General features: G+C 36.7%; 4 protein-coding genes and 1 pseudogene across 6 annotated transcripts; 3 read left to right on the top strand and 2 right to left on the bottom strand.

The window, feature by feature from the left end:
* The first annotated feature begins 15256 nt into the window (after positions 1-15256).
* On the top strand, positions 15257-28485 carry ak3 (adenylate kinase 3). Its single transcript, XM_048174479.1, has 5 exons — positions 15257-15629; positions 18619-18738; positions 18843-19015; positions 24726-24844; positions 27388-28485. The coding sequence occupies exons 1-5, from the start codon at positions 15482-15484 to the stop codon at positions 27503-27505; spliced, it is 678 nt and encodes a 225-aa protein (XP_048030436.1). The 5' UTR covers positions 15257-15481; the 3' UTR covers positions 27506-28485.
* A 388-nt stretch (positions 28486-28873) lies between these two features.
* Positions 28874-45503, bottom strand: cdc37l1 (cell division cycle 37-like 1). Of its 3 annotated transcripts, none has more exons than XM_048174450.1 (8): positions 45238-45503; positions 39281-39550; positions 35904-36000; positions 35694-35809; positions 35441-35563; positions 34256-34429; positions 32157-32228; positions 28874-30455 (listed from the first exon to the last, which is right to left on the bottom strand). In XM_048174450.1, exons 1-8 carry the CDS (start codon positions 45313-45315, stop codon positions 30342-30344), a joined length of 1044 nt encoding a protein of 347 aa, XP_048030407.1. In that variant the 5' UTR covers positions 45316-45503; the 3' UTR covers positions 28874-30341. The 3 variants fall into 3 exon arrangements, with proteins under 3 accessions (XP_048030407.1, XP_048030424.1, XP_048030417.1); XM_048174467.1 differs by lacking the exon at positions 45238-45503 and adding an exon at positions 43023-45194; XM_048174460.1 differs by lacking the exon at positions 32157-32228.
* LOC125263848 lies at positions 33771-33887 on the bottom strand (annotated as a pseudogene).
* Positions 45504-48620: 3117 nt separating the features above from the next.
* exd3 (exonuclease 3'-5' domain containing 3) lies at positions 48621-108994 on the top strand. Its single transcript, XM_048174433.1, has 20 exons — positions 48621-48769; positions 53368-53434; positions 58370-58434; positions 59974-60321; positions 61197-61250; positions 61342-61481; positions 62552-62658; positions 62777-62850; positions 64136-64174; positions 64328-64494; positions 64868-65018; positions 65135-65333; positions 66035-66144; positions 66280-66457; positions 66530-66693; positions 71637-71837; positions 72838-72891; positions 73100-73231; positions 107327-107393; positions 107661-108994. Exons 2-20 carry the CDS (start codon positions 53410-53412, stop codon positions 107996-107998), a joined length of 2613 nt encoding a protein of 870 aa, XP_048030390.1. The 5' UTR covers positions 48621-48769; positions 53368-53409; the 3' UTR covers positions 107999-108994.
* A 6374-nt stretch (positions 108995-115368) lies between these two features.
* Positions 115369-119020, top strand: nrarpa (NOTCH regulated ankyrin repeat protein a). Its single transcript, XM_048174419.1, has 2 exons — positions 115369-115542; positions 115628-119020. Exon 2 carries the CDS (start codon positions 116062-116064, stop codon positions 116398-116400), a length of 339 nt encoding a protein of 112 aa, XP_048030376.1. The 5' UTR covers positions 115369-115542; positions 115628-116061; the 3' UTR covers positions 116401-119020.
* Positions 119021-120217: the final 1197 nt, after the last annotated feature.

Raw genomic sequence — 120217 nt, 5'->3', positions numbered from 1 at the left:
CAACAAGAATATTTTCAGACTTGAAGCTCATGTGAATCAGTCCAATGGCATGGCGGGACGTCAACCCATAGCATGTGACGTCATGACCAGGAAGCTATTTAGTGAAGAAAGTCGATCACAGGGCAACGCAGCATCTCATTCCTTTCTCAAGGAACCATGGTTACAGTTGTAACCTGAGATGTTCCATTTCGAGGGAACTTGCACTGTGTCGGAAGTAGGAATGCCATGGCAATGATAATACCCATGCCACTGTACTGACAAGTGCCTGTCTAGCGTGAATCATGGTGAGCACAACTAAGACATGAGCACCTGGAACCCTGGTGTGGAGTCCAGGTCTAGGTTGTAAAACCTAACAAATGCGGAGAGGACCAGCCCACTGTATCACATACTTCATGTAGGGATACTCCTGGCAATAAGGCTTTTGTAGCTGCCATACTTCTCGTAGAGTGTGCTCTGGTAGAGTGTGCTCTGACAGCCATAAGTTCAAAACTCAGCAACAAGAGTTCTCACCTCCACCAGGCGTTCTGCTCACATTACTCCTCTACTGCATGATCTTCACTGGCTACCTGTGGCATCACGTATTCACTTTAAGATATTACTTCTAACATTTAAGTGATTAAATGGTCTTGCGCCTCCATTTCTGTCTGACCTACTCTACTCCTACTCTTCCTTAGATCATCTGAGCTTGGTCTTTTGTCCATTCCTCGTTTTCGACTGTCCACTGTAGGTGGTAGGTCATTTAATGTTAATGTTCCTAAATTATGGAATTCGCTACCCCTTACACTTCGTAATATATCATCTTTGTCTACCTTCAAGACTCGGCTAAAAACCTTTTTAATATGTATTTTGGATAATGTGGCCATATGTGGCCTTATGTGTTTGTATTGTGTATGTGGGTGTGCAAATGTATTGTATAGCACTATGTAATGTGGCCTTGAGCAATGGAAAGGCGCTGTATAAATAAAACTTCTTCTTTTATAAGTGAAGGCTGACTGCACACCCCATAAGCAAGAGAAATTGCCTTGACTATCCACTTGCTCATTATCTGCTTGGTGGCTGGATAACCTTTCCTAGGTGACACAAAACAGACTAACAACTGATCAGAATTCCTCCACAGAGACATTAGGTCCGAGAACCACACTCGGGCTGGCTAGAACTACTAAGTGTAGACTGACGCTGTCCTGGTGAACTCTCTCTAGAACTCCCAGGAGCAGAGCGATTGGGGGGAAAGCATACATGTCTGCACCATGGCATCCAACCCTAGTGGGGCTGGATGTGTGAGGGAGAACCAGAGCGGACAGTGGGTTGTTTCTTAAAATGCAAATAGGTCCACTTCTGCCTGGCTAAACTCCCTCCAGATTAATTCCACCACCTCAGGGTGGAGACTCCATTCCCTGGCCCTCAGCCCCTGCCTTGACAGGATGTCTGCTCCATGATTTAGATTACCAGGGATGTACACTGCTCTCAGTGAGAGTAGCTTGCCCTGAGGCCACAGGAGGATCAGGTGTGCCAGTTTGTAAAGTGGGCACAAACACAGACCTCCTGATGGTTTATGTAGGAGACCACCAATGTGTTGCCTGTCCGGACAAGCCCATGATGGCCCCTGATAACTGGGAGAAAGTGTTTCAGAGCTAGAAAGACAGCCATCATCTCTAGGCAATTTATGTGCCAAGATAGATAATGACCTCTCCACCAACCTTGCGGTGAGCGACCCTCTAGGACCCCGGGAGGGAAGCATCTGTCGGAAGCATTCTGTGATGACAAGATGCTCCCCACACAAGACCTTGGGACAAGAACCAAGGCTTCCTCCACATCACCAAGGTATGAAGACAATTGCACGTAACCTTGATCATGCAGAACGGGTTGCCCCTTGGGTGAAAACCCCTTGGTCTTGAGCCACAACTGGCCACAAGGTCTTATGTACAGCAGGCCAAAAGGTATCACATTGGATACAGCTGCAATCAGACTTAGTCTCTGAAACTGTTTCACAGTGAGTGACTGGCCTAGATTTATCTTTCTTACGGCTGCCAGGATCGATTCAATATGAGCAGGAGACAAGCATGCCTGCATCGTCATCGAGCCCCATACCACACCTAGAAAAGTGGTCCTCTGATATGGAGAAACCACACTCTTTTTGCAGTTCAGCCATAACCCCAGTCGGGGGCCTTCAAGGACTATGCCATGTCAGGGGAGAGATAGCTTGCAAGCGTTCAAAGCGTTCAGCGTGCTTCTGACACCTTAGAGAAGGCACTGGATCTAGCGGGTGAGGGCAGAGAAAATGCAGCATCCATCTCTAACCGCTCCACCAAATCCATTTGCTATCCCCACAATCTGAGTCGCCGCTCTGCCTCGGCTGCAGCAGGACCCGAACCACAAGGAACGTGTGCCCTCCTCAAAGAGCGCCAGGTGGGAACAGTCACCAGCTAGCCTGCCCATGATTACCACCAGAGGGCACTCCACCCTGGACTATTGCCACACCATCTCGGACTCCATTACCCATAACCCGCTGCCCAGACTAATCAGCCATGGTTGTCTACAGCTGTGTCATTGTGTTTTCCCTTCTTTGTTCAGTTTGCCTGTGTTCTGGACAGTGTTGTCAATTTAGCAGTTTTGTCACTAGATTTAGCGACTTCCCTGCCCCTTGTGACAAATCTAGCAACTTCTTGGACAAACCTTATCTAGATTCCATGACTCGCCCACTGATCTATATTTATATTAATATAGGTCAGCGGACTCGCTGGTATGACATCATCTAGTGACATTTAGCAACCAGTTTTACCTACTTTCAACTGAAAGCAATTGGCAACTGGTTCTGGATATCATTGTTTGGACTTCCCACTCTGTGTTTGACCATTTGCCTGTTTTTGGACTTCATTGTGGATTACCCCTTAATAAAACACTGCATTTGGATCCTCAATCTTCATGTCTCTGAGCAGTATGTAACAGTCATAAATACTAGTGTAAATCTCAGATTTTTCTTTGAGCACCGATCTTTAAGAGTTGGGGGCGTGTCAGTGAGAAACATAGGTATTCAGCAGTGACATTGTCAGACTTTCTTTTTACAATACAATTGTGCCAATTGCCTGCACAAAATATGCATTGTAATATAATAATATGATATGTACCGATAAAGTTCACAGTGGTCTCCTAAATTAAAAAGCAAAATATACCTGAATCACATTTTTTGTTCTTCATTTTCTAGAAGTACTTAAAAAACTTGCTGTATTTTGTGTAGTTAATTAAGAGAAGGAACATTATCTTGCTCAGACGAATGTGACTTGAATGCACCTGACACTATACACAACTTCCCAACTCATAAATACAAAGTTCTCAGTAGGACTTGAGCACACCATTTGCGATTGTTGGCAAAACTTTTGAATTCTTTACAAGCAAATGCAAAACCTTTGCGAGTGAACGCAAAAGCGAAAATGAAATTGAAATTTTTTCTTCTCATCCCATATTTTTTCCACCAGAATATCCCTTTAGGGGCTGTGTAGTAGCAACAAAATGAAACTAGACTTCTGAACCTAGCTTTATCCAATGTTCAGATTTCTGTTGAAATGTATGCAAATTAGTGCATATTTATTTTGTTAATGCGTCATTTGCATATTTAAACATAACATTTCAGAAAACTTGTAATACAAAAAAATGTTTTTGCATTTGAATTGCATTTGCAATTTTTAATGTAATTAATTAATTGATGATATCTATTAGTCATTTATATATATATATATATATATATATATATATATATATATATATATATATATATATTATACACCTTATTCACCTGGGGCGTCTTGCTTAAATTTAACACGTCAAAGTTGTTTTACTTTTTTTTTTTTTGTGACCAATAACAAAAAAACTACAGTTCTTATTTAAAAAAGACAAATTTAAATGATCTATTATAGACAGCACTGAGGCACTTCCGTGCACTTTAGTGGAAATTAAAGGTGCTGGTGGTGATTTTATTTCTTTTAATAATAACGCATGAAATCGCCCTAGACTCTGTCAGCAAAAACGAGACAGAGGAGCTACTCATGCTTTGTGTCTCAATCATTGTTCAGATTGGCTCTTAAAAATCCCTGTGATCTCTTGTGTATGGACTTTAGAGAGCTTATATCAGCATTTATGCATGAGGATGGATTATGGATTGGGCCAATGGGGCCAGTGCCCCGGCCCGGGGCCTCTAACGGTCATGGGTCTCTAGCTGAGAGGCCTGCGGTGGAAACCAGCCACTGTCAATGTGTTTTCAACATCTTTGTGCAGCTTTGATGTTGTATACAAGTCATGCTACATGCTACTTCTTTTTAGGAAAGGTTATTCATTTCTGCAACTGCAACTTTATGATTTTATTTCTCATACTTGTGTTATCGGAATACATTTATACAACTTTTCACAATAAGTAACATTTGGTTTGAAACTTACTTTGCGAACATTAAAAAATATATGTTCTATATAGTATGGATGTTTGTAGTATGAATGAAATTCATATGTACACAAGCCTTCTTCCACAAGCCAAGTTATCACTTGACCTACAGCATCAGAGTCACTTCACTGCCATTCACAAATCCTCTCCCGTGGGGTTGTGAATGGTCCATCGTATGCACACTTCAGAATCTCTCCAGAAGTAGTAGGTAATCAAGTACTTTTCGCCTACTCAGATAAACTCTATTCAATTTTGGACACAGTGCTAACAGAGCTACCGTCCTGCAGACTTCAGTTCCAACCCTGTTCCAACACAACTGTCTAATTATCAAGCAACCCTCAACACCTTGATTAGCTGGTGTATTTGATTGAGGTTGGAGCTGAAGTCTGCAGGACGGTAGCTCTCCAGGAGCAGGGTTGGACACTCCTGGTGTAGGCAGTAGGCACTGTGATGGTCATGACCAATGAAATCTTTAAAATTAGTTGCAGGGCGGGTTTCAGCAGCACTGGTTTGGAGGGGGGAAAAAAATAACATGTTTAGGGAAATTTTAAGGGACTTGGATACTTTAAGTTTCTCATCCATAATAGTGAATGCTTGACTTATAATCAGGAATGTGATGGAAAATATATCTACATGTCCCATCAAACAAATGTCACACAGGGGTTGCAAACAAAACAGAAAATAAAAGAGCTGGATCAATTTGCAAGCAGTGTATTCTTTAATAAATAAATAAAAAACCATTAAAAAAATGGGTAGCAGAACAGCACCTAATACAATGACAAAATCAGACAATGACTAATTGAAAATAAGGACTCTATACACAGAGAATACACTAGGGACAAAAAAAACATATAAATTAATTAGACACAGGTGAAACACATGAGGACAAATCAAACACTATGGCAACAGTTAACAGAGGCAAAGGAAACTGAACTGTGAACAGTGCAAAACTAACAGGCTAACAACTCAAACAAAAAAAAACAGAAACAGATATTAAAAACGCTGTATAATGCGTTCCAGGCAAGCAGTTGGCGATGTCATGCACGACGTCACTGTTTGTAGTTTAGATGGAGACGATAACAGTATCGTTTTCAGAAACTTGCACTTTGAATCCCGTTTTCATTTTCAAGTATGCATTTTCCGGCCCCCAAAACTCTGTTGTTGTGTAATTGAACGGCCTGAAGGATGGTGCCTGAAGGAGCTCAACACGTTGCAACTGATGTATGTAAACAGTTGAGAAAGAAAACGCATGTGTAACAGTATATTGTATCCGTGCAGCTCTTAAAGTGACAGCAGCCTAATATACCTGCTGCAGTCATTATTGTTAATCAAACAACAAAAGACAAAGGTAAAATCACACACTTCTCTTGAATGAATAACTTTTGTAGTTATAATAAGGATTAGTCAATATTTAATGTATACAGTGTTATTTTACATCTGATTACTTTATTCAGTTTCTGTTGAAGGCTATTTCTTATCTGAATACCACTGTTAGTACATCTGAAAAATCTAAAGCACTGTTTACTTCATTTGTATTTTTGTTCCTTTGTCAGTTTTGTTGGCATTGATGGTTCCATGAACTTTTAACATCCATGGAAACTTTTCAATGCACAAAAGGTTCTTTATAGTGGAAAAAGGTCCTTTTCTTTAGGATTATTAAAATGTTCTTCAGACTTCTAAGTTCAGTTCTTAAAAGGAATCGCTGTGAAAACACTTTATTTTTTACAGTGTATTTAGCCTATTAACTATTTATTGTTTCTTAATTTTAAAGAAAATTGCTACTGCTTCCAATTTGGAAATGTACAATAAACCTTTTTGTTTCACTGTATAGCCATACAAGATAAAGAATGCTGAAATAGTATCAGTTATAAATAGAGACTAATTTATGTTATAATTTAGGGACTGAATTATTTAATAGCCTTATAAGCTGAATAAAAATAAAAAAAATGCTATGAAACTATTGTGGTAAACATGTCTGATAATAATGATATCTGTAATAGGAATATATGGAATAGTCAAATCATTATCGTCTAAGAATTCGTGCACTGCAGAGGAATTGTAGAAAGTTGACTGATGTAACATGCCAAGCTCTCACGATCCTCTGTGATTGCTCTATTCAGTAAACAGATTCATACAGCCTTGAGTATGAATGATTCTCTGTATCTGTTGGTGAAGCATCATGGTACATGTATCTGACGCATGAGAATGAGCAGCTGGATGTGCTGGCGGAGGACATGTGAGCTGTTCTGGGCCTTTCTTGTAGAATGAGATGAGACATTGTAGGGCCACTTCTACTCAATTTCTGAGCAGATGTTTACAAAGATTTGAAGGCAGTTTCTGTTCTTGGTTGTGAGAGACAAGCAGGCAACACAGAATACTAGGAGGATAAAGGAAGCTGTAGGAAGTACGTAGGATGCTTGTTTTGGGATCCAAACAAGTTCCGTTTTCTCAGGAAGCATTGCTATAACTATGTTTTTTCAATTATGGATTAAAGGCTTCATAAGATTTTAAACATCTTTATACACATATGCAGTAATAAAAAAAAAAAAAAACAGGTTTGATGAGAAACCTTATATCAGGCCTATCAACCCATTTGAATATTTCAATGGGGTTGCCAGTTTCTGCTAGCTTAGAAGAAAAATAAATAACTATCTAAAATGGACTGACAGTTTGCAAGTTGCAACTACATGCTACCAAATGTGTTATGCAACAAGACTGTAGTGAATGAGTACAGTATGTACAAATATATAAAGACAAATATATATCACAGTTCTTGGATCAGTCTAGCTCTCTCTGGAAATGTTTTTATAACAAATAATAAAAAAATTAAAGATATAACTGATGGTTTATTTAATTATTACACTTCACATGTTTGGACATTTCTGTTCATACACATTTAGTAGGTAGGTAGCTACAGTAGGTAGCGACAATTAGTGAGTCACTGAATTATTCACTCAACTAATTTGTTTTAAAGCACTGATTCATCCAAACTTTTACAAACCAATCACATATGTTTTCTTAAAAAGTGTAATAAATGCATTCCATCTAATACCATTAAAGTCACCATGAAATCTAAATGGACAATTCTTGTTTTCTTATGGAATATTGCAGTGTTCCTATAAAAGATTTATCAGTGCACATCTTTATTTTAATTTTAAATTCATGTGCCTCATCATTTTTACTCAAATTGATGACCCTTCCCTCTTACGGCGACATCACTTCTCTTCTCTGATGATGTGTTTACTGGTGTGATGGCGGGACAACCTGTCACTCACATGAGATCCACCAATAGCAAACCGCAACCATCCAATCAATTCCCACTGGACAAAATCAAATCCCGCCCTACATTTGTTGTATGAGAAGCCATTTCACTCTGATATACGTCACATGAAAAGACTATCCCAACTTCTGTTTCATTCCAACTTTAAGCATGAAGTGTCTGTATAGTATATGTCATTTTATTAGTTTGTTGGAGGGCTTGGCTAATCAAATAAATGTTAAAAATGTCTACATTATAGCTGAGCTAATTGAGATCACCTCTAGCAGCAAACCATTTTCAAAATTTGCTTCAAATTCAAATTTTTGTACAGCGTTTTAGAACAGTTATGATGTAATAAAGCCTCATTTACTGGAATCATATAAGTTTGGCCAAACTACTGATTTCCAACAAAGGATCTGCAAAAGTTGCAAAAGCTTAATGATACAGTCACATTTATCATTGCTCCAGTCATTTCAACAGGAATCCTTGCGATCAGTAGTTTCACCTGAAGATGAAAAAGAAATCTACTCATGTAGATTTCGCTCATGTTCAAGTTGGTTACACGAATCCGCCATGTTGACCAACAGAAAGCTGCTTGGTTTGAGAGGGACTTCTACGTGAGTAGTGAATTATGCATTACTACACTATTTACAACTTTTTTATGTGCCTGCGAAATTTTGTTGTTACTGAACCTTAACAAAGCAGTGTTTCGAAAGTGCCCATCACTAATGAACTGTCATTTAATCCTGATAGTTGGAACAACATCATTATTGCTCGTTGGGCTGTGCGATTAATCTTAATTGATTTTTCAGTTTTAAATTTTGGCTTCCAACGATAATGAAAACAAGATAATCGACATAAAATGATTATTGTGCCGCGTTCCATCCAGTGCACCATCGTTTCATTCATATTGGTGCGCTTTCGTTCGTTCCTAAGCCAAATTTAACATCTAAATCCGCCGAATAATAGAGCGTAAAATGCAGTCTATTGTTACTAAACTGCGGGATGTGCTTGATATTAAACAGTGTTATTATAAGTGCATTAAAGCAGAACTAAGTAACTTTTTTTATCTTCATAAATAGTTCTTACGATGGTTAATTGACTTGTAGTGGTGTGTTTGAGACGAGCACTAACCCCCTCTGGCACGTCTACGCCAGAAAACAGCACTTGCAAGTTGAGCTTCACCGACCCGACACAATCTCGCCTCATGTTCACGTTCACGCGAGAGTGACAAAATGCTTTACGGTAATTCAAAAACAATGTATGTATTATGACTTTATAAGACAATTTCGAAAACTAACCACCTCCATCGAGATTTCTTGTACTGTATTTGCGAAACTACTGCGCTGGTGAGCGTTGTAGTCGTTGTAGTCCAGAGCTGCGCTTGGAGTATTTACGACAGTGTGATTCACCGAAGGAACCTGTAGGGGGAGCTTCGCAAATCTTACTGAGTTCCGCTTTAAGCCGCAAAACAGATACTGTTCTCTAGGCAGCTTTTTCTGTGCCTGCACTCCGAGACGGTGCAGAACGAGCATACTGTGGGCTATGGATACGTGCATAAACGGCCAAATAGCCTAAACACAAAAAAAATTCGAAATGACATTTTAGCAGGTATCCTTGGTTAGGTGAATGTAAACAGTTGAGGAAGAAAACACATGTGTAACAGTATATTGAATCCGTGCAGCTCTTAAAGTGACAGCAGCCTAATAAATCTGCTGCAGTCATTATAGTTAATCAAACAACAAAAGATAAAGATAATATAACTTCTGTTGTTATTATAAGGATTCGTTAATATTTAATGAATACAGTGTTATTTTACATCTCATTACTTTATTCAGTTTCTGTTGAAGGCTATTTTATCTTAATACCACTGTTAGTACATCTTCTTGAAAAACCTAAAGCACTGTTTACTTCATTTGTATTTTTGTTCCTTTGTCGGTTCATTTCTTTGTTCTTATTGTATTGCTCACGATGTTTACTTGTCTTCTGTAACTGTTTTGAGGACCTTTTTACTTGCATTATTTAACGAAGCATCTTTACACAGAAAAAGCAGCACAGAAACCAATTCAGAAGTGGCATGGAACCACGAAAATATGCATTTACATAGACTGTTTAATCCTTGAAAATAACCACAAATATAAATTAGTTTTAACAAAAATGAATTATATAAAATTAAGGTTTAAAATAAAATGACACCGACGCTGCTTAGCGCGGCACTATTGTGCATTTCATTTACACTGAACAAAAACAGCATTGTGTCACCTTTCTAGGGGCTGAGGTGGGTCAGACCCAGTATATTATAGGTATTCTCTTATGTGGCATTGCATATTTACACAGAAATTTGAACAGGCACAGAGCCGGCATAACAATGTAAAGATGCCTCTAAGTAGTCTAGCCTATAGGCCAGATAATTGTGAAATTTCTAAAAAATTCTAAAATTACACGTATCATGAAATAAGACCATATCACCCACCAATATTCATAATAAATAATCGTGATTTCAATATTGTCCAAAGTAATCGTGATTATGATTTTTGCCATAATCGAGCAGCCCTAATTGCTTGTGTTATTGTTTAATGTTAATATTTCACCTGTGAACTCCAGTCAGCTTTAACCTGTAAATTACTTTATTGATGGACACTAAAGAACTAAGAAGGCTAAACAACACTTTGATAAATAGCTACAGTTCATGAAGTGCAAAGCAACACACAAGTCAAACAAGAGATGGTGACACCATTGCAACACAAAATGGTTAGTGCTGAGTAAATCCATGATAATTTTTAAAAAAAAAAATTTTTTATAGTAGTAAAGTAATAGATGTTCGTGCATCTCTGCTGAGTGTTCTGTAAGGAAATCCTTTGGAATCTGCTTGAATATTTCTGCCTAAACATGATTGAATGTCTCTCTTTGAATTTCACAGAACAAGAAGGAAGTTTCTTTTCTGAGAAACAGCTAGCCTATATCAGATTCAGAGGAACATTTTCATTTTTATTTGCCATGTATGCTACTTCCACATTCATTCCTTTTGTTTTCTTCTTCATCTTCTTCTTCTTCTTTCTCATCTTCTCACAAGATCAGGTGTGGATTTCATAATAAGGGCTGAGTATGAATTAGTTTCATCAGGCTGAGTCATTGGAAACATGCCGTCACGGACACTTGTAAAAGGATAAGGGTTGTGATGACATCATTATCAGGACATAGGAGCTTGGCGAGTTTTAAAAACAAAGCACGAGATATAGCAACACTGTCAACGGAAAATTGTGAAATAGCAAAAGACAGGTTTTAGGCTTTAGATGATGTCATCTCTAAATAAAACTGAATAAGAAATAAAAGTAGTAATAAAAACGTTATGACTAAACAGAAGATCGCTTTACAACCATTTAAAAGTCAGGAATTATTTTACGTCTTCTAAATGAAATAACCATTCGAGGTAGGCCTGAGTGTGATTCTGGATCATGTGATTAGTCGTATTAGCGCTATGTCAGACGTGCCTTATGAGGGACGATGAACATCCGCCTTCTGTTTCTGTCTGAGTTACGTTAACCACATTGGCCTTATGAATTATGTCAGAGACTGTAAATAAAAATGCTTATCTTTTCCAAGTTCAGTGCTCAGCTCAAATTATAGTTCGCTACCTTGAGAATAAACTGGTGCAGATAATGAAATAGGCTATAGGCTAAATATGTGTGAAAATGTTATAATGAATATAGCTACATAACATAAGCTAGCCTATATATAGCGCGTGCGTGCACTAGTCCATCTTTTTAAAACAATATATATTCTATAGGCTACATAATAGGCCCTTGTGTATTATTTTAAGTTAGCGTAGGCTATATACTATGTAAGTTAAATACATTTGAAAAATTGCATATTATATTATAAAATATGAATGTAAAATAAGTTATTGTATTTTATACCAGGCCTACCATATCATTTGGTCGTCAGCTCAGGAATCATTTTAATTCTCCCAATTCAAATAGACATTTGAGGTAAGCCTTGATATGCAAGTTCTGAGTGTGTTGATTCTAGATCATGTGATTAGTCTTATTAAGTCAGATGTTCATAAGCCTTAGCCTATAAAAGACACACCTTATGAGGGATGATGAACATCCGCCTTCTGTTCCTCAGGCTTATGAGTTTCGTTAACCAATAAGCTTTATGAATTATAACCTATTATCCTGTGACGGTAAATAGTCTAATAACGTAGATCTTTTCCGAGTTGAGTGCTCAATTTATATTAGATTAGAGGACGCCACCTTGTGGATAAACTGTGGAGGTGCAGTGTATAAAAATGTAGACCGCGCTCACACCAACATAATATTTTTTTCTTTTTTTCCTTTTTATTTGTTTATATATATATATATATATATATATATATATATATATATATATATATATATATATATATATATATATATATATCAAAAGAATGACTTGAAGTGATTTAAAAGGCAGTAATTAATTTGAGTCTTCTAATTCAAATAACCATTTGAGGTTGGCCTTAACATGTAAGTAATAAGTAATTACGATTTTAGAGAGAGCTCAAATCTACACTGGTTACTAAAGGCAGAAAAGGGGCAGTTGTTAAAATAAACAGACATGATGATGGCACACACTTAATTTTAACAAGTAGCCTAGCCTATTTATGGTGGACAAAATGTTGGCTTGTCACCATTGTCCCTATATCTACACTATAGCCTCCTTTACTTTGGCACTGTAATGTTGGTAGGTTTTAATGTTTTATAATGTGCTATTACTGTGACCATATTATTACTGTCACAAAGGGGCGCCGTTTCTACAGCATAACAAACTTGGATATTTCATATTATAAATAAAAACTTGTAATTCCAAATGACAGTGTGAAATCACACCTCTCTCTCTCTCTCTCTCTATACATATATATACACACACACAAACCCGATTCCAAAAAAGTTGGGACACTGTACAAATTGTGAATAAAAACAGAATGCAATGATGTGGAAGTTTCAAATTTCAATATTTTATTCAGAATACAACATAGATGACATATCAAATGTTTAAACTGAGAAAATGTTTAATAAGTTGATAAAATAAGTTAAAATAAAAAAATGTTAAAATAGGTTGATTTTAAATTTCATGGCATCAACACATCTCAGAAAAGTTGGGACAAGGCCATGTTTACCACTGTGTGGCATCCCCTCTTCTTTTTATAACAGTCTGCAAACGTCTGGGGACTGAGGAGACAAGTTGCTCAAGTTTAGGAATAGGAATGTTCTCCCATTCTTGTCTAATACAGGCTTCTAGTTGCTCAACTGTCTTAGGTCTTCTTTGTCGCATCTTCCTCTTTATGATCCGCCAAATGTTTTCTATGGGTGAAAGATCTGGACTGCAGGCTGGCCATTTCAGTACCCGGATCCTTCTTGTACGCAGCCATGATGTTGTAATTGATGCAGTATGTGGTCTGGCATTGTCATGTTGGAAAATGCAAGGTCTTCCCTGAAAGAAACGACGTCTGGATGGGAGCAAATGTTGTTCTAGAACTTGGATATACCTTTCAGCATTGATGGTGCCTTTCCAGATGTGTAAGCTGCCACAGTCCATTTTAAATGAGCCTTGGCCCAGAGAAAACGACTGCGCTTCTGGATCATGTTTAGATATGGCTTCTTTTTTGACCTATAGAGTTTTAGCTGGCAACGGCGAATGGCACGGTGGATTGTGTTCACCGACAATGTTTTCTGGAAGTATTCCTGAGCCCATGTTGTGATTTCCATTACAGTAGCATTCCTGTATGTGATGCAGTGTCGTCTAAGGGCCCGAAGATCACAGGCATCCAGTATGGTTTTCCGGCCATGACCCTTACGCACAGAGATTGTTTCAGATTCTCTGAATCTTTGGATGATATTATGCACTGTAGATGATGATAACTTCAAACTTTTTCTCTGAGAAACTCCTTTCTGATATTGCTCCACTATTTTTCACCGCAGCATTGGGGGAATTGGTAATCCTCTGCCCATCTTGACTTCTGAGAGACACTGCCACTCTGAGAGGCTCTTTTTATACCCAATCATGTTGCCAATTGACCTAATAAGTTGCAAATTGGTCCTCCAGCTATTCCTTATATGTACATTTAACTTTTCCGGCCTCTTATTGCTACCTGTCCCAACCTTTTTGGAATGTGTAGCTCTCATGAAATCCAAAATGAGCCAATATTTGGCATGACATTTCAAAATGTCTCACTTTCAACATTTGATATGTTATCTATATTCTATTGTGAATAAAATATAAGTTTATGAGATTTGAAAATTATTGCATTCCTTTTTTATTCACAATTACATTGTCCCAACTTTTTTGGAATCTGGTTTGTATATAATTTTATCTATTTATTTAATACACAAAATCTGCACGTAATTGTCCATCTTCTTTTAACACTATAGTGATTATTAGCATCTTGGGTTTCCAAATCCTGTCTTTGTCTCATTGTGTTGAAGGAACTATTGTTCTAGAGGTCTTTAGGAGAGAACAAATGTCCATTCTTATCTTCTTTATCTTCCTAAAGAACCCCTCCTGTCAATCATTTGTCAGCTGATAAATGATGATTCAGAATGGGCTCTCTTGTGATTGGGTCAAACCAGCATGAAAAAAGTCAATCAAATTCCTCAGATGAAACTCTGGTGATTATTTAATCAAGCAGACTAGAGATAACATTGCCAACTCCAAAGCCTATTAGAGCAGACCTAGTCTGACCAACATGTTACATAATCACATTGCATAATAATTCAGCAGCATTGTTTTTTTTTTCTTTTTTTTTTTGCATATTAGGTTCACTTTACACAATTACTAACAATAAAGTAATACTACTAAGAAAGAGTTAATCCACTAAATAATTACACATTAAATATTGCTCAACATTTAGCTACTCATGTACTGTAATATGCTCTGATATTTTAGCATTATTTATATAGCTTTTTTCAATTACATTTTATTTTCATATTTTCATTTTTATTTGTTTTTGTACTTTTTAAATAATACTACATATGTTCAATTTATTTTTATACCAGTTTTTAGTTCCATTTTTGTTTTTATTTATTTATTGTTTTAACCAAGGCAACAAGTCAATTTTGTTTAGCATATTGAATTTTATTTCAGCTTTTTTTCAATTAATAAAAAAGGGTTTTAATGATTTTAGTTAATACTAACCCTGGTAATATGAACTCTGTAAATATTTGATTTAATTAGCTATTATTTATTTACTAAAATGTTCAGGGTTTTCAACCAGGGGTCCATGGACCTATAAGGGTCCTAAAATGGTAGGCTATATTAAATACAACTTAAATTTTAACTATTAACTACTGACATACTGTATTAGGCATTGCATAATGTAGTAGTGTTAATGTGTTCAAATAAAGTTATTATAAGCTGCACAGAATGTCTAGCCTTTTTTATAGGCTATTATGTGTCCCCGATAACTTTAAAGGTGGTAAACCTCTTAAAGAGATGTAGTAATATCAATCATGTTGTAGTGTGCACTACTGTAAGCGTCTTCACACGCCCACTTGAGCCAGCACTTCCTGTAATGTGAGCGCGTCCACGAGAGATGCGCGTGCATTAGAAAAGGACGGGCTTAATCTGGGAATAAAACTGGAGTTGCGTATTTATCATTTTGACCGCACAGAGGACTGCACATCCTTGGAATAACTTTCAATCATATTGATTTCATAGGATTGCAGATGTCGGAGAGATGTTGTGAATAGGAAATATTTCTTTAATTTCATATTATCAAATAGTTACTAAAGGTTGCATTCTCAAATCCAAGAATGGGTCTGCAGACTGTGTTCCGTGCTGTGATCATGGGGGCTCCGGGCTCAGGGAAGGGGACCGTGTCTAGTCGGATAGTGCAGAGTTTCGGACTGAAGCATCTCTCCAGCGGGGACATGCTACGGGCCAATATCGAGGCGAAGACAGGTACGACAGCTTCAGCACTATTTCAGTATTTCTTTATAGGACTAAATAACCGAATATAAACGGTTGAATCTTTTTCCGTTTTCTACGAACGTAGTTCAACTTCGTAAAGGGTTAAACGCAGCGGTGATAAAAAATGGCTGCAAAACAAACTTCAGAAACTCGGTTTTATGTTGAGCAGGATAATTACAGGTTTCTTATCACCAGAACCGAGCCTAAACTTTGGTTGTGTCTCAAAACGTAGTGGGCTGCCTATCTATGCAGCAGCTTTTTCGAGTGATGTCCAATAATGACAGCGTTTAGGTACTGCGACACGTAACTAGGTTTGCAGACAGCTTTTCTCGCATTTTTGAAACAGTTCGCTGATACATTTTCTACGCCCGCCTAGAGTGACATCGAGCACTTTCTTCCAGTGTTGGTGTTGATATAAATAAACCCTGTCTGGAAAAACCATTATGCTGTTTAACTCCGGCTTTATGTTTGTGGCATCACTCTTTTTATGTGTATTGGCCATCTTAGTCTTTTTCAAATATTTGTGCTTTAAAAGGGCTTTTGTTTAACCTTTGAGGGTGATTTCTCCAAAGAATGTGCCTTGTATACTAAACATGCCTAAGACAGGGACTTTTAGGGTAGTTTCACTGAAGCCCAAGCCTGCTTTGCATGTTAGAAATGCAGAAAATTGCACCAAAACTAAGAAATGTGCAAGACTGTATACAGTATTGCAGGTTTACTCTTAGTGTCCTTTATAACAGAACCCCTTCAGCTTGAAAGATTAGGAGACTAGCTGAAAAACAGTTAAACAAATTACACGTTCTGAGAAACAAAGTAGAAGGAGAAGAAAAACAGTTTTCTATAAATAATTTTTTTTTTTTTTTGTAAAATGTAACATATCCCAAATGGATGCCAGATGCTCTGTGTGAGTCTCTGGGGAGCAGAATACCTTTCCATGTTGTGTGACAGTGATTTATGCTGCAGAACTCATCAGTTATCTGGTGTACAGATCTACCACAGTGAGACTAAACCAGATTCAACATGAAACAAATTAACCATTTACATAACACAAAACTGAGCCAGATATTGAGTTGCAGTGAAGAAATATTTCAATGAATATTTTAGTTTTGTATATTTACAACTAGAATAGTTCATCCAATGAAAATTCTAAAATCATAAATAATCCTCATGTCTTTCCAAGGAATGTTGGTATCCAAATATACCATTGCCTTCCTTTCTATGGACAAAAAACAACTTTCTTAAAATATCTTCTTACAGAAACAATTCATATTCTTTAAGAAACAATAAGAGGGCGAGTAAATGACAGAATGTTCATTTTTGATGGAACAATCCATTTAAAGTACATTTTGATTATAGATTTCAAGAATTGACAGCATGTGTTTCATGTAAAAGTATGCTTTTTTCTTAATAATATGTATACATACATTTGGATACATTAATGATCTGTACTGAAAAATGATTTTGTACATTGCAAGACTATTTAAGTGAACAGTGAAAAAGAAAAATTATGGAAAAACCTTAACTAAATGTTAAACTGGTACAGAACCGACCATTGTCACCCGGGGTCTGAAGAAGATGAAGACGAACGACAGGATTATAAAATATGAACGAGGTTTATTAAACAAAAGGCTAGAGATTGTAACAGCTTGCACAAACACAAATAACAACCAACTGAAGAGTGAACAAAGAGGAACTTAAGTACACAGTGGTGATGAACTAAATGATGATCAGCTGTAATGATGAGCTAGTGTCCATGGAAACAGATGAGTGGTGGGAAACAAGGACAAAGAAACACAGTGACTGAAGAAAACAAACAAAGTCCATGAAAAAAAAAAAAAAAAGATTTGTCAACCCATTGTTATAAAATTTTTTGAAAATACGGAAAGCAGTAATATTTTGAAACACATTACAATTTCAAATAACTTTTTCCGTTATATTTTAAAATGTAATTTGTTCCTGTGATCAAAGCTGAATTTTCAGCATCATTTTCAGTGTCACATGATCCTTCAGAAATCATTCTGATATGCTGATGCTCAAGAAAAAATTTATTATTTTTATCAATGTTGAAAACAGTTACTTAATGTGTTTGTGGAAACAGTGATTTTTCTCAAATAGAAATTCTATTTCAAACAAAAAAAAATTTGAAATAGAAATCTTTTGCAATATTAAAAATGCCTTTAATGTCACTTTTGATCAGTGTGTCCTTGATGATTAAAAGTATTAATTTCTTTGAGAAAATCGCTCTGACTACAAACTTTTGAACAATAATTTAGTTATATACAGTATTATAAGCCTAAAATAGTTAGCACTAAACAGAAATATCACAAAGGGTCACAGGACGATTATTATAAAGTTATTAAAATGTGCAGTGACCAATAGCCCCCTGGTTTCACAGACAAAGCTTAAGCTAGCCCTAGACTAAAATGCATGTTTGAGCTGCTTTAACTGAAAGTAACTTGCACTGACATATCTTAAAATATGTCAGAGCCATTGTTTTGTCTCAAGATCCACACCAGTAATGTTTTTATCTAGGGTACATTTATAAAAGCTGCTTAAATACCCTAATTGAACTAAGGCCTAATCCTGGCTTAGTCTAAGTCCTGTCTGTAAAACCGGGCCTTGAAGTTCATGTATTGAATTGCTAAAAGCTCATTGTATTGGTCACACATCATTTCCATTTGAATAGGTAATAGGCAAGTGGTAAAAGTCATATGAGACTAAGGTAATGATCAGCCCCACAGCCATCACACTAGAAACCATGAATTTTAATCAAATGTTTGCCTTACATCAGTATTTCAATAAAATTATTACCAAAATGTTTTTATGAGTAATGGCAGATGCATCATATTACTGCAAATTATTTTATTAGTATTATTAGAATCAACATAGATACAACATGAACTTCTGATTATACTCATTTCTGAATTTCCTCTGCATTTAACTAATATAGTAACTAATCATCTCTTATGCACCTGGGCAGATTTGGGTCTTCTGATGAAGTCATGTATCGATCAGGGTCAGCTGGTTCCTGATGATGTCATCTCTCGTCTCATCCTGTCCAGTCTGAGGGGTATAGAGCAGACCAGCTGGCTGCTGGACGGTACAAATCTCATCCCGCTCAAACTTGCTTTTCTTAAGCATATTGTTGATGAATTATACGGTTTATTCAAGGTCGCCCCTCAATATACCTCTGTGTCCTGGCAGGGTTTCCTCGTACCGTGGCTCAGGCCGAGGCTCTGGACGCCGTGTGTGATGTGGACTCTGTTATAAACCTAGACGTGCCTTTCCAGACCATCAGAGAGCGTCTGACATCTCGCTGGGTGCACCTTCCCAGCGGCAGAGTCTATAATATAGACTTCAACCCACCGAAGAAGCCAGTGAGTCCTCTTACGTTTTCCCCCATCATTCCCTCATGCTGCTGTTGAGATATTTACAATCCTGTTTAACATTACTTCAGGCAACTGTTGATAATTAAACAGAATGCAATAATGTGGAAGTTTCAAATTTCAATATTTTATTCAGAATACAACATAGATGACATATCAAATGTTTAAACTGAGAAAATGTATCATTTTAAGGGAAAAATAAGTTGATTTTAAATTTCATGGCATCAACACATCTCAGAAAAGTTGGGACAAGGCCATGTTTACCACTGTGTGGCATCCCCTCTTCTTTTTATAACAGTCTGCAAACGTCTGGGGACTGAGGAGACAAGTTGCTCAAGTTTAGGAATAGGAATGTTGTCCCATTCTTGTCTAATACAGGCTTCTAGTTGCTCAACTGTCTTAGGTCTTCTTTGTCGCATCTTCCTCTTTATGATGCGCCAAATGTTTTTTATGGGTGAAAGATCTGGACTGCAGGCTGGCCATTTCAGTACCCGGATCCTTCTTGTACGCAGCCATGATTTTGTAATTGATGCATTATGTGGTCTGGCATTGTCATGTTGGAAAATGCAAGGTCTTACCTGAAAGAGACAACGTCTGGATGGGAGCATATCGTCGCTGTCCGATGAAAAACACGTATGTCCATTTTGCCGATTTTGAGATTTTTTCGACGGATTGAATATCCAGGTTCATTTCCGTATACAGTATGCTTCACATATCTAAATGGCCAATGAAAAGTTGTGAAATCATGTCATCTGATTTTCACGTATATCCATTTGGTGTCAAAGCTGTCAATCACGCCGCGTATCTCCCGCCCTGTGGAAGCATCTCGCCGGTCTCGTGAAGTTTCATCGAAGCTCAGCACTGGATAGCCGAATAACACTGTGAGGTTACATTGCCAAATAAACAAAGCCTGGTGAGACAATGACTTTCCTTTATCGAGGTAAACGTTTCCCCCCTGACGCCAGACGTACGTCTAGGAGTGACAAAATTATGGTAGGACTGTGCAAACAAAGTATCTGTCTAGCATTACCATGTCAGTGTATTGATTCATTGTCCCTTCATAGTTTGCAAGAGACATTTAATAAATGTATAATTAATATTAAATAAACTAAGCGTATTTAATAAACTAAGACGTAGGCTATTTAATAAACTGAGCGTATTCATCTGTCAATATGAAACGCGACTTGGCCATTCTAATTAATGATCGGAAGAACGCATATCGACCACCGTTACTGTAAAATATGCACGTATGTCCATTTAAACTCAATTTTGGTCAAATGTGGATTATATCATTACACTGACAAGAATATGGTTACATGTAAAGATGCCGTACCAAGTATGACAACGCTACATTCAACTGCTTTTGAAATACGGTGTTTTTTTCACTTCCTGAAAAGTAACCGTTTTGGACATACGTGAGTTTCATCGGGCAGCGACGATATGTTGTTCTAGAACTTGGATATACCTTTCAGCATTGATGGTGCCTTTCCAGATGTGTAAGCTGCCCATGCCACACGCACTCATGCAACCCCATGCCATCAGAGAAGCAGGCTTCTGAACTGAGCGCTGATAACAACTTGGGTTGTCCTTGTCCTCTTTAGTCCGGATGACATGGCGTCCCAGTTTTCCAAAAAGAACTTTTTGATTTGTCTGACCACAGAACAGTTTTCCACTTTGCCACAGTCCATTTTAAATTAGCCTTGGCCCAGAGAAAACACCTGCGCTTCTGGATCATGTTTAGATATGGCTAATTTTTTGACCTATAGAGTTTTAGCTGGCAACGGCGAATGGCACGGTGGATTGTGTTCACCGACAATGTTTTCTGGAAGTATTCCTGAGCCCATGTTGTGATTTCCATTACAGTAGCATTCCTGTATGTGATGCAGTGTCGTCTAAGGGCCCGAAGATCACGGGCATCCAGTATGGTTTTCCGGCCTTGACCCTTACGCACAGAGATTGTTCCAGATTCTCTGAATCTTTGGATGATATTATGCACTGTAGATGACGATAACTTCAAACTCTTTGCAATTTTTCTCTGAGAAACTCCTTTCTGATATTGCTCCACTATTTTTCGCCACAGCATTAGGGGAATTGGTAATCCTCTGCCCATCTTGACTTCTGAGAGACACTGCCACTCTGAGAGGCTCTTTTTATACCCAATCATGTTGCCAGTTGACCTAATAAGTTGCAAATTGGTCCTCCAGCTGTTCCTTATATGTACATTTAACTTTTCCGGCCTCTTATTGCTACCTGTCCCAACTTTTTTGGAATGTGTAGCTCTCATGAAATCCAAAATGAGCCAATATTTGGCATGACATTTCAAAATGTCTCACTTTCAACATTTGATATGTTATCTATATTCTATTGTGAATAAAATATAAGTTTATGAGATTTGTAAATTATTGCATTCCTTTTTTATTCACAATTTGTACAGTGTCCCAACTTTTTTGGAATCGGGTTTGTAATATATAATTTGATAATTTATATAATATATAATTTGATCAATATTGCTGCCATGATAAATTGAAATGTAAGAAAACATACTTAAAATTCTGTTTAATGCCTGTTTTCTGCAGGTAATAATAGTGCAATTACGTCAGGTAAATGGTACTGAGTTTTGTGAATGAATAAGCCTAATTTGCATAAAGGAGGTGTGTTTGCACTAAAAAGACTGACATTGACCTTGGCCTGGTTAAACTGGATTGCAGGTAGTTATTGAACTTTTGTTTTGTGCTGAAATGCTGTTCACAAGAGTGGTGCGAGTGATTTTGTCAAGAATGCTTAACACAAGTGAAAAAGAAATACACTTTAGCATACTTTTAAAAAGAGTATTATTACTTTGAAAGCATATACTTAAGTGCGAACTGAATGGACACTTAATTGCTTGATAATTGCAATTGTTATAGTTTAAATTTATATTAAATTAAATTGGCTGCATGAACTTAGATTGCTTTTTAAGTGTACTTAATTAGGACTTAAGTACACTTTACATGTAATTTCATAATTACTTCTGTTGTCTTTGAAATATAGTTAAAGTCCACTGACAATCATTTATAGTAAATTAAAATATACTTTCATGTCAATTCTATTGAAACTTGCTTGTCATGTATTTAAATATATTCATAATTACACATTAGTAATTAGGTGGCAATTTAGTTTTAAAATATATCAACTTTAAATGCAGTGTTGGGGAACGTTACTTTTAAAACAAATGCATTACAATACTGTGTTACTCCCTAAAAAAGTTAAGTTTTGCATTACTTTTTCTCACCTGGGCTGGGCTTGCTTGTTGTGTTTTAATAACAACCAAAAAAAAAAAACACTCTTCAGCAATAAAAAGATGAAACAAATATGATGTTTATCTAAAAGTCATTTTTGCTTATTCGTATGGTTGATTTGGATCACTGAAGGTCAACAGCAAAGATATGGGTTAAAAAGGTAAGATTAAATGCATAATGTATATTTGTGTTATTTAACATTTTAATTATAGCAGGTTTGTGTAATATTCTGAGTTTGCATTTCACTGTTTTTATTCACAGTGCACACAACGCCTCTGCACTTTCTCCAGATTTCTATGAACATGGGAACAGGAGAGGTGTCAGTCAATAAATGGTGGGGGAAAGTAACTTGCGTTACTTATTTTAAAAAGTAACTCAAGGTATTTTGTTGTAAATTTAAAAGTAATGCATTACTTTACTAGTTACTAAAAGTAATCGGTAACATAACTCGCATTACTTGTAATGCATTACCCCCATCACTGTTTAAATGTAATATTGAATAATCAAGTACTACATGTGTTTAAGTATGTTAGTCAACACATCAAAATAAGTGTACTTCTTTATTGCACAACAAATGATTTTTTAAACACAATGATTTAAAATATACTTTAAAGTAAAACTTTTAATGTGACATGATTACGAAGTGCACTTTTTAAAAGTGAAACAGTCATGAATGTGTGCCCTCTTTCAATACACTTAAGTGGACTTGTATCACATAAATATTATCTGTAAGTACAGTTTAAAAAAAAAAACTTAAAAATGTAGATTTGAACTACACTACAAGTGCATATTCAGTAAAATTAAGCACTTTCTTTTCACATGTAGAAAAATATTTTCTTTTGTCTACTGCCACAAAGGGAATATACATGTATATATAATACATAATAGATACATTTTCTATATAATATACAATATAAATTAATTTTACAATTTATTTTATGTCATTTGTGTTTTTTAAAGAATGTTAACATATTTTTACAGGGAAATGATTTTTTCCTGTGCAAGTGTTCACCACAAAGAAAATAGAATAATTTTAAACACACTCTAACATACAGTTTTTTTTTTTTTTTTTTTTTTTTTTTAATTTTTTTAATAAAAAATGAAAATGGAATAATGTTAAATACAGTTAAAAATAAAAATTGGAGCACTGGATATAAATGTGTGTGTGTTAAACTTCTTGTGGTAAAAGTAGGTCATGGTATTTCACAACCTTGTGCTCAAGACAGATAAGAAAGCTTCTGTTTACTAAGGAACTTTGCTCTCTCATCCCTGCAATAAAACTTAAGCACGCTGAGGAAGTCATGGAGTTCCTGTAAATTAATTAAACACTGTCAGAGAAAAGAGGAATTGCAAGGACAGGAAATGTGTTTAAATGTTGCTTGAACAGTTACTGCTATACTTTAAAAGAAAAGAAAAATTTCTAAGGGCAGGGAGTTTTAGAAAAGTAAAACTAAACAAAAAATGAGTTATAAGCCGTTTATATTCAAGATGTTCTAAAAGATTTTAAAAGTTATTTTGTCTACTGCCACAAAGGCTTTGAGGTTGCAAAGAAGATAGGGTATGACTCAAAACTGTTTCAGAATGGTTATATTTACATTTACTTTTATGCATTTGGCAGACGCTTTGGTCCCACTTTATATTAAGTGGCCTTAACTACTATGTACTTACATCAAAAAATAAGTACAATGTACTTATTGGGTTCATAATGAATTGCAAAACACATTTGCAGCTATTGAGGTGGGATACGGGTAAGGTTAGGGACAGCTTTGGTGGTATGGGTAGGTTTAAGGGTAGGGGTAAGTGTTAAGGGATGGGTCAACAGTGTAATTATAAATGTAATTACAGAAATTAATTACAGATGTAATTACAAGCAGGTGTTTTTCAAATATAAGTACAATGTAAAAACATGTATGTACATAATAAGTGCATTGTATCAAATGATTAATTTAAATGTAAGTACATAGTAGTTAATGCCACTTAATATAAAGTGGGTCCGACGCTTTTATTAAAAGTGACTTACATTGCATTCAAGGTACACATTTACATTTTATCAGTTCATCTTGGTCATCTGCAATCATTTTAAATAACAAACCTCAAAACAGCAATTCAGTGTGTTTTAAACTAATACAGAACAAGCCAAGTGTGAAACAGTGTTTGCCAGTGTTGCTCAAATACAGTTCAAACCTTATGTCAACACAAAACCGTGTGTCTGAAGGTCACCCCGATTTAGCTTTGGAATCCGACAACGCCTGCCAAGAATTGTGACTGTTTCAGTACATGAATTCTTGAGGAATGGTAGCTTTAATTTGGTGTTTATAGCATGTTTTAAAGTTTTAGCACTTAAGTAAAGTCGGGTCTTTGTGGTTGTGGTCTGCAGTGATGTCTGCCTACAGGGCATAATCATTTGTCTGTGTTGTGCACAGGGTCTTGATGATGTCACGGGAGAACCGCTGGTCCAGAGAGACGACGACAGTCCCGAAACTGTTTCCAGGAGACTAAAGGACTATGAGAGACAGACACAACCAGTTCTAGAGTATTACAGGTACTGTACAGAAACCACAGCACTTTGAAGCTGATTTGTGTTGAATGAAACAATGCAGTAACATATAGCAGAAAATATTTAGGAAATATATAGTTCATCCAAATTCTGTCAGTCTTTACTCACACTCATGTGTTTCTAGGATCTGTATGAATTTATTACATGGAACCAAAAAGAACATATTTAGAAGAATGTTCACGCTGCTCTTTTCCATACGATGAAAGTGAAGATGATGAGCTCTAAAAAGCACAGTACAGTAAAAGTAGCCCATACATCTTGTATATAAACTCTAACCTCTTTTTAAAGGGATAGTTCACCCAAAAATGAGAATTTGATGTTTATCTGCTTACCTCCAGTGCATCCAAGATGTAGGTGACTTTGTTTCTTCAGTAGAACACAAATGATGATTTTTAACTCCAACCGTTGCCGTCTGTCAGTCAAATAATGCGAGTGAATGGTAACACAATCTATAAGAGTCAAATAAACATGCACAGACTTAAATTAACTCAAATTAAACCCTGCGGCTCGTGACGACACATTGATGTCCTAAGACACGAAACGATCGGTTTGTGCGAGAAACTGAACTCTATTTATATCATTTTTTACTTCTAAAACACCACTATGTCCAACTGCGTTCAGCACTCGCTTAGTGAGGTCTGATCGCGCTCTGACAACGGCAGTGATGTCTAGCACTCATTGAAGTATATGCGCGAGACATCACTGTCGTTGTCAGAGCGCGATCAGACCTCACTTAGCGAGTGCTGAACGCAGTTGGACATAGTGGTGTTTTAGCAAAAATTATATAAATACTGTTCGGTTTCTCGCACAAACCGATCGTTTCGTGTCTTAGGACATCAATGTGTCGTCACGAGCCGCAGGGTTTAATTTGGATTTGTCTGTGCATGTTTATTTGACTCTTATAGACGAAGTTCCCACTGACACGCATTATACGACTGACAGACGGCAGCGGTTGGAGTTAAAAATCATCATTTCTGTTCTACTGAAGAAACAAAGTCACCTACATCTTGGATGCGCTGGGGGTAAGCAGATAAACATCAAATTTTCATTTTTGGGCAAACTATCCCTTTAAGTTGTGAAAGTGTCTCAGTCCATATTACATTATTTACACTGGTTAGGAAGCTAATCAAATTGTATAGTATTAATAATTAAACACCAAAAATATTGATAAAAATCAAAGTAATTGTTTATACTGCCTTAAAGGGGACCTATTATGCTCCTTTTTACTGTGAATAATATCTCAGGTGTCCCCAAAATGTGTCTGTTTCAGCTCAAAATACCGCACAGATAATTTATTATACCATGTTATAAATTCCCATTTTTTAATGGAAGGAAAAACACAGTGTTTTTGTGCATGTATCTTTAAATGCAAATGAGCTGCTGCTCCCCACCCTGCTTTCCAGAAGAGGGTGTGCCTACAGCTTGTGCCTCGGATACTGTGCCAAAAACTAGCAAAACATCTGTTTGGTTTTGATTATCATCTCTATTGCGGTCGCGCTCATGTGACATTGCAGTTTTTCATCATCATGAAAGTTTATTATCTGCATGCATTTTAAAGCCATATCAGTCTGAACTTCTGATATATGGTTTTCTGAGCGCACACACCTGAAGAACACGCACAGAAAGCTGGCTGTCAGACGGCGCGTCCTGCGAGTATTAAACTAAGTTCACTTTCACGTCTCATTAAGCCTAAACTGTCAAATACACAGAAGGTTATGTCAAAAAGTCTGCAAACCGCTTATACTGAGACACATGTTCTGCTTATGATTTATGAGGATTTAAAAAAAAGTGTGTGGATATTTACCATTATAGGATGGTTGTGTACACAAACGTCCGACACACATTTATCTTCAAACACTATGTAAAAGTGAGTTTTGCATAATAGGTCCCATTTAAAACTTTAAGTTTAGTCAACTTGGATAGTTGTGAAAATTGTGATTTTTTTGTAATTGCAACAATAATTTTTTTTAATTATTATTATGTTTAACTCTGAAGACAGACATATATTACGGTTGACAATTATAATTCTACTGTAAAATAAAGAATATTTGATAATTATAATTTTATTTTACACTACAAGTTACAATACTAATATTTATGCCCCAAATGTATCACTTTGAAACTTATAAACCCTCAAGCTTTAAATATTTCAAATCTTCTAGCTTACTGCTGAAATACTGTAAACTTCTGTCCACAAAAATGTTGGAAATTATGAGAATGTGTAAATAAAGTAAACCTGAGATGCTGAATAGAGTTGAATCATATAACAGTTATTGTGCAGCCCCTTTTATTTTCTTGTACATTTGATATAATTAATTATTAGCTTTTCATCAACTCAAGAAACCCTTTGCAATTTTCTCCAGTTTGGGAAACCCTGCATCAATGGTCATTGGTTCTTCAGTGTGTGGTCAAAATAAGAAATTCAAGTTTTGGGATGATAATGAGGATAAACTATTCCTTTAAGCTGGACCGATGGTGTAACATGATATGAGTAATGATTTGCTAAAGCCATTACATATGATTTACAGGAGTAAAGGAGTGTTGGAGACATTCTCAGGAACTGAAACCAACAAGATATGGCCTCACGTTCATGCCTTCCTGACCAGGAAAGTCCCAGGAACCCAGCAGGCTATGGGAAAAGCATGATTCTACAACAACCTTTAGGACTTTTACAACAACTAAAGTACACTGTCTGAAGCAAGCACAATGCACCTCTGTGGCCTTAAGCAGTCTACTGTATTTGGAGTTACATGCTGAAGCCTTTGGTGCTGCCATCTGGTTTTATGCCTTTGTGAGAAATTTAGTGACAATCTGAAGGTTTATGGTCTTTATGGTCCAAATTAGCCTTCAGAGCTTTGGTGCCACATCATAAGCAAACAAACTAGCTTAGTGTGTTATAGCGGTAGGCATGCTAAGATAAATAGTTGACTCTTCACACTTGGTAGAAGTGCCCAAACCGTAAGAATGTTTTCTTTTAACTGAAGTGGCTGCAAAATGTTGACACGGCAGCTCCAAAATATTCCTGTTTATTATCCATAATAGCATTTTAAATGTTGTTGAAATCTCATACTAGAGAAGTATTTAAAAATTTCTCAGATGAATGCAGTGCAAAAATATGATTCAAACCTGATTTAGAGCACCCATTTTGTGTGAACCACTGTGACCTTAATTAGCAAATACAGTCTAATTGAGTCTGATGATTGCAAAGCAATGTTTAATTGTAGACTAATTGAATTAATAGTGTTAGAAGAGGTAATATTTTTTAGCACATACAAAATAGTGTTATATTTTGAATATTTTTTTTAGTTTAGAAAGGTTTGTACAATGCAATAATTAATAAAGGGAAAGAAATTTTATGTCAGAAAATGTTGATGTTTTATAAGTCCTTTTTGTATTGATTAACCACTATTGTGTGGTTATATGGAGAACCACAAATTAAGTGTAAAGTATTAATTCACTTGTTTATGCATTTAATGGCACAGTTTGCGAATCACTGTCTAAATTGTAGTGACTGAAAACCCTGCTACTGAATAATGGATCAATTATTTAATGTAAAGTAATGGATGTCATTTCAGAAAGCAGGTAGAGAATTCTTTGAAACAGCTGCAATAAACAATGAAGCTTGACTTTTGCATTTTCGCTTGATGTTTGTTTTGGTAGTGAATCATTTAAACAGCTCTAGATTTTATGTATATAATCACACTGTGTACATTATATATTTTGTACCAAAAGATTCACTGATTAGGCTCAAGAGAAATAATAACAATAAAATGGAAATTATGACAAATTTCTTATCAAATGTTACCAAGAACAATCCAGTATTTTCTCAATCAATATCTCCCACATTTGTGTTCTTACATATTAACTTAAGATTGTTAAATTTTATGACCGACGCCTTGTGTTCCTTTTGTTGAGCGGACGTGCCGAAAGAAGCACGTATTGTACATTTTATCCTACTTTCATTGTACAACCCACAAACCTCACTTTGTCAGTCAAAAAAGCCCCTCCCCCAAAAACGTTTGAAGCCAGTTTATTGCACGCATGTTATCAGAGGTGAATCCCTCACACAGACAGCTAGCAAAAACATTTATAAAATGTTATTTTAATAATAGTGAACACTCACGGTGAAATAAAACATTTCAAGCAGTCAGCAATACTGTGGCTCTGAAGATTTAATTCAGTTAGTTTGATCTGATTGTAAAGACTTGCACAATATCATCACATCATTTATTATAACACAAATCCTAAGTTTACTGTAAATGTTGTGTGCAGTACAGGCAATGCAAACTGGCTGGATGTGATACGCAAACAGCATCTACAGGCTTTCAATGTGATTATTGCAATGAATAGAAGTCAGTTTGATACTTTCCTAAAGTGATGGTAAGGGAAAGCTCTCAAAATCTCATTGTGAAAGATAATTCACCCAATTTTATCATTTTACTCACCCTCATGTTGTTTCAAACACGCACGACTTACTTTCTTCTGAGAAATGCATATTTAGAAGAACGTTTCTCATTTTTGACCATATAATGAAAGCCAATGGGGTCCAAAACAACATTTTTTGGACCCTATTGACCTTCACTGTATGAATAAAACATTTTGCAAAATATTTTCATTTATGTTTCACAGAAAAAAGTAAGTCATACAGGTTTGGAATGACATAAGGGTAAGAAAATAACAGAATTTAGGACTTGGAAACAAATATCGCTTTGACATTTGCCATTTTTTGCTTTTGATGCAAAGTCAAACTCAACAGCCAAGTGCCTTGAGCATCCTGTTTACATTTTGACAACAGTAAATGTGAATCTTTCATTATAATTGTAGGTACCAACATTACATTGCTGGTTTTCATGTTGCACCTGCAAATTATTTTTTTGCAAACGTCTCACTTCTACCATGAAGAAAACAAAGTGGGTGGTCCTGCTCCGCCTAAACGTCGTTTCTCTATCTGCAGGAAGCTGACTTATCTGCTGCGTTCATGCACACATGAAACAGTTCCCAGATAGCAGCTAGAGTTCAAAGTGCAGTGGACTTTGTAGATTACAATTCAAAGGTGGGGATATGAAACAAAATGTTCAAACAAATATAAAACAGCAAAAGGCTCCTCAAATATCACTGGTCTTGTTGATTTAAAACCAATTTACAACAAAAAAAGGTTCAAATTATGCAGAAATATTTGAGTTTTTCCTTTGCACTCCTGCTTGCGCCACTTTCCTAAACTTTTCAAACTGCTAAAACAGATCGACGAAAAGTTAGCAACAGAAATGTAACAAAATATGCACAAAAATATAAGTGCCTCAAAATACAGTTTCCTGTTTTTTTTTTAAAATACTTTCTCTATTAAACAAATATAAAGTGCAGCACACATTCAGGCACGGATACATAACAAAAGTCTTTGAGCACAGCCCTTGTTCTTTCTGTCCTCCTTCCCAAAGCCATTTTCCTACTGAAGTTTCATCAGGGATAGAGCGTGTCTTCACTGCTAGGTCTCCATCATTCTCCACTCGTCTGTTTCTGAACTCTCCTCTTTGGAGGATCGTGGTATATTCGTCCAAAGTCCTGCCTCCAGGCATCGTTTCACGTGGTATTCTGCTACCTGTGATGGTTCAGAAAGAGGATATTAATAAACAGCAAAAAACTTGCAGCACAGAGATCAGTATGAGGAACAGGAAGTGTGCTGTACACTTAACCCTTGTAATGCAAAAAAAAAAAAAACGGATGCATTCCCGGGTCCGTTTGGACCTGATGCCTGATGAAACATAAGCCTATAAAACAGTCATAACCTAGTATTTTTCAACTAAAACCATACTGTATCTGTTCAGTAACTTCTCTTTAATAAGTGAATGTGCAACATTTTTTGAATGTTACCATGTTTTTACCATGCTATTGCTACATTTAACCCCATTTAAAAAATGAGACATTATAAAAAATATCAATATTACTCTAAAATGATTTCAAACAAAATATATTAATTTAAACAGAATAAACTTTTACTTTCAGATTTAAAAAAAGATGATAAACAGTCTTCAGTGTCACATGATCCTGAATAATATGGTGATTTGATGCTCAAGAAACATTACTTATTATTATCAATGTTGAAAACAGTTGTGCTGCTTCATATTTTTGTGGAAACCGTGATACATTTTTTTGATAAATAGAAAGTTTAAAAGAACAGCATTTCATTTGAAATAGAAATCTTAGACATTAAAAAAGTCTTTACTGTCACTTTAGATCAATTTCTTGCCAAATAAAAGTATAAAATCTATAAGAATAAAATCTTATCAACCTCAAATGATTATGGTTGTCATAAGGTCTACTTTTATGGTGCTTTTTTGTCATTTTGAAGCAGTCCCCATCCAATTTCATTATACGGAAAGAAGCAACTTGTTTTGTGCTCAATAGAAGAAAGTGAGACGTGGTTTTTGGATGGTCATCAGGGTGAATAAATTACACAATTTTAATATTTGGGTGAACTATCCCTTCAACTGCAGCGTTATAATCTGCAAATCCATGTTGATGCAGGTCTGCAGGGCAGGAAGAGCGATTATAGGTCAGCCTGCATTCTGATGAACGAAACAATCCTGCAGATTAAAGCGATTATGCAACTCTTCCTGTGTCCTTTGGCTCTCATTGACTTAGTAGCATGACTGTGTGAGGTTCAGAGCATGTGTGCTCTGTGGTGACAAGTGAAAGTGGTGGAGGACGTGTTCAAAACCTGAAAAATATTCATAACCTCTAACTGACCCTGAATCATGCCGTAATGTTTGGGTTAAGCTCTGGACAATGCGACATACTTTCAAAGCTGTTACATAACATTTGTAGAGTTAGGAATCAGCAGCATCACACCACCACTAGTAAAGCCACTAATCTCTTCTCCAAAAGTACTAAAATAATAAATCAAGGAACTGGGATCATTAAGACGAATCAGAAAAGTGCAGGTTGACACATTCTGATTTTGTTCACACCAAGAATGATATCTATATCTATACTAGCTTCCTCACCAACACGTGATATCGTTCTGATTTAAGCACACGTTCCATTTATCGTCTGCCACTTTAATAGCTCGAGCTCTGTGAAAGTGGATGGATTCTGATTGGCTGTCAGTTTTTATTGTTCATCAGCTGGAACAAATTGTTCTGAGAGTGATTCCAATGATATTGTTTCTCTGTGCGGTTATCACTATAGTTGTGGTGTGGACTCTGCTATTCTTTTACATTTTGAATGATTTTTAGAACTATCTCTTTAGTGTTATAGTTATCGTCCTTGGTGTGAACGGGCCTTACTGCTGCTGCGTTACCTGTGGGTTCATGTTGCTCAGCACATTCTGAAGAATCTGCATATCTTGCATCTGGATGCATGTTTTCAGCTCCTGCAAATTCCACATTTGACTTATTTTGTGTGTGCTATTAGTGACACTACCATTTAAAAGTTGGAAAAGAAATTGATAATTTTATTCAGCAAGAGCCATTAAATGATCAAAATTGACAGTAAAGACTTTTACATTGTTACCAAAAAAAAAAAAAACTTTTTTAACCTTCTATAAATCATATAATCCTGAAAGTAAGGTATCATGATTTCCACAAAAATATGAAGTGGCACAACTATTTTCAATGTTGATAATTATAATAAATGTCTCGAGTATCAAATCATCATATTAGAATGATTTCTGAAGGATCATGTGACACCGAAGACTGGAGTAATGATGCTTTGATCCCAGGAGTAAATTACATTTCAAAATATAATAGAAAACAGCTATTTTAATTTGTAATAATTTCACAATATTACTGTCTTTACTGTGTTTTTGATCAACATTGAAAACATTACAGTATGCATGCTTTAAACGCCCACTAAAGTGCCTTTAAAATTCAACGTGTTGACGTAATTTTCACTGCAACAGGAAGACAGGGCGGATATAGAGTAGCTTCTACCTAGGGCTGGGCGATATATCGCATGCAATTGTCACGCGCATTTCGTCAGTAAAGCCGGTTCCCTGATTACCGCTAAATCACCATCACCTGCTTTCAAATGGAGCGGCATTTAATAGACAGAGCCGTAGTTCAATGACAAGCTACGCAATATCGCGTTCATTATCGCAGATTCGATAATGAACGCGATATTGCGTAGGGGGATTCGACTATGTAAATCCGTAGTCGAGGACACCCCTAAAACAAAACATCCTCTTTAGCACCTTTAATACTAAAAGCCAAAAAAACCTTAAAGGGTTAGTTCACCCAAATATGAAAATTCTGTCAATCAATTCTGTCAAATGAAAATTACTCACCCTCATGTCATTTATTCAACAGTATCTTCTTACAGCAGACGCTATTCACATGAGCAGCACGACGCATGCATGTGATGCTGACACATGAGCTGCCCAATAATTAGTCGATTAGTCGAGGAGTCACAGAGCTCTCGGATTTCATCAAAAATATCTTTGTGTTCCAAAGATAATAATAATATAATAATAATCCTTACATTTATATAGCGCTTTTCTGGGCACTCAAAGCGCTTTACATATTGAAGGGGGAATTTCCTCCACCACCACTAATGTGCAGCATCCACCTGGATGATGTGACGGCAGCCATATTGCGCCAGTACGCCCACCACACACCAGCTTATTGGTAGAGAGGAGACAGAGTGATGAAGCCAATCAGTGTATAGGGATGATTAGGAGGCCATGATGGACAGAGGCCAATGGGCAAGTTTGGCCAGGATGTCGGGGTTACACCCCTACTCTTTTCGAAGGACATCCTGGGATTTTTAATGACCACAGAGAGTCAGGACCTCCGTTTAACGTCTCATCCGAAGGACGGTGCTTTTTGTCAGTATAGTGTCCCCATCACTATACTGGGGTGTTAGGACCCACACAGACCACAGGGTGAGCACCCCCTGCTGGCCTCACTAACACCTCTTCCAGCAGCAACCTAGTTTTCCCAGGAGGTCTCCCATCCAGGTACTAACCAGGCTCAGCCCTGCTTAGCTTCAGTGGGCAACCAGTCTTGGGCTACAGGGTGATATGGCTGCTGAATGAAGGTCTTATGGGTGTAGAACGACATGAGGGTGAGTAATTAATGACAGAAATTTTCATTTGTGGGTGAACTAACCTTTAAATTTTGATTTCATGGGGACTTTAACTGTCAAGATGTGTCCTAACCAGCTGCAAGAGGATTAAATGCGATTTTGTCATCACTCAATGTCTATTTTCAATGCATCACAAAGTCCCGTCCACATTGAAATCTCATTGGTCCAAAATGTTTCTCTACATAACTGTATATCAAAATGAAATATGTTCATGTTGCTTTGGTTACTTCATGCTGACAGTGAGGACAAAAAAAAAAATAATTACAAAACACAATTAGATTACTGCACATAAAGAGATTTGATTATCATTCCTACCGGTGGCAAAGACTCCAAAACCTCCTTGGGGTCAAGACGATAGCCTGGTGATGTATTTTGATGTACTGGATCCTTTTGGGTTTCTCCTTTTGATTTCATGGTATACTCTTTAACTCTGTGCTTGAAGGCTTCGAGCTCTGTGTGGAAGACGTCCAAGTATCCCTCCTGCCCTGCCTTAAAAAAAAAAAGAAAAAAAGCGCAAACCATGATTAGAAATGATTAAGTGAATTGAATGATTAATTGAGTGAAAAAATGAATATGAACTTCATCTCTGTCCCTATTGGTGTTTCCTGGCCTTGGGCTGTCAGTTATGTCATGCCTCTCTCTAGTGGTCACTGACATTATTGCATAACACTCACTTGACTCAGATTGACAAAAGTTAGGTATAATTAATTTATTCATTTTTAATTTCATTAATTTTTTAATGTTGTTGGTAGACATCTCTTCTGCTCAACAAGGCTGCATTTATTTGTAACATTGTGAAATATTATTATAATTTAAAATAACTGTAAAATGTAATTTATTCTTGTGATCAAAGCTGCATTTTTCATCATTACTCTAGTCTTCAGTGTCACATGATCAACATTTCTGATTATTATCATCAATGTTGAAAACAGTTGTGCTGGTTCATATTTTTGTGGAAACTGTGATACACTACCATAAAAACGTTTGGGGTCTTTTGGGGATAAAAAAAATAATAATAATAATTTGAATTAAATTGGTTAAAAGTTGACAAAGACATTTATGTTACAAAAGATTTCTATTTCAAATAAATGCTGTTATTTGAACTTTCTATTCATCAAAGAATCCTGAGAAAATGTATCATGGTTTCCACAAAAATATTAAGCATCAAAAACCAATAATATAACCATTATTATAATTAAGTAACAATAATAACTTATAATAACAGAGCAGCAAATCAGCACATTAGAATGATTTCTGAAGGATCATGTGACACTGAAGCCTGGAGTGATGATGCTGAAAAATCAGCTTAAATAAATTGCATTTTAAAATATATTCAAAGTGAACACCTTTAAATTGTAATTATATTTAACAATATTACTGTTTTACTGTATTTTTGATCAAACAAATGCAGCATTGGTGAGCATCTAAACTGGGAAAAGCCCAGCAGAGGTTGAAGGTGATGTCTGCAGCACTGCAGTACACTGCAGATGCGAGTCTCACTTTGGCTTTCTGAAAGAACTGACGGAAGCAGCCTCGTGGGTCCTGCTGAGTGTTGCGGGCCATTTCCAGAATAAACTGCATGACGACTGCCTGATGAGCCACCTGCTCCATTAAGGCCTCTTTCTGTAGAAGAGCCAGACAATCAGTATCAGAGATAGGCTATGCGAGTACACAGAGCACAGTATACATACTACAAACTTTAGAAATATTACAGGTTGTATATTTTTTGAACATGGCCAGAAAAGGGACTCACTTGCTCTGCCTGTAGACGGAAGCACCACAGGATCAGGTAATTGGCCGTTTCTTCACAGATGAGATGGTGGTACTCTGCTAGAAAGCGCTGACTATCATCCCACCTCCTCAACATCCCTGTCCAATCAGAAAAAGGATGACAACCTCCATTAAGATCAACAGTCTCCATTAATAAACAACATCCAAATCAAACACAAACCCCATAACTTACCAAAATGTTTCAAGAGTTCTTCATTACGCTGGTTGAAGCCTAAGTTCTTATCGTGATCAGATTCATTAGGCCAAGACTGTGAAATGTTTATGATACTCTATGAAAAAAAGCGAGAAAAGGGGCATCAGCAAACTACACACTAATACTTAAAGGGTTAGTTCACCCAAAAATGAAAATTCTGTCATTTATTACTCACCCTCATGTCGTTCCACATCCGTAAAACCTTCGTTCATCTTCGGAACACAAATTAAGATATTTTTGATGAAATCTGAGAGGTTTCTGTCTCTCCATAGAGATCCAACACAACTACCACTCCAAGGTCCAGAAAGGTAGGAAAAGACATCATTAAAGTTCTCCATGTGACTTAAACTCAATTTTATGAAGCAACGTGAGTGCTTTGTTTGTGCAAAAAACAATTTACCACTTTATTTACAAAATAATATTATCCAAACATGTTCACGCAACAATGGCAGCTCTCGCGTGAACACAAAACGTATGTGTCGTGAAGCTCTTGTGAACACTCGCACATGTGCGTTGTGTTGACGCGCAAGTCTGAACACAACACGCATGTGTCGTGAAGCTCTCGTGAGCGTGAGTTGCAGATCAATATTTTTCAAGTAAAGTGGTGAATTATGCTTTTTTTGCGCAAACAAAGCACTCACTTCGCTTCATAAAATTTAAAACCACTGGAGTCACATGGAGTACTTTAATGATGTCTTTCCTACTTTTCTGGACCTTGGAGTGGTAGTTGCATTAGATGTCTATGTCTATGGAGAGACAGAAACCTCTCAGATTTTATCAAAAAGTTCTTCATTTGTATTCTGAAGATGAACGAAGGTCTTGCGGATGTGGAACGACATGAGGGTGACTAATAAATGACAGAATTTTCATTTTTGGGTGAACTATCACTTTAATGTGTTAAATTCAGTTTTTGTCCAAGCACACAAAATGAATGGGCAATCCAACATCCATTTTTGTGTCACACAGATCATTAATTATATTCCTCCTATTGCATTTAGGTCCGTTTTTGATGTACAAAAATCTTGGTAACACTTTACAGTAAGGTCTTATTTGTTAGTAAGTAGTTAATGCATTAAGCAACATGAGATAATCAACAGACTTTCCCATATTGCAAGCACTTTTAGGACTGAATTTTGTTCATATACATCAATATGCACAAACAAAAAAAACTACAAACAGACAACAGAATTTACATAGACTATACCAAATGAACTACAGCAAAAGTTAAAAACCAAATAGTCAGGGCTCAACCATAAGGACTGCCAGTTTAAATATTCACCAGCTTTAAGACGTGAAATACAACTGAATTCGGTACTCGCAAAGAACATCCAAAGCGCGCACAAAGAAAGCCGCTTCTCATACTACACGTGAATACTGATTTGAGTTCTCTTTCATGTCTTGCGCTTGAACAGACAAATTCACAAAAAATTATGTCAAAATGCCCATCTTGGAGAATATCCTCATAAACACAGTCGGTTATGTCTTGGATGAACGCAAACAGTTGAGAAATAAAACGCACGTGTAACACTATATATTCGATCTGGGCATTAGGTCTTAAAATGACAGTAGCCTAATATAACTGTCAAACAACAAAGGACAAAGAAAAAGATCACTCACTGCTCTTGACTGAATAACTACTGTAACATGAATAAGGATTGATCTATATGTAATTATATGTCAAGACTATGCTTCAGTGAAGTCTATGATATACGTTAAATATATTTAAATTATGACATATGCCCTCAATGACAAATGCAGAACAGTTCGTTCATGCATTCATGACCTCAAGGCTTGATTATTGTAATGCTCTACTGGGTGGTTGCGCTGCACGCTTAATAAAGAAACTCCAACTGGTCCAAAATGCAGCAGATAGAGTTCTTACTAGAACTAGGAAGTGTGTCCATATTAGGCAGGTTCTGTCAACACTGCATTGGCACCTTTTTAAACATCACATACATTTTAAAATCTTGGTCGTTACTTACAAAGCACTAAATGGTTTAGCTCTTCAGTACTTGAGCGAGCTCTTTACACATTATAGTCTATCTCCACTGTGATCCCAAAATTCTGGTCAATCTGGTCAATCCTTTTCCTATTTATCACCCAAACTGTGGAACAATCCTAGCCTTGTTCGGGAAGCAGACACACTGTCAGTTTAAATCTAGACTAAAAACACATCTCTTTAACCTGGCATAAACATAACACATTATCATATTTCTATAATTCACATCTGTTAAAGGATGGTTAGGCTGCATAAATTAGGTCAACCAGAACCCGGGAACGTCCTATAATACCCGATGTACTTGTTACATCATAAGAATGGCATCTAAGCTAATATTAGTCTCTCTGTTTATCCAGAGGTTATTGTAGTCAGCCGGATCTGGTCCACATCCAGATCTGATGGTGGACCTGCACCAACACATGACCACAACGCAGCCCTGAATGTCAGCAGAGACCGTGTCTACTAGACAATAGCAAGTGCTCATTTAATTTCAGCAATTTTACACAGTATTTAGCTTACTAGCTTACTATTTGAACGGACACAAAGAGGAACTACCTTTTGTTTCCATGGAAAATGAAAGATACATTTTTGTGTACAAATATCCTAACTTGTTAATTTTTAAGCAGATATGTCTGATTCACTGACAAATCATTTTGAGTTGAATCTTTATATTGAATTGATTAAAAGTGATCTAGATCACAAAGTCAATCTGAATGATTTGTTCACGAATTGGCCTGATCTGAAGTTCAACTTACTGATTTAATAATCAGTGGACAATGCCAGAATCTCACTAAACAAGTCATCTAGTGAAACACAACCTTAGCAACTCACTGGAGTGGAAGATTATTAGTGAATAATAATTATTAGATGCCTGTTGTCACACAATGATTATAGTATGCAGTCAAAAGACTTGGAATATAGTGCACAAGTCATACTGTATGGACTACTTTAACAGTGTTATTTATTTATTTAGCTAGCCATTTTGAAGCTTGACACCTTTGAAGCTTTTCATTACAGTATCTGTCGCCTTTGGCTTGCTTAGTTGGGGACACTTGACATTTGATATTCAGCAGTATTCTTGACATTTATTCAACAGTGCTTTGATCTGCCTGCATTGACACTATTCTTTAAGAGCTGCTGTGCAGCAAAAATTATGTACCAGTTATCAATGTAAAGCTGCTTTGACACAATCTGCATTGTAAAAAGCGCTATATAAATAAAGGTGACTTGACTTGACTAGAGTTAGAGTTAAGTGCTGAGATAACAGCAGCCCTGTGGCTACAGTGAACTATATCTTACAAAGCAGAAGTTTGGCATGAACACTGAATAACTTTTCTAGAGTGTTGATTTAAGATACCTTGTCAAATACATCACGGCTGACCTCCGGACACAGAGTGGGACTCCTTCCCAGCATCCTCTCTTTATGTCTCCACTCCTGTTCGATCTGTGAAAGCTCAGCAGAGGAGGCCAGGGCTCTGGCATGCTCCTGCTCGACAGATTCTGAGCTGTGAAGCTCCAAACCGCAGAGCTGGTCCTGCGCTTCTGCCAGCTGCCACTGGGACGCGATAGAGGCCTTCACACAGCGCTGCTGACTCAGGCACAGAGACGCCATGCTCTCTGCACTGGGCTGTGATGGGACACAGAGATAATGGTCACAAATCATTATGGAAAATTATGTGCATGGAAAATTCATACATTCATTTCTATTAATCAAAATCTTAAAAAAAAAAAAAGCTTGTTTTCCATAAAAGTATTATGCAGCACAGCTGTTTTCAACATTGATAATAATAAATGTTTTGTGAGGATCATGTGACACTGAAGACTGGAGTAATGATGCTGAAAATTCAGCTTTGATCACATGTAATTAATAAAGAATATATATATCTCTCTATTAGGCATGTGACGGTATCAAATTTTCATGTTGCGATTAATTGCTGAAGCTTTTATCACGGTATACGGTATTCTCATGCTATTGAAATAAGTTGCAAAAAAAAGTGTTGTCATAGTATAACAGGTTTAAGAACTCTTTTGTTATAACAAAAAGAACCAGGGTTGGAGAGTAACGGAATACATGTAACAGCGTTACGTAATCAGGATACAAAAATCCAGTAACTGTAATTCGTTACAGTTACGTCAAAAAAAAGAAGTAGTCAGATTACAGTTACATTTTGAAAAAAGGGGGGATACGATCAGGATTACATTCATTTAATTTAAAACTAAATAAATCATTATTTTGCTCTAGCGGTTAATAAACAGAACTGCACGCGTCTTGCGGAGGAACATACTAGCTGGAGCTACTTTTCTCCATGTATGTCTATGGCGAGTCACGCAGTTACTGTGATACTCTGCGGCGAGTCCTACCAGTCCGGTCTGAAAAAGTCTGAATATAAACACTTATTATAAGTGTACCATAATGATTCAGGATAAGACAAAAACACAGTTTGGAAAATGGATTCATGTTGTATATTCTCATTATATACTTTTTGTACATTTTTAAACAAAAAAAGTTGCGAACAGCAGCTTTAATTATACAATATTTCCTGGTTCTGTTGCCAGCGATGACTCACGTGAGCCACCCGCTGGTGTACGCGCAAATAACACCCGTCTATAATCTCAGACGCAGATTGAATCACTGCTGCTAGTTGAAACAATGCTGCCCACGGGGAAAAACGCTTTCAATTCATGGACGTTTCGCTGCTATTTTGTTTTCAAAGAAGAAAATGCAAACAACATGGTTGTACAGTGCAAACTCTGCCTTTCAGCTATGAAAACACTTTCTATATCAAAGAACTAAAAAATAATCTGTAATACCATACTGTAGCCACTAGATGTCTGAATAGCCCTTTACACACACACACACACACACACACACACACACACACACACACACACACACACACACACATATATATATATATATATATATATATATATATATATATATATATATATATATATATATATATATATATATATCAGGGCTGTGTATTCCCAAGTTGTGGAAATGAGACATGATTGGTTAGTTTTAATGGGTTTTTAAAGTAACCAAATTGCTAAACATTAAAATTAAAGTAGAACAAACAAACAGAAATGTTTGATCCGAGCTTCAATTTGTTTATGATCTGATGTGACTTTTATATTTTTAAGCTCTAAACAACAACAACGATAATTATATTGCAATAGATAATTTATCAGATTTGTAAAATATTTTTATTGTTGAGACCCATTCAAAAGTTTGGAACGTGTAACATTTAAAAACTTGCAGAAATTGAGAAGAAATAATTAAAATTAAATTTAAAAATGCAATTTATTTATAGTAAAGTCGACCCCCCCCCAAATTTCTCTCTCTCTTTGACCTTGAAGTAATCCAAAAGTAATCAGATTACATGATTACATTACTTTCATATTGTGGATTACATTACTGGATACTTTTTTTCTTTTTTTATGAAGTAATTCGTAACTGTAACAGAATACATTTTTAAAGTAACCCTCCCAGGCCTAAAAAAAGAACTCTGAATGTTTTAATATAATAATACAATACACAAACAATATATAAAGTAAAATTTTCAAACAGATTAAAGTGCAAAAGAATTAGGCTATAAAGAAAAGCAGGTAACACTTTACAATAAGGTCTCATTATTTAAAGCATTAACTAAGATTGAGCTATAGCTACATTTGTTACAGAAAGTATTATTTTTTGTTAATGTTAGTTAAGAAATACAAATGCAGACTTAATTTTGTGTTATGTCAATATAATTTCAATTTAGTATTCATTAATATAGTTTTGTTTTGTCCAATGAACCCAATATTTTTTGTTTAAATTGTACTCTTTTTTTGTGTGCTATTTGCAGTTACTCATTTTAAATGGTTCACTTTTAAGGAGCTCATTTGATTAATTTTAACTCAATTCTTATTTGTTAAACTTTAAATATTAATATTGCTTGTAATCTGTTGCCACAATTTTGAGTAGATACAGGATATTATTTTTTACAGTGTGTACAGAAGTGTACAGGTTTTTTTTTCCATGGTGGATGCATAAGAGGCACTTATTTCATATTAAATACATGGATATTTTTTATTTTGCATACCTCCTGACAAAAATAAATTATAGTCACAGATTTTTTTTTATCATAATAATATAAAATTGTATAATAAATCCTTAGACCTTTCAAATTGTTTATAGTCAGAGGTTGCTTATGCTAACGTTCATGCTTGAAACCAGAAATGATGGACATGCTGGTTTTCTTATCAAAAAACCTTTAAACATTTAAAGCAGCTAGTTTCTGCCATTGTTCTAATTTTAGTTATTTGAGAGACTTTAGTCTGGGTTTTTTTTTTTTATTGTTTTGATGGTTTGATTACCCACATTAATATTTGTTTTGCCATATGTCTGTTCTAGAGATGTTTTGTTACACCTTTACTTATTGATTATTGACTTTTTGATAAAGCTCTAATTGGTTTCCTTTGGAAAAATATTTCAAATTCAAACTGAATGCATTTATGAACGTAAAGTGTGTCTCAAAATCGTGATTGCAATATTGTAATAGCATTTTTTTGTCCATATCACACAGTCCTAGTTTCAACCAGTATAACAAAACGCATTTATAAAATAAATTGCCTACCCTACCTTTAAGTACTTGGACTTACCACAGAGTTATAATTGAAAAATGATAACTTATGGAGATTTGTGTAAACGAATTATGATTGAATGTGCCACTGTTTGTCATTCTTATAGGCTATTCATAGTTCATCCTATTCTATAAAGTGAAAAACGTATTCATTGTTATTTGCAGTATCGTGTTTTAATAAAATGAAATGTATAATGTCTTACTGATGACAAAACAGATGATGTCGCTCACTGAAGCTTTTATTCAGGATTACAGAGCATGGCTTAGATAAAAACAATAACAAAAGCAGCGTTCTCTAAGTGCTTCCTACCGTATCCGGTGATACAACGCATTAACCCCATAAATGGAAAGAACAGCAAGTCACAACTATTCAGCTTGACTGCAGTGCTACAGTATAAATACTCAGTACATATCAAATGATCTGTAACAGACAAAGCAATACTGACACATGGTAAAAACACTGTTACTCACACTTGTGTTGCAACATTATTACTGTTGGATCCAATATAGTCGTCACTGCATCATCTGTTATTTTCAGTCTGTCTGAAAAGCCTGCATTGAACTGTGTCTTGTTTAAAAATGTATCCGCAGTAAAATGAAGTGAACAAATAAACAGTGTCTTACTGATGCAATCTGACTGGAACTTTGTTTAAAATAAAGTTCATCCACTCTTTCTTAATGTTAGGATCACAAGGATGGCAATGCAAAGACTGTGTTTTTTCACAACTTGCCACTTCAAAATGCCTTGTAATCCTCAGAGGCATCTCTACTGTTTTGTTGCTGGAGTAATCCTGTGCTATTTACTACTACATGACATGCGTGAATCGGTGGGCGGGGCTAAAGAGGAGGCAATGATGAAGTAGGCACTGATCTTCTGCGAAGGCGGTCTTTTGTAGCACTATGACGTGACAAATTTCTGAAACAAGACGTTTTCTGAGTTTGGTTTGAATAACATTTTCAAGTTTTGGACTAACAAGGACGTTTTGAGTTGTGAAACTTACATGATATTTTTATAGTGACCTCTTATGTGCCAAAAGATCAAATAAAATGTGATTTCTCAATCCATGACCCCTTTAAATTCAGATGTTTCATGAGGGTGGTGGTACAGTTTTCCTATTTTTTCCCCCAATGCATTTGTCAGGGTGTAAAAAGAACAGCATAACTTGGATGTCCTTCTAAAATCCTCTAAGTGAAGTGGATAAGCATTTTTTGTAATTTCCAAAAATTATTTGCATTAGTATTACTGAGTTTTAACATAGGTCCAAGCTGTTTATGCGATATTGCAATATCAAGATTATGCAGTTGCAATGAAGTTACTACAGAGCTAAATAACTCATCTGTGATGCATCAAACTAGCAGTGGAATTTTCATGGATCTAATAATAAAGTGCTCATTATCCTCAGCTGTCAGAACAAGCTTGTCAACATGAGAGCGAAAACACGGGCTCATGATCTCATGTCAAAGATCCAGACAATACCCCTCAATGACAGTCAAATGTACAAATGGAAAACGGAGATGCCAGTCTACCTTAACAGGATTTTTGTCACCATAGACCGGTTTGATGTGACAAAGCCCAAAAATGCTGTCTAGGTAGCCAGCTCACTTTTGAGATGCAGCCTATATCTTACACTCCTGGGCAAATGAATAAATAAATTGGAACAAGCCAAAAATGGCAAAATATTAAGTGGTCTTGACCATTTTAATCACAAATCGCTGGTCAGGAAATGAACAAGAATTACAAAAATACTGTAGATAAAGTCACTTAGCACGGAATAGCCTTCCCCAACTTGCAGACATCTTTTTACAGGAAGTAGAGTCAGTGTTGTTCCACTCAATGTTAATGGCTTCAAACAGTTCATGAGTATCTGAAAAATGTCTCCCACTTTGTTTGAGTTTATTGTGAGACCAAATATTTACTATAGGGTTCAAATCTGGACTCTGTAAAGGCCAAAACAGGAGCCTGGCCTTGTTCTCAAGCTACTCATTGGTTGTTTTTGTAATTTGGGCAGGAGCATTGTCTTGTTGGAAAATAACATCTGATAATTCCTCTTTAGATAACAGCTTTTCATTTATGGGAAGCAAGCCATTCTGCATTATACTCCAGTGCTCTGAAACATTAAATGACTTTTCACAGTGAAGTAGCTCACAAACACCCGCAGTTAAAAAGCTTCCCTACACAATTACATCTCTTCCTCCATGCTTCAGTGTGCTAGAGATGCATTTATTATTATATTTCTCAGCAGATTTTTAAAGACACCGCTCTGGAACATCAACATGCAACTCGTGTTTCACTGTGATTCATAACTCCACACACAACTTCCCGTATTCTGACAAAAACCTCATTCTATCTTTGCTGTTTTTCTGAGACAGCGATGGCTTTTTAAGTAGTGCATTTGCTTGAATTTAGCCATTTTCCTGACCAATAATTTGTGGTTAAGACAACAGCGCAAAAAGCTTAGCGTTTAGGCATTTTGGTCTTGGGCCATTATATGTTTGCCCAGAAGTGTAATCATCCTGCGGTAAACTTTTACTGCAGCATCTAGTAATCCAGCTAACGCAAACTAACGACGACTTTAGAGCACGGTTTCCAGTTTAAACACCTAGAGATAGCAACCTCGTGATGTCTTAAAGCACAATCAAAGGGCATCAGGTAATACATGAAGCGCTGGTGAACTTTCTCAGGTACCTCGTGTGGGTGTGTGCGGGGCATGTTTTCCTTTCGGTCCTGTTCAGTTTGTAACACGCCGCCTCCAAACCACTCCATATCGCTGCTTAAACTCTGTCCTGAAGCCGCGGGACGAGTTCTGCTGTTTATATAGCTTATGATGCGAAAAGCACACGCAATTCGGTGGGATGTAAGCGAGCAGGGAGAGTTATTTTCAGGCTATAACATCAACAGTACTCTCTGCAGCTCTTTTTAGCTCCTTATGACAACTTCCGTGCTCTGACGCGCTCCCTCGTCACGTGACACTAAACTCTAATCACATGATGCAGCCCAGAAAATAATATTCTCAATAACAAGATTATTATTGACAAATTTATTTATTTATGAGTCTGTTTAACTATATATATATATATATATATATATATATATATATATATATATATATATATATATATATATACACACACACACAAACACAACTGTTAGATATACTACTGGAGATTTAATTATTTTAATTTAATTATGTATATTTGTGATGTACATATAATGTTTTCATATGCATTCCCTACTTGAGTTCATGAATAAAAAAAAAAACAAATAAAAAAAAACATTTATTTATTACAATACACAACCATATGTTTTCATATTACATGTAATATATTTGATTATTATTTATTTTTCTATTATTAGCCTATATTTACCATTATCATAGAGAAGTGGGATTTTGATTCATTTCAGTGACTGGAATCCGTGCTTTAAAAAGATTCTCATTTGTTCAGTGAATTTGTACAGGTATGAGTGAGTCACTGAATCATTCGCTCAATAGATTCATTCAAGGTGGCATGGTGGTGTTTTCCTCTCATCAACACCTTGGCCCGGTTTCACAGACAGGGCTTAGGCTAAACCAGGATTAGGCCTTAGTTCAATTAGGATATTTAAGTAGCTTTTATAAAAGTACACTAGAAAAAAACATTATTGGTGTGCATCTTGAGATAAAACAATGGCACAGATATATATTTTAAGATATGTCAGTACAAGTTGCTTTCAGTTAAAGCAGCTCAAACATGCATTTTAGTCCAGGACTAGTTTAAGCCTTGTCTGTGAAACCGGGGGATGGTTTCCTAACAAACAAATTATAAAGGGGTTTTTGTAACTTGTTGTGTTTCTTGCCTTTTTATTATTTATTTATTTATTTTTAGCTTATTTCATTGTCCTACAGAAATGTACATGAATTCTATTCCTAGATGAGGGATCATACTTCTACAAGACTTAAAGTGACATGACGTGTGGCCAAGTGTTGTGTCCCCATACTCAGAATTTGTGCTCTGCATTTCACCCATCCAAATGCACACACACAGAAGTGAGTATTAAACACACACACACTGGGGAGTTAGGTGCCTTGCTCAAGGGCACTTCAGTTGTGGGTAATGAGAGTGGAAGAGAGCACTGTTTATTCACTCCACCACCTGTATTTCCTGCTGGTACTGAGACTTGAGGCCATGACCTTTGGGTTACAAGTCCGACTCCCTAACCATTAGGCCACAACTGCCCTTAGAGGCCGCTAAATTAATAATAATAATAATAATAATAATAATAATAATAAATATAGCTGCAAGCAGCAATTATGGGGCCAAGCACAAAAACGGCACAAGAAGCCAGCCAACACCGCTGGGAGCATCAGACTAACTGCAACAGTGAGCAATTAAAGACCTATTAAGATCATTTTAGGCAAAAGAGCTGAAAAATGATCAAAAATGAGGATTTACTGCTTCATCACTTTCGACCAATAGGTGGCGCTGTGTCCAAATTGTTGTGGTATGGTCAGAGTGAGGTGACAATGGAACTTGCAAAGTTTGGTGTCAATATGTCAAAGCACTGAAGAGATACAGCTTCAAGAGTCGTTTTTGCATCATGCCTCAAATTCTTTGCTCTGGTATACGAAAACGGTTTGACATATCGACTTGAAATCCATAACTTTTTGTCGGCATGGTCTGAAGATGACACGGTTCAATTTTGGTGAAAATCGGAGCAACGGTCTAGGAGGAGTTCGAAAAAGTAGGTTTTTAAAGAAAAACAATATGGCGGACAGGAAGTTTAGCTGACTATGGCAAATTTGATATCTATGTTCTCAGCATGACAATTCATTACAATTGGTGAATACAGTCAAAAGTTATTAACATTTTTGTACATTTTGTTATAACTTTTGACCACAAGGTGGCGCTGGTCCGAAACTTCTCAGGCTCCTTCAGAGCATTGTGCTGATGACCCATACCGAGTTTCGTAACGATACGCTAATGCGTTCGTAAAATACAGCATTTTAGCACAAAATTCAAAATGGCCGACGGCCAAAATGGCCGAAGTGGAAAATTGGACATCCTTCGACTCGGCATGATTTCCCGAATCCAACGAGACCAAATTTATGATTTTTGGCCAAACCCATCAGAAGTTATAAGCAAAAATAGCCATTTTTCATATCTCCGCACCAGTAGGTGGCGCTGCGCCGAAACACTGCATGGTGCCTCAGGTCATGCTTGTGATGACAGTTACCAAGTTTGGTCTGAATATGATAAAGTGTTACAGAGCCTTACTTCTATTTTCGCAAGCGCTACGTACAATTCGTTCGTGTGTTTTTCGAAAACGGTTTGAGCAATCGACTTGAATTCCATAACTTTTTGTCAGCATGGTCTGAAGATGATCTGGTTCAATTTTCGTGAAAATCGGAGTAACGGCCTAGGAGGAGTTCGAAAAAGTAGGTTTTTCAGAAAATTCAAAATGGCGGAAAAATTTTCATGACGGAAAATGACGTCATAGGGTGCAATCGATTCGGCTTGAGCCAAGGAATCAGAGGAAAAAAAGAATTTTGTTTCTAGCCCTTATGGTTAAAAAGTTATTAACATAAACATAAGTGCAACTTTGGACAGCTGGTGGCGCTAGAGGGATTGAGTTAGAGACTCCAAATTTGCTATGGACATAGCTCAGACTGTCCTCTAACTGTGTGCCAAATTTCACAACTTTCCCGCAAGCGGTTCTATGGGCTCTCATAGACTTCAAGAGCGGAAGAAGAAGAAGAAGAAGAAGAATAAAAAAAAAAAAAAAAAAGAACGCCAACCTTCGGTGCTTGGCCCCTAATAATAATAATAATAATAATAATAATAATAATAACCCAGTGTTTAAGATTATAATCTTTAACTGTTACTTGACCATTTTTTTTCTTTTTTGGTACTTATTCAAACGGTTTACTGGTCAACAGATGGCGCCCCAACTCTGCTTTGCTCATAATTTATAATTTAATTACGATAGACACTTTCTGTCCTTTAAAAACAACTATTCCGGTGACAGATATTATTTTAGGTCGCATAATTATGGCACTCAGACAGCTGTTTTGCATCTGAATATACTAAATATATTTCCAGCGAACTCGCGAGAATATTCGCGTGTCACATCATCAAACGTCTATAATAAACCTTCCCCGCATTTAATGGTTCCGCCCGGATATATGGAAATATTTATCCAGCACACAGTTTCCTCGGTGGTTGACAGCAACATTATTTAAGTAAGTTGAATATTCACAGTTAACACACAAAACATGTACACATATTCGTCTTGTTTTTAACACCAGGGGTTGTCAAGTTGTTTATGCCTGGTGGAAAAGTACAGTCATGTTTTCATGCTAGCACGTTGACATTAGCCACTTCAGTACTGAATTGTGATGCTGCTGAGTTACAACGTAAGCGTAAAACGTGAACAAATATATTTTTGAGTCCATCAGGTGTTCTCATTTCAAAATATAAATTAACGCGTCTTTTTAAAGACGTATTTGGCAACTTTTTAAAGTTTATTTGAAAGTGAAAGAGGACTTAAGATTTAATTGGTAGTTTTCTTACTCAAAGTCATTAAGTTTTTTTAAAAACTTACTCCTCACAGGCTGGTCTTTGTCCTAATAGATTCTTGATAAAAACGTCCTACAACATTTGTATTTATCGAGAATGTGTGTTGACACTGTCCTGTTTAATGGGAGGAAAAAACATTTCTGGCATTACAGAGCACGTATTAAGGCGTTTGTAATAATTCTACTCGATTCTATTTTTCTGTTTAAGAGACAGTTGGTTTGAAGAATCAAACAGTGCAACGAGCAACAATACGACAATAAATGTCATTCAAGTTGTAAGAAGTAACAAAAAGCATCTTTATGATCAATAATGGGTGCTGTGGAGCGTGAAATCACGGCGGTGTGACTCGTTGTGATGATCAGTTTAGCTGAGCGCGTCCTGATGCGGCTGGTCGCGTGCCTCTATTGTTCGCGTAATTCGCGCGTTCTTTGAACAACAGAACAAAAACTCCCATAACGCCAATCAGCTGACGCGTCACCATAGAGACCAACATTTGAGTTATTATAAATAAGGATTCGCCTACTGTAATGCATCATAATTTATAACACACACACACACACACACACACATATACAGTTACTTTTTTTTGATTACATGTTATTCTCACAATGGCAGTAAATTGAAATGATTCTCCATACAGCTACTTTTTATCTTTTAATTTTTCCATCCTAAAAAGCCTAACTTACTGCTTATATATTTTCACAAGGTTTGTGGAAGTCATGTGAAGTGATGTACACAAATCATTTCACTTTTAAGAAGTGTTTTCTCAACATTGCATATTTAATCAACTCCTGATGAACACATTATTTTTTGGATTATCATGCAGTGAATCATTTAACCAGTCTTTCAAACACATTAAAATGTACAAATTCAGATTTAATATTTACATGTAATGCATGGAGCCCTCAACTTATTTTTTTATTTTTTTTTGCTGAACCTCTTTGACGCAATATATTTATTAGAAGTAAGCCCTGAATTTTTAAGTTAATAAGTTAGGTCAATAATAAAATTAAGTCAATAATAATAATAATAAAATTAAGTTTGCTGCTCTCTGATGTCAGTTAACGGTCACATGACATGCAGGTAAACAAATAAAAATATATATATTTTAATTTGTTTACTGTTTTTTGATTTTTTTTTTTTTAAATTGTAAAATTTATTTAAATTTCTAATTTTTATAAATTAATTACTTAGTTTTCATTAAACTCACAAACCCCCTGCAGTTTCATCACAAAACCCTGACATAATGTAAAATTGAATGCACTTCATGTTGTTGATAAAGAATGGAATATATTTTCTTTCTCTTTGTGTTTTTTTTGTAATATGGTATAAGATTATCCTATTCAAATCAATTTGATATTTTTAAGTCAAAAGTAATCTAAAAGTAGTCTGATTGTTACCTTAAATGTGTAATGTAATGGTTTACGTTACAAACTACAATTTTTGTCATCTAATTTGGAATCAGTAACTGACTATAATTTGTAAGTAATTCAGATTACATGTAATCAGTTACTACCAGCACTGGGTTCAAATGTATCTAACCAAATAGTATGTATTTTAATAATGAAAAATTAAGGTGAAGCTGGTAAAAAAATTTTTTTTTTTTTTTTTTTTTTTTGTTCTCAACAATCCAAATGTCATAAACTTGAGAAAAAGTAACTTTCTAAGCAGTCTTTGAATAGTGACAGGTTCGTATTACATCTATAGTTTGCTTCCGTATAGTATTATTAAGTCTGCTTTAGTTAAAGGATTAGTCCACTTTCAAATTAAAATTTCCTGATAATTTACTCACCCCCATGTCATCCAAGATGTCCATGTCCTTCTCTCTTAAGTCGAAAAGAACTTAAGAGAGAATTCCGGCAGTGTAGACACTTCTAAGTGTATTACTGCCCTCCACAGGTCAAAGTTTGAACTAAATTGTCATATACAATATGCTAGTGCAAGTATATAACAATTAGTTCAAACTTTGACCTGTGGAGGGCAGTAATACACTTAGCAGTGTCTACACTGCCGGAATTCTAATAGAGAAGAAGAAGAGAGCTAGTTCAAGATGAGCATTTATGGTTAAAATGTATAAAATTTTTATTTATTTTTTTTTAGAAAATGAGCGATGGTTTCTCTAGATAAGACCCTTATTCCTCATCTGGTATCATTTAAAGCCCTTTGAAGCAGCACTGAAACTGTAATTTTAACCTTCAACCATTTGGAGGCCATTGAAGTCCATTATATGGAGAAAAATCCTGGAATGTTTTCATCAAAAACCTTAATTTCTTTTCAACTAAAGAAAGAAAGACATGAACATCTTGGATGACATGGGGGGTGAGTAAATTATCAGGAAATTTTAATTTGAAAGTGAACTAATACTTTAAAGAGTATAAGCAACCCCTGCTGCAACACAGTTAAAGGTGCCATTGAACATTTTTTTACAAGATGTAATATAAGTCTAAGGTGTCCCCTAATGTGTCTGTGAAGTTTCAGCTCAAAATACCCCATAGATTGTTTTTTTAGTAATTTTTTTAACTGCCTATTTTGGGGCATCATTAACTATGCACAGATTCAGGCTGTGGCCCCTTTAATTCCTCACACTCCCCGCCCCCGGAGCTCTCGACTATAATACAGTGCATAAACAAAGTTCACACAGCTAATATAACCCTCAAAATGGATCTTTACAAAGTGTTCGTCATGCATGCTGCATGCATACATCAGATCATGTGAGTATTGTATTTATTTGGATGTTTACATTTGATTCTGAATGAGTTTGATAGTGCTCCGTGGCTAACGGCTAATGCTACACTGTTGGAGAGATTTATAAAGAATGAAGTTGTGTTTATGCATTATACAGACTGCAAGTGTTTAAAAATGAAAATAACGACAGTCTCCGTGGATACAGTAAGAAACAATGGTAACTTTAACCACATTTAACAGTACATTAGCAACATGCTAACGAAACATTTAGAAAGACAAATTACAAATATCACTAAAAATAACATGATATCATGGATCGTGTCAGTTATTATCGCTCCATCTGCCATTTTTCGCTGTTGTCCTTGCTTGCTTACCTAGTCTGATGATTCAGCTGTGCACAGATCCAGATGTTAATACTGCCTGCCCTTGTGTAATGCCTCGATCATGAGCTGGCATATGCAAATATTGGGGGTGTACATATTAATGATCCCGACTGTTACGTAACAGTCGGTGTTATGTTGAGATTCACCTGTTCTTCGGAGGTCTTTTAAACAAATGAGATTTATATAAGAAGGAGGAAACAATGGAGTTTGAAACTCACTGTATGTCATTTCCATGTACTGAACTCTTGTTATTCAACTATGCCAAATTCAATTTTCCATTCGATGGCACCTTTAAATAAACACAGAGGAGGATTTGATATTGTCTGAGCCATGTGTGTCCACTAGATGTCAGTGAAGACTAGAGGAGATATGAGCTGGCGTCAGGGCCGAGAGGTTTGGAGTTCAGTGCCAGGAGCTTCCCCTGAGACTGCTGAAAGAAACAGTCCAGACTTCAGACCAAAAAAACAAAACATCCTCAGCCTCTAAAGCACGTCGCCTAGCCAGCTGGCAGACTGCCTTTTCTAGGGCTGCTGTTCCCACAGGGAGGGAGAGCGTGTTTGTGTGTGTGTGAGAGACTGAAATGTGTACATGTGGGTGCTGACACCTGAGGCACTTGTTCACATGTTGCTCAACACGAGTCACTTTAACTGTTACGCTAACAAACTAGAAAAACATTTTAAACTGTTTAGTGTTTCCCCTTGTAATCTGAAGGTAAATCGTACCCCTGAAGCATTGCAAATACAATAGGGAATGATATATAACACTTTTTTTGTGAGTACACTGTTGCTGACTTGAGAGAAACTGCATGAGAATGTGTGAGAACAATATTAAGAACAGCTGCCAAACTGCACATTTTTGGGGACTGCTACATGGGGAAAAAAATCATTTTCATTTTACACTCATTTGTTTGAGGTCATCTAGCAAATCCTGCAGTAACTTTCCAGCCTCAGAGACAAAACTGGCCATTCTGAAGTCATGGGAAGAGTTTTTTCTTTCTTTTTTTTGTTGTTGTTGAATTTTTCAGTTATAAACCGGTGATGGATGTTAATAAAATCCACCAGGCAGAAGAATTATGCAATGTTAGACATGTTAGAGTCTCCTAAGCATGTTCTAGCCTGTTAACCAGATCTGTGTTGGGAATCAGTTTTTCTGTGCACTTTACAGTCATAACATTTTTTTTTTTCTTTTTGTAGAGGGTGTGGAAGCGTTAAGACAGCGCCACCAGGTGTATAAGAATGAGCCTGGTAGGACAATCAAAAGGTATGTTTCAAGCATCAGTCGACCCTTGGATACTTTTAATGAGCATTGTGTGCTAAAGATGGCATGAATATTACTGAACATTCCTAGGGATAATTATTAGAACAAACTTCTCATTGTATGTAATTCAATATGAAAACAAACAGGCATACAAAATAAATTTATACCATAAATTGGTTTAGTAGCCGTTACTTAGTTTTTTACATTATCGTTCAAAGGTTTGGGGTCAGTAAGATTTTTTGTTTTGATAGAAATATATATATATATATATCCTGAGAAGCAGCACAACTGTTTTTAACATTGATAATAATAAGAAGAAATGTTTATGGAGCATCAAATCATCATATTACAATGATGTCTGTAGGATCATGTGACACTAAAGACTGGAGTAATGATGCTGAAAATTCAGCTTTGATCACAGGAATAAATTACAGTTTAAAATATTCAAATAGAAAACACTTTTACAAATTGTAATAATATTTCACAGTATTACCGTTTTACTTCATTTTTTGATTAAATAAATGCAGCCTTGGTGAGCAGAAGAGACTTTCAAAAACATAAAAAAAAAAAACCTTGAACTTTTGAACAGGAGTGAAATTATACTGTACATAATAATGTTGCTTAAGCTAACTTGTGTATTTAAACCATTTAATTTTAGTTTTTAGTGTTTTGTTTTCAATTTATTTAGACAAAATAGTATAGAATTTTAATATTTGCCATTAAGCGGTTGTCGGCCATAACATAAAAATAATTATTGAGTAAAGAAGTATATAAGTAAAAAAAAGTATTTTCTATGCATCCCTAAAATTAAAATGGACCCTTTTTACATTCTCAAAACACGTTCCTTGTCTTATGCGAACAATTCTTTGGTGCACGTTGTTTTAAATGAAAATTGCCTAATCTTTCATTAAAATTTGACATTTTGCTCCACCCCTGAAACAACTTTCTCTTCAGCTGACATCATCAAACCCTTGTATTTTTCAATTACCTCTTGAATCAAGTCTCTTCAATTCCCAAATGCCTAGCAACCATGCTAAATACCCTAGCAACGACCTTAGCAATGGCTTACTGGGAAAGTCAGGTCATTGTGGCGGCGTTTTACACTTACAAAAAAGTGTAATCTAATTGATAAAGAGCTTGTAGTGTGGTTTACTCCACAAGTGGAAGTCTTGGATGATATGGACTTCTGTAAGTATATACCTGTCCCCTTCAATAACATTCTCACTTTCCGAACTTCCCATTGACTAGCTGCATAGTCTACATTCCTTAATGTCCTTCCGCCCCACTTTCCTCCCATGCATGTGTGTATGTTAATGCCTGTAAAAGAATGAGGTTAGGGTGGAGTAGAGACAAAGACCAGAGAATATAATGTGTTTGTGTGTCATCGCACTAATATGCATGCACGGTGTCATCGCACCAATCCCAGAAAGTTTACTTATGGGAAAAGACTATCCTAAATAATGTTTAAGACAGCCCAGGAAGTATTGCTGGCAAATCTGATGATCTCCGTGCAGGACTACGCAGCCTGTTGGGCCGAGGGGGGTGGGGTGGTGCTAAGAGTGGACGGAGAAAAGCCCTTTGCACCACTTTCCCAGGCTGTCGGTCAGGAAGGTTGGATTTTTTACACCGTGACCACCGTGTTGCCCTTTCCGGGGGAAATCCGAGACAAACACGAAGAAGGGGGGCCAAGCGGGGGACAGGAAAACCGGCCCTGGGAAGAAGGAGAGGCAAGGAGAAGAAAGGTGTTGGCCACACAGCATGAGAGAGGCAGTTGCTTTCAGGGCTACTCAAAGGACCATATACCTCCCCTCCGTTACCCCATTGTCACCGGCCGCTCCTGTCTCGCCCCCCCTTCCTCCTCAAAAATGGCTCATCTTCTCACAGTTTTGTGGCCTGGAATCACGGGCCAAAATACAAAGCCCCAACACCTCTCACACGACAATAGAGTCCTCCTTTCTCTCCCTGTTACGCGTATTAAATGTTAATTTTCTGACCCTTTTTGCTCGATTCAAATGCGGTGTGAAGTATCCACATGTAACAATAGCTGACTGGGAAAAAGGAGTCAAGGAGTGCATTACAAAGGAAGTAAAATAGTTAAGTCTGTATCCTGGATTTAAAAGGAAAAGTTAGTAAAGTCTTACAGTGGTGGGAAAAGTGCATTTAAACGGTGAAGAAAGTGAAACATGAAAACAAAACTGATTCTCTTTTTACATTATTTAATACACATTCCTGGTCTTGTTATGAATGATTCATTGCTGCCTTTTTTCTGAAGGAAAAAAAAAATAGTGTTTGCATTCTTTTGTCTATCGTTTTCAGCTGACTTTACTGTTTTTTTTTTTTTTTTCTCTGAACTCTACTCTTAAGTCCTGTATGGATCCTGTTTAGTAAACCTGGAGCAGACAGCAGCACTAATTTAATTCCGTACCCGACCCGAGCCATTTGACATAAAGGCCACGACCCAAACTGCACCTGCATTAAATCTACTACATCAGGTTGACAAATATAATTTATTTTCTCTTGTAACACAAGCAATCAAACCAACATGAGGCATTCTGAGTTGATGCATTTAAGATAAAATAGACATGCAGCCCAACATGGTAATAATTAAAAGAAAACAAGATGTAAAAAATACAAATCTTTTTTTGCATCATGTGAACAGTCTGCCCATACAGGCTATTTTGTGCATAAATCACACCATAGGCTATACAGACGCTTAGATGCATGAAGCAAAAAATGAGCCTTTACTGTTATATAATAGAGACCACTTTTTTGATCCAGTCTGGTTGTGGGTTGTGATTATAAACTATAAACTGTTTTATTTGGACTCAAGTGGCTCAAGTGAAGTGTGCAAAATTTGTGCCACGTGTAGCAATAAACAAATTTGCTGAAATACTGTAAAAAAAGATTGTGATTTTTTTTTTTTTTTTTTTTTTTTTTAATGGTAAAGGACTGTAAAAATGCTACGGGAAAAAAAAACCACTTAATTGGTTAACAGAACGTTACGGTGAATAACCGTAGTGTAATTCTGCAGTAAAATACCGTTAAATTAACAGTTTTGGAAGTCATTGTATAATTTACAGTGAGAAACTGTAACAATTCCCTGCGTGACACTTCATATTTGATGTATTTTCGTTGAAATAACGGTTTCTTCTTAGTTTTTTCTAATCAGTTATGTACGTTAGGGTTTTATGTTACATCTAATGTTGTTAAATTAATGTTTATTGCATTTTTAAAATTTCATGTGTGTTACCATGATGGTGTTTAGTGTTTGTGTGAATAACACTGTACGCACCTTCTATATATTAGTGTTGTCCTTCTCAGCTTGTGGAAAATCTGCTTGTGATGACCTTTGATTCATCATGTGACTCATCAACGCTGTGTTTGGTGATTGTCAGTGTATTACAAAGGTCGTACTTAAATAGGTTGGTAAATTAACATTATATCAATAATTTTTTTTTTTTTTTTTTTTTTTTTTTTTTTAAACTGTAAAATTAAGTTAAATCTGTAAAACCTTAAATGTTGCTACTGTATTTTTTACGGTAAAGTTCTGGCAACCACAGCTGCCATTTTTTTAACTGTAAATTTCACGGGGATTTCACAGGTAGTCCCATCCCAAAATCACTTCATTGGTTTAGCCAGTGTTATTTTCTATAAATCAAAATATGTTATGAAATTAGTTTGTTTTGGGGAAAAAATGGCAGCATCAGACAAACGGCAGTGGCTCTTGACACGATGAGCTGTGGTGATCAGTGTTGGGTGTAATGCATTACTAACTGTAATTACTTAATTACTTTTCTCTTGAATAAGTAAAGTAAGGGATTACTCTTAATTTTTCTGTAAATTAATTACAGTTACTTCGGATGTAATTGCATGAAATACTTTAGACTGTATGGTTAAGTCTGATGTCACGTGGCAGCGCTTCTGGGTCCAAGCGCTCTATTTCATACCACAAGAAAACAACAAACGGTGCTTATATACACATATGATGTGGTGTAATACTACCAAAAAATTATAATCATAACCTTTATCTCCATACCAAAATCCTAGATGGCCAGACAGTGATTCATCTTTTATAAATCGTTAAAATATTAATGTCTGTGATGCTGTGAGCACAGAGACTGTTGAGTAGACTTTTTAGAATGTTAAATGTTTAATATTAATAAATAGCGCTCATAAACGGCCGTCGAGATGGCATTCTAAAGTGAAACGAGTCGAGGTTTGGACCCGGAAACTTTAAACGTCTGACGCTAAAATGTATGTTTTAATGTTACCTTCTCCCATTAAGTACTTATATTATTAGTTTATATTAGTTTATATTATCTACTTGAAAGAATTAAAAGAGAAGTCTTATGTCTGTCCTTGTATTGTTCAACTGGTCGAGGTTGATATGGGATTTAGAAAGTAATCAGTAGTGCAATACTTTTTAAAGACAGTAACTATAGTAATCTAATTTAAAATTTAAATAATCTCATTTAAATGGGGAAAAAGTAAGAGTCAAACTCGCCCCTCCAATTTCCTATCATATAGAGACCACTTTTCACAATCCACTCAGGTTTTACTTGTTGAATATTTAGAAACGTCACATTGCAAAAAGAAATTTTGCAATCACGAAAGCAGTTTAATTTGTTTTGATGAAAAATTTAGAATAATGAAAACGGTTTATGTTGGAAAAGGAATGACAACACTTCTGAAAAATCATGAGAGCGATGTCGCTGTGGTGTTTGCGCTGTGGTGCCCATATGGGAAAAACATGTTCGAGTTCAGCCTGCAACATTTCCTGTTACTCTTTGCTGTAACTGTTTAATAAAAAGTGGCAAAATACAATAGAATTAACGTGAGAATTTGTGAGGTGGAGTAGAAACAGACATGTAGTTAAGAGCTGATGAGTGTTGACAGGCAGGACTGTGTGTAACCCGGGTGTCATGTGTTTGGCCCCAGGTGTTGACCTGGCTGCCCTGCAGGAGCACCTCTGCGGCCTGTGGAACAGGAAAGAGCAGGAGGAGGTAAGAAACAGATGTAATTATACTTGAGCTGAGCGTGTGAGTGTCCCATGAGAGGTGACATGCTAGTGATAAGATCACGTGAGAGAAGGGATGTGCATGAGGGGCCTAGCAAAATTCCTCTCTTCCTCCCGCCAGTATTTAGGAAATACTAACTACAATATATGCCCACCACTTTTCAGATATTCCTCCAGCCCTTATGAGCATAATTTAGACTTCAATTGAAATAATCAAAGTTGTAACTGCAGTGAATTAAAAGAATGATTTGGGTCAATATAATTTTACATTTGCATTTATGGTATTACAACACGTCCCTCAGTTTATTGCATTTTTTTTTCTTTAATTTTCTGTGGTAATCCACGTTATATCACAAATGCCGTTGATAGTGTTTATCTTATATTGAACATTTTCTTGTATAGTATTCACTAGGCTAATCAGATTATCACCAAAATTAAATCATCACATTTTTATCACCAAAATTTATGATAATCTTGTCCATCCTGCTTACTTAAAGGGTTAATTCACCCAAAAATGAAAATTCTGTCATTTATTACTCACCCTCATGCCGTTCCACACCCGTAAGACCTTCGTTAATCTTCAGAACACAAATTAAGATATTTTAGTTGAAAGCCGATGGCTCCGTGAGGCCTCCATAGGGAGCAATGGACATTTCCTCTCTCAAGATCCATAAAGGTACTAAGAACATATCTAAATCGGTACAGTTCAATATTTATATTAAAAATCGACGAGAATATTTTTGGAGCGCCAAAAAAAACACTTTATAATATTAATATTGAACCACTGAACTCACATGAACCGATTTAAATATGTTTTTAGTACCTTTATGGATCTTGAGAGAGGAAGTGTCCATTGCTCCCTATGGAGGCCTCACGGAGCCATCGGATTTCAACAAAAATATCTTAATTTGTGTTCTGAAGATTAACGAAGGTCTTACGGCTGTGAAACGACATGAGGGTGAGTAATTAATGACACAATTTTCATTTTTGGGTGAACTAACCCTTTAAATTTCCCCCTTTTTGTATAAGAAACTGTAATGTAATTCCAGTGGTTTACTTGGTGGTATATGAAATTTGGTTCAGAATTCAATTAATTTGGACTCAATGGTAAATTTTCATAATATAAAAATAACATAATTGTAACTGGAGGAACAAATCATATCATTGTGCAACACTGACCAGGTTTTTCAAAGTCTAAAGATTTGTATTTTGGGTAAGAAACAAATGCAGAATAAACGATATTAAGTAATACATATTATAAAGTAATTTCAATTGATTATTATTTACTTAATTCATATTTTGATTTTATTTGATTTTATATTTTATTTTTTATTTCAATTTGATATATATATATTTTTTTAATGTTTGTTTTGATTTTTTTTTATTGTATTTTTATTTTTTATATTTTATTTTATTTTATTTTGATTTTATTTTGATTTTATTTTATTTTATTTTGATTTGATTTTATTTTATTTTCATCCCGTTTGGCCAAACTGTCTGAAAAGCTCCCTTCTTCCTCTCTCAGCTGCGGCAGGTATTAGCAGACAGTTTCTTGCAGATGCAGGAGCCCTTGGCTGGTCTGCTAGACTTCCTGGAGGGCTGCGTTACCGTCCAAAAGGGCAAGACCACCACCCTGAACCACTTCATTCTCACAGAGTTTATGCACTGGAGGACCAATAATCCTCAGGCCAGTCTGAATGGCCTTAGGGAAGAAGAGAAACTGCGATTACAGCAACAAGCCCTGGGGCTCCTCACAGACTCTCATCCTGGCTACATGGACCCCCTGCTGGAGATTTATCAGCTGAGCACACTGAAAAGACCACTGCTGCTAGAACATGTGGCCTTCCTGCATGACTGCCGCTGCTTCAAAGAGGTGAGGGGAAGTTGTCACCAGTCCATTTAAGATAATTGACACTTTCACAACATGCTCCAATACGATGATATAAGAAAAAGAAAATGGTTGCTAGTGGTAGAAACATATATGGCCCAGGCCTGTTATGGGAAATGTGATCTATTTAAGTATGGGCAAATTATAACATTAACATATAATCTAAAAATATAATTTATGATTTTGAATGTCAGATTCTCTACAGATGTTTTGTTTTATTGAACTAAATTATGACATTTTGAAATGATCAGCATTGTATGATCAGAATCTGAGCTTCTGAGGTCACATTCATATTCATAAGTCATATTTTCCTGTGATTTCTGAGCAATTGTGTCAAATAAATGTTTAATAAATTGAATGTGCATCTCATTTGCTATCATTAAATGGGGGAATCAAAATTTTGTCCAGCTTAAATTGCATCCCCAAAATCAAAAGAGAAAAATTAAATAGTTTTGGTAAATTTTTTAAGTCATTTAATATTAATTTTTTATTGCATCAATAAAATAAACAATAATAATAAAAAATATTATCTACAATTGAGACTTTAACGTAGTCAAGAAATAATAGGCATTAAAAGATAACTTATAACAGGAAACCATTTAATACTTGAATAAAATGAATATATATATATATATATATATATATATATATATATATATATATATATATATATATATATATATATATATATATATATATATTTTTTTTTTTTTAATCAGACATTATAAATATTATATATAATCAACCTATTTGATTACTAATATTAGAAATTGTTTATATTTGATAGTACGACTATAACGAGCAGACTGTTGTGCAGCATAAGCTGCTGTAATGACATGAAATATTTTATTTTCTAATAGGCGTTGGTGTTCAGTGTTAAAGTGGAACTCCAGAAAGATCTGGATATGGAGAAGGTCAGTTTAACCACATTGTTGAATGTAGCTGCATCTTTACTCTATGAAGCTGCACCATCTTATTTCCACTGTCCCCTGTTTGTGCTGGCAGATGTGTGTGCCTGTCATTCTCCTGGACAAGCTGTCGCTGGCAGAGCTGTATGTGCGTGACCATCCAGACCTACAGCAGCGGCTGGTCACACTGCTGGACTCCTGGTGTGATCCCAACTTTAACATCCAGGCACTGCTCAGGTGACAATTCATCAATGTTCAAAGCAAATGTGTCTATATATTGATTATTGAAAGGTTGAAAAATGTTGAGATTAAGTTGTAATGCCCTGTTCTATAGTTCATTTACGTCTCAATACGGAATTAAAAATTAATAAGGAAAATGTGTTTAATTGCCATGAAAATAATGAAAACAAATCAAAACAAAAAAGGTCCTTAATTAGGCTTGATTTATGCAAAAAAAAACAACAACAACAAAAAAAAACTTTTAGGGTCATACATAACCTGGACATTTCTTCATGAGATTCACCTGAAATAGCAATATTGAAACATTTGTCATAATAATATTTATTGGCTTTTATTGTTATCATTATTATTATTAATCTAGTCTATTCTCTCATTTTATAATATTAAATAAATGCATCCATCATTTAGCATTCATCCATCTTTTTTTCATTGTTCACGTGTCCAATTTTATTTGTGAAAAATTGTGTAAAATTCATAAATATTTAATTGCATAATAATAATAAAGTCTAATCTGTCATATTATAATACTCATTTATCCATAATTTCTCATTCATCCATTTTTTTCCTACTGTGTTTTAGTGTTTTGATGCCTTATTTTTACATCTGCAATTATTGTTGTTATTATTATTATTATTATTATTATTAACAATAATTAATGATGATGATGATGATGATGATAAGTATAATAATTCTCTTTTTATAATACTAATTTATCAATCAGTATTAATTCATCTTTGAATGTTTAGATGCCTGATTTCACTTAGACAAAATTATGTAAAATTTGTACATATTAATTTTTTTTTTTTTACATTTATTACTAATGTTTTAGTAATTATTATTTGTATTATATGAATAATAATAATAATAGTTTGTTATATCATATTATAATACTCCTATTCTCCTGTAAATCTTTTGATGCCTGATTTTTACTTCTGTAAAATTAATTAAAATGGAACTAATAATAATAATAAAAATGATAAAGTATATCAGACAAAATGTATATATATATCTAATGTATTTCTAATGCAGAGTTTGCTGAGTGATTGTGACATGTTGTGTGGTTGCAGTCAGTACCCACACCTGGTTCTCTCAAAACATCAAATGGACCAGATTCAGCCCAAGCTGCTCAGTAAGCATGTCTTCAGACTCATGGAGAAATTCTGCATTGACCCAGGTGTGTGAGCGTGTCACTCCACAGCTGTTTGACACTTTCATCATCTCAAGTGTGTACGCTTTATCAGTGCATATGTATTTGATGTTCAAACTTGTCCTGTGGGGTTTGGTTGCTACAGGTCTGTGCTCTAATTCTGTCTACAAGAGGAAGCTGGACTCACTGAGGTTTCTCATGTACAAAACCTTTGGCGAGGTGAGAAAGTTCCCCTTTTTTTATATATATATATTTTTTTTAATCATATTGGTCAAAAACATATAAGGGTGTCAAGTTCTTAGAAATCTACTTTTTGTATTCATGTTGGTTTCATTTGGTTTTGAAAAACTGTTGTCAAGAAAAGTTTCAGTTCAGTAATCTAAATATGTCATCTGGTGTAACCATCAAGTACGAATATACTTTAAATAAATGAACGCATTGAATAAAAGTACACACCTTAATCATTATGTTCATAAATGTTTTTTTTTTTTTTTAATATATCTTTCACGGCAAGCAGTATTTGTTTTTACAAATGTAAAGAATTATTCATTGATAATTCGCACAACCTGAACTAACCTTTCCTGGTCTTAAATCAAATTATCTTGTAAAATAATATTTTAAGAGACTTGCTGACTTTGACACACAATCATGAGGGTCTACAGAGGTCCTGACTATGATATCACATCCTGTTTTATGGTTTTTGCATGCTGGTTGCTCTACATGATGTTGAATTAGCAGACAGGTTTTTCAAATATCAATAATATTAAAAATGATATTGTTAATGTGATGTTTTATTTCTAATACTTAAAGTATTGTTTAAAATTAATATAAATAAATTAAAGTGTTTATTATAAATATTTTATATAATTTATTAATAATTAGTAAACCAGTTTTGTTAATGTACAGATTCCTTTTTTCTAAGAAATAATAATAAAATGTTATGCCAAACATTTAATAAGGTTTCCTTTTGGGGAATTTTTATTTTATTTGTTTATTATATATATATATATATATATATATATATATATATATATATATATATATATATATATATATATATATATATTATTATATATATATATATATTAATAAAATAATTTCAATAATATATCAATAATATCAATTTTATTACGTTTTTAATGAGGCATTTTCTTCATTATGACATGACAGTTGTATTATCCTGATAAAATACATTTTAATACAGAAATTAAAATCATTCTCATCTTAAGAGGTATAATTGTATGTGTAATAAGTTGCATTTTAATGTATTTTTCAATAAATTAGTAGATTTTTTTTTTTTTTTTTTTTTTTTTAAGTCACATAATCAAATGTAATGTTTTCTAAAGTCTAACCCTTAATTTACCTTTCAATATTTTTGTGCACTCAGAAATGCATCATATTTGCAGAGGTTAAATGTGAATACTATTTGTTGTTTTGCAAATATGGTACATGATGTATTGCAGTGATGGTGATATAGAAGTGTCTGCTTCATTATATTTGACAGAAAAGTATGTCTGAAGAGAACTGGAGAGACCATGTTCAGGTAATACATATTCTGGTTTGATTCAGTACTTAAACATTTTAACTGAGTTTTAAATGAGTGTGTGTGTGTGTGTGTGTGTGTGTGTGTGTGTGTGTGTGTGTGTGTGTGTGTGTGTGTGTGTGTGTGTGTGTGTGTGTGTGTGTGTGATCTCAGGCCATGATTGAAGGTAATCTAGAGCTCCAGGTTCAGTTGGTACACCTGTTGGTTAAACATTGTAGCCTCCAGACTGCTGCTCAGTGGGCTGCACATTACAGCTTACCCAGAAACAGGCTTCCCATAGGAGTCTGGGACAAAATTCAGAGCCTTTCCCCCAAGCAGCTGTAAGTATTAAAATACACACACAGATTTAAAAAACTATATTCTTGAAGACCTCATAGAAATGATTTTCAAATCAGTAATAACAATATTTTCTGTAACCTTCACACAAAGCTTACTGACACAAGTTTTTGACGTTTCACTATTTGACACCAAATGTGATACCATTTTCTTTTTAGAGCTGCTTTACAGCTGAAATGAACTGAATTTTTTCTGTTATCACTGCTTTGAAACAATCTGTATTGTATAAAGTGCTATATAAATAAAGGTGACTTGAATTGACTATTTTTGAAGATACTTTTGCTTCCAAGTATAGACAAACCTGTACAGACACACACACACACCAACATCACCCTCACAAGTATATTCCTGTCATAGAGAGATGTGTGCTGTAAGCGGCCCACCTGAGTCCTGGACACCCCTTCAGTCTGATCAGCAAAAATACTACCAGCTGCCTCTGGCCAGAGAAAACGTCCACTTTGTAAAGACATTAGATAAAGTTGAGCAGTGCAGAGAAGCTGTTTTAAAGGTAACACTTTTAAGACTTCTTTATATACATTACGATTATGATTTGACTAACCTCTACGTACGGATGTATTTGTATTGTAACATCAACTTTAACTGTTTCTCCTGGTTCTTCTTCAGCCTGGTTGTGTGGTGGGAATTGACATGGAATGGAGAGCCGGTTTTGGCACTGTGTCGCCTCAACGTGTGGCTCTGATCCAGCTGGCCCTACAGGAACAGGTGTTTCTGCTGGACCTTTGTGCTCATGCCATTAGCCACCACAGCATCACAGTGGACTTCATCAGGACTCTGCTATCAGACAAGAACATCATCAAACTAGGTAGGAGACCTCAAGACAAATTAACAGACTTTTTGAAATTCTTTATATTCCGTCTGTATAAAGGATTAGTTCACTTTCAAATGAAAATTACCCCAAACTTTACTCACCCTCAAGCCATCCTAGGTGTATATGACTTTCTTCTTTCTGATGAACACAATCGGAGTTATATTGATAAATATCCTGACACATCAAAGGTTTATAATGGCAGTGAACGGGTCCAATGAGTTTGAAGCTCAAGAAAGTGCATCCGTCCATCATAAACATACCCCACACTGCCTACACTTAATAAAGCCCTTCTGAAGTGAAGCGATGCATTTGTGTAAGAAAAAAATACTATTATTTATGAACTTATAAAGTAAAATATCTAGCTTACACCAGACTGCCTTCCATATTCAACTTACGAAAAAAGCGTAACTGACACAACTGTTACACTTTTTTTATTGGAAGTTGAATATGGAAGGCGTTCTGGCTGAAGCTAGATATTTTACTTTCTATATTTTGCTTACTGAGGGGAAACTTTATTTAGACCCTGGTCCCTGCAGTTAAAAAACACAGAATACCACCCCAAAGTCCCTAGTTCCTGGGGAAAGTTCCTGCGGTGGAAACGCGGCTTTTGTAAACCGGGTGGCCTATCAGGAAGGATATGAAAATTCTGCCTTGAGCTTTGGATAGCATTGCTAGCTTGTGTATGTGTTTACTAGGTTATGGGATGTCTGGAGACTTGCGGAGTCTGGTCAGCACATGGCCTGAGCTCAGGGAGGAGCCAATGAAAATGGAAGGAGTTCTGGACCTGCTCCACGTCCATCAGGAGGTACTGCTACAAATGACCCCCAGCTAACTATTGATGATTGGATTGATTAACTGAAAATGCATCATATTTAAGTACATATGTTGCTATTTTGGACCCTGTGATTATTCTTCTTACAAATGACCCCTATACCCCCAGCTTCAGCGTTGCTGGTTGAGGAACAAAGTATGTCGGTCAGTGGAAGTAAGTGAGGGACCGGCTGAGAAGGGCCTGAGTCTGCTAGTACAGCAGGTATTGGGAAAACCACTGAACAAAACCGAGCAACTCTCCAACTGGGAACGCCGGCCACTCCGGACTAGCCAACTCCGCTATGCTGGTAACAAAAGATTCATGTGGTAGCATGACAGTTTTGAACCTTCTCCCATTCTCTTTCTGTATCTATTTTCAGCCGCTGATGCGTACTGCCTGCTGGATGTCTACCTTGTCCTCTCCCGGGACCCAAAGGCATTTGGTTTGCCAGAGGACCTCTGCTCCATTCCCTCAGCCCAACCAGCCAAGAACCGTGAGGAGAAGAAATCCAAAGAGAAGAACAAACAGTCTAAAAGAAGAGAGGTCAGTTCGCTGGTCTGCCAGTCTCTGACTGCAATTTTTTATGAGCCTGTAGTACAGAAAATTACTCTGTTGTCATAGTTACTACTGTCATAAATTTCAAAATATAAATAGCTGACGAGAACATGTTGGGTTTTTATGATGCAGAAATTAAGGAGAACAGCTTGTAAGCAAATTAGCTCAAAAGAAATTAACTAATTTATAGGGAATTTTAAAAGAGTCACTTATTTTACGGCCAAGCAACTGAATCGTCCAACGTTCATTTGCACGGGCCGTGACTATAAGCTCTGTAGCGGATATGAATATCCAACTATCGTGAAAACACTATTTATTAGGAAGGTAACATATAGATCGGCAGTTTAAGACATTAAATCCGTAAACGCATAACACGAGACACTTCTCTTTAAAAATATAAGTGAGACTTTATTGATTTATTCTAACACATTAACTAATATCTAACTCAAACACAAGTTGCAGAAAGAAAGGAAGTGAGGAAAGAATGAATTTTAAGAGAGTGAAATGAAGATTTCTAGCAATACATGCACTTCATAAGACCTGATCTGAACGAACCATCAATCATTAATTTAACCCTTCTATTGCTGCTTAGGCAGGGTTATTAGACTGAATATCAATGCACCAGTTCAGCTAGAATCTGGAGGTATATACTTCGATGTTTGTGTCTTTAGATGGGGATTCCCTTGTCTGCGTCTTTAGCTTGGAGAAGGGTGTTTCCCAGGTTCTTGTGATTTGCTGCGGGTCTTTTCGTGTCCGGATTGATGTCGTGGGAAGCCAATCACGTTCTGGTGTGCTGGCGGAGGAGTGGAATCTCCCTCGTGGCTGAAGTTTGAAGTTTGAGGCAGGCAAAGACTGTAGAGTCGTTGAATAAACTTTGTGGCAAAACTTAACTTGGAACACAAGACTCTCAACGGAAAAGAAAGAAAACTAAGTAAAAGAAAGGAAAGTAAGTGAGACGAGTAGTTGGATGGCTTGAATGAAACTGCTTGTTCTTATTTTCATCTGATCTTGATGTGCCTTGATCAGGTCGTCTGCTCGTCATTGTTCAGTCTTTTTGGTCTGTCTGATTCGTGTACTGAATATTTAAACTGAGGTGTTTGTCCAATCTCTTTGAGGAGTTCTGACCAATTAGTATCGTCTTTGTTTCAGAGGTGGCTTTTCTCCTCCCTCATCATAAATTAAATATTATCTGTGGTCTCTTAAAGGGTCAGTTCACCCAAAAATGAAAATAATATCATTTGACTCACCCTCATGTCGTTCTACATCCGTAAGACCTTCGTTCACAAATTAAGATCTTGTTGATGAAATCGGATGGCTCAGTGAGGCCTCTATTGAGAGCAAAGCCATTCAAACTCTCAAGGTCCATAAAGGTACTAAAAATATATTTAAAACAATTCATGTGAGTTCAGTGGTTCTATCTTAATATTATAAAGCGACGAGAATACTTTTTGTGCGCCAAAATAACAATATCTATATATGGGCCGATTTCAAAACACTGCTGATGAACGATGAACGAAGGTCTTACGGAAGTAGAACGGCATGAGGGTGAGTAATAAATGACATTATTTTCATTTTTGGATGAACTAACCCCTTAACGTTCCTGCTATTAGCAGGGAGTACGGAGAGTGCAGTTTAGACATGATTTCTATAAAAAGAATACGATACATTTTACACAGATTTCACTCAAGGCAAAATTTAAGTTATGAACAGAGATTTACACTCATACCAAACAAGACACGCTTTCAATCAACCATTCAACAGTTATAACAATTACATGAATTGTGAGTGATCTGAGGATAATAGTCACAAGTGTAGGTTTTAGACATAATATAGAATTATGCAGTTGAATGATGTTTGATTACAATCCAATTAGAATTGTTTTTGGAACAATTTCATGCAGGTTATTCATAAAAACAATCTCTGTGGGGACAGGTTGTCTGTCTAGGAAGCTTCGTACCTCTGGGCTGTATGTGGATCTGAGGAGGTATAACCTGTCTCGATCAGTCACATGAGGTCTCACCTCAAGGTGGAAGTCGATATTTCGGAGGTAGGCCTGGATGTTGTGGCCCTCCGTGGAGTTCGTGTTGAACCGGATGATGTTCTTAGCCAGCTTGTTGAGGTCTTTAAGGGTCATTCCATGTGCAGCTTTGGGGTCTGCTTGGATGAGCTCTCCTTTTGTTGGCAGGGAAGAATTCTGTAGTGAAGGCCGGTGACGTTTTGGGATGTGGCCATTCACTTCTCCTGTTGTATGGCAGTTCTTGGATGGGGGACTTTGTTCTGCTCAACAGTGTCAATGGGGAGGTCTCTCCCTTCTTGGCTCTGGTTTCTGTTCATAAACATGCTTGAGTTCATTTCTGACCGTGTAGATCTTGACGTTGGCATTGTCTCGCTGTTGGGTCAGATGGTCCATTTCAGTGTTGTACCTTTCCAGATGGTCTTCCAGAGCATTGTCAGCATTGGCTTTTTCTAGCTGACGTTCAGCAGACTGGAGTTGGTTTACCAGGTGCTTCTGGACAGTCTTTAATTCTTGTTTGTCATATTCAGTGACTGCAAGGGCTTCTTGGAGCTTGTCGACTTGTTTCTTTGTTTCTTGCTCTGCTTCGTTGCATGTGCATCAGCTCTATCAGGAACTCGGTGTTCTGACGTTTGAAGTCATCCTGGACTTTCACTTCCAGCTTGTCAGTGCGGCTCTGGGCACGTGTCAGCTCCTCTTGAAGGTGGTGATGTGCTTGTCGCTTAGTTTCAGCTGGGCTGTGAAGGCATTGTTTAGGGAATTGGTGATCTTGACTAGTTCGGCATGGTTTTGGTTCTGGCTTGAATCGTGTGTCAGGAATCTTCTCAGAATAATATATTAATATATTAAAAATATATTATTAAAAATAATAACAGTTCAGTTGTCTTGGGTGTGAGGCAGTCTGTAATGCCTCTCAGCCAGGTGTCCACATCTTGGGTAGTGGGTTTTGTCGTTTGCGACAAAGAGACTGACACAGATCTGTATGGGGTATAAGCCAATATGTGGTGGAACAGCTAAGTGTCATTGCAGTGATTGTACACCAATAGTAAAGGGTGGTGATGCCGAAGTGTTGGTCTCAGTGTAGACAGGTAGGCTAGTGATGTGTAGACTTTGTCACTCAACTGAGTAAGGAATTTTAATTTAGAGATTTTTTTTTTTTTTCCAGTAAATATTTTTAAATACAGTAAATAAAAAGGGAGGAAAAGGAAGGAGACTGGATCCAAAAATGGCTCTGAAGCCTTTATGTCTAACTACGAGCATAGAATTGATAGTTGATGGACAACTATACACACAAAAATAAAAATGTAGTAAAAGAGGATTGTCCCTGATTTATTTGAACTCGTAGTGAGATGGCAATGTCTCCTTTTGAGGCTCAGGTGTGTCGTTCCCAAGCTAGAATACCAAGAAGAAGGGAAAAGGTAAGAAAAGGAAGTAAATAAAAAATAATGGATAAAATAAGAAAAAGGAAATTAAATAAAGAGGTAAATGAATAAATAAAATACAGTGGCTAAGTGTATAACAAAGAAAAAGGAAGATACAATGCAATAAAATAATGTGCAAGCATGTGACTCGTAGATGTTTTTACGACGTGGGGTTCAAACACAGTTCGTTTAAGAATAAGATTAAACTTTAAGTGACAGCTTTGTACGGTAATAGATGGAATATATATATATATATATATATATATATATCCATCTATTACCGTACAAAGCTGTCAGTCCAAAAGTTTGGAACCACTAAGATTTTTAATGTTTTTAAAAGAAGTTTCGTCTGCTCACCAAGGCTACATTTAATTAAAAATACAGTAAAAAACAGTAATATTGTGAAATATTATTACAATTTAAAATAACTGTGTACTATTTAAATATATTTGACAAAGTAATTTATTCCTGTGATGCAAAGCTAAATTTTCAGCATCGTTACTCCAGTCTTCAGTGTCACATGATCCTTCAGAAATCATTCTAATATGCTGATTTGCTGCTCAAGAAACATTTATGATTATTTTCAATGTTGAAAACAGTTGTGTACTTTTTTTTCAGGATTCCTTGATGAATAGAAAGTTCAAAAGAACAGCATTTATCTGAAATACAAAGCTTCTGTAGCATTATACACTACCGTTCAAAAGTTTGGGGTCAGTAAGAATTTTTATTTTTATTTTTTTGAAAAGAAATTAAAGAAATTAATACTTTTATTCAGCAAGGATGCATTAAATCAATCAAAAGTGGCAGTAAAGACATTTATAATGTTACAAAAGATTAGATTTCAGATAAACACTGTTCTTTTGAACTTTCTATTCATCAAATAATCCTGAAAAAAAATATTGTACACAAATATTTTGTACAATTGTACACATTAAATGTTTCTTGAGCAGCAGATCAGCATATTAGAATGATTTCTGAAGGATCATGTGACACTGAAGACTGGAGTAATGATGCTGAAAATTCAGCTTTGCCATCACAGGAATAAATTACTTTGTGAAATATATTCAGATAGAAAACAGTTATTTTAAATTGTAATAATATTTCACAATATTGCTGTTTTTACTGTATTTTTAATTAAATAAATGTAGCAGACGGTGAGCAGACGAAACTTCTTTTAAAAACATTAAAAATCTTAGTGGTTCTATATATATATATATATATATATATATATATATATATATATATATATATATATATATATATATATATATATAATATATATATATATATATATATATATATAATATATGGGGGGAGGGGGGGAGGGAATTGTTTTATAGGTCAAAAAAGGTGACAAACCATCTAATATGTCCTGCCCACGCTTTTCTCCAATCTCTTGATGCAATGTAGTGGATATCTTTAGAACACTTTAGAATAGAGAAACGTCAAATAATGTCATCTTCACCAATGATGTTTGAGTGTGTTCCAATCTTTAGGCTCGGCAGAAGGCGATCGAGCCTCACTCTGTGGAGAAGGACTGTATTAAGGATTCAGAGTACCAAGGGCCCACAATCACGCCGCCAGAGCTACGAGTGGTCTGTGATAACATGCTGCAGGGTCTGGGTCGTTTTTTGCGATGTCTGGGGGTGGACGTCAAGATGCTGGAAAACACGGATGACCATAAAGTAGCAGCGGAGGTGAAACATTTAGTCACATTTTGTTGGTATTTGATGTAATTGTATTTAGTTACATTTCATTTTTAAACTGGTATTGACTACATCCTCATAGATTCCCCTACAATTAAATAGACAAAACAGAGGTTGTTATATTTGGCCTTAAAGAACATGTTAAAGGGTTAGTTCACCCAAAAATGAAAATTCTGTCATTAATTACTCACCCTTATGACGTTCCACACCCGTAAGCCCTTCGTTCGTCTTCGGAACACAAATTAAGATATTTTTGATGAAATCCGTGAGCATTCTGGCCTCCAGTAGACTGCAACACAATTACCACTTTCAAGGCCCAACCCTTCCTGCTGACTCAGAATTGGCTGATGCTGTACACATGAGCAGCACAACCCATGTGTGTGATGCTGACGCAGGAGCTGACCAATACTGAGTCGCCATTCTGACATAGAACACGGAAGCGCTGTACTGTGTTTACAACATCAGCTGCATAGGAGACTGACATGGAAGAGAAGAAATTGTTAAATAAAGTTGTTGTTGTTTGTTTTTTGCGCACAAAAAGTACTCCTGTCACTTCATAACATTAAGGTAGAACCACTGTAGTCACATGAACAGTTTTATCGATGTCTTTGTCTTTGCTTCCTTTCTGGGCCTTGAAAGTGGTAATTGTGTTGCAGTCTATCAGAGGCCATAAAGCTCACAGATTTTATCAAAAATACCTTGATCTGTGTTCCGAAGATGAATGAAGGAATTATGGGTTTGGAATGACATGAGGGTGAGTAATTAGTGTCAGAAATTTCATTTTTGGGTGAACTAACCCTTTAAGGTAAATTCCTCCTGAGGTTTAAAGACTTGGTGTCCTCTTTTATATTAATCTCAGTTTTAGTAGTTGTCAAAGCATAACTAAATCACCCTACTATTATATCTAAAAAGTAGTAATGTATTTGTTAATATATTGTTAAAAAAAATTTAAATTATTTGCTGTCATGTTATGTTATATTCTCTCCTCCAGCTGGCCCGTGCTGAAGGTCGTGTCATCCTTACCGCAGGTCAGCCCTACCAAACAGTAAGTGTGTGTTTGAGATATTGATAAACATGCAAGCTCTGTGAGCTTTCTTGCATCCTCCTGCCTACATAGGTAGTGCGCCTATGATGCCTTAAAATACTGCCTCCATAGGAAGCTCACTAGGTTTTAGTACAAAGCCCCACTCTGCTTAAACAAAAAAAAACTCCTGTTCGCTTGAATTTTATTTTGTGTGTATCTGTGTGAATAGTTACGGTCACAGGTCGGAGAGGGCCGCTGCCTGATTTTGGACTGCTCAGAAAAGGCACGTGACCAGGCCGTGCACGTTCTCAGACATTTCCACGTCCATCTAACCCCTGCAGACATCTTCAGTCGATGCCAGGTCAGTTGTGCATGCCTATAAACAAGCACGTATGTGCGTCTCTTACATTTGTTATCACTAAGACCGAAACCTCTTCCTCTTTAAAAGGAACACTTTATCAACTATTAAAAGGGAAGAAAAAGGATGTTCGCAGATGCATCGTAATCATTCTTTATCAAACTCTTAATCATGGTATATACCACAAAAAAAGTGTGCTGACACTGCAAACAAACACTAGGAGCCTTAAGAAAAGTTTACAAAACTGAGGAACAAGATTTGTTTTTAAAGATCTTAGAGGAAATAACCAACCAGCGTTTTGTGGTATGAGTTATATTTGTCTGTCTCTGTCTTTCCGTTCAATGTTTAGGTTGAGATACCTAAAGGTTCCCACTGAAATTGCTCCCTGTCTTGAGAAAGTTTTGTCTTATCTGCTCTGCTGACATAAGAGTTGTGAGACCAGAAGGAAGTTAAGGAGATAGAGGCCTTCTCTGGTGACACTTCTCCTGTGAATCATTGGCTTAAGATGACGCTGTGTTTTTCACTAGAATAAGTGCAGGAGGAACTTTCTAGAGGCATTTCCTCTCACATAAGTGATGATTGGAATTCAGACAATGGGTATGGATAAGGAAGAAAGCAATTACCGGAGGTATACAGAAGTAACGGGAGACAAACTGAAGGAAAGACTTAAGACAAAAAAGGTACATAGTTACCATTAGAGATGCACTAAAATGGTTGCTTGGATGTTGCTAGTTGGTTGCTACAGTACTCTTGGTGGTTGCTGGCTTATTGCTTACTAATTCGACAAGTCAAAAGAGTTTCTATGATAAGCTAAATTCATAAGTTAGATCACTTTGAAACACAAACTCACAGCTTTCCAGGAAACCTCATGGCATGTGGTGTCCATCAGGGCTCGATCATTGGACCTTTGCCGTTTAATCAGTATATGCCCAAACAAGGCCAAATAATGCAAAATTACAGAAGAGTGTACCATAGGTAGGCAGCCAGATGTTGCTAGGGTGTTCTTGGTGGTTGCTTGCTAATTGTTTACTTGTTCAAGTCAAAGAGTTTCTCTGACAGGATTATAAGTGAGATATTGCTAAAAAAAACATCACAATACAACTCTCCCCAGAAAACCACATGATTTAAGGTATAGATCATGCCCATAGCCAATATTTAATAATTGGGGCTAGAGGTTTGATAGAAATATGATGAGTAGTAAAAAGTGAGGCTTTCATTTTATCAAAATATAATATTGGATAATACTAATAAAATGATCAAAGGATGAATAAATGGCAAGTGGAAGGATGGATAGAAAGGGAGACGGTGAGAATAGAGTGAGAACACTGCAAGAGAGGACAGGCAGAAAGATGCGGTGAAAGATAACATGGAGAAAAACAAAAGGAGAGACAGACTAGGGTGTGAGACAAAGGGAGAGATGGAGGCAGATATGTGCCTGACTCATTCCTGCTGTAATACCTGATCTCCATTAGAGCTGCGCCTCCAGCTCAACCGCAGGACTGCAGTTGTTTATTACCTGTGATTTTAGGATTCAAGAGTGGCACAGTAAAAAGCGTTAACATTGTAAACCCTACCATTCAAAAGTGTGGGCTCGGTAAGATTTTTTAAAAATATTTTTAAAAAGTCTGTTATGCTCACCAAAATGTGAAATTTTATAACAATATAAACTTTTCTGTTTGAATATATTTTAAAATGTAATTTAGTCTTGTGATGGTAAAGCTGATTTTTCAGCATTACTCCAGTCTTTAGTGTCATTCAGTGTAATTTTTTAACATTAGAAATGTCTTTACTGTTACTTAACTGATCAATTTATGCGTCCTTACTGAATGAAAGTATTAATTTTTTTCAAAACAAATTGAGTTGATCACAAACCTTTGAAGGACAGTGTATACTCACATAATTAAGATTAACTATATCTATAACAATGCATACATGCTTATAAGTATTTTGTTTTTTTAAACTATTATTTTTATATGGAAGGATTATAAAACTACCATAGACAAATGACATTGCAAGCCTTGTGAACCCACAAAATTTTAAGTAATTTACAAAGAATATTGCCTTATTGCTTAATCACATTTGCATATTCAAGCTTGGAGCATTCAAATCTAATTGTGCTATGTTTGACATCAGTGGCATAAATGTGAGGAAACATTGCGACAAATTTGCGAATTGAAAGCTTATTTCAATAAATAGCTACTTGAATTTCAATCTCATCCTCACACATATTGTTTTTAAAGACTTTATTATTTTATGATACTTTAATGTGCAATTTATTCATTTTTTTTTTAAATTGACATTGTTTGTCCCCATTTATTTTTATTGTAAAGAAAGAGCAGCAGGAAGAAATAGTCATATGGGTTTGGAAAAAAACATGAGGATGAGTAAATGGTGACAGAATTTTAATTCTCAGTGAACTATTCTTTTCATAATACTTAGTAGAGCCCATTATTGTTTATGTCATAACCATTAAGCTGTTGATGCAAAATCCTAAAAACTCAGTGACTGCGCAATTCTGCATGTATCATTTGCCACACACCTCATAACAGTCAAAAGAGTTTCTACCACACCAAGTTCACACCTATAGCCGGTGAGGACAGGAAAACGCTGTTGAATTCCAGACGTGGGTCGTCTGAGCTCCATGTGGGTGGTGGTTTCCCCAAATGTGTCAATTTTGAGGCCACCAACCTTTCCTGATCGGGTGGCCGCCGGCTCCCATCCGGATCTGTTGCATTCCACCATTTGTCGCCTGAGGTTTCATCCACCTCTGCATGTTTGCTGAACAAATTGTTCCAACAAATTGTGCTAGAAAACTGAACAGTGGCATTTTTTTTAAGGTCTGAATGAGATGGAAACATTGGAATGTGATGGCGAGGTTGAAATCAACACTGTATGATAGTGGAAGGGGGGTTATAAAGAATGCAGTTTTGGAGTTGCACCCCAGGGCTGGTATGTGGAAGCCCACCCATGCTAAGTTAACCCTTTTGTTATCTGATTGTAAAGTCCTTTGATTAACAGTGGCTGGGTGACTTGCCCCTGGCTCTGAGAGACATTCCTAAAGCCCCTTGTGTGGCCCATTGATACTCATTGCCAATCATTAACCTCTCCCCTGCCCGTCCCGCCATAATCCACTCTCTTTCTCTGTCTCTCAATCTCTCTCTCTTTCGGTTTTCTCTCTCAATGCTTTATCAGTGCCTCTTCCTGTGAATTCCTCTCTGTCCACACCAGGTTTAAGTCAGGGTCAGGGCAAAGCTGAGTTCAAAAGTGTGTCACCACACAAAATAGATTAGAGATCCGTCTAGATCTGTAGAATGTTTCTTGTCAGTACAGTAGCATATTCACTAAAATTACCACATTCAATGTCCAGAAAACTAGTAAAAACATTGTTAAAAGTCAATGTGACTACAATGTTTCAACCTTAATGTTATGAAGCGACAAGAATACTTTTTGTGTGCAAAAACAAAACAAAAATTACTACTTTATTTAACAATATTTCCTTTTTTGTGTCAGTCTGTTACACAGTTGAATCAGTGCTGCGTTTCAATGTTTACGTTCGAACGGCGGCTCATTATTGGCTGGCTCCTGCGTCAGCATCACACGCATGTGTCGTGCTGCTCATGTGAACAGGTTTCGGCCAATAGAATACCTCAGCGATGACATGTTTTTGTAGGCCAACCCGGAAGTTAGCGGCGCACAGGTTCCCTTGATCGAAAGCTTATGCATTTTTCCCATAGACTTTTGGAAAATCGTAAAAAATAAGCTTTGTGTTTAACAAAGTGTTATGACACTTAAACGTTTTGTCTATCAAGATAATCTTTACAAGTTAACACAACATTTATACATTTTGAAGCCTAAATAAAGTCGTCAGATATAGAAAGCTAGTAGGCTATAAACGGACTACAGCACACCATGGTCACGGATCAACGTCACCACCACCAAGCTTCCTCAAACTTTATTTAAAAACATGCTCGCTGATTATGATCTGCACTGTGTATGAATACTTATCCACTTTTTCATGAGAAATGCTATTCGTTTTGTCCAAAAATGTTAGAAAATAATTTTATGCGTGCCTCTCTGAGATATTTTTATCTTTTGTTAATAATGTTTTATTTATTTGTTGATTATTTTGTTAGTTTATATAAACCTTATATTATTTTCTTTGTGTTTAAAAATTCTTATGCTTGATCAGTGTGCCCCAAATAAACTTTAAAGATTATCTTTCACTGTATTATGTCTGATTGTGTACTGACTGTATAATGTACAATGTAATGACTATATAATGTATATACTGTATAATGTATATTAACTGACAGGTAAAACTTCTAAGAACGTGAGACTGAAACGTGGGTTCGTGAGTGTGATTTGCTGTTTGTCATGATGACGTCTAAAGTCCCCGCCAAAAGAAGTAGTCCCTTTAAGACTTGTTAGCAACCACCTTTTTTAAGACACAATAAAGGTTTAAAAAATCCCAAGTGGGTTATAACTGGTGTGTTTTATGTCATAGATCAAAACGTGAAAATATTTAGAGGCTTTGTTAACCACAGACCTTATTTCAGGCGATTTAGCAAAAACCCATTCAGAAAACCCATAGACTTTAGGGCGATGGAACCGGAAGTCCTAAAATGCCAACTCGCTTCCGGGTTTTGCCTACAAAAACAAGTCATCTCCGAGACACTCTTTACTGAGCTGTCATTCGGACGTAGAACCTGGAAGCGCTGCAACGAAAATAGTGTAGAAGAATGACAGGGGAGAGGCGAATTTGTTGAGTTTGAAAGTCATTATTTTTATTTTGTTTTTGCGCACAAAAAGTATTCTCGTCGCTTCATAACATTAAGGTTGAACCACTGTCGTCACGTTGACTATTTTAATAATGTCTTTACTACTTTTCTGGACATTGAATGTGGTAATTTGTTCTTTTCAATGGAGGATAAAAAAACTCAAAATATCTTAATTTGTGTTCCGAAGATGAACGAAGGTCTTACGGGTGTGGTACGACATGAGTGTGAGTAATAAATGACAGAAATTTCATTTTTGGGTGAACTAACCCATTAAATATTCTATTAACGAATTACATAAAGATATAATGTCTGGTGATATAACTGGCTATCACCAGACCAAGCTCAATTTAAAATTGAACACTGGTCTGGGGAGTTTGCTATGTATTTCCTACTGCACAAGAGGCGTGATCAACGAGCATTATTCAAGCAATTGGATAGTCCTTCAACCAATCAGATCAACGATCCGGGTGACGTACTTTTGCAGAGCGATGCGAAAACTCCAGACAGGCTTAGTTTGAATTGGTTTGTAGCATTGATCAGCAGTTTGCAGAAGCAGCAATGGCATCGAGCGATTTTTGCAGGTTGTGCAAAAAAACCTGAAAGTGAGTGGTATTTACACCCAGCCGAGCGATTTGTTTGCTAAACTAAAGAAGTCATTTAGCATCATTGAGAGGTTAAAAGGAATTGGATTGACGGTCGTGCGAGAGACGTCATCGTGTTATACCCACCCAGAGCCATAGAAAGAGCTCTGTACCCGCCAATAGCGAGCAAGGTGGATAAGCCAGTCTGTGATTGGTTCCCGCAAAAGTGTAACAGATGCAGCAGAAATGAATGTACGGGTTGCCGGGCGAAATCAAATCGCCGGCAGATCAGGCTGGGTTTACCCAGTCTATAATATCTATAAAATAATAATTAAAATTTAAGTTTTGATAAATATGTAAGCCCTTTTCATCTAGTAAAACATGAAATTGTAATTGTGACTAGGTTTCAAATAATTTTAATTGACATCCATTAAATTGATCAAAAGTGACAGTAAATACATTTCTGTTTTAAATGCTGATCTTTTGAAATTTCAAATTTATCAAAGAATCCTGAACAAAAATGATCAGTTTCCTCAAAAATATTAAGCAGCAAAACATCAATAATAATAAGAAATGTTTCTTGAGCATCAAATGATTTCTGAAGGATCGTGTTACATGTAATGATGCGGAAAATTCAGCTTTGCATTACAGGAATAAATTACATTTTAAAGAGACCATCCATCCATCTATCCATCCATCTGTCATGGTGAAAGGTGTCCTGTCTTAGAGATCATGGTGAAAGGAAATCTGTCCGTCTCCTTTAGTGAAGGCTTGTGTACTCAAAGAAAGCCTTTTGTTACTTTCTCTCATTGTAGCGTGACTCAGCAGCCACCGCTAAAATAGCCCACCACCAAGTCTTTATGATGTTCTGGTCCATTAATATGGTCTGATTCACTCCTTTTATAATAAATCTATGTCTCCACCACCTCCCCATTTCTATCAATCATTTGCCAGACAAAAATCAGAAGTAATATTATGTCTAGTCGACAAGTCTTAACCCTGAGTTTGAGCAATAGTAGTAGTGAAGCTTGCTTCAGCACGAACCACTACTTATTTTTCTCACATGGTTATGATTCCTTGAAACCAACACCATGTTCTTTTTATCTCTTACCACTCCTCTGTCTGGTATCCAGTAATACAGTACAATTCCTCACACATTACCATGTTACTCATATCATTCCCTCTCATACCGTTCCATAACTGTCACATTGATTTGGACTCGCAGGGCCAATACTTGATCCCTGCCATTTTTCTGGGAAACTCTCCGCAGATGTGGCATCCAAACCACAGAGACAGACTTTCTACGTTTACTCGTTGATCTTCGTACAGCAGCATCAGATGACTCCCGACCCTTTTTTTAGATGCGAGACTAGCAGGTTCTCGGTATCGCAGACGCTGCCATGGCATTCACACAGAAGTTCCCACGATACCGTGGAGGGGAGGTTTTGGGGGGCCCCGGCTGTGGGGGGTGAACAGGAACCGAAACAACGTGAGAAGATAGAATGAGAGAGAGGAAGAGAAAGAGCAAGAGGGTGTTTGAAAGAAGGATTTCTGCCTCTTTGATCTACAAAAGGCTGCGAAAAAGGGAAGAATGTGAAAAGACAGGACAACTTTGAGATTCTACTGCAGCAGAGCAAGTGTGCAAAACACTATTGGCTGATTGATCATATTTCCGTTCCTCTTTACTCTTGGCACATTTGATGCTATTGTTGTTTGCGGTCTAAACCATAAGAAGCACTTTATTAAAGTCACACTAAATCAAAATTGACTCTATTTAATGTCTTAAAGGGATAGTTCACCCACAAATAAAAATTTCGTCATCATATATGACGTTCCCAACCTGTATGACTATCTTTCTAATGGGTAACACACAAAATTTCAAAGCTGCTCTTTTCCATACAACGAAAGTGAATGGGACTGTGGCTGTGGTGCAAGATTTTGAGTTAGTAATGACTTTTTATGATTATAAAAAAATAAAAAAGATCGAACTGATTGAAATTTCAGCCATACTATCTTGGCTTCAGAAGACTTAAATTTAGAGCAGGGTCAAAATAGACATCATTATAATGCTCTTAGTGTGCACTTTTTGTCCTTTTTGGAGCTTGACAGCTCCAGGTCCCCATCCACTTTCACTGTCTGTAAAAAGAGCAGCGTGAACATTGTTCACAATTTCTCTTTTTGTGTTTCATCAGAGAGCAAGTCAAGGCACAAAATTTACTTTACCTTCACTTGAAAATGGCAGGTAAATTGAGGAAATGTAATATGTTGTTTATTTTTAGTAAAAAAAAAAAGAAAAAAAAAGGTACTTATTCCCTTTGACAGTAGGATTAATTAGCTTTTTTTCCTCAAAATCATTTTACTTTATTGTAGTCATTTTGATTTAAAAGTTTAAATGTTCCTTGTGTAGTTAAAGCCCATGTTTTGAGTTTTATTTACTTTCCAAATGCTGCTTACTCATATTTGGCATCAATGAGTGTTTCTGGACCCTGAACGCACTTTATTCTAAAGGGGGAATGAAGTCATAGAAACTTTCTTTACCTCTGAGAAATCTCTCCCCTCCAACCCACTATCATATAGAGACTCTTTTCACCATCCAGTAAGTTTTAACCCTGCTTTTTTTTTTTTCTTGCTGAATATCTTTACTCAGACATATGGAACATTACAGAAGTAAAATGGGTTGCAAATATTGTTTCATTTTCATTTTATTGGAAGGAAAAACCCAATCTAGGTCAACAAATCCAAAAACAGGCATGTTGCCTCGCTGTTGTCTTCCCACTCTACTCCGACCCCTGCCTGTAAGGCAAGAAGGAAAGGGAAACGGAGGAAGAGAGAGGAGACGAGAGCAGGGAGACATTCCTCAAACATGCCAAGACATTCCGAGGGAAACCATCCCAAATATTTCCCACTGCGATCCTCACTGTGTACGTGTTTGTGTGAGCGATTGACTCCTGTTTCTGGGGCCAATCTGACATACTAACTGACAAGCTGTCTGCACCGGAGCAGAGTCTGAAGCACAGGAGGTGTGTGTGTGTGTGTGTGTGTGTGGGAAAGTTTGAGTGAGAAAGTCAATGTGAGAAAGTCAATGTGAGAATAATTGAATCTGCTTGTTGGAGAGACTGAAAGACGAGGAGGGGGGAAAAGGTCACGTAAAGCACATCTTTTAAAAGGCACAGGAATCTAGTTCGATACGATTTTCTTTCTTTTTCTTCAACCTCCCTCATAAAGAGCAAGATCCTGGCTGGACCTGGAAGTGGCATGGACCATTTTGCAGCTTATTACGACCAAGATCGCCTTTAGTCACTTTTACATTTCTGTTTAAGTGGGTGATCTTGGTTGTTATAAGCTCAACAGTTTATGTTTTACATGCAGCTTAGTGGGAAGGTTTATCTGAAATTGATTATACCACAATAAATTGATTATACCACAAGAAAAATTCAAATAACGGCATGAAAATCTCAATTCCTATTTCAGGAGCCACAAAAGGCCCAGGCCTCAATTTCAGAGAGACTTAAGATATTAATTAATTCTTTACACATTTACCATATATATATATATATATATATATATATATATATATATATATATATATAATATAATATAATATAATATAATATAATATAATATAATATAATATAATATAATATATATATATATATTATATGATTAGTGCTTAATTTTTTTGTTCTGCTCTCCAATGTAAATATAAAGTAAATGTTTTCCAGAGAATATTACAATTATTCACTTTTGGTTTTTGTACAGTGATCATACAAAACATAATTATTTATTTAATTTTTTTTATTATTATTACTATATTTTTAATGTCAATAATTATTATTTATTATTATTATTATTATTCATTATTCATTATTTTATTAATAATAATAATGAATTAATATTTAATATAAATTAATTTTATTATCAGTTTACCTTACTTTTAATATCAGTTTACTAATATCACACTTAATATTTTCTCAAACAAAATAAATGTATCTTTATACATAAAATTATTTTAATCATGATCAAAAAGGTAAATTAAAAAAAACATCTAGTTGACTTGCTACTAAGTGCCTCAATCAAACAGATTTGATGCCACTAACCTGGCGAACTAGTAACAAAACTCTTGCCAGTTTTGTTTGAAATACACATTTAGTTACTGTGGGCAGTCTGAGGGCGTTCTGTTTGATACTGAGACTAGGTCAGGACAGTGTGTGTGATGTTGTGTTTGTGTTTTTTTTTTTTTTTTTTTTTTTTTTTGTTAGTCAGTGGAAATAAGTTCAGTGTTGCTTGTCAAGATTATCTTACACCTTTTCCACCAGTAAACAGTTGCAGAACATTGTGGTTTGGCTAACCTCTTCCCACTTTCACACCCCGGATGTGTCATTTTGCCGGAAAGAGTTGCAAACTTGCACGTCTGTCTGTGTCCGGTGCAAGGGGTCGATCTGTGCGGACAGGGTCAGGGTATGCGACATCAAGTCCTGTATGTGTGTGTGTGTGCGCTTGTATTCGAGATGTATAATAGGAGCGTATTTCCTGTTGGCACCCCTGGTTGCTCTCAATCTCTGGGTCTGCGATTAGCTGCGGTGAGGAATCTGTAGCACCCGGCAGCTGGAATGTCCTGTTTGCCTAGATCTGTTTGTGCTTTCTGTGCTCTGTGTTTTGATTGGCCTGACTGGCATTGGTGTGTATGTGTGTGTCGATAATGCAATGCAGAGCCTTGCTGTTTGATGTGAGCCATTGTGTCAGAGCCAAGCTGCTTCCTGCTACTGCAGAGAGAAAGACAGTGAGGGACCCTTACTTGGACTTTTCCTAAATATACCTTTAAATAGTGCGTAATTTCCGTATTTTCCACGGATCTCGTGGTGCGCGCACACACACAGCTGCCTCTGTCCGTGTTGCAGGGTATTAAAGAAATAATCTGGGTTATTTTCATGTACTTAATGTTTATGGACAACATCTGTGGAATGTTGTCCATTAACACAGATGATTAATTTTTACTCTTTCCCTAATGTGTATAAATTACCACCACTAGAGCCATACGCATTTAGATAGATAGCTAGTGCAATGTTATGAAGTGTCCCACCACAAGCGTTGTGTTCTTAAAATGGACATGAAATGTAACCATCTATTCTCGAAATGCATGTAATTGATCTTGTTGTGAATGATTCGTCCATGCAGGTTTCATTTTTATGATATTTTGATAAAAAAAATCTTGATCCTCCAGTGAAACGACAGACTTGTCTCTGGTGATGTATGCAGGACTTATCCAATCATTTAGTCCCATAAACCCGTCCCTTTTCATATAGTCAACTGGAGGCTTACATTCAGATCTGACTTCATCCTATCAACAACCGATATATGAACCAAGTTTTCCGATAATCTTTCACATCACAATATCTCTGCACGTCACACATCACCACTTCCTTTACATCATGACTTGAAAGGCAGCATGTCAAGTTTTGAAAAGGTTTAAAACACATCTTAAAGGAACACTCCACTTTTTTTGAAAATAGGCTCATTTTGCAACTCACCTAGAGTTAAACTTTTGAGTTTTACCCTTTTCAAATCCATTCAGCCGATCTCCGGGTCTGGCGGTACCACTTTTAGCATAGCTTAGCATAGTTCATTGAATCTGATTAGACCGTTAGCATCTCGCTCAAAAATGACCAAAGAGTTTAGATATTTTTCTTATTTAAAACTTGACACTTCTGTAGTTACATTGTGTACTAAGACCGACGGAAAATGAAAAGTTGCGATTTTCTAGGCCGATATGGCTAGGAACTATATTCTCATTCTGGCGTAATAATCAAGGAACTTTGCTGCTGTACCATGGGTGCCGCAGACGCAATGATATTACACACTGCCTGTGACCCCCTGCTTGCAAAGGAAGCATGCCTTGCAACCATGGAGACATTTGTGAGAGATGCTGTGTAATATGATTATTGCAATGCCTGCTACACCCATGGTACGGCAGCAAAGTTCCTTGATTATTACGCCGGAATGACAGTATAGTTCCTAGCCTTATTGGCCTAGAAAATTGCAACTTTTCATTTTCCGTCGGTCTTAGTACACAATGTAACTACAGAAGAGTCAAGTTTTATATAGGAAAAATATAAAAACTCTGCGAATTGAGCGAGATGCTAACGGTCTAATCAGATTCAATGAACTATGCTAAGCTAAGCTAAAAGTGGTACCGCCAGACCCGGAGATCGGCTTAATGGATTCGAAAACGGTAAAACTCAACTGTTTAACTCTTGGGGAGTTGGAAAATGAGCCTATTTTCAAAAAAAAAGTGGAGTGTTCCTTTAAGATCCCTGTATTATTCTGTTGCAGCTTGTTTTTGCTGTTTGAATGCAAGAACATATCTGATAAATGTGGCCAATCTGCATAACGTGAACCGAAACCAGCCTTGTCATTGGGCCCAGCCATAACAATTTTTTTTTTGTCGCAGTCCCTTTTCCAGTCTTTCAGCTCATGTCATGACCAGCTACAAAAGTAAACCAGTTACTTTTGTTTAGTGTCCACAAGAGGATTCCAGGAAGGAGAAAACTGTAGGAGGGACGTAATGTAACGTTTATAAAGGGCACCTCTGGAGGTCACCCAGTCACGGTACTATTGGTAACTAGTTGGCGTTCATACACAACTGCGGTATCCTACTGTAACAAATGATTTACACTTCATTATTATCTTCAGTCACACCATCACAAAATTTGTTGTATCTGCAACTATTGCTGTTGTCAAAGTGTCACAATCAATCACCCTACTGTACTGTGTAAATGCCTGTTAAAGCACTGTTTGAACAGAGCAAACTCTAACCATCTGTAACACATAACCAGAAGTTCATCTGCCTACGAAAGTAGTCCCATTTGAAAATTATGATTTGTAACTTTGCAACTCAAATGTTTCCACAGAAGAGTTTGTGTAAATACAAGCTTAACGTAAGCCTTTGATTTGGCCATAGTCTATAGACTTAACACAGAGATTCCCAGAAGTTCATTTTAACGCATCAGTTAAAAACTCACAGCTTGCCAGTAAATGAGTTCTGCATTCGGTCGCCTTGTGAGAGAGTGTTCTGTTACGCCAAATGCTCCCCCCACAACCAGAAATCCTTTATTTTTATTGTCCACCATGCGAAAAAAAACTTAAGTCTGATCAATTAGAAAAGTAATAGCACCTCTCCCCAACAAGCTGCATGACTTGAGGTATCATTCATGCCATGGGACGAATATGCATAACTCTTAGGGGATTGCTGAAATCAGTAACTGTAAGTATGAATAATAATAAAGTGCTGCTTGCTTTAGCAAAATGAGAGTTGATGAATGTCTGAGAAAAAAACACAAAGGAGAAAGATACAGTGAACATAAGACACACACAAAGGAAGAAGAGGGGGAATTCTTCCCAAGTAAGGGAAAGGGAGGGTAAATGATTGACAGATCTTTTCAGAAAGAGATAGGAATGGAATGAGAGAGGAAAAAAGAGAGCGAGAGATGAAATGAGCTCTTCCTCTCGCTGCTTTCTGCTTGAGAGCATTCCTGTGCAACGATGATGTCATGAGAACTGGCCCCGGGCAGACAGGGCTGCTTATGTTGTTCAGAGAGGAGGGGCCGCACTCTTTCACCTCACGAAAAGACAGAACCATATATCACTTTCATACAGCACACAAATATGTGTGTTGGAAAAGAAGCTCAGACACTAACACAGTCAGTGTGTGTGTGCGCTTTTGTGTAATTACCCTTCAGGAATTCTCCAAATTTTGTGGTGCCTTCTTATTATGTTTTAGGCTTCTGTTATGGTTATTTGATGCTCTAAATATCTGACACTGTTTTTTGCTAAATATGGCAGTTTGACATTCTTTAAGTAAGAAACATAATTTAAAATATAGGTCACGTCAGCTGATAGAGTCAACAGCTGTATAAAACAGTGCTTTATGTTGTAATAGATACAGACAGGGAAGTAGAGCTGGACGATTATGGCCTAAAATCAAAACCTCGATTAATTGAACATTTTACCTCGATTACGATTAATGAATGATTATTGTTTTTTTGCCCTCATAGTTCACTGACAAGGTTTGTACTGTAAATATGATTGAGTATTAAAGGTGGGATATTTTTTCCTATTGAAAGAGTGATCTGACATTACAGCTCACTTTCAGCAGTTATTTTATCTTTGTTTGGTAACATTTCTTACAGATTTCTGCTTGTTGTAAATCAGATAAAGATAAATTAGTAAAGTACCAGTACGTAAATGATTGTGTGTGTGTGTGTGTGTGTGTGAATTAGTCACACCATCTCTCTATTAATTGTGAAGCTGTGGGTTGTAAATAGTTCCTTCAAAAGTAGAAAAATATATGCTATAATAAGTTTTGAGTTTCTAAGCTACTTTAGTGGTAAAATCACAGGACAACGCTGACAACTAGTTTCTGCGTTCCTCTCTGTGCGCGTGATCTTCACGTTTTGCGCAGCTACTGTTTGTATGAGTGTTCGTGCCACAATGCAGCTGCACGAGCACGGTAGCTTGAAATGGTATACATCCAATCGTCTAAAATCGCTTGAATGTCCAAACTGGCAAACCTTAACCCTCTACCGCACGCATTATGATAAATTTATAAAAAAAATTATTTGACTCTTTTTCTTTTCTTAGAATGGCTTAACTGAAGTGCTGTAAAAAAAAAAATTGGAAAAAAATATTATTTTAAGGTACTTTATGATATGTTGCCATATGGCAACAATGCGCCATAGTGGAAATAACTTAAAATAAGTGTAAGTGTATATAGTTAATATTTTTCCTCAGAAATGTTGTTTGTATTGAATCAATTGGTGCTATTATAAGCTTTAGCAGTAAATATAAACAACACCTTATACTTATTTTCCAACATTTTGTGCTTTTATTTATTCCATTCTCTTTTGCTGAATAATGCTTTATATTCTTTGAATTTCATTATGTTTTCCGTGAATATTATTTAAATTGCAAATGTAGACAGTAAAAAACAAATTAATACTGTTCATCATGTATCATAAAACAATGACATAAAACCAAAAACATTGCAGTTCATGAAAATTCAACATTACGCAATCTTATGAGAGGAAGGTAATGAACATGAACCCCCCATAATCCTTGAAACTTCACCTTTTTTCTGTATGAAACTTCACTGGCTGTGGTGGCAGGTCTCCGATGTTGATTTAATCCATAATACAAATGTCATGGCATTCCTTAACATATGACTAATCAACGTTATATCACTAGCATTAATGTTGTTATTGTTACAGCTTAACAGACTGCAGCTGGCCTTTGCTAGCTATCTAACCTATTATAATAATGCCATTCCATTATTGCACAGTGTTGCCATATGGCAACACAGACATTTTATCGATTTACCAAAAACTAATTTCATAAAAAAAATTTTGAGTGGTGAATATGTCATCATAACTTACCTGAGATGATGTTAACAATTTTTTTGTGAATGTGACATGGGCAGGTCCTTGTTTGTTACTGACGTTTTAATTTGCTTTCAGCAACTACATGCAAGAGACGGCAGTCTGTCAGAAAATCGCGCCACAGAAAAAATTGCATGTCATGTGACTTAACCAAAGCACATCATTGGCTAAACTAAGGTCTTTTCTTACCAACAAAAAAAAACGAGAATGTTCTCTTAAAGAGACAGTGGCAAGGAAATGAACACAAAGTGTATGTTGCCATATGGCAACACTATGCGGTAGAGGGTTAAAACAAATACAACTGACAAAGTTTAGTGAAGATGCAAGGCTCACCGCTCGCGAGCCTTCTCTGTTGAACCGGCGTTCATGTTCACGGGGCGGAGTCATGTGGCCACACACGCGGTAGTATGTTTTTAAGGGGGAAGTATTAACAGGATTAAAAAAACTAAATAGAGTACCCCAGGGATGACGTGTTTTTGTAGGCCAACCCGGAAGTTAGCGGTGCACAGATTCCCTCGATTGAAAGCCTATGCATTTTTCCCATAGACTTTTGGAAAATCGCAGAAAATAAGCTCTGTGTTTAACAAAGGGTTGTGACACTTACACGTTTTGTCTATCAAGATAATCTCTACAAGTTAACACAACATTTATAGATTTTGAAGCCTAAATAAAGTCGTCAGATATAAAAGGCTAACAGTAGGCTATAAACAGACTACAGCACACCATGGTGGCAGATCAACGTCGTCACCACCAAGCTTCCTCAAACTGTATTTAAAAAACAACTTTATTTATAAACATGCTCGCTGATTATGATCTGTGCTGTTATGAATACTTATCTACTTTTTCATGAGAAATGCTGTCCAAATGTCCGTTTTTAATGATGACGTCTAAAGTCCCCACCAAAGGAAGTAGTCCTTTTTAGCAATTTGTTAGCAACCGCCGATTTTAAGACACAGTAAAAGTTTAAAAAAATCACAAGTGGGTTATAACTGGTGTGTTTTATGTCATAGATCAAAACGTGAAAATATTTAGAGGCTTTGTTAACCACAGACCTTATTTCAGGCGATTTAGCAAAAACCCTTTCAAAAAACCCATTGACTTTACGGCGTTGGAACCGGAAGTCCTTAAATGCTAACTCGCTTCCGGGTTTTGCCTACAAAAATGCGTCATCCCTGAGGCACTCTATAACCGACATGGGAAAATTACTACGGTTGGAGGTTCTGAATTTCGGTTTCAATTACTTTTCGATTATTCGTCCAGCCCTACAGGGAAGTAAAATTGAGAGCACGCTTTACAATCCTCTTGTAATTTACTGGCCCAAAGGCAGTTGTATTATTTACTTTCAAACCTGTATGCTGTTTCCCTGGAATGCAAATGGATACAATTTGAAGTGGCTTTATGATGCTCTTTTCCATACAATAAGAAGCACATAAATGGTGTCCACGCAACTTGAGTGTGATATTCAAAGGCTTGTAAAGTTGCATAATATATTTTTTGTGGAAAAAAAGACTGAAACTTTAGCCATTGTTTACAAATAATCTTCCCCTTAAACCTTAAAAATTTTCATCCATGTCCAACATCTGTGCTATTTCACTCCAGAAGTAATGACTATAAAAATGTCTTTGTGTTTGCTTAAATTATAGTTGTGTGTATTACATAACCCCTTCACATAAGTGCTCGTCAACATGGCCGTCTTGCATCTCCTGTAGTTGGTTGTTTTTTTTTGTTTTTTTTTCCCCTGTTTGTTGCATGTCTGGAAGCATGCGTACAGTATGCATGTACTATGCTAATGATTTATGCACAAATACCAAAGTTTACTTTGGGCTTTAGAGTACTCCACTGTTATCTTAGCAACATGCTACTATCGGACTCTTTTGGATTCATTTTTGTGGCTCTGAGTTGCTCCCTAAGTAGAGTGTTTGAAATCAATCACATATCAGGTTGTGTGCTAGTTAGTATGCTGACATAAGATCTAGCTGCTTTTTAGGTATTAGGTACAATTATGTTATCAGATGTAAATACTATTGGACTTTACCACATTCATGTTACAGGTACTCCAAAGTATTTTAAAGAGTAAAATAGGATTACAAAAAAGTTTTGATTGTCTTTGTTCCTCTCTCATTCTCTCTTCTCACTTTTTTTCCCTGTCTTTTGCCTCCCCCTAAAAGTTGGATGTGTGAAATTGTGCTTTGATGGGCATTTTTATGAGTTGTACTTAAGGAGGGTTGTGCAATGCGGTCATTCTTATGAATGGAGTGTGTGTGTGCGTGTAGGAGGAAGGCATCATGTGTGTCCATGATTTACAGTGTAAGGGAGACTGACTGTGTCACCATGTCTGTATATCTGTCAGCTTTTCCATCCCCAGAATTTATCTACAAATTTCCATGTTTTCACAGACTGTAGAGAGTTATGTTTTTCCACAAGCTATCATTCAAGCCCATTTTTATCTCCATTCGTCTTTCATGAACCTACACGGCATGCTTCTAAATTGCAGGGCTACGTGCAGGGTTCCCTGTAGTTCTGCAGAATAGCTTGCTGTTGCCAATGTTAATGTTAACTTACTTTGCTTTGGCTGAGCAGCTAAATGGGGCTTAGTTGGTCATGTAGATTATGCCGTGTTTATCTCACCGGTTCTCTTACTTTAAACAAGGAGCCTTTTCTGTAATTTTACTTTTAGCAACAAAAATTTGTAAGACTCAAAATTGTGTAGAGGTACAGTGGCCTAAAAAGTATGTGACACTTTATATTGAATGTCACTGAATGTTTGATTGTCATTGAATTAGGTGGCAAAATCTAAAACCAAAAGACATTTATTTTAAACAAAGATAAAGCACATTGTTAAAGGATTAGTTCACTTTCAAATAAAAAATTCCTGATAATTTACTCACCCCCATGTCATCCAAGATGTTCATGTCTTTCTTTCTTCATCAAAAAGAAATGAAGGTTTTTGATGAAACCATTCCAGGATTATTCTTATAATGGGCTTCAGTGGCCTCTAAGCGGTTGAAGGTCAAAATTAGTTTCACTGCAGCCTCAAAGGGCTTTAAACGATTCTTCAAAAAGCTTACGCTGTATGTCCTTTGCCTTCCCTATTTTACTTACGGAATGAACGCAGCGGCAGTTCCATTTTTTTTTTTTTACCGTAAGTAGAATAGGGAAGGCGTAGGAAGTACAGCATAAGCTTTTTGAAGAATACGAAAATGCGGTTTTGGCGGAAGCACTTGGAAAGCAATCATTTGTTTATATTAAGCATATACATTTTTTTTTTTTTTCGAAAATGACCGATCGTTTTGCTAGATAAGACCCTTATTCCTCGTCTGGTATCTTTTAAAGCCCTTTGAAGCTGCACTGAAACTGTAATTTTGACCTTCAACCGTTTGGAGGCCATTTAAGTCCATTATAAGGAGAAAAATCCTGGAATGTTTTCATCAAAAACCTTAATTTCTGAAGAAATTAAGACATGAACATCTTGGATGACATGGGGGTGAGTAAATTATCAGGAAAATTTGATTTGAAAGTGAACTAATCCTTTAAAGCAAAAATATATTTATCCCCTCAGCCCTATTTTATGCAAGAGAGCAGCTTGAACAACAGATTTTTTCTTTTGTGTTCCACAGAAAACATTTGGAACATCATTATGGTTGTTGCCATTTATTTTGAAGAAAAAGATACATTTTCAAGCAAAACATCAAACACAACATTTGTTAGTTGTTAAACATTTGTGGTTACCCTGCTTAGGACACCTGTGTGAACTTGGTGAGAACCGATGACATACATCCACTAAAAAACACCTTAGGAGCAGTACAATACATTTGTCATTTGTCTTAGGAACAGTAGTTTACTCAAAACGGGCATTTTGTTATGCATCCCCCATTAAATCATACATGCACTGTTTGAAATAAGAATTTGATGGATGTGCTTCTAACTAGTGCTCATGGACCGAAGAACCGTTTCTAAGGTTAATTGGGTTGTTCTATCTGTTGTAGCTAATAGTGGTTTGCCTAGCGTCAATGGAAATGCTGTTGGATTTGATGGATTCTGTTTGCATGGCTGGTCTTTGCACTTTGCACAGTGTAGATGCCTCTCTGAAATGGGCCCCCCAAGTGAAGCCTGTCACTTCAGCTTGTGAGCTATAACAGCTCCGGAACCCCACTGTTACTGAGTGTTTGTTTCTGTGTGTTAATGAGGGAAGAACTGGCGACCCGTAGTTTGTCTGTGTGTGGTTAGCGAGTTAAAGTACTAAATGTAGTGCTAAACATAAGACATTTAATCAGTTTTATTTATTATTTACTTGTATACGTACACACTGCGTTCGTTTCTTGCGTCCTGCTCCATGTCGGGCTTGGGAATGGAGGTCAACAGAGGCTGGCAGTGCTTCCTCTGTGTCTGATCCTGCTGATGTTATCGAGGGTTGGAAGTCTGTTTGCTTTGGGAGTGCTGGGCAGTTAGGGGTGGGAAGGGTTGAAGAGCAGCCCCCCCGTGGGACAGTCGAGGTATACGGACACTGGGGTCAGCCTCTCTGTCTTGGGAAAGGGCTGGGAGAGCCTAGACCACTGAACTACGTCAAATAAAATTGGAATGGAAAAATGGCCAAATTCAGACAAGAAAAGATGCAAACTCGCCCCTTTTCTCTTTCCCTCCCTGTCTTCCAGTAGCCTAGGAAATTCAGTTTTCTCACAGGAACTACACTAGTGCATCCGTGATGCTTGCGCATGAGGAAAAGGAGGAGGTGCCAAGGTTAACCTCATCCACCTCACCTTTTAATGGATAAAAGGGATTCCCTAGTGATATCATCTGAACTTGCTATATTAGCCGGTTTGTTTGCAAGCCAAAGCATGCTGGGATATGTTCATTACCTGCCCAGGTTCTTATCAGACTTCCTTCTCAATAGCCTGCCACGTTTGATCTCTAGATTTCTGCTCTCTTTTGAGTATCTTTTGAAGATCTCCATTACAAAGAGAGGGGACACCGATGGCCCCAAAGCCACAGTGTAAAATCAGTGGCCCGAAGAGACTGAAATCAAAGAGACGAACTCAGCCGCTGAAGGAGAACTTTCCCGCGCCCCCCCTTACCTTCCCCTGCCAGATCCTGATTGGTCAGGTTGTGTACCTGTCTCTGTCTGTCTATTTAAACCCTCCCTCTGGGAGGTATTTCTCGTTTTCCTTCTCACCATTTTTTTCTCAGTCTTTTCTTCGCTGTCTATTTTGGTGAGCCGGGCCGGTCCAGCCGGTTCCCACAGAGTGGTTCCCATGGTTATCGGCGAGGAGATAGCGTCAAGGATGGAGGATGATTGGGATGGGGGGTGGGGGGGTTTGACAGAGACCGGGAAAGACGGCTCTGCGCTGAGAGATAGCTGCTCTGTTACATGGAAGGGGGGCCGGGGAAGCTAGTGGGGTTACTGGGGTCCGGCTCTCAGAGATATCAGGGGGCAAGCGGAGCTGGAGTTGGTGGGGGTGATGGTGGACTGAGGTGGGGCGGAGCAACAGACTTGCAGGGGCACTGTGAGAGGGACAGATTCAGTTCCCACACTCATAATGACTGTGTCACAGGAGACTGAAAAGGGACAGCCTCTGGCCCTGGGGAATTTAGCAGGACCGACTAGAACGCAAGGGAAGGAGGGGTGGCGAGGGCTGCCGATGGGGTCTGTGACACAGGAACTCTCTCAGGCCTTTTTAGGCTTCACCTCATCGCTTTCACACCCGAGATGAACCCCAAACCCAACCTCAAGCCCTCCTCTACCTCAACATTTCCACTTCATCTCCCCCTCCCCTCTGTGTCTTTCCCCACAGGCTTTTGTTCACCATGTTGTCCTGTTTCCTGTCTACACCCTTGTTCTTGTTTCTCTCTCACACTTCTTTTTGTCCACCCCTGCTGCCATCTCAAAGCCTTTCGTTTTTGTCCTTTCCTCAGAGAAGGGGTGCTTTGAAGTTGCCTTTCTCCTCTCAGGCTCTCATGTCTTATCCAGCATCATTAGCACTTGACCTCTCTCCCCTCACGCCCTTTCATTTCACTTTATCTCCCCCTTGCTGTGTGTGTGCGTGCACGATTATCTTTGTCAGAAAATCAAGCTCATTGGTCCTCATTTGCACTCTTATTTCACGGCACAATGAGCCTTTCATGTTTGCTAAACTGTTTTCCAGAGTTTGATATTGTTGCCACCTTTGTGTCACTTTGACACAGCTACGTGGTATACGTGTTGGGATCAATATAGACCTTTTTTGCACATGGCCGACAGTAGGTAAATCTATGTTAGGTCAACAAAAGAAGGTAGAGATTTTTGAAGAGTATGTGTTCTAAGTGCCGAGGGGCAATGGGAAAGATATCCGGCAAGGCCGGATTTTCAAAACTGGGTTTTGACCCACCCTGTGGTCTGGAAACTCTTTTTGTCAGCCTCCTGGGTCTGAAATCTGTGGTGCCCAGTGAAGTGGGCTGGGCACCAGTCATCCCACAACTTTCTCAGGCTCGTCCCCCCCTTAAGGGCTGCCATAGTCAATATTTACAGTTGGGGATGAATCATGAAGACTTCACAATAGCATTCCGAACATGCTTAAGTGTGTCAGTTAAAGAGAGCAAGCAATGTAAGAAAGAGAGGTGTGAAACGCAACACGAGGCTTGCGCAACAGAATGTGGTGGCGCTCCCATGACAAGACACCAGGAGACAGGACGGGACAAATACCATAGCGAGTTACTGTGGGTGTGGTGGGAAGACTTTGTGCCACAGTTTCTCTCTCCGTTCTTTCTTTCTCTTCCCCTATACATGTGTGTGTGTGTGTGTGTGTGTGTGTATATATATATATATTAAAAAAATATATAATGTATAATATAATTAAAAAATATATAATGTATAATATAATAAAAAAAAAAAAAAAAAAAATATATATATATATATATATATATATATATATATATATATATATATATATATTTTGATCATTTACCAATTCACTCTAATTAGACAGCTATATTTACCTTTATATTTACCGGTTTGGGATGCAAAATATATTGGTACCTTATCTGTCATTACCAATATTTAAGATTTATCATATCTGTCAATATTGCATTGTGTGCATGCTTATATCACAATATTTATAATTAGATTATCTTTGCTGTCATCCAATGTTGATTTGCAGGTAATGGGAAAAACTAATAAATTAACAACAAATCAAAATTAATATAAATTTTTCATACTGAATTTTGTAATTTGATGCCTAAATTAACTTGTAGCATTTAACATTTTTTGATATTAGTTTTTGTGTTTTATTTTTCATTTATTTTGGCAAAATAGTATAGTATAGGACATAACATGAAAAAAATAATTGGATCATCTGAGTTGGTCAGACTTTTAATATGTGTATCCCTAATATCGAAGCATGGAAGATGGGGGGTCTGGGGCTATTTATTTTGGATTTAAACCAATTTACTGAAATGGAAGGTTCAAAAAGAACTGATTGACCGAAATTAATTTAACTTCCCAAGTCTTCCTAGAAGTTATGACATATGGAACAGGTGCAAACTGGCACTTTATGAAACCTTATGGCCAAATAGAAAAATTAAAATCACTCTAATAATCACAAGCGAAATATAAACAATATATTTCACCCAGCCCTAAGTCTAATTTATTTACATCTAGTTGTGGACAAAAAACTCTAAACTCCCCAGTGACATCCTCAAGGCTATTTACTGCTGGAAGTATGTAAGAGTCATTGATCTGACCGCCTGAGATGAAAGAATGAGAAGAGAGAAAAAGAAAGAGCTATGAACCATTCTTGGTTTCGGGGCTCGTAGTGGGGCTATTATCCCCCTATTTGGGCAGTGCTAAAGAGCTCAGCTCTGAGAGAGGGGCAAGTATCAATAGGGTGGGTGGAAAGGCTAGCTTCACAGAGGCCAAGCTACCACACAAAACCCCCAGTGCCCCCCTGAGCCCTGCAGCTAAAGCCCACACAAAGAGTCTCCTCACTGGCCATTATTCCCCGACTCCCGTGGTTCTCTGCAGAGCTCCAGTCTCAAACCAACCCCCCTCATCCAGAGCTGCCAAGAAACTTTTCTGGGTTTGAGTTGTTCCAAGACCAACAGGGGAGAATTTTCTGAACACATGTATGCTATTAGAAAAAGAGAGAAGTGTCAGAACAGTTTGCTTGCCGACCGCATCCTGTCCAACTGTCTGGTCAGGTTCAGCTATCTGGGCAATGAACGGACCATTAGCACTGACAACAACACTAATCTAAAACACCTCTAGGCAGGGTCACAGGAGAAAGAGAGGTCAGCCCTGATGAGCTTTCTACTAATGCCTCAAGTAAACGAGCAGCCTCGTGTCTTATTACATCCAACAGACCTCCCTCCAATGTTGAGGAAGCTATTTCCTAAGCCACAAGCTACTTATAATTTAATTTATATTTCAACTTACGCTACCGTTTTGATTAATGTAGTTAGCTACACAAGATGGTAACAAAAAAACAAGCAAACTACATTAAAGCTATTTATGACTGTCAGAGTTAATGTGTTAGCATTTTGTCATTGAATTATTGCATTCCCTTGTTTGCATTTCCTGTACATTTTGATGCTGTCTGAAAATATAAAATCACAGTTTTACAGTGTCATTATATAGATTTGAGTGTAAACCACACAAATTACAGAACCCAATAATATGGTTTTCTTTCCTAAAAAAGGAACTGAATGTATCGCTAAATCTCTTTTAATAGAAAAACCCCTGGTATAAAAATATAGTTAAATATTTTAATCAATAGACAGACCTAAATATATTCATTTGAAAATACTTGTTTTTTGCTGTAATTATTTTTACAAAATTTGATTTGAAGTAATATTTTTAAATAAATATATGTATTAAAATTATTAAAATTATTAATATAATATAATATAATATAATATAATATAATATAATATAATATAATATAATATAATATAATATAATGTTCTCCTCTTTCCTGTGTCAGTTATCATTATTTTATTATTTTACTTTGGTCTTTTTTCTTTTAGTATTAGGTCAGTAGTATTTATTCTCTCTCTTATTGTATGATTTTGTATTGTTTCTTTATACCATTGCTAAATGTAATGAAAAGATATATAATACATTGTAAAAAAATTACTACAACTTAACTGTAATATTGGTTCAATTTGAGCGATTTATATCTGCATTCTCTTAGAAAAAAAAATTGCCTAATGCCAACCCCAATTTATTTTCCCACAAAATTATATCTACATTTCTCAAGACTGTAGTGATCTTGTTATTGGCCGCCCAAGCTTGCAACAAATGTGTCAAACACTGAGGTTTGCTATGCAGACAGGGCAGGAATCTGAACTGCACTCCTGTTCCCACGCTTACCTGCCTCTGCTTCAGTTTGAATCATAGCAGTTTCCTCTCATTGGTCAGACGCTCAGTCACGTGACCCAGCCACAACACAAACTCGCCGCCTGAATGCAGTCCAGGATTTTCCCATGGGAGCGGCAGTGAGAGAGAGAGAGAGAGAGAGAGAGAGAGAGAGGGGGGGAACGGAGTCGAAATGAATATTTTCCCTCCACTCCCCTCCCCCACCTCTCGTCTATGGGAGCTCTCTATCTCTCGTCTCTGGCTTTTCTCGAGCACGTCTCTCTAATTGGAAATGTTTTTAGCCCATGGGAGGCTCATGTTGGCCTCATATAAAGGTGATGTCTGGAACACATACTCAACACTGTGCTTTTATGCTTTACATACAGTGACCTGTAAGCCTGTCAGTTTTTACCTTTGGCGCAACAACACGATGTTCACGTGTGACTAACCTCATTGCTAACTACATCTTCTGAAGAAATTATGAAGGCAAACGCCAAAACTCGCTGTCATATGCTTGGATGTAGTTGCTAGACTTGCTGTGCTGTTCTGAGTGGTTTTTAGCTCTTTTTTAGCACATTGCGAAGTGGTTTGTGTTCTGGGGTTTTTAAGGGTTTTTATGTGGTTGCATACAAGTCCAAAGGGGCCCATTTACAATCGTTTAAAGGGTTAGTTCACCTAGAAAAAGGAAAATTCAGTCATCGTTTACTCATCCTAACATGGTTCCAAACCCGTAAGAGTTTCGTTCATCTTCGGAACACAAATGAAGATATTTTTAATGAAATCTGAGAGCTTTCTGTCCCTCCACTAACAGCTATGCAATTACCACTTCGACACTTCAAAAAGTTCATAAAGAGATTGTAAAACTAATCCATATGAATTGAGCAATTTGGTCCAAATTTTCTGAAGAAACACGATCACTTTAATATGATGAACAAATTGAATTTAGGCTTTTATTCACATATAAACATTGATCAGCCAACAAACAGAAGCTCAGCCGAGCCTGCTTGAGGTGTGAGAACAAACATATTGACGAACCTCAAACGTGCTGCGTAACACAACTGTGAACCTCACTGCTGCGTAAAACATGAGAATGAATAACTGATATGTGTGCATTGATGAATGTTTATATAGTTTATAATATGTTTATATAATCAGTTCATATTGATTAGTTTTATGATCTCTTTATGAACTTTTTGAAGTGTTAAAGGTCCCGTTCTTTGTGATCCCATGTTTCAAACTTTAGTTAGTGTGTAATGTTGTTGTTGTTAGAGTATAAATAAAATCTGTAAAATTTTAAAGCTCAAAGTTCAATGCCAAGCGAGATATTTTATTTAACAGAAGTCGCCTACATTGAACGGCCAGTTTGGACTACATCCCTCTACTTCCTTCTTTAATGACGTCACTAAAACTTGGTTAGTTAGTTTTTTTGACTAACCTCCGCCCACAGGAATACACAAGAGTTGCGTTTGTAGAGTGTGTTTGTCGCCATGTCGTCGAAACGCTGTTATTTTCATCCCGCAGTCCAATCACCGGGTCTGATTCCGGCTCAAATTGATAGAGTAAGATTAAAGACATGTTTACAATAACACTGAGCGCGTGCATCTCTACGTTATGGTAAGAGGCGTGACCTTTCCAGGCAAGGTTCGCTAAGCTGCTGTCGAATCACAACACAGGAACCGCTGGCACAATCAGAACTCGTTACGTATTTCTGAAGGAGGGACTTCATAGAACAAGGAAGTCATCAGCCCGTTTTTATGACAGTGGAAACAGCGGTATACAGATAAGTAAATTATGTGAAAAATACTGTGTTTTTTTACACGTGAAACATGTCCACATGTTATATTGCACACTATAAACACAATCAAAGCTTCAAAAAACCACGAAAAACGGGACCTTTAAAGAGGTAGTTGCCTATACTGTCAGTGGAGGGACAGAAATCGCTCAGATTTTATTAAAAATATCTTATTTTGTGTTCCGAAGATGAATGTCTTATGGCTTTGAAACGACATGAGGATGAGTAAATGGTGACAGGATTTTAATTTTTGGCTGAACTAAAGGTCTTTGCACACTGAGTCTGAAATTCGCAATTTTCGCGCGTTAAAAATAAATACGACCTCACGTTGTGTCAATCACGTTTACACACTGCCTCTGAAACTTTCATCCGTCATAAAAAATTCAGATCAAGTTCGATTCTCTGCGTTTTTCGCATCCGTGGCACGCATTTTAAGAGACATTTTGACAATTCAGAGCCACCGTACATGCAAACGCCAAAATCCCAAATGCCATCTGACAAGTTGATCCACGTTGTCTACAGCAAAAAGCAGTAGCACTGTATGACAAACAAAGTGCGGAATACAAAGAGACCGAATATAAAGACAGATTGTACCAGTAGCAAAGCATCAAACTGAGCCACTGACATCCTGAAGTAAACTTTGAAACATTCGGGATAATCACACAGCTCTCTATGCAATCTCGGGATTGGATGGACCCAATATTTCCTCTTTCTTTTTCTCTTTTTTTTAAGAATAGAGAGGACAACCAAATCATGCTCACTGCTTGAAGACTCCATTTTGTATTGTTTTGCAAATTTGTTCGCAATGGATTCATTAATACGCATCGGAGTCAGTGATGAATTTTTAGGATCGCAAATACGAAAAAAACACATAGGAAAATTTCAGACTGCAAAGGCCTTAACCCTTTCATATTTTGGTCCCTAAATATGGCTCAGGTCCCTTCTAAAATGTAGTTATATCTGATTATCTGATTTCTCTGGTCAATTCAATTATTGACCAGAGAAAATCAAAGCTTGAATGATTCATAAAGTAATATCTCTTCTAGGGCTGCATGATTTGAGGGGAGAGGGAAAAATCTTTTTTTTTTTTTTTTTTTTTTTTTTTTTTTTTTAATAAAAATTGTGATTTGTTGTTTTAAAATGTTTTTATGACTTTTTTTTTTTTTTTTTTTTGTTGCACAATTTGGCCCCCCAGGAAAAAAAAAAAATGATTTATAAAAATTCTGACTACAATAATAATTGTAATTATTATTGTTACTAAATAAAATAGTAAATAAAATATTAAATAAAAAAATTAAACTACGTAAGAAATATAACTATTGTGAGTATTTAAGAAAAAAAATATTTTACAGTACAACAGTAAAATTACAATACTAATTTGTATGTCTTAATTTGTACTTTTTCAAATGTTAAACCATCAAGCTTTTATTTTGGTGCTCTTATTTCAAGTAATTAGGCAGACTTAAGCTGTGTTCACACTAACAGCAACAAAACTGCAAAATCCCATTGATTTCATTAGAGAGTTGTCAATTTCTGGCAACAAGAAGCAAGGTGACTGTTGGCGTAAGCATTTTATGTACTTATTCCATTTTTTTAGTGTCTTCCTTCCAAAATGTTTGTTTGTAGCGGCAAGAAAACTGATTCGTTGTGTACAACATAGGATAACATCTGTGAATGTCAACGTTACTAGGCCGCCAATAGTAGGAACGCCCGCTAGTGACCTCATCACCAGCCACTGGCGACATGCAGCGACAAAGTCACTGGCAGTTTGAACGTAGCTTTAACCTCTTCTCAGCAAGTCACATCATTTCAAGTGTCATTCATTTCCATACCACAAACGGTGCGGGACGAGTTTGGCCGTTGAATACTCCAAAGTTTCAAAACGTGTCCTAACTAGGTGCAATAGATTCTATCTCTTTATCTGAGTTTTTGTCCAAATCAGAGACAAATGATGAGTGTCACTGGCTTGCCCAGTGGTTAAAAATCCCCCACCACATCTGCATCGCATCTGTATAATATGATGAAGCATACAAATCTTCAGAGGAATACTTCCGAAATGTCCAACCTGACGTGTGATTGAGAGACAGTGTGCACAAGTGACTTGACATTCAATCATAGCTTGACCCGCAACAACAACAAGACCTGGCTCCTACACATATGCATTGACATATTTGCCATAGGGTTTGGTCTAGTTATGCCTCGCTTTCTCCTCCTCGCTCGTTTATGTATAAGGGAAACTCTCACATGTGGTTTTGCACAAACAGATGGAGAAAGAGCACAACGGTGCAGGCATGAGTATGAAGAGTTGTCGGAGCAGGTTTTGACTTGCTTTTGCATGGGAAACTCAGGAGCTGGGTAAATAGTTGCGGTATGTTTTTCGCCACTCAGCCACTGTGGTGTGTGGGAAGAGATCACTCAAGGTGGAATAGAGAGAGCGTGAGAGTGAGCAGCCAGGGGTTGCAAAGGGCACCTGTGCCGGTCACACGCGCACGCACACACACACACACACACACACATACACACACACACACACACACACTCAGCTTGCTTTTTACAGCACCTTGTGTGTGTGAAAAACATTGTAAAATATTATTACAATTTAAAATAACTTTTCTGTTTGAATATATTGTTATTAATTGTTCTTATTAAAACAGTTTTATTTTTATAATATTACCATGATTATTTTAATATTTTTTTGGAAATCAGGATACATTTATGGGATTCTTTGATGAATAGAAAGTTCAAAAAACAATATTTATTTGGAATAGAAAACTTTTGTAACATTATAAATGTCTTTACTGTCGCTTTTGATCAATTTAACGCATCCTTTCTTTTTTAAAGCTGCTGTCTGTAACTTATTTTTGGTTAAAAATGATCCAAAATCAATTTTATGAGCAAGTGCATAACCAGCCAGTGTTCACCATCTCCTTACCTTCACGATTTACGATTCACAACAGTAAGCTTGTAATAATGTTTTATAATTCAGGTGGTACTGGTGGGTTTTCGCGGGAAATTCGAGCATGTCGCTGTTTGTCTTTGTGCCATTGCGTCATGTCTGTTTACATAATGAACAAGTCCCAGCTAGTAGGCTATATCGCATGTGAGGCGGATCATTTATCTTTTCTCACAGCAGCTGCAATAATTAAACTTGGTATGACAAATTAACGTTTTTATTAGAAATTAGACTGTACAGAAACTGAAATCTACAGGTAACGCTAATACACACTAAATACACATAGTCATGCAATGCTAATGTTGTTAACATTGAGAACAAAGTATAACAATAATAATAATTTGCATGGTTTGATGTGATATGAGCTAAGCGATCGTTAGATTTAATCACCATTGGCAGCACAATTTATTGTAATGCTTTTTTCCCTCAGTTGGTCAGAACAAAAGTGGCTGACATGTTACTTACTTGTTCAGATGACATTTTCCCGTGAAAATTCCTACTTTGGTCATACTTCAACACTACAGTCTGTGATTCTGAAGTTCAGTATCCACACCAATGTGGTGATTGACAGCAAACATTAGATTCATCCGCACTGAGGAGTCACACTTGAAGACTGGAGTGATGATGCTGAAAACTTAGATTTACCATCACAGGAATAAATTAGTTTAAAATATGTTCATATAGAAAACATTTTAAATTGTAATAATATTTCACAATATTACTGATTTACTGTATTTTTGATCAAATTGCATTTGATAAAATGCAAACAAATAAATGCATAAGAGACTTCTTTCAAAAACTTTTGGCCGCTAGTGTATATTTACATAATTAACATTTATTTACCCTCATATTGTTGCAAACCCATATTCCATATTCAAAAGGAGAAATTTTGTATACATAATAAATATTCGACTGCTCTATGGTCTTCTTAAAGGGATAGTTCACCCAAAAATGAAAAATATCCCATGAAGCTATCCTATCTTTTTTTCAGACTAACACAATCGGAGTTATGTTCAAAAATATCCTGGCTCTTCCAAGCTTTATAATGGTTGAGAATGGGGTGCTGTATTTTGAAGCCCAAAAAGTGCATCCATCCATCACAAAAGTAATCCACATGACTCCGGAGGGCTAGTAAAGGCCTTCTAAAGTGAAGCGATGCGTTTTTGTAAGAAAAATATCCATATTTACACTTTATAAACTAAAATAACTAGCTTCTGGCAAAACGGCCATACACATACTATGCAAGGTGAGTTATGGCGAAAGAGTTAACTTTGATCCGACATAGGAGTATAGTAAGCTTAGACGCCTCTCGCAGTTCAAACAAATAGGGCTGGGCAACAAACTCAAGCTCCTCTTCTCTTATATCGAAATCCTCCGACATTTCTCTTTAACTGTTTTTGTTTTAGACTTCTAATTTGTGACCGGTGTTTTGTTTTGTTTTGTTCTGTTTGCTCTATTTGTTTTGCTTCCGTGTTCATCAGTGCATCATGGTTTGGGTCAAAGTTTACTCTTCTGCCGTAACTCGCCTTGCGTAGTTGCGTATGGCCATTTTGCTGGAAGCTAGTTTATAAAGTTCATAAAGTTTCAAATATGGATATTTTTCTCAGAAAAGCCCATCACTTCGCTTCAGAAGGCCTTTATTAACACCCCTGAGCCTTATGGATTACTTTTGTGATGGATGGATGCACTTTTTTTTGGACTTCAAAATGAAGTGCCCCATTCACTACCATTATAAAGCTTGGAAGAGCCAGGATATTTTTAAATATATCTCCGATTGTGAATGTCTGAAAGAAGATAGTCAAATACACCTAGGATTCCTTGAGGGTGAGTAAATCATAGGATAATTTTCATTTTTGGGTGAACAATCCCTTTACGTCATATGGTAGTTGTAAACTTGAATTTTGGTCTGTTCCTCACATAAAACTATCGTATGGCTCCTTAAGACTTGAAATATTGCATATGAGTCATATGGGTTGCTTTTGTGGTGGTTTTTGGTCCTTGTTGTTGCTTGACAGCCATATACTATGAACTGCTTTTGTATAAAAGAAAAAGCTGCATTAAAAATTCTTCTTTTGTGTTACACAGAAATAATAACCGCTGTGGATTTGGAACAACATGAGTGTGAGAAAATAATAACAAATTGTTCAAACATTTCACTATCCCTTTAAGCTGGGAAGTCTTACCATTTCAGTTTCATTTAATTTCTGTGAACAGAATTCCAGTCCCATGAGTTCACTGAATGAATTGTCACTATCCTGTTAAGGTGTCCCATTTAGCATGTCTCAGTCTGGGTGGTGTTGCTGAGGTGGAGATGGCGTTTACTGACAAGGCTTTTAGCGCCCATGTGTTGTTTGAAAGGGTGGAAATCAGTTCCTCACTGAGGATGAGACAGAAGCCACACGGAGGTGTGAATTCGAGAGAGGCGACATAAACTTATAACCTCACACCTAGCCTGCGTCACTGGAGCCGAGTCAAGTCTTTGCGTGAGAGTTTTCTTCATGGGACTTACCAGACTGTTTGAAATATATCTATTTCAAAGTGTAGTTCACACCTTACTATATATATATATATATATATATATATATATATATATATATATATATATATATATATATATATATATATATATATATATATATATATATATATATATATATATATATATATATATATATATATATATACTATATATATATATATATATATATATATATATATATATATATATATATATATATATATATATATATATATATATATATATATATATATATGGTACAAATCTGCCTGGTAGAGGACGTGTGTCTAAATCGTCCTAATGCATAATAAGGAGGAGTGGACAAAGACTCTCCAAGGATCACAGCTGGAGAATTGCAGAGATTATTCGAGTCTTAAGTCTCAGAAAGCCTAAAAAAAAATTAATAGCACCTACATCCCCACAAGTTGTTCGGGAGGGTTTCAAGAAAAATCCTCTGCTCTCATCCAGAAACAATCTCCAGCATATTCAGTTGTCAGACAAGACTAGAACTTCAAAAGGGACCGGCTTCTATGGTCAGATGAAACTAAAAAAAAAGAGCTTTTTGGCAGCAAACCCACCAGATGGGTTCGGTGCACACATGGATAAAAAGTACCCCATACCCATGGTTAAATCTACTGCTGGATCTTTAATGTTGTGGGCCTATTTTTCTGCTGGAGGTCCTGGGGCATATTCTTCGTACGTCGCTAACTCAGTTAGCTGGATTTGACTGATGGCGATTTGGCATGATCTTGGATTGTTCGGTTCTTCGACGCTCATCCTGGACTTGCTGTCATAGCAGCAGGTCCGTAAGCTCAAACCTGCTCGGGAGCAGGCTTATTTCATGTAAACAGGATTAGATTGCATCTTTTTAAGCGGAGGTGATGCTTAAAGTCTGTCCACTGCTACTTTCCCACAAGAGTACCCTAATGTAAACCAGGGACAATAATAATGATTTAAAAATAAATTTGCAAATAATACTATAATGCCGTGTAGTGTCATAATATAGACACTGACAGCTTTACTCTTTGATAGATTCATTCGTGAGGGAATAATTACGTAATCATTTTTATTGGAGTCTTACACACATGATGTACAGATGTCTATGCCATACATGCATTTGTGCATTTGAACCGCGACAGATATTATGGGAGTGGCTTGATGAAGCGCAGGAGATGCAGATAACTTGATCTTGACCCTTAAGAAACTTTAATTAATGCTGTCAAATATGCTTCAAAGGTAAATTAGTTGCTAATTACAACATTGAAATAAAAAATTGCCTGTACAAATACTAGAAATTGTGAATATAGCCTAAATAATTGGGTAATCATGTAAAAAAAAAATAATAATTAGTGCACATTTCATTTATCTATTATAACATTTATGTTGTTCTTCTGTCATTTATTCGCTTCGCTGTTTCCTTATAAATGTCTAGAAATTCGTCAAGTTTTTCGTCAGGTGTCTTTTCTCATTCTATGATGTCATTACGTTGCCGTCTTGACTCCAGCCAATCGCTGCATTGCTGATCATGATTTTGTGTATCGATACATCTGCCCTTTTCATGGAACACGAGAACACGCAGTAATCTTAGACAACTTAATCCAGATAGTTTAATCCAATCTGCAAATTCTTTTGAAGAACCAAATTAGCCAGAGTTCAGTTATCACGATTAGAAGATGTGGCATCTGTCAAATCATCTCCGATGTATTAAGCGAGGTACGAAGAATATGCCCCTGGACATCTTGTTCAGATACATGGTATCATGGATTCTATCAAATACTAACAAATAAAAAATCTAAACCTGACCACCTCTGCTAGAAATCCAATAATGGGCCGTGGTTGGATCTTCCATCAGGACAATGATCCAAAACCAACACAAAAATGTGTCACTGAGCACAAAATGAAGCTTCTGCCATGGCCATCTCAGCCTCCTGACCTGAACTCTAAAGAAAATGAGTGGAGTGAAGAGAAGAAGCACCAACATGGAGCTGGAATCTGAAGGATCTGTAGAGATTCTGTATGAAGGAATGGTCTCTGATCTCTTGTCAGGTGTTCTCCAAACTCAGGCATTATAGGTGAAGACTCAGAGCTGTTATCTTGGCAAAAGGAGGTTGCAAAAAGTATTGATGATACAATAATTGTGGCCAACGTGTTTTGGAGAAAAACGTTTATTTCATAATGTGATGATTATGAAATAAAATTTTATGAATTAAAGATAAAAAGGGTGTGTGTGTGTGTATATATGTGTATAAATGTGTGTGTGTGTGTGTGTGTGTGTGTGTGTGTGTGTGTGTGTGTGTGTGTGTGTGTGTGTGTGTGTGTGTGTGTGTATGTATGACTTTTGTAGACCGATCTAAATTGCGAATACATATACATTTCTTTACAAAGCTAACATTTTATTTTTATTTTGTTTTTTTTAATGGATAAGTTTAATCACTTAGTGAAGGATAAAAAGTGTGTATCATACATGTGAACTCCTTAAATACTAGAATGCACCTCATTTTTGATTCATATGAGACAATATTTCAGTATTCAGTATTTCAGTATTAAGTTCTTAGTTATTTCATAGTTTTGATGACTTCACTGTTATTCTCAAATGTGAAAAATAATAATAAAATGGAATGATTAAGTATAAGCTTTAACATCTTGTGGGTGAATTGATTTACATGGCGTCATAATGTTTTATTACATATTAATGTGTTTTTTCTGTCACCCGTTTCAAGGCTTGCAACTGTAATGAGTACTTCAAGCTGTCCAGAGAGAAAATGACATGCATGATGAAAGAGAGAGGTTGGCACTTGTTTTCCATTTTTTGCCCATATCAGTACAGCATATATATATATATATATATATATATATATATATATATATATATATATATATATATATATATATATAAAAATGTATTTAGGGATTTAATACAGATAGACTCTTTTCCACCATTATTTAACTTCCTGTGAATTAGCATTTAATTTGATTCCCAATTTTTTGTCAGTAGCATGTGAAGAGGAGGATAGCATGCTTTGAGCTCTATTGGTTTTTTCTTTCTCTTAAAAGGTCTTCTTCAGGACATCGTATCTAAGCGGGATGACTGCGAACCACAGGATGAAACACAAGAAGAGAACAATAGCTGGAGGCCCCCAGAGGGCCCAGAGTTCACCCCTCATTGCCGCTGGGCCCCACTCACTGCCCTGGACCCCCAGACCTTCAAATTCCCCAGCGGGGCCGAAGTTCAGCTCGAGACGGTGCCCCCAGGCCTCCTTCCCCGGATTCCAGTTTACTTCATCTGCACCGGCTGTGGAAAGGTGTTCTGGGAGGGGACCCACTATGACCGGGTGCTGTCGCAGTTCCAAAAGGTCCTGCATGTCAGTGAAAACCTGGCAACAAAAGCATGAGATCGACCAGGAGAGATTCCAGGTGTAAATAACTCTTGCTGTTGCTTTGCATTTTGTTTTTGTTTTGTTTTTTTGTTTTTTTCATACCTCAGATTTTTAAAAATTCTTTTTATGGTGGTATTTTTATTTGCTACACTGTGTCATGATCAGTTAAATGTTTTGGAAGGTTTCATTTTGTGTTTTGCACTGTAAAACAAAATTAACCATTAAATGATGCTGTGCACATTTGTTTTACACAATATAATAATTGACTTAATGTCATAAAATGTTTACAAACCTCCTAAAATTGCTCATAAAATATACGTTTTTAATAACACTTTATAAAAAGATTCATCACAAATTGGTATAAAAACAGTATTTATGTCTAATTCCGCCAAAAAAATGACACAAGACATTTAATTTTTTGCACAAAATCTTGTTTAGCCACCTTTTTTTAAAGCTTTTTTAGATCTAAATTTGTTTTACACATTATAATGATATACTTAATGCCATAAAATGTTTACAAACCTTCTAAGTTCATAAAATATGTTAAGGGTTTTTAATAATACTTTATGAATAGATATTCTTGATTTTCGCTGGATTAACCCTTTCAGAATGGCACATTTAATTTTTTGTTGTTGTTGTTTTTCTTTAAAAAAAAGTTCTCTCAAAGGTCTCTCAAAATATTTTGCATGTTATCTCTCTTGCAGTTATCTCTGAAACCCCCCAAAAAAGTATGTTTACATTACTTTACTTTTTTTTTTTTTTTTTTTTTTTTTTCTCAGATTGGACATTGTTTATGTTTAGTCTTTAAGTTATAACTCCATTTGTAATTCTGTCAAAACTACCAAAAAAATATGCCTGGGTTCCCCAAATACAGCGCTTCTGAAATCATGCCAGATGCTGTGTTCCTTCCAAGTTTTTGAGGACGATTTGCAAGTTCATAACAGGGTGGGCCACATACAGTTAGTCCTTCACGCTGCCCTTCCAAGTTCAATAAAGTCGCACTCAAACAGAGCTGCCTACATCTGTGTCCTCTTTTAAATGTGTGCTCCCTGAATATAAGCATCAAAGTGTTGACTGTAACCGTAGCTCTGCGTGTTTGCATTAGCTTGAGATAATCTTGTCTGCTTGCAGTAGGAGCTCTACCTAGCCCTGTTCAGGCCGCCCCGGCTCTTCTGCAGTTCTGTTATTCGATACTGGCTCTTTCTTTGCTGGGAAGAAAAGCTCGCCTCTTTCCCACGCTCCTTGAGCACGTGGTACTGGGGCTGAATTGGACTCTGAAGGCCCTCCCTCTATTGAGACGTCATGCTAACCCCACAGATTCCCCGGCTGGTGACTCAGGGGCCTCTGCCTGCTCTTTTCCCCCTCCTCTCCACTGTCTGGCTCAGGCGCCAAAAACCTTGCGCAGGGGCCGGCGGGCTGATCTTTGAAGAGCTCCCCCTTCGTGCCTCCATTCATAGTGTGTTGTACTGTACTGACTTCGTTGGTTGGTGACAAAAAAGTTATGTTTTTATTTTTGGAAACAAAATGATTTTTTTTTTTTTTTTTTATAAAATCATGCTTAATGTTTTCTCCACATTATAAATGAGTCAGTACACATACTATAGTAAAATCTTAGTTTTGTTTTATGGTTTTACTATAAAACTAGAATGGTAAAACTAGATTGTTTTTGTTTGTAGTTACTGTGGTTTAATTACAAAACTTAAACCATGGTTATTGTAGTAAAATCATGGCAGTTTTTTAGTTAAAATGGTTTTACTGCAAATTCTGCAGTAAAACCAGATTATTTTTCTATTTACTATCGTTTAACTACAAAATTCATATTTAATCCCTGGTTATTGTTGCAAAACCATGGTTAATCTTGTAGTTACGATGATTTTACTACAAAATCATTTTACTGCAAAATTCATAGCTCAACCATGGTTGTTGTAGTAAAATCTTGGTTAATCTAAGTTCCTTTGATTAATTTTCCTTGGCCTTCCGCTGTCCTGAAACTGACCAAGTCTCTGGGCACGCTCAATATCCATGTTTAATCCATCTAAGCCCAAGTTTTTTGTAAACATTTCTCGCACCTTTTTCTCTGATTCACACCAATTCTCTCCTTTCTCATCCGCAATGCCATCAATTAAAATATTTGTTCTCCTATTCTGGTTTTCAATATAATCCAGCTTGTTGAACATTTCATCCAATTCCCTCTTGGAAGTATAGAAGAAGACCAAGTGATGTTGGTCTCAAATGTCCTTATCTTTGCCTCTATCTCAGTGCATCCCATCCTTTCCTCTTCAAACTTTGTTTGGGTAAATTCCAAGCTGGTCTTCAATTCCTGTACATCTCTAATAACACCATCCAATCTTTTATTAGTTCCGTCAATAATCAGCTGAATGAAGCATTTAAAATTATCTTGCTGTTGCAATAACATATCTTTGTAGATCCCTCTCTGCTGCTCCATCAACTGAGAGAGTACACTCATTGTAACAACCGCATCCTCCTCACAAGGAGATGTTTTAGCATTTTTAGGAGGCATAATATATCTTACCAGGATGTACCCGAAGTTGATGAAAGTTGCAAATGTTGATGGTGACAGATCTGTTTTTCAAGGTCTTAGTAGGCCCAAAAGCCCCTCAACTTGGGCTACAGCACAAGCTCGGCGTATAATGCAAATATTGTGCCAATATTGCAACTCAATTCAGTATAAAATGCAACTTGAGTCAAATAACAACTAAATTTGAGAATACCCAAAAGGATTCAGTAGATTTTTGTTAGATTCCAAAAGTCCAGGTTCTCAGAGAAAACTCACGGCGTTACTGTGGTATTACTACAAAATTCATAGTTAAACCATGTAGTAAAGCCATAGTTAATTTTGTAGTTACTATGATTTACTTCACAATTCATGGTTTTACTACAAAATTCATAATTAAACCTGTTATTGTAGTAAAATCATGATTAATCTTAGTTACACTGATTTTACTGCAAATTTTATAGTAAAACCATGATAATTTTTGTATTTAGGGTGAGTTCAGGTTGATTGGGACACTTTTTGCCATTGAGATAACTGGAAAAAAGTGCCCCATTCAACCTGAACTCACCCTACTATAGTTTAACTGTAAATATACATATTTAAACCTTCGTTATTTGTTTACAAAATTTATAGTTAAACCATGGTTATTGTGGTAAAATCATGGTAATCTTTTGGTTTTACTGCAAATTCTATAGCGATATCATGGTTAGTCTTGTAATTACAATAGTTTTGCTACAAAATTCATAGTTAAACTATTGCTATTTTAGTAGCTCTATGGTTTTAAAATTAGTTAAACCAGGCTACTGTAGCAAAACCATGGATAATTTTGTAGTTACTATATGGTTTTACTATAAAATTGCATGTGTTCAAGCCAAAAAAAGTACAGTCTCAGTAGGATGTTTAAATCGCATCTATACACTGGAACGAAGAACTCGCATCTTGATTAAAAGGAAGGGAAAAGGCCAATGGATCATATCCTGAGAACTGAATCCAGCAGCAAATTAGATGTGTCCAATATCATTCATGTACTTTTTTTTTTTTTTTGTGACTATGATATGCACACAAACATTCACACATATTCACAAACAGCCTTTTGAAGAATGCAAATGAGCATTCTTCTAACATAAAGAACAATACCTCTGAGCGGCAACAAAACTCCAAATATTTTCACTTTATCTTGCGAGGAACTGAATATGAATCTGAACTTTGTGTTTTGTAGAGATTTGAACAAATCAGGGTTAATCTGAAAGGCATTCGGAGATTTAGATGCCACAGAGATCGACTTTCCAACTTTTATAACACGTATTAATCTTTAATAAGGCATCTTTGCACCCGTTGACACTGGGAGGAGTTTTTAGCTTGCTCCCACTGGGTTAGATTTCTGATAAATGTGACCCAGTGGCACAGACCCAGGTGGAATGACACACTTCCTGTTAAGTACTGTACATCTGACATTGAGCAAATGGCTCGCAGGCTATTCTCAGCGTCGGCTCGATTAGCGCCTCATTATAGCTTTTGGCTTTGATGTTGACTTCATCAACTGTTACTGAAAATTCTCATTCAGGTTTGATTGTTGGATAAAAAAACAAAAAGGAATACAACTTTTAAAAGGTGTTTAAATTCTTTCAACTGACCCTCTGAAGTATACAGTGACCCTAAGAAGTATTCAGACAGTTAAAGTCTGAAATTTTCATCATCTGATCTCAAAAAATAATGTTTTGAAGCCTGTTCGATATTCAATAATATTTCAGTCTTTCTACTTCAAAATTTCATGTTATGTGCAGCTTCTTTGTAATTATTTGTGAAATTTACTAGTGAAAATTGTTTCCTTTTTTTTTTTTTAAATAAATCCGACACTTTATTTTATTTTATGTTTTAGTGTAGAGCTTTTCTCTCAAATAATTTAACTTTTCTGAGTCTGTTTTGCTTTGACATTAAATGAACTGGTGATTAAGTAGATGCGTCTTTCAGTGTATAGTTCATCACATTATATATGAACATGATCCAATAATGTTTGACATCCACAAGCACAGCACTTTTTGTCTTCATTTTCAACAGTATCTTCTTATTATCATCTGAAATTAAAATTAAAAAGTGGATAAAATGAAAAAGCAAAAAAGCTTTTTTTAGCTTTAAAAGATGGCGCAAGCATTTTCCCCCCAAAATAAATTACCCTTAGTTTCAATGAGAGCGAGCTAAAAACTCCTCCCAAGTCAGCAGGTGCAAAGGTGCCTTATTAAAAATAGGTGCCATAAAAGCTGTCAATCTAAATCTCTGAATGCCTTTCACGTTAAACCTGGTTTGTTCAAACCTCCACAAAACAGACTTCAGATTCACATTCAGTTCATTGCAAGGTAAAGTAAAAATATTGGGTATTTTGGTGCCGTGCGGAGGCATTTTGTCCATTTGTAAATCTGTATGAATGAATGTTTGTGTGCATATATATGTTATAGTCACAAAATAAAATGTTCATATAAATGATATTTGGTTGCATCTAATTTGCTGCTGGAGCCAGTTTTCAGAATATGATGCATTTCCTAAATTCCACTTAGTTTTTATATTTTTATTAATCACAGTGACATTCATACATTTTTAGGATGCCTCAAGTGTCAAAGCTTTTTTGGGCCACTGGAGGAAAATCTAAGTAGCAGAAATTCCCGGGTCCAGAGATAACCGGCCACTGGGAGAGGCCCTCCGTTTTCTCAGCAAATATTTTCCAAAAGGCTGTAGTGCACGGACACATCTTTCTGATTAGCCAGCAGATGTGCTGAGATATTTTAGCCCTACCCTGGCAGGTCTTAAAGAACACTTCTGTTTCACACATGGTCAAATACCTCACAAGTGCACACGCTTCATTCTTTCAAATGATGGGAAAGTTTTGCTTGGGAAAGAAAATTTCCCAAAGCTTTTTACTTTAGCCAGTTGAAATATAATTTGTAAGCATACTGAAATCTGCTACGTCTTAAAACAGAATGCCTGAAATTCAGTAATCACACATGAGATATTAAAGAAGGATATATGATGGAGGAAAAAAGACATGTTAGGATAAGATACTACAACTAATTAATAATGTGGACAAGTTATTACTTCCACATGTTAAACCAGTGTTTATATGTGTGAAGTCTGGTTCCACACGGATTATTTTTGAGTTTTGAGTTTCATGTACAAAAAGAATGTTAACATGAGAACTTAATATCCGACACATAACCAAGGATTAGTGAACTCTTCAAAAGTGGAGGTGAAATACTACCCATAGTTTTTAATTTTTGGATAACTGGGAGTTGGCAAGACTGAAGAACAACCATAAACCAAGTAGAGTTTCAAATTGTATACATGTTTTATACAATATGTGTTGAATTTAAAGCCTGAACATGCATATTCCAAACGATGCATACATTGCAAAGCCATTAAACAAATATTATAACAATGTATAATGTCATATACGTGTATATCACATTTTAATTTTACTTTCTTAATTTTACATACATTATATTGTGGGAGGAGAGATTTAGTCTTTAGAAACTTTTAGTCTGAACTTCAGCTTCTTGAATTTAACTTTGGTTGAAGTTCATTTAATATTGTATTTTTGTAAAACACATTTTTACATTAGTTGCAGACCCTTGGGCAACATATATCGACTTAAATATCGCATTTCATTTGACAGCAAGTGCAACTGAACTGGCAATAAAGTAATTTTGCAATAAAGTAATACTTTTTGGAAGAGGTTAAGCAAAGTAGTCGGGCATTTATGTTTTATTGTAGCCTATGTGTCCTTATAGAAGAATACAGGTATTACGCTCAGAAGCCTGTTCAGAATTTACTGCCTAAAATAAGTTGAAACAGTAATAAGAAACTGTGGAAATGTTGTTGTTGAATATTTACGGCTCTTTGTCAATTAGGCTAATATGTCAATTTATTTTTAAACTTGACTCGAACAGACTTGGCCATATGAATAGTCACTTCACTGTGCGAAAAAGTATACGTGCAGGTTATAACGCACGAAGCGGTTATAGGTTGAGTGAAACAGAACAGTTTGCCAGATCAAATGTTTGAAGCTTCTGTACAAATGGAGCAAACGGCTGCACTGTATATTGCGTGTGTGTGGCTTTCCACGCCAAACTGCGGCGTGTGAGGAAAGGAGAGTGCGCTGCGCAGAAATTGCAGTCGTCCGGTTCCCACGGTACAGCTGCTATGCATGTCACTCAATTTCCTGCCCCGCGCACGCGCAGAGTGCTCTGAATCTTCAGGTTTGACTTTAGGGCGCATGCTTGACGCCGGGAATTTTGTACACCGAGCGCAACACACACCTCTGTTGACGCGCACAGGAAGTCGCACAGACTTTGTTATTGACTTTAAACAGCTGGAATGGCGGCTTCACAAGTCCTAAAGTCTAATGGTTCAGAGAAAGGTGTTTCGTGTTACTTTTAAGCAACACCAATAAAGAAGCGGTCATTGCCATTTGGTGTAGACAGGTAGAAAAAAAGTGATCTATAACACAAAAAGAATAAGAAACGTGTCCGAAACCATAATTGGCTACAAAGCGTAACATGTGAATATTTTCCTCTTCGAGATATAATCCCAAATTGGCAAAATTAATAGCAAATATATGTAACACAATTTTGTCGGTTTCTGAATAAAAACCCAACCCAAACTTTGCTGTCGTGTTATGCCCATCTTTCAAGTGGTTGTTTATATCAGTTTTTTTCTCTCTCTCTCTCTCTCCCGACTGTGTGCATATTAACACATAATAACGCAGTCGTTTTATTACTGTGGGATGTTTGGGCAACGAGACACGCCCATTTCTCAGTTTCAACGCGTGGTCACTCCCCCAAGCCAACCCCTCAGCCAATCAGCATCGCACAACCCCTCCCATTCCACAATACTTGATTCTATAGAGACGTATTGTTATGCAAAGTAGTTCGTCTAAAATATCCCCCTGGCAACGCAGCTCTGGGCAGAGAATTACCGGGACCGCGCGACGGACAAACAGAAGCGGGCAAGCGGGCAGTTTTTGAGTCACTTCTACCCGTCCAAACGTCAAGAGGTAAGTACATCTTTACTTATTCAACTTTGGACCTAACTTTTCGATAACGTTGGATAGTCATTAACAGTTTCTGTGTTTATTTCAGTCACCCTTGCCAAATACACCACAGCGGGACGCGAGAGACGCATTTCCTGAGGTAAATTACCTCAGACGTCTCTAAACCTAACGGCCCTCGATGCGCTTAACCGGAGATACCGCCGTTCACACGCCTCCTTTCTCACACTAAATAACTCCACATTCTGCCATAACCTGGTGCTGCTACTGAGAGAGAGGGAGACACACACACACACGGAGACTTACACCTTGTGGATCATTGAACTTTCTCGCTAGGTCTTTGGATATATACCATAGTCAGTGACTGCATTTACACACCAAGTGTGTCGTTTACTTGTCCTTTTTGGGATATACGCTCGTCTTATTTCTAGTCTCACGAGCCTAAACTGGTTTTAGTCCAGTAAAGCCGCTAATATATCCAAGTACTAGAGACGGTAAAGGCGAAAAGAGTTGGTTTAAAGCATCATGAGCCAGGCGGATATATCGACGTGCTCGGCGCCCCAGAGAGTCTTCCAGGAGGCGGTGAAGAAAGGCAACACGAAGGAGCTCCATTCACTACTGCAGAACATGACCAACTGCGAGTTTAACGTCAACTCCTTCGGCCCCGAGGGACAGACGGCGCTGCACCAGTCGGTCATCGACGGGAATTTGGAGCTCGTGAAACTGCTGGTGAAATTCGGAGCCGATATTCGGCTGGCGAACCGAGAGGGATGGAGCGCGTTGCACATCGCCGCTTTTGGGGGACACCAAGACATCGTGTTATACCTCATCACCAAGGCCAAGTACTCCTCCGGCGCGCGGTGATCCGGTAGAAATACGCGGAAAGACCGGGCTCGTTTAATTCTAGCATTGATTTGCCAAGCTTGACAGACGACGGCGAAGTTCCCTTGTACCTTAAAAACCAAATGAGGGCTGTAGCCTTTTTCTTTCCCGTGAGTATATGGTCAGATCTGGCGACGAGAAACTGTTTGGGATGTGCGTTGGTACTATAGCTTTTTATTGAATGTTTAAGTCATCAGATCTGGACTGTGTGGCTTTACCAGGGCTTGACCTGTTGACCTGCCCACCTGGAGAAATCGAGATGGCACTTGATGCTGTGGCTGAATGCTGGAATAGTTGAAAGAGGTGAACTCCAGAATGAAGGCCATCCTCTGTTTTGGCTAAACACTGTCTTTTAATACAAACCGTAAGTCGTTTCATCAATCAAAGCGTGTGGCATTGGTGACCAGTGCTGAAATATGTCCTCGAAATAACAATTGACTTATTCTTAAGTACTGTACACATAGCTTTACTGTGTTTCTCTGTACAAGTAGTCTATTGTGCTCTGCCTTCACTTAGCAGACGGCTTCCACACAGCTTTCAGGCCAGTGCGACCCATGTCTATGGTTAACGTGTTACTAAAAACCGCTGCTTTCGCTTTTTTTTTTTTTTCCTTCTTTTTTTTGTATCAAAACGTCAGGAAAGTCGCCTTTGGGACACACTTTATAATCTTCTTTCAGTATTTTGAATTAACACCCTGGTCATCACTGTGAATACAGGCTGGGTTTGTCTTTTTATTTATGAAGGTACATTGAGATGATGCATTTAAATTATGTTGTGGTTATTTTTAAGACTATAGCCTAAGTGTAAAAGTATGTAGGGTGACCTAAAGCTGCTTCGGACTCGTTACAGGCTAAACTGTCCCGTGTGGAGATTCCGCTCCACGGCCCCCCACGTGTACAACTCCCCCCCCCCCCCCCCCCCCGGGAAATGTGTCCCCCTTCTACTTTTATTCTGGTTCTCTGCATCAGCTACCTCGACTTGAAAGTATTCGACAATATCATATGCTCTCTTTCTCAAGCCTTCTCCTTAACTCTTCTCAGTTACCCACTAGTGCTCAACAGAAACAGTAGGCCCTGTTTGGCTAATTTTATTTTACTTGATGTTTTCTTATTGTCATTCTCGTTTTTTATAATCTTCACTCGGGACAATTTATCTCCGCGAACCAAAATTAAGATCCATTGGTTATTCAAAACATTTTTTTCGTTCGTCAAGCATGGTTGAGACATTGTATATGTAGGTTAAGCTGATTGCTTAATTATGCATTGTCATTTTTTGTTTGCATTTTAGTTACAAAAAGTGAAATGCGTTGCATGACTATTAAATGCAGGGAGTTTTGTTGCACATAAATGTGGAGCCTTTTACGCCCCCTAGTGCCTGGTCGGGTAACTGCAGGAGCTGAGGCTTACCAATAGTTACTACTGAGCAGGACTATATGAACATTGAGAAGACTATGACTTTGTTGCAGGAAACATCGACAGATTCATTCAAAAGACTGCCTGCCACCTTTAAGAGTCATGGCACCTGATGTTTGTTTCAATGCTGCTTTTATGTAAGATTTTTTTTCTTGATACAATGGCTAACGGCGAGTGAATGAGGACAAATATCAGTTAGAATCAGTTTTTTTTTTCTCCTTTTTTTTGCAAGAAGCCCCATGCAGTTGTGTGAGCATGTGTGATTGTACTCATGTCTTGCACGCATGCCACAGTTCAGTGGTGTTGCTGATGTTTCCAGCCCCTGTCGCTCAACCTGGTTAACCAGCCAGGAACTCCTCATACACCTGGTGATACAACAGATGTGATTCTCATGATCATCTATTCGATTGGTATAGGCAGAACAAATATGCATCGCTTGTCTTAAACTTGATATTTTTACTCTTGTTGAAAATATTGCACTGATGACTGTCGTTAATTCGTTGACTTCAGGTCAACATTTTATTTTTTCTAAATAGAAAAAAGGAACACAACAAAATACTATTGTATAAAAAAAAAAGCTCCAGGTTATATTGTCTCTTTTTGTGTGTTACATTGTATAACATTACGTTTGCAAAGATGTTTGTATCTCTGTGATCGGGTGTATGTGTATACATATATGGTATATATATGGATATATAGACGCTGATATCTCAGAGCACTTTCTTATTTGAAGTGCTCTCCTCCTGATGTTAATAAAGGGGAATAATACTTGTGATGGTAAGATCATTGTAACAAAAATAAATTGCACGATGTATAGTTGTTTTACCCCACCATTTGTCATAACATTTATGACATGGGGTTTAAATGACTGGATAGGTGTATATGAATGAGTAAAAGTGCTGTTGTATTTTTCTTTTCTTTTATGTGGACCAAGTTATTTTTCATCTTGTGTCTCCAGCAAACAAAAGTTTTATGAGTGATGCGAATGTTCTTTTGTGTTGACTTTATCTTTTCCTTTTTCTTTTGTTTGTGTGTCTGTTTTATTTGTATTTTTTGTTTTTTGTTTTTTGTTTTTTTTGAACATTTGTAACACTGTGATTCATGTGTGGTGAGAATATGAGTGCTGTATTTTTTGTATGTGTGTGTGTGTGTGTGTGTGTTGAAGCCAGTAAAGAAATAATTAAACCTTCCTCAATGTGTGGCTGTGAGAGTTTCTTTAAGGAAGAATTGGGCTGGTTTGGGCCTCCTCTCTGGGCCAACCTGACCCCAGTTTCCATTCTCTCCTTTTTGTCATTCATTTGGCCTAGTCCTTTCATATGCTGGATAAAAGAGTGCAGGGGGTTGTGGGTAATTTTGTTTTAAAGACAGATCCCCTCCCTGTATGTTTGCGTGGGTTTTATGTTACTCTGTGCATGGAGAAGCTCTATGCCCTTCTGTTCTTTGTGAGTCTCATAGCGTTTCATCATACTTTTACAAACTTAAGAAAACACAAATCATGCACTTTAATTGTTCATTTTCATGCAGTTCTGATTCCAACCTGCATCAGTTTCTATTGGACTTCCAAAGTGAACTCTGGAACACTGACAGATATACATAAGAAATTAAGTCATTTATTCTACATTTCATGCATTCATGAAATGAGAGAGCTGGTATGCTGATTTCTGTTTCTCTTCCTTATTTATTAGTGCAGAGTGTGGAATGTCCAGCTTGTGCATTTCTGAAATTCACAAATAAGCCCAAAACTTTATCCGACATCGCCCAGAGGCTGCTTTATTGCAATGGTAATCCGAACTGCAGAAGAACACAAGGAAACCACTCTGAGTGCTTGGTGTTTTCTGCAGGTAAACCTAGTTTACTGCATGCTTTTGAAGACAACCCTCACTAGAAGACTGTGACCTCAATGGCATCCTTCTCTGTTTCCACCCCCCTCCATGCCCCCCTCCATTCCCCCGGCAGGATGTTATTGTTGAGCTGGATTTCCATTGTCCGGCGGCTGAGTTGGCCACCTTCCCAGAGTGCAATAGAGAGGCCCCCTAATAGATTCTTCATGTGCCTCAGTCCTGACACACATCATTGCAGGAATTTGGAAATGATTTTAACAGAGTCCCGTCGCTCTGCGCGCTAGCCTTCCCCCACTGCTAGCTAGAGAGGGAGGGACGTGTAAACCCAACAATGTGAAAAAGAATTTTGTGAATGTACTTGAGAGCGAGAAGGAAACATGCTCCTCTTCTAGTGCGGAGAATGTGAAGTGGAAGCTTTGAGTTGGAGGTTTTTCCTCTTTTGTTTGTAGTTAGGTGCACAGGAATGTTTTGTTTTCCTGTACCTTCAGAGTTCTGGAAATCCACCGCAAGTGCTCCAGAGATCAAAACGACCTCTTTGCACGGACA

The sequence above is a fragment of the Megalobrama amblycephala genome, linkage group LG2, assembly GCF_018812025.1.
Source record: "Megalobrama amblycephala isolate DHTTF-2021 linkage group LG2, ASM1881202v1, whole genome shotgun sequence".
Classification (NCBI taxonomy): domain Eukaryota; kingdom Metazoa; phylum Chordata; class Actinopteri; order Cypriniformes; family Xenocyprididae; genus Megalobrama; species Megalobrama amblycephala.
The sequence above is the reverse complement of the archived record's forward strand: the minus strand, read 5'-3'. Positions and strand labels throughout refer to the sequence as shown.

Bases quoted from the DNA above. Each gene is read 5' to 3' on its own strand.
- nrarpa (XM_048174419.1), top strand. From the start codon at position 116,062: ATGAGCCAGGCGGATATATCGACGTGCTCGGCGCCCCAGAGAGTCTTC.
- cdc37l1 (XM_048174450.1), bottom strand. From the start codon at position 45,315: ATGGAGTGGTTTGGAGGCGGCGTGTTACAAACTGAACAGGACCGAAAG. The intron at 35,564-35,693 runs GTGAGTCCCTTT...GCTCTTCTACAG, and splicing joins TCCGTCTACAGGCAGAGCAA to AAAGAGGCCTTAATGGAGCA. The intron at 30,456-32,156 runs GTAACGCAGCAG...GAACCATCACAG, and splicing joins TGAGCAACATGAACCCACAG to GTAGCAGAATACCACGTGAA.
- ak3 (XM_048174479.1), top strand. From the start codon at position 15,482: ATGGGTCTGCAGACTGTGTTCCGTGCTGTGATCATGGGGGCTCCGGGC. The intron at 15,630-18,618 runs GTACGACAGCTT...GCACCTGGGCAG, and splicing joins CAATATCGAGGCGAAGACAG to ATTTGGGTCTTCTGATGAAG. The intron at 19,016-24,725 runs GTGAGTCCTCTT...TGTTGTGCACAG, and splicing joins TCAACCCACCGAAGAAGCCA to GGTCTTGATGATGTCACGGG.
- exd3 (XM_048174433.1), top strand. From the start codon at position 53,410: ATGAGCCTGGTAGGACAATCAAAAG. The intron at 58,435-59,973 runs GTAAGAAACAGA...TTCCTCTCTCAG, and splicing joins ACAGGAAAGAGCAGGAGGAG to CTGCGGCAGGTATTAGCAGA. The intron at 66,458-66,529 runs GTAACAAAAGAT...ATCTATTTTCAG, and splicing joins TAGCCAACTCCGCTATGCTG to CCGCTGATGCGTACTGCCTG.